Source organism: Zalophus californianus, chromosome X, assembly GCF_009762305.2.
Source record: "Zalophus californianus isolate mZalCal1 chromosome X, mZalCal1.pri.v2, whole genome shotgun sequence".
Lineage (NCBI taxonomy): Eukaryota > Metazoa > Chordata > Mammalia > Carnivora > Otariidae > Zalophus > Zalophus californianus.
In genome coordinates, this window is record NC_045612.1 from 78,044,148 (window position 1) to 78,175,678 (window position 131,531).

At 39.8% G+C, this 131,531-nt stretch overlaps 2 protein-coding genes across 5 annotated transcripts; one reads left to right on the top strand and one right to left on the bottom strand.

Moving 5' to 3' along the window:
* Positions 1-8,046: 8,046 nt before the first annotated feature.
* On the bottom strand, positions 8,047-8,727 carry LOC113931324 (profilin-2-like). The gene has a single exon (XM_027609168.1). It carries the CDS (start codon positions 8,532-8,534, stop codon positions 8,073-8,075), a length of 462 nt encoding a protein of 153 aa, XP_027464969.1. The 5' UTR covers positions 8,535-8,727; the 3' UTR covers positions 8,047-8,072.
* A 1,671-nt stretch (positions 8,728-10,398) lies between these two features.
* Positions 10,399-119,278, top strand: ASB12 (ankyrin repeat and SOCS box containing 12). 4 transcript variants are annotated; one of them, XM_027608696.1, is made up of 3 exons: positions 10,399-10,507; positions 117,684-118,530; positions 118,956-119,278. In XM_027608696.1, exons 2-3 carry the CDS (start codon positions 117,705-117,707, stop codon positions 119,087-119,089), a joined length of 960 nt encoding a protein of 319 aa, XP_027464497.1. In that variant the 5' UTR covers positions 10,399-10,507; positions 117,684-117,704; the 3' UTR covers positions 119,090-119,278. The 4 variants fall into 4 exon arrangements, with proteins under 4 accessions (XP_027464497.1, XP_027464495.1, XP_027464494.1 ...); XM_027608694.2 differs by lacking the exon at positions 10,399-10,507 and adding an exon at positions 100,593-100,662; XM_027608693.1 differs by lacking the exon at positions 10,399-10,507 and adding an exon at positions 116,566-116,666.
* The last annotated feature ends 12,253 nt before the right edge of the window (positions 119,279-131,531 follow it).

Sequence of the window (131,531 nt, forward strand, 5' to 3'; positions counted from 1 at the left end):
GTATATTGCCTTTGGTAATATAGGCATTTTACAATATTTGTTCTTCCAGTACATGAGCGTACATGAGCATAAGTGTATTTCCCTTTCTTTCTGTCCTCTTCAACTTCTTTCACCAGCATTTTATAGTTTTCAGAGTATAGATATTTTACCTCTTTGCTTAGGTTTATTCCTAGGTATCTTACTGTTTTTAGTGCAACTGTAGATGGGATTTATTCTTTGATTTCTCTTTCTGCTGCTTCATTAATGATGTATAGAATGCAACAAATTTCTGTGTGTTGATTTTATATCCTGTGACTGTACTGAATTCAAGTATTAGTTTTATCAATTTTGGGGTGGACTCTTTTGGGTTTTCTACATAGAGTATCATGTCATCTGCAAATAGTGAAAGCTTGACTTCTTCCATGCCAATTTGGATGCCTTTTATTTCTTTTATTTTTGTCTGATTGCTGAGGCTATGTCTTCCAGGACTATGTTAAATAACAATGGTGAGAGTGGGCATTCCTGTCTTTTTCCTAAATGCAGAGGAAAAGCTCTCAGTTTTTCACCATTGAGGATATTTTCTGTCAGTTTTTCATATATGGTGTTTATTATATTGAGGTATTTTCCTCTTACTCTACTTTCTTGAGGGTATTTATCATGAATGGATGTCATACTTTGTCAAATGTTTTTCTGCATCTATTGAGAGGATCATATGGTTCTTATCCTTTCTTTTATTAATATGGTATATCATGTTGATTGATTTGCAAATATTAAACCACCCTTGCAACTCCTGCATAAATCCCACGTAATTGTGCTGAATGATTCTTTTAATGTACAATTGGATTGGATTTGCTAGTATTTTGTTGCGAACATTTGCATCCATGTTCACCAGGGATATTGGCCTGTAGTTCCCTTTTATAGTGGGGTCTTGATCTGGCTCTGGTATCAGGGTAATGTTGGCCTCATAGAATAAATTTGGAAGTTTTCCTTCCATTTGTATTGTTTGGATGGGTTGAGAAGAATAGGTATTAACTCTTCTTTCAATGTTTGTAGAATGCCCCTGTGAGGCTATTTGACCTTGGACTTTTGCTTCTTGGGAGTTTCTTTTTTTACTACTGATTCTATTTTATGGCTGGTAATCTGTCTGTTCAACTTTTCTATTTCTTCCTGTTTCAGTTTTGGTCATTTATATGTTTCTAGGAATTTACCCATTTCTTCCTGGTTGTCCCATTTGTTGCCATGTATTTTTTCATAAGATTCTTTTACAGTTGTTTGTGTCTGTGTGGTGTTGGTTGTTACTTATCCTCTCTCATTTTTTAAATTTGGGTCCTTTCTCTTTCTTTTTGATAAGTCTGGCTAGGGGTTTATCAATTTCTTTTTTTTTTTTTCAAAGAACCAGTTCCTGGTTTCATTGATCTGTTCTGTAACAACAGATTTGTTAGTTTCTATATCATTTATTTCTGCTCTAATCTTTATTATTTCCTTTCTTTGGGCTTTAAGCTTCATTTGTTTTTCTTTTTCTACCTCCTTGAGGTCTATGGTTAGGTTGCTTATTTGAGATTTTTCTTGATTTTTGAGGTAGGCCTGAATTGCTCTATGTTTCTCTTTTATGACTGCTTTTGCAGCATCCCAAAGGTTTTGGATTGTTGTGTTTTCATTTCCATTGTTTCCATGCATTTTTAAAAAAATTCTTGTATGATTTCCCAGTTGATGCATTCATTCTTTAGTAGGATGTTCTTTAATCTCCATGTAATTTTGGCCTTTCAAAATTTTTTCTTGTGGTTGACTTCAAGTTTCATAGTGTTGTGGTCAGAAAATATACATTGTATGATCTCAATTTTTTTGTACTTGTTGAGTCCTGATGTGTGACCTTGTATGTGATCTAATCTGCAGAATGTTCCATGTGGACTTGAAAAGAATGTGTATTCTGCTTCTTTAGAGTGGAATGTCCTGAATATATCTTTTAAGTCCATCTGGTCCAGTATGTCATTCAAAGTCATTGTTTCCTTGTTGATCTTCTGCTTAGATGATCTGTCTGTTGCTGTAAATAAGGTGTTAAAGTCCCTTAATATTATTGTATTATTATCACTTCTTTCCTTTATGTTTGTTATTAATTGTTTTACATATTTGGGTGCTCCCAGGTTGGGAGCATAAATTTTACAAGTGTTAGATCTTCTTATTGGAGTGTCCCCTTTATTATAGTACAGTGCCCTTCTTCACCTCTTGTTACAGTCTTTTGCTTAAAATCTAGTTTTTCTGACAGAAGTTTTGCTACTTTGGCTTTCTTTCAATGTCCTTTTGCATGATCAATGTTTCTCCATTCTCTCACTTTCAATCTGCCGGTGTCTTTAGGTCTAAAATGAATCTCATTCAACCAGATGGTTAACAGACACATGAAAAGATGCTAAACATCACTCATCATCAGGGAAATACAAATCTAAACCACAATAAGATACTACCTCACACCTGTCAGAATGGTAAAAATTAACAACATAAGAAACAACAGGTGTTAGCAAAGATGTGGAGAAAGGGGAGCTCTCTTGCACTGTTGGTGGGAATGCAAACTGTTGCAGCCACTCTGGAGAACAGTATGAACTCTCCTCAAAAAGTTAAAAATAGAAGTACCCTATGATCCAGCAATTGCACTACTAGGTATTTACACAAAGGGTACAAAAATACAGATTTGAAGGGATACACACACCTGATGTTTACAGCAGCCTCATCACAATAGCCAAACTATGGAAAGAGTCCAAATGTCCATCAACTGATGAATGGATATACTCTCCAATACCACTTACTACATTGTATTATAATTTACTTGTTCACAATAAGTACATAGTAGGCATTAAATAAATATTTGATGAATGAATGAAATACAAAAGCTTTTTATAAACTCTAAAGCACTCAGTGCTATATTATTATGAAGTGGCTACCTTGTTCCCTTTTAGGCCACAAGAATGAGACTGCTTGCTGCTATTCCTAAGAACTGCCTCTACCCTTTCCACAAGAGGCAGCACTTTATTCTTACTCCCCACCCCCACACCTGGCCACTTCAAAATCAGTTAAAGCCTCTGCTATATCTGGCACTTTAAACCCCAAATTTTCAAACTCTACTGTCAAACACATAGGAGCTCAGCTTATGCCCCCCATTTCCAAATACAGGCTTACCCTGCTATCTGAACATATAACATTCCTATGAAAACTTTCATAAGCCAGAATGACATAAAGCAAAGAAGTAATTACCATTAATTTTACACAGAAAATATTCTGAGCATTCCCAGGTCCAAAAAAATAATCTCTCTTAGACTTTTCTGATACCATAGGACACATCTTGCTAACGGATGCACAAAATAAATCCAGATGAAGCACAGACACAGTTCAAAGCTATGACAGCTTGATGCTGAGATGCTGAATGTAGTTTCTAGGGAAAGAGCTTGGTGGCACCACTCTTGCTACAAAGGGTGCATGCTACCTCTGTAATAGCTCACTGCAAAACAAATGCTGAACGCTATTTTTTTTTTCATCTTTTTTTTGGTAAAAGTGAAAATCCTCTTCAAATTTCTTTTGGTTAGCAAAAACGGGTACTAATGTAGGTCTTTCATTAACATCATAGTGTTTTCATAACATCAACTATTTCATAAGTGTATTTCATAACATCAACTTTTGAAAAGCAGGGCTACTTGTACCTGCCTGAAGACAGAGGACTCTAAATCCCCACACCCATTTCTATGGCTGACCTGATATCTAAAACACTTTATACTTTCCAAATCAGTTTGTGCATATTTTTTTTCCATTTGATCTCCACACCAACCCTGTAAGTATCAACATCTCCATTTTCTATGTGAAGAACCAGAGGCCCGTAGATGTAAGTGATTAGCCTAAGATCATACACCTAATAAGTACTAACTCAGGGCTGGACTTCAGATTCTCAGAATTCAAGACCTTTCACCTCATTGTAAATGCCTTTATAAACAATCCAACAAGAAAAATAAATGACCATATGAAAAAATGAATAAAATGCACGTACAACTCTTTTTTTAAAGATTTTATTTATTTATTTCATGGAGAGGGACACAGCGAGAGAGGGAACACAAGCAGGGGGAGCGAGAGAGGGAGAAGCAGCAGGAAGCCTGACGCGGGGCTCAATCCCAGGAACCTGGGACCACGATCCGAGCCGAAGGCAGACGCTCAATGACTGAGCCACCCAGGAGCCCCACATGTACAACTCTTAACTGGCAGAGAATATGCACATTTCATACAGTAATGAGGAAGGACAACACCCAAATGGAGTTTTTCCACTCAATTCCTATACCATTGATTGTGTCTACCATTCATTTGACATGGAGCTCACCCTACACAAGGAACATAATAATCACATAGAGCTTCAAAGTGAGAGATGAAGTTTTCCCAGAATGAACTGCTCCACGGCTTAAAGGCAAGGGAGTTAGTGACTGGTATTGGGGAGTGGAGAAAAGGAAGGACAAAGAGGAATTATCAACAACCTCCCTTCATTCTCCACTCATTTAAACTATAGGCAACTAAGGAAGGGGTTTCCCTGGAAAATCATTTCTTTGTCTATTCATATGTCTGTCATTCATTTAATCATCCAACAAGTTGTGTATCCACTGAGAACTTCATAGTGCAAAAGCCTGCTAGTGGAGGTTACAGTGAAACAGTCATCTCTAGGGGAACTAGCTGGCAAATAAGGGAGAGAAGATATGTATATGCATATTAAAGACTGTAATTTGAAAGATTTAAGTGTTGTGGGAGAGGTGCAAAGAACAAGGTGGAGGATTCCAAGGCATGAGGAAATACCTTCAAATTTGGGGAATAAGTAATATCCTTATAGGAATGGGCCTGGTGTCTGGGCCTAGAAAAATGAGGTTGAGATTGTAAGGGAATGAGAGGGGGAGGGCAAGTGGTGGCAATTACTGAAAACACTGTGGGGGAAATTGTGAAGCATGTCCTGAAAACTTTGAGTTGTTCAGTGTGGTTGGACTGTGGGGTGCAAGAGAGGAAAAGTGGGCACCAAGACAGCAGAATATATGCTGAGGCTAGCTCCTGATTTCCACTGTGAGCACCCAGAACACAAGAGAGGAGCACATAGGTTGGATGGAAAAGGGAGATGGGTCCTTCCAACAAGGTTTAAGTTTCCTTGTTCTAACCTTGAGCCCTCCCATAATGGTCTTCCTTAATGCCTTCTGGAAATAGGACAGCTAGAATGAGTTTCTCTCCACATTCAGTTCAATCTTATTCATACAAGGCACATTCAGTCTCCAAGGAAAGACTTTACCATAGCAAAAGTCTAGGGCTATGGTCTTGTCTAGCAGTGAAGTGTTTTTCTCTGGCTGGAAAAGGCAGGATCTTTGCTGAGTGGCTAACTACCTGGATTCTTTTCCCCTTCCCAGCTTACCACCCTGGGCCTTAATCAAGTTTCTCAGTGGGACATCTGGGTACTTTAGCTTGTCCTCTAATGAAGGATTTGTTGGGCACCTCTACCTGGCAAGGCCATTTTTCCTAAGTGGCTCTATTTCCTGAACACACCTCTTTGCTTGGGAAAACCAGACTGCAAAGAATGATGTAGGAGACTCAATTATCTTCAGAATTCACCTTCCTCACCCTTTATCTCACTTTCCTTTTTTTCCCTTCTGGGATATAAATCATGCCACACTGAGATTCTGTAAACGACTTCGACATTTAATTTTGTCCTTGATTTATTGCCTTGCCACTATTTGAAGCTCTTTTCTTAACAGTAGCCAGTATGAAAAAGCAGTAGGGGGTTTTGTTAACTAGAAGCTCAATGTGAGTCAGCAGTATGATGTGGCCGCTAAAAATGTTAAGGCAATTTCATTAGAAAGAGAGAGCCCAGAAGGAGGGTGATGAAGGCTTTTGTTCTGCTTTACTGCTCCACCCTGGGAGTCAGCTTCTGCTGCCTTACCACCCTGCTTAAGGATGCTGCAGATGGAGAGGGCCATTGTCCTGAGAGGCTGCAATCACATTGGCCTCCTGATAGTTCCTCAACAGACTAGGCACATTCCTTCTTCAGGGCTTTTAAAGGGCTCTTCTCTCTGCCTGAAACATTTTCCCCCAGTTTTTGACATGACTTATTCCTTTATTTCATTAGGCCTCTGTATAGATATCTTCTCTCCAGAGAGGCTGCCTCTGACCTCATTGTTCAAAATAGTTTCTCCCATCATTCTCTATCTCCCTTTATACTGCTTTGTTTGTCTTTGTAACATTAATCATCCCCTGATACATATTATCTGTTTCTCCCATTAGAATATAAGCTCCATGAACATAAAGTATTTGATTGTCTACTGATATATCTAAAACAGTGCCTGACACATAATGAGAGCTCAATACATGTTTGAACAAACAAAGTACTTCATAGCATTTACTTCATGGTACTATAATTTATCTTTTCACTTATCTTGTCCCCGCTAGAATCTTATCTAAGAAACCTCTTTTTTCTTGACATTTAATTATCTAGCCAATGTCTAGCATGGGATGTATTGGATGAATGGTTGTGTGTCTTGCCAGGGATGTTGCAGAGGGGTTTCAAACATTGGATGGGGTTGGCCTAAACCCACGCTGCCCAATTCAGTAGCCACTAGAAATGAAGCTTTTCTGAATTGAGATGTATTGCAAATGTAAAATACACACCAGATTTTGAAACCTTGGCATAAAAACATGTAAAATATCTCATCAGCAATATTTTCATTAAACACATTTTCATATGTGTTTAAATAGTAATATTTAAATAGTAATATTTTGATGTATTGGGTTTAATAAATTATATTCTTAAAATCAAGTTCACCCATCTTACTTCTTCTTTATTGTGGCTACCAGAAAATTTTAAACTACATATGTGACTAGAATTATATTTGCATTGAGTAGCACTGCTCTAGAGATTTTGACAAACTCCATGTTTAAACCCTGACCTTTACAAGCTTGTGAGGGTATGTGCTGGGGGTGTTGTAGAGGTGGGTCCTTGTAATTAACACAGAAGAGAGTTCTCCATAATCACTGCTCCTGGGGGACTGGTGACAGCAGGACCAAATAAGTACCAGGTCAAATAAGCACTATGGTTTATTACTCAACCTCATCTTTCTCATTCCTGCCTTCTCTCACCCAGAGTTCTCAGAGCTGCTAGCAACAAGCCAGATTGAATGGTTAGAATTTTTCACCTCCTTTCTTAGTTTCCTGCCCACCCTGACAGTGAGAACAATGAACAGATAAATGGTCCAAAGGTGAGCTACAAATTCAAAAAGGAAAATCTAGCCACAAGCACCTTGGATCATCTATACCCAGCAGAATTCCACTTTGGAAAGCTCTTCCTGATAAGTGATTTTAGCCATGTAACCAATTCCCGTTGGAGCTCTGTGCTGGGTTATCCAAATATAGAGAGGTAGAAGATACATCATCTGCTCTTTAAGGGGATTATAATGAATTTGGGAAACAAAATCTATGTGTGTGGAAAGTTAAACAAGAGCACAAAACAGTCATCCAAGAAATGTTGGACAGAGTGTGATTAAGGGCCGAATAAATGACCCAGAGTGTTAATGCTTTAGGAATTCAAATCAGTGTCAACTCCAAGGGTCAAGGAAAGTAAAGAAAGCTTCCTCATGGAGGTAGTACCTGAGCTGGACCTTGGAGGATCTGTGTGTTGTTACAAAATCCTAGATTTCCATAGGTTAAATGGCCCTCAGAGACATAGTGTACTCCCCATTACGTGGATAAGGAAATTGAGACTCAGAGAGAAAAGTCTCATGGTAAGTAAGGAAAAAGTTGGGATTAGAACCAAGATTTCCTAGTTCCCAGTATACTACCCTCTCCTTCAGGTGCTAAGGAAGGATGGTGTTCTAGGTATAAAAAAGGCCCAGAAGCCCTAATGCCTTAACACTTACTCCTCAATCTGCCCCCCTCCCAACACACACACAACATATACACACACACAGACACACACACACACATCTCCAAACCTTATATGAGATCTCCCTTTCTGTTCTCCTCAAGACCAGGTTAACTTAGCAGGTAATACAGATAACACTGAATTCAAATTCCTGGTCAAACACCAATTCCTTTTTATTTAGTTAGAAATGGGCCATGTATTGATGAATGGCCTCTCTGATGTAACCTGCCATCTCAAAAGCCTTAAGGTTGAGAGGCCCTCCTTCTGTTCCTTTTTGTCCCATCACCACAAGGTATACAGACTCAATCTGAACTACAGTCACTGCCTGGCTGCCCCGACTCTGGCCTTTGGTGCGGAGGTCCATGGTGTTGTTGCCCTCAGTGTAAAGGTTGTCCCGAATCAACAAGCATTTGGTCCCTGCAAGGGTGATTCCTTGAAGAAACAACTTCTCTCTCCCCTCTATCGCCAGCAAGGTCTGAATTTCTTCCTGGGTCAACTGGAACAAGTTGCCTTCAGGGTAAGAAGCTAACAACCAGGGTGGGGAATTGGTGATAATCGCTACATCACAGCACATTCCAGTTTGTAGGAAGAGCGTGATGCAGTCTTGCCAGACCTCTTCGCTGATATCCCCTATGCACTGCATGATTCAAGTAAGCTGTCTCTAAAAGATGAATAATGTGCTTTCTAGTAATTTGGTCTGCAAAATAAGTTTGTTAGCAGTTGGTTTAAGATGACTGATAAGCTGAGACTGAAATAACCTAAAAATACAGTCTGTTTCTGATGGCCTCTCCCCAGCAGCAAACTGGAGGAGGTCTTGGTGACTTGTATGACATGGCCCAGCTGCCCTCTGCTGTGGTTTATCAAGCTACCTCTTGAGCATGAGTGAGGTCACAAAGGCTCTGTGACTTTTTAAATAGTCATCATCCACCACATTATGGGTGACTTTTGGTAGCAGCTTTCTGAAGCTGTACCTCTAGCTATTGAGATAGAAAATGGAGCAAAGTATACCTACTTCCCTAGGATACCATGGGAAGAACACCAACCCCCAACAATGGAAAAGCCCTCAAAGTAGAACATAAGTGGACAATAATGGAGTTGGAGGTTTGGTTATAAAACAGGACAGATTTGCTGCAGCAACTAGCATTTCAGATGTGGGCTAATCTTGCTGAGGCCTGAGCTCTAGGTACAGAGTCAAAAGTCCCACAGACTCATCAGTTCACAGCGCCTTTTGGGAAAACCACAATAGCCTCCTCATGGTTTCCCTGCCTTCAGATTCTTTCCCTCTAGTTTATCTTCTGGCCCACACCAGCTGTGAGTTTAGAGTTATTCATTCTTATCTAGCCATTCAGCAAGTATTTATCAAGCATTCATTATGTGCCAAGTACTTTTCTAAGCACTGGAATACAGTAGCAAACAGACAAAAACCTCATGGAAGAGACATCATAGTGGGGAAGACAAACAAATAATAAACAGATAATAATAGTATCTTTTTTACTGAAAATATTTTGAGTCCAATACTTTCTTTTCCCAAATTTTCCCTCTTATTCCCAGGCTTTCTTTACTCTAGTGGGGTCCCATTTGACTTCTGATTCTTCTGCAACCTTTGGCAAGCTACTGCTTTTCCCTTAATTTCCTCTGAAATGACATCAACTTGCCTTAAGGTGGAAATTTTAGGGGAAATGGTTAAAGTTAATGGTGGATAAAATCTGGGATAGCTTTGAAAATTTATTTATGCAACAAATATTTATTAAGTACCTACTGTATGCCAAGTCTTTTCTAAACTTTGGAGATCTAGCAGCAAACAAAAGTTCCTGCCTCACAAAGCTGACATTGTAGATGGGAAGACAAAAAAATAAAAAATAAATGACATTTATAATATAACAGCTTTTCCAAATCCCAGACTGTTACTTTTTCCATCACAAGACTGATTCAGAGAATACCACTGAATGACTGCACCTGTCGGCACCTCATCTGAGAGGTGGTCTGGTGGGCCTTTGGTCCTTTTCCCACATCTGTGATGACACAAATTATGAGGCCACTGCAATCGTCTGGGACTTAACTAGGTTAATGATAGTAGACTAGTAAAAGAGGGGAGTGAGAAGAGGATATGCTTATACATCATTTCAAAAAGTATTCTATTGTGACTTGTCCAAGGTCTCACAGCTCTGAAGCTTTTCAGAAATCCAGTTACCAGAATGGGATTATCTGTGTTATCTTGGTAAGGTGTCATCACTGTTAACATTAGAGAGTAGTGGAATTATATAGGTGCCCAGAACCCTTACTGCATTAAAGTGTATGAGAAGGGAGGCAGTACTCGAGTCTGGGACTTAACTCCTGGGCCAAACCTGTAGCCCAAACCAGAAAACCCTCAGCTTCCCACCACAGAGGGCATTTGCCAGGAAGCAAGATGGCGGGAGAGGCCACAGACAAAGTGTCGCGATAGAAACCTCCAGGAAGATCACGTGACGAGAGCTTGTGCCAGGACAGAGAGGGCGGCAAGGGGAACCTGGGTTGAGCAAATAGGTAGCTGGAGCAGTGGCGGCAGCGGGAGCGACAACCCAAGTAGCACTGAGGGCTTCAGGTGGCGGGAACACGGACCATATCACGGTTCCCAAGGTAAGGAGGAGAGTTAGGAGAGGCTGGGAGCCGCGAGCTCTCTTCAGGTATCCAACGGAGAGCCCAGGCACACCCTCTCAAACCTTTTCTGGGAGCTCTTTGACGCCCTCTTCCCGCGCTGGGACCTGCGTTCCCCAGGGTTCACACCCCCTTTCAACCAAACTGAACTTTTCTCAGGACCCGCCTTCCGGCGGCGGCGCCTCACGCGACGCGGGGTGCGCACCTGCCAGGTCCCTCTCTGCCCTGTCCCTCAGACTCCAGTTCCTTCTGGCACCCCAGCAGTCACCTCACACACCTCCTTACTCCATCCTCTTACTACACACTCGCTACGCTTGCGTCGCCTCCCAGAGAGTTACTTCCTGTATCCGGCGTTTTCCTACCCTCCTCTTGACTACCTCTGCCCCTAACCTGCCACGACGGCTGCCCAGACCACCACCACTGCCCCTCATCCAGGGCAGTTTTGGGTTTTGGGGGTTACAGCATCTCTCCAGCCCAAGCTGGGCTTATGGGTGAAGGAAGGAGATGGAGCACAGTAGACCTGGCCCTGCTCAGCCAGGAGGAAAAACCCAAAAGGTGGCATCGCCAGACCAGTTGGCACCTGCTTACAGCAATCTCCAGTTAGAGCTGCTTCTACTTTTCTTTTTAGATCCTCCCACTTCCCTCCCCATCGCTAGCCTCTTTTTATTTCAAATCCATCTACTTCCTGTCAGTTTTCTTTCTGCCATCTGAGACTGAGGATCAGGAAGAGTTCACACATCTAGTCTCTGCTTAATTTTTTTTCTTTCAATCATAACAGACGCGGCCCAGGCTAACTGAAGTCCACATAAAAGTCCAGTATGTTTTAATTGAAAAAAACATGGTTTTTGAACCCAGAACACTTGAATTAGAATGCTGGTCCCCCCAGCTACCAGCTGATGATTTTGGACAAATTATTTCACTTCTCTGAGCCTTTCTTTCTTCCTATATTAGATGGGGATAATGAAATTTTCTCTGACAGGGTGGTTGTGAGGACTATATAAAAAGACGTGTGTGAAAGCTTTTTATAACTAGAAAAATGTTCTACCTACTTGTTAACTTAAGATTATGATGCTGGCTGTTGGGCAAAGCAGGAAATGTAACCTTCAAACCTCTCCTTTAATGACTTTTTTAGGTCCTTTCTCTGTTGAAGATGCTATAACATCTCTTGTAGTATACAGCCTTACCTTTTTCTGGGTCCCTTCCTCTGCAGGTCATGTCATCTGCACTAGGTTCTCTGGCATGATATAGGAAGGTGGCATCATCAAAGCAAGTCATCTGCTACCCAGACTCCCTCTTTTCCTGACCCACTTAACCCTGGGCCACCCTACTTGGCTAGTTCAAAATTACTCCCTTTTGCACCTGGGTGGCCATACAGTACATCATTAATTTTTGATGTAGTGTTCCATGATTCATTGTTTTCATGTTAACACCCAGTGCTCAATGCCCTCCGTAATACCCATCACTGGGCTAACCCATCCCCCCCTCTAAAACCCTCAGTTTGTTTCTTGGAGTCTATAGTTTCTCATGGTTCGTCTCCCCCTCCAATTTCCCCCCTTCATTTTTCCCTTCCTTCTCCTAATGTCCTCCATGGCTATTCCTCATGTTCCACAAATAAGTGAAGCCATATGATAATTGACTTTGTCTGCTTGACTTATTTCACTTAATCTCCAGTCCCATCCATGTTGATGTAAAAGTTGGGTATTCATCTTTTCTGATGGCTGAGTAATATTCCATTGTATATATGGACCGCATTGTCTTTATCCATTTGTCTGTTGAAGGGCATCTCAGCTCCTTCCACAGTTTGGCTATTGCGGACATTGCTGCTATGAACATTGGGGTAAGCACCAGACTCTTGATTTCAGCTCAGGTCATGATCTTGGCTCAGGTCATGATCTCAGGGTTTTGGGATCAAGCCCTGCCTCAGGCTCCATGCTCAGTGGGGAGTCTGTTTGAGATTCCCTCTCTCCCGCCCCTTCTGCCCCTCCCCCTTGTGCCTATGTGCCCTTTCTGTCCAAAATGAATAAATAAATTATAAAAAAGAATTACTCCCTTTTTATTTGACCTCAGAGAGAGCAGGGAGGCAGAACTGCCCTTTTGCTTGAGTATTAAAATATTAAAATAGTTAAAATATTAAAATCCTAATGCTGGGAGATTAAAGCTATAAACTGGGCTAGCTGTATGGTAAGGGAGATGATGCCATTGTCCCAGTTATATCAAAATAATAGACGCTAATACATTGAATATTTAACTATGTGGCAGGCACTGTGCTAAATGCTTTACATGAAATAAGTCTTCAGTCCTTACATCAACCTATATGGGAGGTACTATTATTATTCCCATGTTACAGATGAGGAAACAGACCCATAGAAGTGAAGTGAGTTGCGTAATAAAAATAGGAGTGCTCAGTTTCAGACTGTTGTAAAGATGAGGTTAATGCTCAAGAAAACTTTAATTGACATCAGGCCCAGACTCCATTTGTACTGCATAGATGATGGCGTTGTTACTCTTGGAATATAAATAAAAACTCCAAGTGAAGACTTAGTTCTTTAAATAAAATAGGCATTTCATTTTGTGTCCGGCAGAGCTGAGTGCCCACAAGTGGTATGCTGCCACAAGTCTGTTTTATCTTTTATTATTATGAGTTTCTGGGAAGGATTAGGGTTGCACTAATGGCTAGGGATTAAGATGGCCTCTCTTGTTAACTCACAGTATCCACAAAAGGAAGAGATTGTCTTGTCCATCTCAGGACAAAGAGATAACCATGAGCTTGTCAGTCAGTTCTGTATGTCAAGTGCAGAAGTGACTTTTATTTTTGGCTCTTGTCTTTTTTTTTCTCTTGGAAAGACTTTTTAAAAAAAACTATTGAAGTGTAATGTGTATAGAGAAAAGTTTATGTTTACATAATATAATCTATTATAAATTATTAACATAAATGTATACTCCATGAATGTTCACAAACTTCACACACCTGTGTAACCAGCACCCAGATCAAGAAACAGATTCTTCTTCTACTCAGTAACCCTCCCAAGGGTGACCATTATCCTGACTTCTAACAGAATAGTTTCGCCCTTTTTTTGATACTTAATATACATGGATTCATATAGTATATACCCTTGCGTCTGGCTTCTTTTGCCCAACATTATGTTTGAAAGATTCATCCGTATTATTCCTTGTAGTTATAGATCATTCTCATTGCTATATAGTATTTCATTTTGTTAACATGCCACATGTGATTTATCCATTCTTCTGTTGATGGGGAATTTCTAGTTCTGGCTATTACAAGTAGAACATTTTTTTTGGTGGATATACATAAGCAGTTTTGTTGGGATATACACAGGAATGGAATTTCTGGATCATAGGGTATGCATATATTCGCCTAGAGTAGAAACTACCAATTTTGAACTCTCATCACCTATGTATGAGAGAGGAATTGTCTTTGTAAGTTATAACTTTACGGTTTAACAATGGTTTTTTTAGCACCTCAGGGCCGACCCAAAAGTTTAGTGACTCTCCTGTCCAAATCAGAATTTGTCCTTTTTACTTCTGTGTCAGCACCTAGAATTCTTAATTACCTTTCCTTCCCAGAATGGAAGCTTATTAATTAGGATTTTTTCAGTTAACATTTGCTGAGTTTCAGCAGGCTTAGAAATGTACTATAGTGGTTAAGAGGGTATGTTTTAGAGCCAGACTGTCTGAATGTAAATCTCAGCTCTACTTAACTTTTTAATCTTGGCAAGTGTGTACCTTCTCTGTGCCTCAGTTTCTTTTTCTGTAAAATGGTGGTAATAATAATAGTACCTATCTCACAGGGTAGCTATAGGGATAAAATGAGTTAATATTTGTAGAAGTGCTTAGAACAGTGCCTGGCACATTATCAGTGCTTAATTTAGCTACCAATTACTATAATCACCATCATTAATTGTTATTTACAAAATGCAACATTGCGAGTTGTTAAGGATACATGGCTCTCTTAGTTATAGCAACTAACTGCCTTCTAAGATATCTTAATCAAGTAATAAGTTGAGATCTTAAGCATAAGATTCACAAATGAAAGTAAGAACTTTCATGAGAGGGACAAATGAAATACTATCAGAGATTAGAGGCAAATAAGGTCTCATTCCAGATGAGTGTGAGGAGTATGAAATGAAGAAAGTTTTATGGAAGAGTGGGACTTAGGCTGAGTCTGAATAATAGATAGGATTTTACTCTTCAGAGATTGGGGAGGTGAGAGGGACTCCCTACCAAGGGAACTGCAAGACCATAAACTCAGAGGGAGGTAACTCATTAGGGCAAGGGAATGAGAGGAACAGAGAGATATTGTAGATTGTAGAGGCTTGAATATTGCACTGATGAATTTGAACTTGGTTCTACAGTTAACCCTTGAACAACATGGGTTTGAACTGTGTGGGTCAACTTACATGCATTTTTTTTTCTCCTAAATGCAGTATAATACTGTAAATGTATTTTACCTTATGATATTTTAATAATATTTTATTTTCTCTAGCTTAATTCATTGTAACAATACAGTATATGATATACATAAAAATGTGTTACTCAACTGTTTATATTATTGGTAAGGCTTCCAGTAGTAGTTAAGTTTTGGGGGAGTCAAAAGTTTTATGTGGATTTTCAACTGTGTGGGGTTTGGTGCCCCTAACCCCCAATGTTGTTCAAGGGTCAACTGTATAGGTAGCAAAGAGCTGCTAAAGCTTTGTAAGTCTAGAAACCCAGATACAAAAGTTAGAAAGGAACTTTTAAATGATCTTAATAAGGAATGGGAATGCAGTTTTTTTTGACATGATGTAAGTGTTCTAAAATTATATATTGTGGTGATGGTTATACAACTCTGTAAATTTACTAAAAGTCAGTGAATTTTACATGTAAAAACAAATGAATTTTATGGTAAGTTCCATAAAGTTGCTGACAAATAAATACATGAGTAGGTAAAAAATAAGATCATCTAGTGATAGTCCAAACCTCTGATGTCACAAATATGGAAGCTGAGGCCCAGATTGCTGAAGTTTCTTCTTCAGGTCAGTCATCTAGCTAGTGGCAGAGCAGCATTGTCTTTTTGTTGTTTAGTATGCATAGCAGGTTCAGACTATGATAAATTGTGTGAAATTGCCATTGAAACAACAGCCAAAATAATTGGAAGTGCCAGATGGGTATAGAATGCCATTCTGGATAATAACAATAGTAATAGTAATAGTAATAATAATAATAATAATGCTTTATAGTACTCTACTGTTTACAAAGTGCTTTTCAAGCCATGCTACCTGCTCTCAAGATTACTATTCACATGAAACTTTCCTAAAACAAAATAATTTTTGGCTTGACTGCCAGGAAACTAATAACCAGATTTAGTGTTCAATTATGTTAATTGTTTTAGCCCTTGTAGTTAGTATAATTACGTCTTCCTCCTCTTCATGACTTTGATTTTCTGTTCTAAGAACCTAATTATAGATCTAGGTGGGTTTTTTTTTTTTTTACCATAAACCACTTAAATTCATTTAGGATATAAGCAGGGTCAAAATGAATCAAAATAAAACTGGGTAAAGTGTTTTTCTTTATCAAGTAAATGTGATTTCCTTTATACATATATATATATATATATATTTTTAAATCTTTGTTTAATTTTTAGTTAGTTAATATACAGTACAATATTGATATCAGGAGAACATTCACTGATTCATCACTTACATACAACACTCAGTGCTCATCATAAGTGCTCTCTTTAATACACATCACCCATCTAGCCCATGCCCCATTCACCTCCCTCCATCAACCCTCAGTTTGTTCTCTATCATTAAGAGTCTCTTATGGTTTGTTTCCCTCTGTCCTTTTTTCCCACCTTCCCATATGTTCATCTGTTTTCTTTCTTAAATTCCACATATAAGTGAAATCATATGCTGCTTGTCTTTCTCTGAATGACTTATTTTACTTTGCATAATACACTCTACCTCCATCCACATTGTTGCAAATGGCAAGATTTCATTCTTTTTGATGGCTGAAAAATTATATATCTTCCTTATCCATTCGTTAGTTGATGGACATTTGGGCTCTCCATAGTTTGGCTATTGTTAATAATGCTGCTATAAACATTGGGGTGCATGTACCCCTTCAAATCTGTATTTTTGTATCCTTTGGGTAAATAAATACCTACTAGTGAAATTACTGGGTCATAGGGTAGTTCTATTTTTAACTTTTTGAGGAACCGCCATACTGTTCTGCAGAGTGGCTCTACCAGTTTTCATCCCCATCAATAGTGCAAGAGGGCTCCCCTTTCTCCACATCCTGGCCAACACCTGTTGTTTCTTGAGTTGTTAAATTTAGCTATTTTGACAGGTGTGAGGTGGTATCTCATTGTGGTTTTGATTTGTATTTCCCTGATGATGAATGATGTTGAGCATCTTTTCATGTGTCTGTTAGCCATTTGGATGTCTTTGGAAAAGTGTATTTTCATGTCTTTTGCCCATTTCTTAGCTGGATTATTTTTTTTTGTGGGGGGAGGGTGTTGAGTTTGTTAAGTTCTTTATAGATTTTGGATACTAACCCTTTATCAGTTTGCAAATATCTTCTCCCATTCTGTAGGCTGCCTTTTAGTTTTGTTGATTGTTTCCTTTGCTGTACAAAAGCTTTTTATCTTGATGAACTCCCAATGGTTCAGTTTTGCTTTTATTTCCCCTGCCTTTGGAGTCATGTCTAGCAAGAAATTGCTGTGGCTGAGGTCAAAGAGGTTGCTGTGTTCTCCTCTAGGATTTTGATGGTTTCCTGTCTTACATTTAGGTCTTTCATCCAATTTGAATTTATTTTTGTGTATGGTGTAAGAAACTGGTCCAGTTTCATTCTTCTGCCTGTTGCAGTCCAGTTTTCCCAACACCATTTGTTGAAGAGACTGTCTTTTTTCCTTTTTTAAAAGATTTTATTTATTTTTATTTATTTATTTATTTGAGAGAGAGAGATATCACAAGCAGATGGAGTGGCAGGCAGAGGGAGAGGGAGAAGCAGGCTTCCTGCTGAGCAGAGACCCTGATGCAGGGCTCCATCCCAGGACCCTGGGATCATGACCTGAGCCGAAGGCAGACACTTAACTGACTGAGCCACCCAGGCACCCTGAGACTGTCTTTTTTCCATTGGATATTCTTTCCTGCTTTGTCGAAGATTAGCTGACCGTATAGTTGTGGGTTCATTTCTGGGTTTTCTAGTCTGTTCCATTGATTTATATGTCTGTTTTTGTGCTACTACCATACTAGCTTGATGACTACAGCTTTATAATGTAGCTTGAAATCCACAATCGTGAGGCATCCAGTTTTGTTTTTTCTTCTTAAGGATTGCTTTGGCTATTCGGGGTCTTTCATGGTTCCATAGAAATTTTAGAATTGTTTGTTCTAGCTCTGTGAACAATCCTGGTGGAATTTTTTTTTGAAGAATTTATTTATTTATTTAAGAGAGAGAGAGGGAGAGAGCACATGTGAGTGGGGGTAGGGGCAAAGGGAGAGGGAGAGGGAGAGGGAAACTTCAAGAAGACTGTGCTGAGCAAGGAGTCCAGCTCTGGGCTTGAACTCAGGACCCTGAGATCATGACCAGAGCTGAAATCAAGAATTGGTTGCTTAACCAACTGAGCCACGCAGGAGCTCCATGGCTGGTGGTATGTTGATAGGGATTGCATTAAATGTGTAGATTGCTTTGGGTAGTATAGACATTTTAACAACGTTCTTACAATCCATGAGTATGGAGTGCTTTTCCATTTCTTTGTTTCCCCTTCAATTTCTTGCATAAGTGTTCTGTAGTTTTCAGAGAACAGATCTTTTACCTTTTTACTTAGGTTTATTCCTAGATATCTTATTGTTTTTGGTGCGGTTGCAAATGGGATTGATTCCTTGATTTCTTTTTCTGCAGCTTCGTTATTTGTGTATAGAAATGCAAAACATTTCTGCACGTTGATTTTATCCTGCAACTGTGCTAAATTCAAGTATTATATCTATCAGTTTTTTGGTGGACTCTTGGGTTTTCTACATAGAGTATCATGTTGTCTGCAAATAGTGAAACTTTAGCTTCCTTGCCAATTTGGATGTCTTTTATTTCTTTTTGTTATCTGATTGCTGAGGCTAAGACTTCCAATAGTATGTTAAATAGTAATGGTGAGAGTGGACATCCTTGTCTTCTTCCTGACCATAGGGGAAAGGCTCTCAGTTTTTCCCCATTGAGAATGTTATTTGCTGTGTGTCTTTCATATATGACCTTTATTATGTTGAGGTGTGTTCCATCTATTCCTACTCTGTTGAGTGTTTTTATCAACAATAGATGCTGTATTTTGTCAAATGCTTTTTCTACATCTTTTGACAAGATCATGTGTTTCTTATCCTTTCTTTTATTAATGTGGTGTATCATGTTAACTGATTTCCAAACATTGAACCAACCCTGCAGCCCAGGAATAAATCCCACTTGATCATGGTTAATAATTCTTTTAATGTACTGTTGGATTTGATTTGGTAGTATCTTCTTGAGAGTTATTTGCATCCATGTTCATCAGGGATATTGTCCTGTAATTCTCCATTTTAGTGGGGTCTTTGGTTTTGGAATCAAGGTAATGCTGGCTTCATAGAATGAGTTTGGAAGTTTTCCTTCCATTTCTGTTTTTTTTGGAACAGTTTCAGAAGAATAGGTATTAACTTTTCTTTAAATGTCTGGTAGAATTCCCCGGAGAAGCTATCTGGCCCTGGACTTTTGTTTGTTGGGAGATTTTTGATTATTGATTCGATTTCTTTGTTGGTTATGGGTCTGTTCAAATTTTTTATTTCTTTCGTTTCAGTTTTGGTAGTTTGTAAGTTTCCAGGGATTTGTCCATTTCTTCCAGATTGCCCAATTTGTTGCCATATAATTTTTCATAGTATTCTCTTAGAATTGTGTGTATTTCTGTAGTGTTGGTTGTGATCTCTCCTCTTCCATTTGTGATTTTATCTATTTGGGTCCTTTCTCTTTTCTTTTTTTTTAAGATTTTATTTATTTATTCATGAGAGACAGAGGGAGAGAGAGAGAGAGAGAGAGAAGCAGAGGGAGAAGCAGGCTCCCAAGGAGCAGGGAGCCCGATGTGGGACTCGATCCCAGGATTCTGGGATCATGACCTGAGCCGAAGGCAGACGCTTAACCATCTGAGCCACCCAGGCGCCCTCTTTTCTTTTTCATAAGTCTGGCTAGGGGTTTATCAATTTTATTAATTCTTTAGAAGAACCAACTCTTTGCTTCATTGATATTCTACTTTTTAAAAAAAAATTCTATATTATTTATTTCTGCTCTAATCTTTATATTTCCCTTCCACTGGCTTTAGACTTTATTTGCTGTTCCTTTTCTAGCTTCTTAAGGTGTAAGGTTAGGTTGTGTATTTGAGACTTTTCTTGCTTCTTGAGGTAGGCTTGTACTGCTATATACTTCCCTCTTAGGACTGCCTTTCCTGCATTGCAAAGGTTTTGGACTGTTCTGTTTTCATTTTCATATGCTTCCCTGTATTTTTAAATTTCTTCTTTAATTTCCTGGTTAACCCATTCATTCTTTAATAGGATGTTCTTAACTGCCATGTATTTGTGGTCTTTCCAAATTTTTTCTTGTGATAGACTTCAAGTTTCATAGCATTGTGATCTGAAAATATGCATAGATGATTCTGATCTTTTTGTACCAGTGGTGGCCTGATTTGTGAACCAATATGTGGTTTGTTCTGGAGAGTGTTCCATGTGTACTTGAAAAGAATGTGTATTATTTTGCTTTAGGAGGAAATGCACTACATATATCTGTTAGGTCCATCTGGTCCATTGTGTCATTGAAAACCGTTATTTCCTTGTTTTTTGTTTTGTTTTGTTTTTGCTTAGGTGATCTGTCCATTGCTGTAAGTGAGGTGTCAAAGTCCCCTACTCTTATTGTATTATTATCAATTAGTTTCTTCATCTTTATTATTACTTATATTCAGGTACTCTCAAATTGGGGGCATCCATATTTACCACTGTTAGACCCTTTTGAAGGATAAATCACTTAATTATGATATGATGCCCTTCTTTATCTCTTGTTGCAGTTTTTGTTTTAAAACCTAGTTTGTCTGATGTAAGTATGGCTATACTGGCTTTCTTTTGACATCCATTAACATGGTATATGGTTCTCCATCCCCTCACTTTCAATCTGCAGGTATCTTTAGTTCTAAAATGCATCTCTTGTAGGCAGCACATAGATGGATTTTTTTTTTAATCCATTCTGATGTCCTGTGTCTTTTGATTGGAGCAGTTAGTCCCTTTATATTCAGAGTGATTATTGAAAGTTATGAATTTAGTGCCATTGTGTTCCCTGTAGAGTTGGTGTTTCTGGTGATCTCTGGTCCTTTCTAGTCTTTGTTGCTTTTGTTCTTTCTTTTTTCCCCACTCAAAGAATCTCCCTTAATATTTCTTGCAGGACTGGTTTAGTGGTCATGAACTCCTTTAGTTTTTGTTTGTCTGGGAAACTCTATCTCTCCTTTTGTTCTCAATGACAGCATTGCTGGATAAAGGATTCTTGACTGCATATTTTTCTCATTCAACCTGTTGCATACATCCTGCCATTCTTTTCAGGTCTGCCAGTTTCTGTGGACAGGTCTGCCACAAACCTGATCTATCTTCCCTTGTAGGTTAAGGACTTTTTTCCCCTTTGCTCCTTTCAAGATTCTTTCCTTGTTTGTGTATTTTGTGAATTTGACTATGATATGCCTTGGCTATGGTCATCTTTTGTTGAATTTAAGGGAGTTCTCTGTGCTTCTTGGATTTTGATGTCTGTGTCCTTCCCCAGATTAGGGAAGTTTTCAGCTATAATTTGCTCAAATAAATCTGCCATTTTTGCTCTCTCTTCATTATCTGGGACTCCTATGTTACCAGTGTTATTATGTTTTAATACGTCACTGAGTTCCCTAAATCTACCTTCATGATCCATTACCTTTCTTTCCCTCTTCTTTTCAACTTCATTATTTTCCATAATTTATCTTTTGTATCACTGATTTGATCCTCTGTTTCATTCATCCTCATTTTTATGGCCTTCATTTGTTTTTGCATCTCACTTGCAGTATTTTTAATTTCAGCCTGACTAGATTTTAGTTCTTTTATCTTTGTAGTAAGGGCGAGTGTGTCTGAGAGCCAGAAAAGCAGGACCAGCACAAACCCCCCTGCATACACCAAATCTACTAACGATAGAGTGCTGAAAAATTTCAGCTCTAGTGAATATTAGATCTAGGCTTTTTTTTTTTTTTAACAAAGACATGAAAACTCATCTAGTTAAGACTCGACACACACAAGACAAGGTTCAAATACTCCCAACTCTTTCCATCAGAGCCAAACAATGGTAGGGGCTTTAGTATACATTAGTCCTGGGAGGTCTCAGAAATCAGCCTGTCTCAAAGTGGAATATGCTCCTGAGCATCCATAGAGGTTCCGTACTAGAGTGCAACAAGAGAGTTTACCCAAGAATGGCAGCGGTCTGGGATTTTGGCTACTATTTTATAGGCATTGGAATAATTTTCCTCACCACCAAAACTTTCTTTGACCTCACTTTATACGTGGGAAACCTCAACTAAACTGTTACTTCTAGAAACCACTGGGATTTGTTGGAGGGTTGTGTCTTTTTAGATATCATTTTGTGGTTTTGTGGTGTAATTCTTATATGTTTTAGAAAGATTTTTTGATAAGCTCCCATAAAATGTTTATTATTTGAGAAACCCATGATGGACAGGGAATCAAGAGACCTGGATTCTGGTCCCAGCTCTGATACTGACATGCTGTATGAACTTAGGCTTCATTTTCCCAGTGGGTAAAATAATAATATCTAACCTTTATTGAGCAAGTACTATATGCCAGACGCTATTCTAATTGTTTTACATAAATATTACATATGTGTATGCTCATTTAACACACAAACTACTGTCCTTATTTTAAAAATAAAGAAATGAAGACCCAGGAAGCTTAAGTAACTTTCTGAGAGCCAGTAAATGAAGCAGATAGTCTGTGTCTTAAGAGCCTGTGTTCTTAACCCCTGAACTGTACTGCTTCAATAGAATGAGAAGATTGGATTGTACCAGCATTTCCTAAACCTTGCTTTTGCTGACTGGTCCATAAGATAAGTTGTTTAAAAAGATAAAAAGGATTCTAAGGTAGAATATGTTGATACTACAAACACTGTGGAGATTCATAGTGAATTTTCACCTGTTTAAGTCTCTGAGAAACCCTGCAATAAAGAGACCTGCTTATATTTGTTTAACCCAGTGTTTCCCTAACCTGACCATAGAACTGCATGTGTGTTTACACCTATTAATGCAGCATTCCTTTCTGAGTCTCGAATTTGCTTTAATTGGAGGGGTGCTGAGAAATAGGGTGTGAGGAGGCATAATTCAAGGCTAGTCTGGGTTGTATTTTAAACACTTGCTTCAAATGACTTTGTACATGTTGACTCAAAAGACTTCATTTGCCCTTCACCTTTTCCTTTCCTCCCTCCTGCCCCATTACATATTTTCTCACTTATTACTTTAAAGAAGAGACCTAAATCAGAGATGCTTGTTATGAAAGTAGGAGGATGCCTTTTTAATGCATGCAGAGCACAGCAGTTATTTTCATGACAAATGCTCTCTGCTATCAGAGGTGATGCCACATGGGGCAGGGCTTATGTGAGACATGTACGATTGATGGATAGCACATTGTTGGTCCTCCTGAAACCAGATGTCTTATCTTTTATTTATTTTTGCAGCATATCCAAGTTATTACCAATAGTTGTGGCAAACCAGGAGATTAAATGGATTCAGAAGCCTCTGAAGTGCCACCGATTTCCTCCCTTCCTAGAATGGAAGTGTAAAAAACATGGTTTATGGTCCACAGCTTCTCCAAGAGCAAAGATCTTTAAAAATGTCAGAGTGCTCTGTCTATAGCCCAGGAATGCAAAACTAACAAAGCATTTGGGTGGCTTGCCTGGAAACTAGAGTCTGTATAGTACCTAGTGGTGGTTAGTATCTTTTCTCCCCCTTTCTCTCTGTATCTCCTCCTCATCTCTCTCCTCTTTTCTCTCTCTCTCCCCTTCTCCTTTTTTTCTCTCTCTCTTCCTTCCTTTTTCTCCCCTTTTCTATTTCACTCTCCCTTTTCCTCCTTTGCTTTCTATCTCCCTCTCCCCTTTTCCCTTTCCCCCACCCACACATGCACACATGCACACACATTCATGCATGTGCGTACACACACACACACACACACACACACACATTATGGGACCCAGGTTTCTGTGGGATAAAAGCACGCTAGGCAGAGGAACCTTCTTACCATTACTCAGTCTCAGAACTGAGAGGACACTGGTGCCCATGAGTAGAGAAGGGGGAGGAACTGGATAATTGCAGGTCTTCTAGAAGGTTCTATATGCTAATAGACACAGGTTCCCTGCAATATGGAGCCCTATAGGAAATCCATATCAATAGTTTCCATATCAACAGTTCCCATTTCCTCCAAGGCTTCCTTAGGGACTATCCACCAAGAGGCATATAGCACCCTTCATACATGGACATTGTAGCCTTTTGTTAGGTAGTGACTTGCACCTTAGCAGGAACTTCTTGAGTGGCTAATTTTTTCTCTTATTGAGAATCTCCTACTGTACAAACCAAAGATGCTTTATAGTTTCAATTTCTACTCCTTACCTCTTGCCCATTCTTTTCCTGAAGTGTGACTTCTTTTCCTGAAGTGTGACTTCTTTTCCTCGGTGTGAGAAAATGAGCCCCTATTACAACTGGCACTGATTTCTTCTATTAACCTAATCACAGTGTGTTCCTCTGGTGATGATAAGCCTACTCTCCTTTTAACTTTCAATTGGCTAAAGTGATCACATGCTTTTACCAAACTGTTCTCACCAAGTTACATAGCCTCTTGTATACAGATTAAAGGAAATGGTATATACTTATGTGTCTCTTGCAGCATGACTTTGCAGTCTTCCCCATAAACATTTTCTAACCCTCTATTCCTACCCTTCTTGTTCTGTGCCTGAAGATTACTGTGGATTCTTTTTTTCCTTCTTCTTTGTCCATTTGGACTGCTATAACAAAATACCAGAGACTGGGTGGCTTATAAACAAGAGAAATTTATTTCTTACAGTGCTAGAGGCTGGAAGTCTAAGATTAGGTTGCTAGTATGGTTGGGTTTTGGTACAGTTCCTCTTCTGGGTTGTAGACTGCCAAATTCTCACTGTGCCTTCACATGGGGGATGGGGGCAAGGAATCTCTCTGGAGCCTCTCTTATAAGGGCACTAATTCCACTAGTCCTATTTATGAAGACTCTGCCCTCAAGACCCACATCACCTCCCCAAAGGCCCCACCTGAAATACTATCACATTGGGCATTAGGATTTCAACATATGAAATTTTCAGGGAATACAAACATTCAGACTGTAGCATCTCCACTTGGGATTTTAGCCTTAAAATGTCTCCTGGGTTTTAATAATTCTTTTTCATTTATCTTACACTGGGCCATCAGAATCTGACTTTTCATTTAACTATTTATTCCTTCTCTAGCCTTGTCCTGCCTCCCTCCCTTTTGTAATCTCCCTCCCTTTTGTAATTGGACACTTTTTTTTTCTCAGCGTAAATTCTTCCCTTTTAAATTTTATTTTTTTATGTTATGCTGGTCACCATACAATACATCATTAGTTTTTAATGTAGTGATTTATGCTTCATTGTTTTCGTATAACACCCAGTGCTCCATGCAGTACGTGCCCTCCTTAATATCCATCACCAGGCTAACCCATCCCCCCTCACCCCTCCCCCTCTAAGACCCTGTTTGTTTCTCAGAGTCCATAGTCTCTCATGGTTCATCTCTCCCTCCGATTCCCCCCCCTTCATTTTTCCCTTCCTTCTCCTAATATAGTCCATGCTTTCCTTATGTTCCACAAATAAGTGAAACCAGATGATAATTGACTTTCTCTGCTTGACTTATTTCACTTAGCATAATCTCCTTCAGTCCCATCCATGTTGATATAAAAGTTGGGTATTCATCCTTTCTAATGGCTGAGTAATATTCCATTGTATATATGAACCACACCTTCTTTATCCATTCATCTGTTGAAGGGCATCTCGGCTCTTTCCACAGTTTGGCTATTGCGGACATTGCTGCTATGAACATTGGGGTGCATATGGCCCTTCTTTTCACTACATCTGTGTCTTTGGGGTAAATACCCAGGAGTATTGTTTCTTTCCTTGTCCATTTTTGCCATTCTAACTGGTGTAAGGTGGTATTTCAATGTGGTTTTGATTTGAATTTCCCTGATGGCTAATGATGATGAAACAACAAATGTTGGAGAGGTTGTGGAGAAAGGGGAACCCTCTTACACTGTTGGTGGGAATGAAGTTGGTACAGCCACTTTGGAAAACAGTATGGAGGTTCCTCAAAAAATTAAAAAATAAAGCTACCCTATGACCCAGCAATTGCACTCCTGGGTATTAGAGGGGAGGGGTGAGGGGGGATGGGTTAGCCTGGTGATGTGTATTAAGGAGGGCATGTACTGCATGGAGCACTGGGTGTTTTACGAAAACAGTGGATCGTGGATCACCACATCAAAAACTAATGATGTATGGTGACTAACATAATAAAATTAAAAAAAAATTTAAAAATGTTTTGCAATTAAAAAAAATAAAACAAATGTTCCACTATTAATACCCATCAAATATTTAACCCATTCCCTCACCCACCTCCTCTCCAGTAACCTGCAGTTTGTTCTCTATAGTTGAGTCTGTTCCCTGGTTTGCCTCTCTTTCAACCCACCATGTTCATCTGTTTTGTTACTTAATTCCACATATGAGTGAAATCATATGGTATTTGTCTTTCTTTGACTGATTTCGCTTAGCATAATGATCTCTAACTCCATCCACATCAATGTGCTGTTGAATTTGGTTTGGTAGTATCTTGTTGAGAATGTTTGCATCCATGCTATTCAGGGATATTGGCCTGTATTTATCCTTTTAGTGGGGTGTTTGGTTTTTGAGTCAAAGTAGTTCTGGCCTTGAAGAATGAGTTTGAAAGGCTTCATTCCATTTCTGTTTTTTGGAACAATTTGAGAATAGGTATTAACTCTTCTTTAAATGTCTGGTAGAATTACCCTGGGAAGCCATCTGGTCCTAGACTTCCGTTTGTTGGGAGATTTTGATTACTGATTTAATTTCTTTGCTGGTTATGGACCTGCTCAAATTTTCTATTTCTTCCTCAGTTTTGGTAGTTTATATGTGTCTAGGAATTTATCCATTTATTCCAAATTGCCCAATTTTTTGATATATACTATTTCTTAATATTCTCTTAGAATTGTTTGTATTTCTTTGGACCTGGTTGTTACTTCTCTTTCCTTTGTGATTTTACTTTTTTGGGACATTTTTCTTTTTGATAAGTATGGCTAGGGGTTTATTTATTTTGTTAATTATTCCAGAGAATCAGCTCCTAGTGTTACAGGATTTCTATTCCCTTAGTGCCCGCAGTTCTTGATCATTCCACTTCTGAGAATGAAGAGGTAGACCAGATGAAGAGTGGTGGGCAGCAAGGTAAAGTTTATTGAGCAACAGTACAAAGCTCCTGGAGAGGGAGGGGAATCAAGAAGGTTGCCATTTTGGCGTTCAAATCTAGGGCTCTTTTTTTAAAATATTTTATTTATTTGACAGAGAGAGAGAGACAGCAAGAGAGGGAACACAAGCAGTGAGAGTGGGAAAGGGAGAAGCAGGCTTCCTGCGGAGCAGGGAGCCCGATGTAGGGCTCGATCCCATGACTCTGGGAGCATGACCTGACCCGAAGGCAGATGCTTAATGACTGAGCCGCCCAGGTGCCCCATAAGATTTTATTTATTTATTTGACAGAGATCCCCAACAAGAAAACAGGGAGCAGGGATAGCTAAGACAAAACCACACTAGCATCCTGTCTTGCAGCTTAGACAAGACCACAACAGCACCCTGTCTAGCATCTTCTGCAGAAATGACTTTTGCAATAAAGTCCTTAGATAAAACAATTTACCATGAAGCATTTGTCACTATCACAAGTTAAGACATAAGTCTCCAGATAAAGATAGAGCACATACCTGCACAAGCAGGGGGAGTGGCAGGCAGAGGGAGAGGGAGAAGCAGGCTTCCCACTGAGCAGGAAGCCTGATGCAGGGCTCGATCCCAGGACTCTGGGATCATGACCTAAGCCAAAGGCAGATGCTTAACGACTGAGTCACCCAGGTGCCCCTACTTATATTTGTTTTGATTAGAACCCTGGTTATGACCTTTTGTTGTTCTTTCTTTGGGGATGAATTTCTCCATCTTGGCATTTTGTTTAGGTCTGTCTTCTGTGTGTTAGGAAAGCCTGTTATGTTTCTTGCTTCTGAGCGTAAAGGCTATATTAAGAAGGTATATTATACTGACCAGGGCCTGGTGCTTCAGCAAGTGTTTCTGTGTAGACTGTGTGCACTCTGCTGTTGTGTTTTGGCTGATTTTTCCATCAGGTCAGTCCTCTGCAGAGTTTCACCTTGCCTGCAGTTGGGAATATTTGGACCCTTTCCTGTGTGTGTCGAGTTTCAACTAGGTGTGTTTTCATGTCTTTGCTAGATAAAAAGTCTAGATCTAATATCCACTAGAGCTGAAGTTTTTCAGCACTCTATCGTTAGTAGACTTGGTGCATGCAGGGTGGTTTGTGCTGGTCTTCTGGGGGAAAACCTCTGCTTTTCTGGCTCTCAGACACACTTGCCCTAATAACAAAGGACCTGCAGAGTGCAGGATGGTGGGGCTTGGTGTAAATGGCTAAGCCTCCACTGTGGGCGATGTGCTGCTCACTGAAGTCCCTCTGTACTGATTGGTGGGGGATAAAAATGGCATCATTCCTCTCTTTCGTCCCTTGAGAGGGGAGTTTGCACTTGCTGCTGTTCAGGAAACCCTTATAGAAGAGCAATCAATCTCCCCTCATGTGTTCCAGGGATCCCTCAGATCCCTAAGTTCACCCTGTCTATGTCCAAACTATCTGCCCACCCAGCGGCATAGTGCTCCTGTGTTTTATCCCAGGTGGACTGGCTGGGTTTTAAAACTCTGTAGGTCGCCTTTTCATTTTGTTGACTCTTTCCTTTGCTGTGCAGAAGCTTTTTATCTTGATGAAGTCCTGTCTTGCAGCTTAGACAAGATTCATTTTTGCTTTTGTTTCCCTTGCCTTTAGAGATGTATCTTGCAAGAATTTGCTTTGTCCAAGCTTGAAGAGGTTACTGCTTGTGTTCTCTAGGATTTTAATGGAATCCTGTCTCACATTTAGATCTTCATCCATTTTGAGTTTATCTTTGTATATGGTGTAGGAGAATGGTCCAGTTTCATTCTTCTGTATGTGGCTGTCCAATTTTCCCAGTACCATTTATTGAAGAGACTCTTTTTTCTTTTTTTTAATATTTTATTTATTTATTTGTCAGAGAGAGATACAGCGAGAGGGGGAACACAAGCAGGGGGAGTGGGAGAGGGAGAAGCAGGCTTCCCGCAGAGCAGGGATCCCGATGCGGGGCTCAATCCCAGGACTCTGGGATCATGACCTAAGCCAAAGGCAGATGCTTAACGACTGAGCCACCCAGGCGCCCCGAGACTGTCTTTTTTCTATTGGATATTCTTTCCTGCTTTGTCAAAGATTAGTTGACCATCGAGTTGAAGGTCCATTTCTGGGCTCTATATTCTGTTCCATTGATCTATGTGTCTGTTTTTGTGACAGCACCATGCTGTTTGGCATGTTATTTATATCTGTTTCACTTAGATCTCTGGCTGTGGCCTTGTTCTGGTCTTTCATTTGGGACAGATTCCTCTGTCTTCTCATTTTATATAAATCTCTGTGCCTGCTTTCTTGTGTTAGAAAAGTTAGGTACGTCCCTGATCTTGAAGATATGGCATTATGAAAAAGAGGTCTATTGTATTGTCCCACTACCCCTCCATGCCTTGCCACTTCATGGAGTGCTTCCACTGTGTACCATGTGTGCTATTTTTTTGTCCTGTCTTCTTTATCCTTCAGACAAATCATCTACAGAGACTTTCTTCGCGTGTTGTGCACAGTGTTTGGTCCCTGGCTTGAATGTGGCAAGTTTTAATTAAGTTTGCTCTGGTCTGCATGTGAGATGGTATCTGTCACCACTGCTACCCAGACTGAGGCCTTGCAAAACGCCCAGGTCAGGAGTCATGGTGTCGGCAGGGATTTTGGCCAGTTTTCTGCAGGAGGGGGGCCTATAGAGTTGGGACTGAGGCAAGCATGACTGGGAAAGGCAGTTCCACCGGAGGGTGGGGTGGTGGGTCTTGTTGTAAACAAGTTAGGGTTATACCGAGGGCAGATGAGGGAAATGGCCCCGGGCAGTTCCTTTGTTCCTGGATGGGTCTCTCTGAATGCTGCCTCTCTGGGACTCACTCCAACAGCAAATAACCTCCTCCCCACTGTGTCCCACAAGTGCTCTTCGATGCTGTTTGCACAGTGTATGTCTGCAGGCTGTTTACCCTCCCTTCTCCTCAAGAGCAGCACAATACCCCCTGGCCTCTGCCTGAGCCAAGTCCACTAACCTTAAGAATTCTTGGCTTTAAGTCCTGCTGGTTGCAAAGACTCATGAAATTCAGCCCCTTTAGCTTTCCAAGCCAATTGCTATGGGGGATCATCTTCCCTGTGGGCTCCTCTGTGTGCTTGTCTGTCTCTCTGTTCTCTGTGACTGCAGCTCCATCCCCATGGCAGCAGTCATGATTTGTTTCTTTCCCAAAGCATGTATCCACACTTCCTATCTTCTTCTGATGGCCTCTTCTCTATCTTTAGTTATGCAGTTTGTTCTGTCAGTCTTCAGATCAATTTCTGGGGTATTTGGTATGATTTGGTAGTTATCTAGTTGTATTCTTGGGATGAAGCAAGTCTAGGGCCCTCTTGCTCCACTGACATCTTCCTACCAATTCTCTTAAGTGCTTTTCAAGCTGCTGCTTCTATGTTTTATCTTGGTGAGGTTGTTTCTTATGCTTGCTTGTTAAGGGTGGAGACTCAGTGTCCTATTGCTCTCTAACTCTTCCAGAGTTAAGCCTCTTGATGTTTAAAATATCTGCAGTTAAGCCTTGCTGATTGCAAAAAACTTGGGAAGTTAAGCCCCATTGATTTTCAGTGTCAAATGTTATGGGGACTCCTTTTCCCAGTACTGGTGCCCTGTGTCTGGGTTGCTTGGTATGGTGTCTGCTCTTCTCCCTTCTCTGTACTTGTGGTGTCCCTTTTGTTCTTTGGTGGTTTTGGACCATATCTCTGCTTCTGCTTTTTTGATGTGGTCTTTCATCTTGTGTTTGTTTGGGTAAGCTAATTACTAGATTCTACGTGGTTTTTGTTGCCATTATAAATGATATTTTCTTAATGGCTATTGCTTATATAGAAAAATACTATTGGTTTTTGTAGGTTGATGTTTTATCTGGCAACGCTGTTGAATTCCTCTCATATTAGTTCTAATAATTTGTTAGTTCTTTTGCTTGATTTTTTTCTTGGTAGATAATTATCTTCCCTATAAATTATGCCAGATATAGCACTTCCTTTCCAATTATTGCATTCTTAAATGTCTCCCCTCTTTTTCCTCATGTATTGGCTAAGATTATCTAAAACAGTACCAGTGTTAGTTGGTGTCTTGTTGATAATTTTAAATTAATGCATTTAGTTTCTCCATTACACATAACATTCTTTGAAGGTTTTTGGTATATATAATCATTACCAAGTTAAGGATGTTCACTTCTCTTCCTAATTCACCAAGTTATCATCATAATAGAATTGAATTCAATTACATGTTTCTTTTTCTGTGCCAATTGAAATAAAGCATTTGATTTTTTATCTCATCATGTGATAATACGATATTGAAATTTTCTGATATTGAACTATTTTCCTTTATTGACATACATTGCACTTGATCAAGGGTATTTTTATAGTGCTGATTCCTTAACTATTTTTATTTGGAATTTTTTTGCATCTATATTTCATAAGTGAAATTGGTGTAAATTTTATTTTCTTATACTTGTTTATTTGGTTTTAGAATAGACTGTTGTTCTTTTTGTAATCACTACAATCAATTGGATAAGGTAGTCATTCACTGTTTCTTAAAAGTTTGTTAGAATTCACCTATAAAATCATGGACCTGAGGTTTTTTGTAGGGGAATTTTTGACTAATAGTGCTTTTTTATATTTTCTTGGAATTTGTTAGTCCATGTAGGTTTGTCAATTTATTATGATATTGTTCATAATAATCTTGTTTTTAAAATTTTTTCTTATGGTGGTTACTGAAGGGGAGGTCGGTGGGGGGAGAGTGAAATAGGTGATGGGGATTAAGGAGTGCACTTGTGATGAGACCTGGGTATCGTATGGAAGTGTTGAATCACTACATTGTACAAATGAAACTAATATCACACTGTATATTAACTAACTGAAATTGAAATAAAAACGTTTATTTATTATTTATTTATTTATTTAAAGATTTTATTTATTTATTTGACAGAGAGAGAGAGACAAAAAGAGAGGGAACACAAGCAGGGGGAGTGGGAGAGGGAGAAGCAGGCTTCCCGCCGAGCAGGGAGCCTGATGTGGGGCTCAATCCCAGGACCCTGGGATCATGAATGAGCTGAAGGCAAACACTGAATGACTGAGCCACCCAGGCGTCCCTAAAATAAAAACTTTAAAAGAAGGAGTGCACTTATGATGAGCACTGGGTGATGTATGGAATGGTTCAATTACTAGATTCTATACTGGAAACTAATATAATACTGTATGTTAACTGTAATTAAAAAAAAATCTTACATTGTGTCCCTGTTTTCATTCTGTATTTTGTTTATTTGCCTCTTTTCCCCCTTCTTTTTAACTAATCAGTCTTTTCGAAGATCAATCCTATTATTTTAAAGAATTAAATTCTAGGGGTGCTGGGTGGTTCAGTCATTAAGCATCTGCTTTTGGCTCAGGTCATGATTCCAGGGTCCGGTCCACGGATTGAGTCCTGCATTGGGCTCCCTGCTCAGCGAGAAGCCTGCTTCTCCTTCTCCCACTCCCCCTGCTTGTGTTCCCCATCTTACTGTGTCTCTCTCTGTCAAATAAATAAGTAAAATCTTTAAAAAATTAAAAAAAAAAATTCTAGTTTTGATTATATTTTCTGGTTTCTTTTGTTTTTAATTGAGTTTTTATTTAAATTCTAGTTAATTGAGGTTGGGGGAAAAGATGGTGGAGTAGGAGACCCTATTTCAGCCGGTCCCCAGAATTGAGCTGGATATCTACCAGACCATTCTGAATACCCACAAAATCAGCCTGAGATGTAAGAAGATCTGGATCTCTACAAACAGAATATCCCAGGTGGTTGGTTTTGAGGTATGAAGCGGGGAGCTCTTATTCTCCAGGCAGATATCAGAGGATAAATGGAACGGGGAGGGAGCCCAGTCGTCGGGATCCTATAGTGCCTGTAAGTGATAGCCTCCTGTGCTTGGGACCGGGTACAGACTCACAGACTGGTAGCAACAGGGAAGGGATGTTAGGGCAGCCCCCTGGACTGAAACCCGGAGTGGTGGGACCACGCATGCGAACTGGGGGTGGCTGGCAGTTTAGAGGCACAAAAGGCAGAGATGTGCCCCAACCTGGAGGTGAGGATTGGGAGTGCTGCTGAGGGGCGCACAACCCAGGATGCTGCAGTTTATAGCACCACAGACAGAAATGGAGATAGTATAGCCTGGAGCGCTCACTGAAGAACAGACTGTGAACTCTCTGCTCTGAGACAGAAGGTTGGAAATGGTATCTTCTGCTCTGACTCTCGGAAAAGACAAGGAAAGCTGACAGGGAAAGACGCCAGAGAACAAAAGCCCCATAAAACCGGTTTTCACTGAGCCCATGCCCCGCCACGGGGGCAGGGAAACTCTGCTCTGCCCTGGCATGTACTAGTAAAACTCGCAAATCTTAGAACTAAGGAAACCATCTTAAAGGCAGTTAGAGGGAAGAGATTCCTTACGTACAGAGGGGGGAACATCAGAATTACGTCAGAGCTATCCACAGAGACCTGGCAAGCCAGAAAGTTCTGGCAAGACATATTCAGGGTACTAAATGAGAAGAACATGTGGCCAAGAATACTTTATCCAGCAAGGCTGTCATTTAAAATGGATGGAGATGCAGAGCTTTCAAGACCAGCAGAAACTGAAAGAATATGTGACCACTAATCCGGCCCTGCAAGAAATATTAAGGGGGGGTTCTACAAAAGGAGAAAGACCCCAAGAGTGATATACAACAAAAATTTACAGGGACGATCTATAAAAGCAATGTCTTCACAGGTAATATGATGATAATTAATTCATATCTTTCAATAATCACTCTCAACGTGAATGGCCTAGATTGGATAAAAAGACAGGACCCATCCATATGCTGTCTATGAGAGACTAATTTGAACCTAAAGATACATCCAGACTGAAAGTGAAAGGATGGAGATCCATCATCCATGCCAACGGACCTCAAAAGAAAGCTGGGGTAGCAATTCTTATATCAGACAAATTAGATTGTAAGCTTAAGACTGTAAGAGACACAGAAGGACATGATATCATTCTTAAAGGGTCTATCCAACAAGAAGATCTAACAATTGTAAATATCTACAGCCCCAACATGGGAGCAGCCATCTACATAAGCCAACTGTTAACCAAAATAAAGAGTCATATTGATAACAATATGTTAACTGTAGGAGACCTCAATACTCCACTCTCAGCAATAGACAGATCATCTAAGCGGAAAAATCAACAAAGAAATAAGAGCTTTGATGGACACACTAGACTAGATGGACCTTATTGATACATACAGAACATTCTACCCTAAAACAACAGAATACTCATTCTTTTGGAGCGCCCATGGAACTTTCTCCAGAATAGACCACATACTGTGTCAGAAATCAGGTATCAACCGATACCAAAAGATTGAGATTATTCCCTGCATATTCTCAGACCATAATGCTTTAAAACTGGAACTCAATCACAAGAAAAACATTGGCAGAAATTCAAACACTTGGAAGCTAAAGACCACTCTGCTCAAGAATGTTTGGGTCCACCAGGAAATCAAAGAAGAACATAAACAAGTTATGGAAACCAATGAGAATGAAAACACATCAGTCCAAAACCTATGGGATACTGCAAAGGCGGTCCTAAGGGGGAAATACATAGCCATCCAAGCTTCACTCAAAAAAACAGAAAAATCCCGAATTCACCAACTAACTTTACACCTTAAAGAACTAGAAAAAAAGCAACAAACAATGCCTAAGCCATGCATTAGAAGAGAAATAATTAAGATTAGAGCAGAGATCAATGAATTTGAAACCAGAAACACAGTAGATCAAATCAACAAAACTAGAAACTGGTTCTTTGAAAGAATTAATAAGATCGATAAACCACTGGCCAGACTTATCCAAAAGAAAAGAGAAAGGACCCAAATTAATAAAATTATGAATGAAAGGGGCAAGATCATGACCCAAATTAATAAAATTATGTATGAAAGGGGAGAGATCACGACTAACACCAAGGTAATAGAAACAGTCTCTAATAGAACATTAGAAATTATTATCAACAACTATATGCCAATAAATTAAGCAACCTGGATGAAATGGATGCCTTCCTGGAAACCTATAAATTGCCAAGACTGAAGCAGGAAAAAATTGACTACCTGACTAAGCCAATAACCAGTAATGAGATTGAAGCAGTGATCAAAAACCTCCCAAAAAACAACAGTCCAGGGCCTGTTGGATTCCCTGGGGAATTCTACCAAACATTCAAAGAAGAAATAATACCTGTTCTCCTGTACCTGTTTTCAAAACTAGAAACGGAACGCTTCCAGACTCATTGTATGAAGCCAACATTACCTTGATCTCCAAACCAGGCAAACACCCCATCAAAAAAGAGAATTTCAGACCAATATCCCTGATGAATATGGATTCCAAAATCCTCAACAAAATCCTAGCTAATAGGATCCAACAATACATTAGAAGGATCATCCACCATGACCAAGTGGGATTTATCCCTGCAATGCAAGTTTCATTCAACATTCACAAATCAATCAGTGTGATAGAACACATTAATAAGAGGAGAGAGAAGAACCATATGGTCCTCTCAATTGATGCAGAAAAAGCATTTGACAAAATACAACATCCTTTCCTGATTAAAACTCTTCAGAGTATAGGGATAGAGGAAACATTCCTCAAGTTCCTAAAATTCCTCTATGAAAAACCCACAGCGAACATTATCCCCAATGGGGAAAAGCTGAGAGCCTTTCCCTTAAGATCAGGAACACGTCACGGATGCCCACTTTCGCCACTATTGTTCACCATAGTACTAGAAGTCCTAGCAACAGCAATCAGACAACAAAAAGAAATAAAAGGTATTCAAATTGGTAAAGAAGTCAAACTCTCTCTTTTCTCAGATGACATGATACTTAATGTGGAAAACCCAAAAGACTGCCCCCCAAATTACTAGAACTCATCCAGCAATTCAGTAATGTGGCAGGATACAATATCAACGCACAGAAATCAGTTCCTTTCTTTGACACTAACAATGAAACTGTAGAAAGAGAAATTGGAGAAACGATTCCATTAAGAATAGCACCAAAAACCATAAGATACCTCGGAATAAACCTAACCAAAGAGGTAAAGGATCTATTCTCTAGGAACTACAGAACAGTCATGAAAGAAATTGAGGAAGACACAAAAAGATGGAAAAACATTCCATGCTCATGGATCAGAACAATAAACATTGTTAAAATGTTTATGCTACCCAGAGTAGTCTATACTTTCAGTGCTATCCAGATGAAAATTCCAATGCCATTTTTCAAAGTTCTGGAACAAATAATCCTAAAATTTGTATGGCATCAGAAAAGACCCCGATTTGCCAAGGAAACTGAAAAAGAAAAACAAAGCCGGGGGCATCCTGTTGTCCAGTTTCAAGCTATATTACAAAGCAGTGATCACCAAGACAGCATGGTACTGGCACAAAAACAGACATATAGACCAATGGAACAGATTAGAAAGCCCAGATATCGACCCCCAACTCTATGGTCAAATAATCTTTGACAAAGCAGGAAAAATTATGCAATGGAAAAAAGGCAGTCTCTTCAATAAATGGTGCTGGGAAAATTGGACAGCTACATACAGAGGAATGAAACTTGACCATTCTCTAACACTATACGGGAAGATAAACTCAAAATGGATGAAAGACCTCAATGTGAGACAGGAATCCATCAAAATCCTAGAGGAGAACATAGGTAGTAACCTTTTTGACATCTTCCACAGCAACTTATTTGAAGATACATCTCCAAAGGCTAGTGAAACAAAGTGAAAAATGAACTTTTGGGACTTCATCAAGATAAAAAGCTTCTGCACAGCAAAGGAAACTGTCAACAAAACAAAGAGGCAACCCACAGAATGGGAGAAGGTACTTGCAAATGACCCTGCAGATAAAGGGCTGATATCCAAGATATAAAGAACTTATCAAACTCAACACCCAAAAAACAAATAATCAAGTCAAAAAATGGGCAGAAGACATGCACAGACACTTCCCCAAAGAAGATATACAAATGGCTGACAAACACATGAAAAAATGTTCATCATCATTAGCCATCAGGGAAATGCAAATCAAAACCACATTGAGATACTACCTTACACCAGTTAGAATGGCACAAATGGACAGGGAAAGAAACAACAAATGTTGGTGAGGTTAAGGAGAATGGGGAACCCTCTTACACTGTTGGTGTGAATGCAAGTTGGTACAGCCACTTGAGAAACAGTGTGGAGATTCCTCAAAAAATTAAAAATTGAGTGACCCTATGACCCAGCAATTGCACTACTGGGTATTTACCCCAAAGCACATATGTAGTGAAAAGAAGGGCTATATGCACCCCAATGTTCATAGCAGCAATGTCTGCAATAGCCAAACTGTGGAAAGAGCTGAGATGCCCTTAAACAGATGAATGGATAAAGAAGATATGGCCCATATATACAATGGAATATTACATTCAGAAAGAATGAATACCCAACTTTTACATCAACATGGATTGGATTGGAGGCGATTATGCTAAGTGAAATAAATCAAGCAGAGAAAGTCAGTTATCATATGGTTTCACTTATTTGTGGAACATAAGGAATAGCATGGAGGACATTAGGAGAAGGAAGGGAAAAATGTAGGTGGGGGAAATCGGAAGGACAGAAACCATGAGAGACTATAGACTCTGAGAAACAGACTGAGGGTTTTAGAGGGGAGGGGGGTGAGGGCATGCGTTAGCCCGGTGATGGGTATTAAGGAGGGCACATACTGCATGGAGCACTGGGGGTTGTACAAAAACAATGAATCGTGGATCCCTGCATTGAAAACTGGTGATGTATTGTATGGTGACTAACATAACATAATAAAAAAAGAAAAGAAACTATATAGGTCACATAATACTAATAAAATATGTTGTTAAAAAATAAGTTGTAGTTAATTAACATACAGTGTATTATTAGTTTTTGGTGTACAATATAGCATTTCAATACTTATGTACAATACCTAGTACTCATTACCAAAGGTGCCCTACTTAATACCCATCACCTATTTAACCTATCTCCTTACCCACCTCCCTTCCGGAAATCATTTATTTGTTCTTAATAGTTCAGAGTCTGTTTGTTGGTTTTCCTCTCATTTACCCCCTTTGTTCTTTTGTTTTGTTTCTTAAATTCCACATATGAGGGAAATCATATGGTATTTTTTTCTCTGACTGACATTTCATGTAGCGTAATACTCTCTAACTCTATCCTTGTTGATGCAAATGGAAAGATTTCATTTTTTTTTTATGGCTAAATATAATATTCCTCTGTGTGTGTTTGTGTGTGTGTGTGTGTGTGTGTGTGTGTGTGTGCGCGCGTGCGCGCGCACCATATGTTAAGTAACTACAATTTAAATAAAATGAGTTGATGATGTATATACTTTTTTTTAGTTAACATACAATAAAATATTAGTTTCTGGAGTAGAATTCAGGGATTCATCACTTAAATACACCACCCAGTTCTCATCACAACAAGTACCCTCTTTAATACCCATCACCCATCTAGCCAATTCTCTACCCAACTCCCTCCATCAACCCTCAGTTTGTTCTTTATCATTAAAAGCCCCTCATGGCTTATTTCCTTCTCCTTTTTTTTCTTTTCCCCTTTTCCCTCTGTTTATCTGTTTTGTTTCTTAAATTCCACATATGAGTGAAACCATATATGTCTTTCTTTGATTGACTTATGTTGTTTACCATAATACACTCTAGTTCCAACCACATTGGTTCAAATGGCAAGATTTCATTGTTTTTGACAGCCAAGTAATATTCCATTATGTCATTTTCTGTATTTTTTTTTTACCCATTTGTTAGTCAATGACATTTGGGCTCTTTCCACAATTTGGCTATTGCTAATAGTGCTCCTATAAACATTAGGGTGCATGTGTCCCTTCCAATCAGCACTTTTCTATCCTATGGATAAATATGTAGTAGTGCAGTTGCTGAGTCATAGCGTAGGTAGTTCTACTTTTAACTTTTTGAGGAACCTCCATACTGTTTTACAGAGTAGCTATACCAGTTTGCATTCCCACCAACAGTGTAAGAGGGTTCCTCTTTGCTTCCTCGCCAATATCTGTTGTTTCTTGAGTTGTTAATTTTAGCCATTCTGACATGATAGATGGTATCTTGTGGTTTTGATTTATATTTCCTGATGATGAAAGATGTTGAGCATCTTTTCATGTGTCTACTAGCCATCTGGATATCATCTTTGGAAGAATATCTATTCATGTCTTCTGCCCACGTCTTAACTGGATTTGTTATTTTTGGGGTGTTGAGTTTGATAAGTTCTTTATAGATTTTGGATACTAGCCCTTTATCCAATACATCATTTGCAAATATCGTCTCACATTCTGTTGGTTGGCTTTTAGTTGTGTTGATGGTTTCCTTTGCTGTGCAGAAGCTTTTTATCTTGATGAACTCCCAATTGTTCATTTTTGCTTTTGTTTCCCCTAACTCCAGGGACGTGTCTAGTAAGAAGTTGCTGTGGCTGAGGTCAAAGGGGTTGCTGACTGTGTTTTCCTCTAGGATTTTGAAAGTTTCCTGTCTTACATTTAAATATTTCATCCATTTTGAATGTATTTTTGTGTATGATTAAGAAAGTGGCCCAGTTTCATTCTTCTGCATGTAGCTGTCCAATTTTTCCAACAACATTTGTTGAAGAGACTGTCTTTTTTGTCCATTGGATATTCTTTCCTGCTTTGTTGAAGGTTTGTTGACTATACAGTTTTGGGTTCATTACTGGGTTCTCTATTCTGTTCCATTGACCTTTGTTTCTGTTTTTGTGCTAGTACCATACTATCTTGATCACAGCTTTGTAATATAGCTTGAAGTCTGGAATTGTGATGCTTCCAGCTTTGGTTCTCTTTTTCAGCATTACTTTGGCTATTTGGGGTCTTTTCTGGTTCCATACAAATTTTAGAATTATTTGCTCAAGGTCTGTGAAAAATCCTGGTGTTTGTTATTATTATTTTTTTTTAATGTAGGCTCCAGGCGCAGTGTGGAGCCCAAAGCAGGGCTTGAAGTTACGACCCTGAGATCAAGACATGAGCTGCATTCAAGAGTTGGACACTTAACTGACTGAGATACCCAGTCTCCCCATGCTGGTGTTATTTTGATAAACATTGAATGTTTAGATTGCTTTAGGTATTATAGACATTTTAACAATATTTGTTCTTTCAATCCATGTCCATGGAATGATTTTCCAATTCTTGGAGTCCTCTTCAATTTCTTTGGCAAGTGTTCTATAGTTTTCAGTGTACAGATCTTTTACTTCTTTGGTCAAATTTATTCCTATGTATATTATGGTTTTTGGTACAATGGGAAATGGAATCAATGCCTTGATTTCTCTTTCTGCTGCTTCATTATTGTTCTATAGAAATGCAACAGGCTTCTGTGCATTGAATACCCTGTGACTTTGCTGAATACCTATGTCAGTTCTAGCAATTTTTTGGTGGAATTATTTGGTTTTCCACATAGAGTATAATGTCATTTGCAAAGAGTGAAATTTTGACTTCTTCCTTGCTAATCTGGATGGCTTTTATTTCTTTTTATTGTCTGATTACTGAGGCTAGGACTTCCAGTACTATGGTGAAAAATAGTGGTGAGAGTGGACAAAGCTTTCAGTTTTTCCCTATTAAGGATGATATGAGGTGTGGGTGGTTTTTTTTAAATTTATCATTTTGTTCTTTATTTCTCTTTATTTTTATTTATTTTTTCTCTTTAAATTTTTGGTTGTTATGTTAATCACCATACATTACATCATTAGTTTTTGATGTAGTGTTCCTTGATTCATTGTCTGTGCATAATACCCAGTGCTCCATGAAGAAAGTGCCCTCTTTAATACCTATCACCAGGCTAACCCATGCCCCCACCCCCCTCCGCTCTAGAACCCTCAGTTTCTTTTTCAGAGTCCATCATCTCTCATGGTTTGTCTCCCCCTCCAATGTCCCCCCTTCTTCTTCCCCTCCTGCTATCTACTTCTTTTTTTTCTTAACATATATTGCATTATTTGTTTCAGAAGTACAGATCTGTGATTCAACAGTCTTGCACAATTCACAGCGCTCACCATAGCACATACCCTCCCCACTGTCTATCACCCAACCACTCCATCCCTCCCACCCCCCACCACTCCAGCAACCCTCAGTTTGTTTCCTGAGATTAAGAATTCCTCATATCAGTGAGGTCATATGATACATGTCTTTCTCTGATTGACTTCTTTCACTCAGCATAACACTCTCCAGGTCCATCCACGTCGTTGCAAATGGCAAGATCTCATTCCTTTTGATGGTTGCATAATATTCCATTGTGTATATATACCACCTCTTCTTTATCCATTCATCTGTCGATGGACATCTTGGCTCGTCCACAGTTTGGCTATTGTGGACATTGCTGCTATAAACATTGGGGTGCATGTACACCTTCGGATCCCTACATTTGTATCTTTGGGGTAAATACCCAGTAGTGCAATTGCTGGATCGTATGGTAGCTCTATTTTCATCTGTTTGAGGAACCTCCATACTGTTTTCCAGAGTGGTTGCACCAGCTTGCATTCCCACCAACAGTGTACGAGGGTTCCCCTTTCGCCACATCCCCGCCACCATCTGTCGTTTCCTGACTTGTTAATTTTAGCCATTCTGACTGGTGTGAGGTGGTATCTCATCGGGGTTTTGATTTGGATTTCCCTGATGCCGAGCGATGTTGAGCACTTTTTCATGTGTCTGTTGGCCATTTGGATGTCTTCTTTGGAAAAATGTCTGTTCAGGTCTTCTGCCCATTTCTTGATTGGATTATTTGTTCTTTGGGTGTTGAGTTTGATAAGTTCTTTATAGATTTTGGATACTAGCCCTTTATCTGATATGTCATTTGCAAATATCTTCTCCCATTCTGTCGGTTGTCTTTTGGTTTTGTGGACTGTTTCTTTTGCTGTGCAAAAGCTTTTTATCTTGATGAAATCCCAATATTTCATTTTTGCCCTTGCTTCCCTTGCCTTTGGCGATGTTTCTAGGAAGCAGTTGCTGTGGCTGAGGTCGAAGAGGTTGCTGCCTGTGTTCTCCTTTAGGATTTTGATGGATTCCTGTCTCATGTTTAGGTCTTTCAACCATTTGGAGTCTATTTTTGTGTGTGGTGTAAGGAAATGGTCCAGTTTCATTCTTTTGCATGTGGCTGTCCAATTTTCCCAACACCATTTGTTGAAGAGACTGTCTTTTTTCCATTGGACATTCTTTCCTGCTTTGTCAAAGATTAGTTGACCATAGAGTTGAGGGTCCATTTCTGTGCTCTCTATTCTGTTCCACTGATCTATGTGTCTGTTTTCGTGCCAGTACCATACTGTCTTGATGATGACAGCTTTGTAATAGAGCTGGAAGTCCGTAATTGTGATGCTGCCAGCTTTGCTTTTATTTTTCAATATTCCTCTGGCTATTCGGGGTCTCTACTGGTTCCATACTAATTTTAGGATTATTTGTTCCATTTCTTTGAAAAAAGTGGATGGTATTTTGATGGGGATTGCATTGAATGTGTAGATTGCTCTAGGTAGCATTGACATCTTCACAATGTTTGTTCTTCCAATCCATGAGCGTGGAACGTTTTTCCATTTTTGTGTCTTCTTCAATTTCTTTCATGAGTATTTTATAGTTTTCTGAGTACAGATCCTTTGCCTCTTTGGTTAGATTTATTCCTAGGTATCTTATGGTTTTGGGTGCAATTGTAAATGGGATCAACTCCTTAATTTCTCTCTCTTCTGTCTTGTTGTTGGTGTATAGGAATGTCACTGATATCTGTGCATTGGTTTTATATCCTGCCACTTTACCGAATTCCTGTATGAGTTCTAGCAGTTTTGGGGTGGAGTCTTTTGGATTTTCCATATAAAGTATCATATCATCTGCAAAGAGTGAGAGTTTGACTTCCTCCTTGCCGATTTGGGTGCATTTGATTTCTTTTTGTTGTCTGATTGCTGTGGCTAGGACTTCTAATACTATGTTGAATAGTAGTGGTGATAGTGGACATCCCTGCTGTGTTCCTGACCTTAGGGGGAAAGCTCTCAGCCTTTCCCCATTGAGAATGATATTCGCTGTAGGTTTTTCATAGATGGCTTTTATGATATTGAGGTAGGTACCCTCTATTTCTATACTCTGAAGAGGTTTGATCAAGAAAGGATGCTGTACTTTGTCAAATGCTTTCTCTGCATCTATTGAGATGATCATATGATTCTTGTTCTTTCTTTCGTTAATATATTGTATCATGTTGATTGATTTGCGGATGTTGAACCAACCTTGCAGCCCAGGCATAAATCCCACTTGGTCATGGTCAATCATCCTTTTAATGTACTGTTGGATCCTATTGGCTAGTATTTTGGTGAGAATTTTGGCATCCATGTTCATCAAGGATATTGCTTTGTAATTCTCCTTTTTGATGGGGTCTTTGTCTGGTTTGGGGATCAAGGTAATGGTGGCCTCATAAAATGAGTTTGGAAGTTTTCCTTCCATTTCTATTTTTTGGAAATAAAAATTTATGGAATTCTCCTGAAACTAAGTTTCAGGAGAATAGGTATTAATTCTTCTTGAAATATTTGGTAGAATTCCTCTGGGAAGCCATCTGGCCCTGGGCTTTTGTTTGTTGGGAGATTTTTGATGACTGCTTCAATTTCCTTAGTGATTATAGGTCTGTTCAGGTTTTCTCTTTCTCCCTGGTTCAGTTTTGGTAGTTGATACATCTCTAGGAATGCATCCATTTCTTCCAGATTATCTAATTTGCTGGCATATACTTGCTCATAATATGTTCTTATATTTCTTTGTATTTCTTTGGTGTTAGTTGTGATCTCTCCTCTTTCATTCATGATTTTGTTGATTTGGGTCATTTCTCTTTTCTTTTTGATAAGTCTGGTCAGGGGTTTATCAATCTTGTTAATTCTTTCAAAGAACCAGCTCCTAGTTTCGTTGATCTGTTCTACTGTTCTTTTGGTTTCTATTTCATTGATTTCTGCTCTGATCTTTATTATTTCTCTTCTCCTGCTGGGTTTAGGCTTTATTTGCTGTTTTTTTCTCTAGCTCCTTTAGGTGTAGGGTTAGGTTGTGTATTTGAGACCTTTCTTGTTTCTTGAGAAAAGTTGTATTGCTATATACTTTCCTCTCAGGACTGCCTTGTTGAATCCCAAAGATTTTGAACAGTTGTGTTTTCATTTTCATTGGTTTCCATAATTTTTTTTAATTCTTCTTTAATTTCCTGGTTGACCCATTCATTCTTTAGTAGGATGCTCTTTAGCCTCCATGTATTTGAGTTCTTTCTGAGTTTCCTCTTGTGATTGATTTGTAGTTTCAAAGCACTGTGGTCTGAAAATATGCAGTGAATAATCCCAATCTTTTGGTACCGGTTGAGACCTGATTTGTGACCTAGGATTTGATCTATTCTGGAGAATGTTCCGTTGGCACTAGAGAAGAATGTGTCTTCCTTTGCTTTGGGATGGAATGTTCTGAATATGCCTGTGAAGTCCATTTGGTCCAGTGTGTCGTTTAAAGTCTTTATTTCCTTGTTGATCTTTTGCTTAGATGATCTGTCCTTTTCAGTGAGGGGGGTGTTAAAGTCCCCCACTATTATTGTATTGTTGTCAATGTGTTTCTTTGCTTTTGTTATTAATTGCCTTATATAATTGGCTGCTCCCATGTTAGGGGCATAGATATTTACAATTGTTAGATCTTCTTGTTGCATAGACCTTTTAAGTACGATATAGCGTCCTTCCTCAGCTCTTATTATAGTCTTTTGTTTAAAATCTAATTTGTCTGATATAAGGATTGGACCCCAGCTTTCTTTTGGTGTCCATTAGCATGGTAAATGGTTTTCCACCCCCTCACTTTCAATGTGGGGGTGTCTTTGGGTCTAAAATGAGTCTCTTGCAGACAGCATATCGATGGGTCTTGTTTTTTAATCCAATCTGATAGCCTGTATCTTTTGATTGGGGTATTTAGCCCATTTACATTCAGGGTAACTATTGAAAGATATGAATTTAGTGCCATTGTATTGCCTGTAAGGTGACTGTTACTGTATATTGTTTGTATTCCTTTCCAGTCTATGCTGCTTTAAGCTCTCTCTTTGCTTAGAGGACCCCTTTCAATATTTCTTGTAGGGTTGGTTTTGTGTTTGCAAATTCCTGTAGTTTTTGTTTGTCCTGGAAGATTTTTATCTCTCCTTCAATTTTCAATGACAGTCTAGCTGGATATAGTATTCTTGGCTGCATATTTTTCTCATTTAGTGCCCTGAAGATATCATGCCAGTCCTTTCTGGCCTGCCAGGTCTCTGTGGATAGGTCTGTTGCCAATCTAATGTTTCTGCCATTATAGGTTACATATCTCCTCTCCCGAGCTGCTTTCAAGATTTTCTCTTTGTCTCTGAGACTCATAAGTTTTACTATTAGATGTCGGGGTGTTGACCTATTTTTATTGATTTTGAGAGGGGTTCTCTGTGCCTCCTGGATTTTGATGCCTGTTTCCTTCCTCACATTAGGGAAGTTCTCTGCTATAATGTGCTCCAGTATACCTTCTGCCCCTCTCTCTCTTTCTTCTTTTGGGATCCCAGGTATTCTAATGTTGTTTCGTCTTATGGTAGTGCTTATCTCTCGAATTTTGCCCTCGTGAACCAGTAGTTGTTTATCTCTCTTTTTCTCAGCTTCTTTATTTTCCATCATTCGGTCTTCTATATCGCTGATTCTCTCTTCTGCCTCATTTATCCTAGCAGTTAGTGCCCCCATTTTTTATTGCACCTCATTAATAGCCTTTTTGATTTTGATTTGGTTAGATTTTAGTTCTTTTATTTCTCCAGAAAGGGTTTCTCTAATAACTTCCACGCTTTTTTCAAGCCCAGCTAGTATCTTTAAAATCATGATTTTGAACTCTAGGGCTAACATTGTACTAATGTCCGTATTGAGTAGGTCCCTGGCAGACGGTACTACCTCTTGTTCTTTTTGTTGAGGTGATTTTTTTCATCTTGTCTCTTTGTCCAGAGGAGAATAGATGAATGAGAAAACAAAATGCTAACAGGTTAACATCGTCCCCAGCAAATATACTGTATACAAATCAGAAAAGACCTGAAACCAGGGGAAAAGAAAGGGAAAGAAAGAAAAAAGAACAAGAAAAAAAGAAAAAAAGATAAAAATAAACAAAAACCAAACAAAAGAAAAAAACAGAATATGATCAAATATGATCAGGGTAGTGCATAGATCAGTGCCACACACTAGATTTTGGGTGTATTTTGGTCTGTTAGAAGAAAGTGTCTCCTAAAATTTTAAAGAAAGAAAGACTTATATATGCACAAAATAAGGTTTGATACAATGAAGGGATGGAAGATGACTGTAAAGATGAAAATTATAAAAGATTTTATAAAAGGAATTGATAAGATAAGAAGTTGTTTGAAAAAAGAAAGAAGATTTAAAAAAAAAAGGGAGATAATGTGATCAGGCAGGAGACTAGAACAAAGCCATACACTAGTGATTTAGGGTATATTTTGACCTGTTAGAAGAAACTGTATCTCAAAATTTTAAAGAGAGAACAACTTACATATATATATATATATATATATATATATATATATGCCCAAAATAAGGGTATCTACTATGAAGGGTTAGAATATGAGTCTAAAAATGAAAAATAAAAAATTTTTTTTTTCAAAAAGGGATTGATAAGATGTTGGTTGAAAAACGGAAAAAGAAAAATTCAAAAAAAAAAAAAACCAGTTAAAAAAATTAACTTTGAGAAACTAATGAATCATGGTAAAAAAGTCATATGTGCAGTATTCCCCTAGCGCTGGAGTTCTCCCGTTGTCCTTGATCGGTAAACTTGGTCTTGGCTGGCTTTTTGTGCTGATCTTCTGGGGGAGGTGCCTCTTGCCGTCGTTCCCAAATGTCTTTGCGGGAGGCAGAATTGCCCCGCCCTTGCAGGTCTGGGCTAAGCAATCTGCTCGGGTTTGCTCTCGGGAGCTTTTGTTCCCTGCAAGCTTTCCGTACACCTTTGGAGGACGAGAGTGATCTCTGCCCTAGAGGACCCGAGAACTCGGGGCCCCGCTCCACAGTGCGCCCCCAGAGAAAAGCAGTCAGTCACTCCCATGCCTCCAGTTTCCGGCTGCACCCCGTGCTCACCCGGCCTGTGACTGAGCGTTTCTATCTCTGGCACCCGACTCGGTGTGGAGTCTCCAAACCCAGCAGATCCCTGCGGTGTGCTCCTGCGCTGCTCCTCCTGGGGGAGGAAGGAGAGTCTCTCCGGATCTGCCGCTTGTTGGCTCCCTGCTGGAACAGCAGTGGCTGGACTGTGTAGCCGATCAGTTTATGGCAACCCGGAGCTGAGAGCCCACACCTCGGCTCCGTCTCTGCAGCCGGCTTCCCCGCTCCGATACCTGGGAGCTCTGCCACACTCAGGCACCCCTGGTCTTTCTGTGACCCTGAGGGTCCTGAGACCACACTGTCCCACAAGCGTTCCACCCCCTGCTTAGCCACTAGAGCGACATCCCTCAGTGGAGCAGACTTTTAAAATTTCCGATTTTGTGCTCCACTGCTCTATCACTTGCCAGCAGCGGCCGACGGAGGCCCCCTACTCCGCCGTCTCTCCTCCCGAATATCGCTTCGGATTCACTTCTCCGCACGTCCTACCTTCCAATAAGTGGTTGCTTTTCTGTTCAGAGAGTTGTTGCTATTCTTCTCTTTGATCTCCTATTGAGTTCGTAGGTGTTCAGAATGGTTTGATCCCTATTCAGCTGAGTTCCTGAGACCAGACGAAATCCAGGTCTCCTACTCCTCTGCCATCTTGCCCCGCCCCCCTCTGTGTTTGTTTCTATGTATTAGGAAATTCAGCTGCATCTCCTGATTTTGAAAGTAGTGTCCTTATGAAGAAGAGGTCCTGTGGTGCTCCGTAGTGTAATGTGTTTCTCCAGAACCAGTTCTTCTGGATTATCTCTTATGTGGGTTTTTTACATCCTACTGTTGTGGCTGATCTTCATTTCCCTTTAGTCCAGTTGGCTGTAACGGCCCACTTTGCTAGTTGTGGGCAGGGTTTGGTACCTGTGCTGTTAAGAGGCCAGTTTGGTACCACCATGGGTTTGTACTTGGTTGGTGTCAGCCGTCAGACTAGATGCCTACCCTCAGCCTCTCCACTGGGACTGTTGTTACACTGATCCTCAGAGTGCTTTCCTGAGAGGCTTTCACTGTTGAGCAGAGCCTGAAATCCAATCAGATGCCTGCCCACCCTCTGTCTGTTGGGGCTTCAGTATCATCAGCCTGCAGGGTGCTTTCCCTGCCTTGTCCCTTGAGAGGATTTTGTTGGTCAGCAGACCAGCAACCCGATCCAATGCCTACTCCTAGTCTGTCTTCTGGGCCTGCATTTGAACTGTTGTATGTGGTTATCATCCTCTCTCCCCCTGGCTGGAATCACTTTGTTGTGGCACCAGTCTTAACCAAGGCTGCAAGCAGTATATTTTTTGGCAGGAGCAACTTTAGAGGATGTCTTCAGAGTAGGGTGGGTGGATGTGGAGGCAGAGCACACGTTGTTAGAAAGGTAGGTGGAGGATTTTCTACCTGGTTACTACAAGTGTTCTGTTATCTGTGCTGGGTATAGGGAGGTGGAGAGAGCGAAATGATGCCTTCCAGCTCTTTTGTTCTTGGATAAGTCTCCTCATCCCTACCCCCCTGGCACATGTTGTGAGATTAGTAAATAAATTTTCAGGTATACTCAAGGTTCTTTTCAAACTGCTTCTTCTATGCTATGTTTGTTATATTGGCTCTTTAAGGGCAGAGACTCTGGTTCATAGAGCCTTTCGGCTCTCCCAGAGCTAAGCCTGCTGATTTTTAAAGTACCTAGATTTAAGCCCTGCTGATTGTAAATACTTGAGAAGTTAAACCCCACTGATTTTCAAAGTCAAATATTAGGGAGCCTTACTTCCCAGTGCTTGACCCTGTGTCTGGGGTGCCTAGTATGGGGTCTGCTCCTCTCCCTTCTCTGTGCTTGTGGTAACCTTCCTGTTTGTAGTTAGTCTGTTTAAGAGTTTGGTTCTGGACAACATCTCTGACCCTCCTACCTTTCCAATGTGGTGTCTTCTCTACGATTAACAGTGTAAAATCTCTTCTGCCAGTCTTTAGGTCATCCTCTGGGTTAGTTGCACTGATGTGGCTGTTATCTAGGTGTGTTCATGGAACAAGGTGAGCTTAGGATATTCTTACTTTTCCATCTTCCCGGAAGTTTTTCTCTGTTGAGATTTTTAGAAAGGTAGTACAGTTATAAAGTTAGAATATGCAGAATACAAAAACATACAAGGTGGAAAGTTTAAAAGACTCTCCTAGCCACCCACCCATTCATTTCCTCTCTTCAAAGGTTACCACTGTTTGTTTTGTATGTGTGTGCGATTTTCTGATTTACAAAAAAAATGACAATGAGATGCCTATATCCTACAACAGGAGCTCTTCACTGGAGTCCATGAATCCATAGGTGTACACGGATACCCTTTGGGGGAATCTGTGAAAGCCCTGATATTATACCTAAAACTGTGTATGTGGGTTGTTTATGTACACACATGTGCATGCATGCAGCTTTCTGAGAAGAAAGTTAAGAATAACCATTATAAAGTATCACTGAGTCATTGTGTTATCCTTGAAAGTGAAAATATCCATTGGAGGTACCATGAAGTGTTAGGTCATAGAAACTGGCATTAAGAGTCAGGGTTAGATCCCAGCTCTGCCATTTCCTGAATGTGTGAATTTTAGTCTTACTTAAATTCTCTGAGACTCAGTTTTCTCATTTGTAAAATACAGCTAATATTTAACCAATAGGATTCTTATAAGTATAAAAGGAAATACTATATGTAAAGTCTCCAGCACATAGAGGTATTTGAAAAGTTTTAGTGATCCTCTTCTTTGCCCTCCCTGTTTCCAGTAATAAAATTATATTTATCAGAAAAGAGGACTTTTTAAAATTTTTTTATTGTTATGTTAATTACCATACATTACATCATTAGTTTTTGATGTAGTGTTCCATGATTCATTGTTTGTGCATAACACCCAGTGCTCCACGCAGAATGTGCCCTCCTTAATACCCATCACCAGGCTAACCCATTCCCCCACCCCCCTCCCCTCTAGAACCCCCAGTCCGTTTCTCAGAGTCCATCGTCTCTCATGGTTCATCTCCCCCTCCGATTTACCCCCTTTCATTCTTCCCCTCCTGCTATCTTCTTCAGAAAAGAGGACTTTTATAGATATAAGACCCTTGAGGATTTTTAGTAGTAGGGCTTTTAAAGCACTATGTCAAGAAAAGATGTTTATACATGAGTAAGGAGGGGGCAGAAGTTTATACTCTACCATATTAGTGACAGCAGCAGGATCCCTGCAGATCATTGTGAAATTTACCTAGCTTTTCTTCTGTTCCTAATTCTTTTCAACCATTCCTTGTTCCTATGACAGAAACTACAAGCCCATGATCAGCCACTATAGAAGAAGGCTGTACCTGCCCTCAATTAGGGAATTTATTATCTCAGCATCTGGGAAGTTCTTTGACCAATCCTCTTGGCTTTATGAATATCAATGGAGACCTGAACACCTTGATGGAGAATGGTACCCTGTCCAGGGAAGGAGGCCTCCAAGCTCAGATGGATCAAGTGAAAAGCCAGTGTACAGACCTTTCACCATGACTGTTGTGGGATTGTAGGTAGCCTTAGGGCCATAAACATTTATGGGGATGTGGGAGTCTCTAGAAACATGGGCATCTCTGACTCCAGGGACATCTTTGTGGCCACAGTTATCTCTGAGGCTATGGGCTACTCTGGAGACATCAGCATCCCTGAGGCCATGAGCTTCACTGGGGTATGGATATCTCTGGGGACATAGGCATCTCCAAGGTCAGCACCAAGGAGGCAGGCTGCTCTAAGCAACAGTGAGCTACTCATCTGTTGCCATGCTAGATGTAACTACTACAGCACCCACAGTGATCCTTGTCCCAAAGAAGGCTATGCTGCTTTTCCACTTGGTTTAAATGGGTGAGTCTGGGGCACCCCTCCTCCCACTTAAGAGTCTGGAAGGTGATTTATGGCCTTTAATGATTAAACAACCAGTATATATATGTTAAGCAGCCCAGAATGTAGGCAAGAGAAAGAATATATTATTGTTCTAGAATGGGATTTAACTTTAGAAATGTTGCCTTCCAGCTGAGATATTAGGCTGCTTCCATTATTCCATTTTCCTTAATGATCAGCCTCCCCGACTTTTCCACCCTTACTGCTATAGCAGGAGAACAGAGTGAAAATGTAATCACAGTTTAGAACTAAGACTGTTGAGGGGATATATAGATGGTATATAGCAAGTAACTGAATTGCAGAATGGCTTAAAAGGAAATTTTACCTTTAGACATGTTCAGTTATAGGATGTAAGCTAATGTTATTGCCAGTAGAGATCCCAACATTTGCCTGAGAAGTAAAATGATCCTTAATTGTTAGCATGCGTGCATGGGTGCTTGGTGGTTTAGAACATATAAGGAAAAAATTAGGTTATAACATTTGCTGTCCCCAACTCACACCCCAGTTAGGTCTATTTATAATACTCAGCCAATTCCCTTTTTCATAGGTAACCCATAGGTAAACTTGAATCCACTACATTCTAAAACAATCAATTCCAAATCAGTGGGATCTAAATTAATAACACTGATTAATAGCATTCTCAGCATTATTTTGGGAGACAACTGAAAATCTCAGTGCTTTAGACCCTGGCTTACACTTGGCCTATATGCCCATCTGAGTTTTCCTAAAACAGGCCTCTTCTTAGTTTTTTTTTTTTTTTTTTTTTTTTTTTATGAAGACCAGTGGTTTTGCTCCTGTAGACATCACATCAAGTTTGTGGGTTTTTAGATACAATTGGCACTACTTTTTAAATCTGGTAGGTTTATCACTTGTGGTAATACACACTTTTGAAAAAGTCTATTCTTAGAGCAGGCCCAGATACTCCTGGGGGAAGGGATGTACTTGTCCATTAAAAACCAGATTTTCCCTTTTGGGGTTTATATGCTTGCTATATACTTTCCTCTTGAATATTCAGTCATGCTTTACCCAGTTCCACATGCTGGGATAGGTAGCCCTCAGGTGGTTTGGGTCATGTACTATATATTGTCAGCATTTTCAGAGCTCCCATTGCCAATAGAATCCAGGTCTTCACCCACGATGTCTATTCCAAATACTATATCTGGTTTAAGCGAAAAAAATAGATGTCTTAGTGAAAGAGCCATCTCTGGTACTACCACATTCAGTTGTAAACATAGACATCTCTAAAGGATCACTGTATTAGTTACTTTTCTCTGTAAGAAAGGTTTGTTTATTTTTTTTAAGTGTTAGAAGTAGGAGGGAAGAGCCAGAATGGCTTATTGATTTCTTACTCCAAGCTAAACTATGGACCCTAAACAACCTTCCTCTTTAGAGGAAGAATTCTAACATATTTTGGTTGTCTTTTTTTAATATGCAAATAAAAGACAGTTTTTCTACTTACCTCCTCCTGGTAGCTGTCTTAATTCTGTGTTTTTAAAGCGCTAACTCATTTGAATTTATTTCAGTTATAAACAGGGTCCGTTTTTCTACATACCTCTTCTTGATGGCTGCCTTGTTCCTATAATTTTAAATATCAAGGTGATTTCCTATTATATTTTTCTGATCCTCCTTTTTACACAATTTGGTCTTTGGCTTATATAACCTAACTCATCAGATGTTGCTTATATTCATTTGACATTTCACATCTGGAAAAAAATTGAATTTGGTCTGGAGAATCCATCTAACATTGGCTTGGTGAAGGAAGTTGTCAAAGAGGATGACTGTACTGATCAGTTAAGTGAATTTATTCTGGCTCTCTTGCTTTATACCAGAGGCTTTCCCCCATACCTCAGTCTGAATTTTACAGTCCATTAAATAGCATGATAATCCAGATACAGCATTTAAGGCTTATTCAAGGAAAGGAAAAACAAATGGTAAGATGTAGTAGTTTTTGCAAATCCTATAAAAAGTTAAAAATTCTCAGGTTTATTTCTACAGACCTACACAAGGGCAGTACATAGTACCAACCTTATTTCTTAGCTCTAAAACAAAATTAATCAATAGTGAAAAGGTCTTGTCAATGCATTTGTAAACTGAGAAGTAGTAACAAAGTGGTATCACCATTATTGTTCAACATAGTACTAGAAGTCCTAGCCTCAGCAATCAGACAACAAAAAGAAATAAAAGGCATTCAAATTGGAAAAGAAGAAGTCAAACTCTCTTTGAAGATGACATGACACTTTATGTGGAAAACCCAAAAGAATCCACCCAAAATACTAGGACTCATACAATTCAGCTATGTGGCAGGATACAAAATCAATGCACAGAAATCAGTTACATTTCTATACACTAACAATGAGACAGAAGAAAGAGAAACTAAGGAACTGATCCCATTTACAATTGCAACAAAAACCATAATATACCTAGGAATAAACCTAACCAAAGAGGTAAAGGATCTCTAGAAACTACAGGACACTTATGAAAGAAATTGAGGAAGACACAAAGAAATGGAAAAAACATTACATGCTCATGGATTGGAAGAATAAGCATTGTGAAACTGTCTGTGCTACATAGAGCAATCTACACATTCAAGGCAATCCCTATCAAAATACCAGCAACACTTTTCACAGAGCTGGAACGAACAATCCTAAAATTTGTGTGGAACCAGAAAAGACCCCAAATAGCCAGGGGAATGCTAAAAAAGAAAACCAAAGCTGGGGGCATTACAATGCCTGACTTCAAGCTATATTACAAAGCTGTGATCATCAAGACAGCATGGTACTGGCACAAAAACAGACACATAGATCAGTGGAACAGAATAGAGACTCCAGAAATGAACCATCAACTCTATGATCAACTAATCTTCAACAAAGCAGGAAGAATTTCCAATGAAAAGGCAGTCACTTCAACAAATGGTGCTGGGAAAATTGGACAGCCGCATGCAGAAAAATGACACTGGATCATTCTCTTACACCATACACAAAGAAAAACTCAAAATGGATGAAAGACGTAATCGAGCCAGGAATCCATCAAAATCCTAGAGGAGAACACAGGCAGTAACATCTTCGACCTTGGCCACAGCAATGGCTTGCAAGACACACCTCTAAAGGCAAGGGAAACAAAAGCAAAAATGAACTATTGGGACTTCATCAAGATAAAAAGCTTCTGCACAGCAAAGGAAACAGTCAACAAAACTAAAAGGCAACCCACAGAATGGGAAAAGATATTTGCAAGTGAGTTATCAGATAAAGGACTAATATCCAAGATCTATACACAATTTATCAAACTCAACACCCCCAAAAAAATAATCCAGTCAAGAAATGGGCAGAAGACATGAACAGACACTTCTCCAAAGAAGACACACAAATAGCCAACAGACATGAAAAAATGCTCCACATCACTTGGCATCAGGGAAATACAAATCAAAACCACGATGAGATATACCACCTTAACACCAGTTATAATGGCTAAAATTAACAAGACAGGGAACAACAAATGTTGGCAAGTATGTGGGGAAAAGGGAACCCTCTTACACTGTTGGTGGAAATGCAAGCTGGCACAGCCACTCTGGAAAACAGTATGGAAGTTCCTCAAGAAGTTAAAAATAGAGCTACCCTATGACCCAGCAACTGCACTACTGAATATTTGAGCCAAGATACAGATGTAGTGAAAAGAAGGGACACATGCACCCCAATGTTCATAGCAGCAGCGTGCACAATAGCCAAACTGTGGAAGGAGGCAAAATGTCCTTCAACAGATAAATGGATAAAGATGTGATTCATATATACAATGGAATCTTACTCAGCTATCAGAAAGGATAAATACGCACCTTTTGCAACAACATGGGTGGAACTGGAGGCTGTTATGCTAAGTGAAATAAGTCAGAGAAAGACAATTATCATATGGTTTCACTCATATGTGGAATATAAGAAATAGTGCAGAGGACAATAGGAGAAGGGAGGGAGAATTGAAGGACGAAATCAGAAAGGGGGACAAACCATGAGAGTCTCTTGACTCCAGGAAACAAACGGAGGGTTGAGGAAGGAAGGGGGTTGGAGGGATTGGGTAACTGGGTGATGAGCCTTAAGGAGGGCACATGATCTGATGAGCACTGGGTGTCATATACTACTAATGTACTACTAATGAATCATTAAACACTACATCAAAAGCTAATGATGTACTAAATGTTGGCTAATTGAATTTAAATTAAAAAAAATCAATATCCATGGAAGAAAAAAAAAAGCTTCTGCAAAGCAAAGGAAACAGTCAGCAAAACTAAAAGGCAACCTATGGAATGGGAAAAGATATTTGCAAATAACATATTAGATAAAGGGCTAGTATCCAAGATCCATAAAGAACTCATCAAAGTCAACACCCAAATACCAAATAATCCAGTCAAAAAATGGGCAGAAGACATGAACAGACATTTCTCCAAAGAAAACATACAAATGGCCAATAGAAACATGAAAAATGCTCCATATCACTTGGCATCAGGGAAATAAAAATCAAAACCACAATGAGATACCACCTCATACCAGTGAGAATGGCTAAAGTCAACAAGTTAGGAAACAGCAAATGTGGGCGATAATGAGAAAAGAGAACCCTCTTGTACTGTTGGTGGGAATGCAAGCAGGTACAGCCACTCTGGAAAACAGTATGGAGGTTCCTCAAGAAGATAAAAATAGAGATACCTTATGACGCAGCAATTGCCTTGCTAGGCATTTACCCCAAAGTTACAAATGTAATGATCCAAAGGGGCACGTGCACCCCACTGTTCATGGCAGCAATGTCCACGATAACCAAATTGTGGAAAGAGCCAAGATAACCATCAACAGATGAATGGATAGGGGAAAAGATGGTGGAGCAGTAGGGGACCCTATTCCAAATGGTTCCTGGAATTGAGCAAGATATCTACCAGATCACTCTGAACACCCACAAAATCAGCCTGAGATGTAAGAAGATAGATCTGGATCTCTACAAACAGAATATCACAGGCAATTGGTTTTGAGGTACAAAGCGGGGAGCTGTGATTCCACGGGCAGATATCGGAGGATAAATGGCAGCAGGAGGGAGCCTGGCTGTGGGGATCCTACACCATGGGTGAGCAATAGCCTCCCACACTAGAGATGGGGCACAGACTCCCAGACCAGTAGCGGTGGGGAAAGGACGTTAGGGCACCACCCTGACGGAAACTGGAGCAGCAGCGTCACGAATGGGAACTGGGGGAGGCTGGCAGTTTTAGAAGCACAAAGGGCAGAGACATGCCCTGACCTGGAGGCGAGGACTGGGAGCGAACGCTGCTGAGGGGCGCACAATGCAGGACACTGCAGTTTATAGCAGCACAGACAGAAATGGACATAGTGTGGCATGGAGAGCTCACTGAAGAACAGACTGTGATCTCTTTGCTCTGAGGCAGAGGGTTGGAAATGGTCTCTTCTGCTCTGACTCTGGGAAGAGATGCAGAAAGCCACTAGGGAAAGCCACCAGAGAACAAAACCCCAAAAAACCACTTTTCACTGAGCCCATCCCCCACCACAGGGTGCAGGGCAACTCTGACCAAATAAGGTTGCTTGAGTAAGAGTGAGGCAGGCCCCCCCCCTAGAAGACAGGCTGGGAGAACAAGAGGCCAGCAACCCTAAGGTCCCTAGAAAACAGGTGCATCTTGCTTGGGTTGTGGTCAATAATTTGGACTCTATACATTCCCTCAAACACCCCTCAACAGAATGACTAGGAGGGGGAACCCACAAAATAGGAAAGACTCAGAGATTATGACTTATGCCACAGATTTACAAATGGATACAGATATAACCAAGATGTCGGAGATGGAATTCAGGCTGGCAGTTGTGAAGACAAGAGCTAGAATGGAGAAATCAATTAATGGCAACATAGAGTCTCTAAGGCAGAAATGAAAGCTGAATTGGCAGAACTTAAAAATGCTGTCAATGAGATAGCATTCAATCTAATCTAGATAATCTAACAGCTAGGATAAGTGAGACAAAGAACGAATTAGAAACCTGGAAGACCATTTAATAGATAAAAAGGGAAAAGAGGAGGCCAGGGAGAACAACTCAGAATCCATGAAAATAGAGAAATAAGTGACACCATGAGACGTTCCAATGTGAGAATTATTGGAATCCTGGAGGGGGTGGGGAGAGAGAGAGGACTAGAAGATATATTTGAGCAAATCGTAGCTGAGAACTTCCCTAATCTGGGGAATGAAACAAACATTTGTGTCCTAGAGGCAGAGAGGACCCCTCCCAAGATCAAGGAAGCTAGGCCAACACCCCGGCATGTACTAGTAAAACTCGCAAATCTTAGAACCAAGGAAACCATCTTAAGGGCAGTTAGGGGGAAGAGATTCCTTACATACATAGAGAGGAATATCAGAATAATGTCAGACTTATCCACAGAAACCTGGCAAGCCTGAAAGGCCTGGCAAGACATATTCAGGGTACTAAATGAGAAGAACATTCAGCCAAGAATACTTTATCTGGCAAGGCTGTCATTTAGAATGGATGGAGAGATGCGGAGCTTCCAAGACCAGCAAAAACTGAAAGAATATGTGACCACTAAGCCGACTCTGCCAGAAATATTAAAGAGGTTCTAGAAAAGGAGAAAGACCCCAAGAGTGATATACAATAGAAATTTACAGGGACAATCTATAAAAACAACATCTTCACAGGCAACATGATGACAGTTAATTCATATCTTTCAATAATCACTCGATGTGAATGGCTTAAATGCTCCCATAAAACGGCACAGGGTTGCAGATTGGATAAAAAGACAGGACCCATCCATATGCTGTCTACAAGAGACTCATTTTGAACCTAAAGATACATCAGAACTGAAAGTGAAGGGATGAAGATCCATCTTCCATGCCAACGGACCTCAAAAGAAAGCTGGGGTAGCAATTCTAATATCAGACAAATTAGATTTTAAACTAAAGACTGTAGTTAGAGACACAGAAGGACACTTTATCATTCTCAAAGGGTCTGTCCAACAAGAAGATAACAATTGTAAATATATATGCCCCCAACACGGGAGTAGCCAACTACATAAGCCAAATGTTAACCAAAATAGTTATATTGATAACAATCCATTAATTGTAGGAGACCTCAATACTCCACTCTCAGCAATAGACAGATCATCTAAGCGGAAAATCAACAAAGAAACAAGAGCTTTGAATAACACACTGGACCAGGTGGACCTCATAGATACATACAAAACATTCCACCCTAAAACAACAGAATACTCATTTTCTCAAGCACACATGGAACTTTCTCCAGAATAGACCACATACTGTGTCACATATCAGGTCTCAACCGATACCAAAAGATTGAGATGATTCCCTGCATATTCTCAGACCACAATGTTTTAAAACTGGAAATCAATCACAAGAAAAATTTTGGCAGAAATTCAAACACTTGGAAGCTAAAGACTACTTTGCTCAAGAATATTTGGGTCAACCAGGAAATCAAAGAAGAACTTAAACAATTCATGGGAACCATTGAGAATGAAAACACATCACTCCAAAACCTATGGGATACTGCAAAGGCAGGCCTAAGGGGGAAATATATAGCCACCAAGCCTCACCCAAAAAAATAGAAAAATCCTGAATTCACCAACTAACTCTACACCTTAAAGAACTAGAGAAAAAGCAACAAACGATGCCTAAGCCACGCATTAGAAGAGAAATAATTCAGATTAGAGCAGAGATCAATGAATTAGAAACCAGAAACACAGTATATCAGATCAAAGGAAATAGAAGCTGGTTCCTTGAAAGAATTAATAAGATTGATCAACCACTGGCCAGACTTATCCAGAAGAAAAGAGAAGGGACTCAAATTAATAAAGTTATGAATGAAAGGGGAGAGATCATGACTAACACCAAGGAAATAGAAACAACTATTAGTAATTATTATCAACAAATATATGCCAAGAAACTGAGCAATCTGGATGAATTGGATGCCTTCCTGGAAACCTATAAATTGCCAAGACTGAAATAGGAAGAAATTGACAACCTGACTCGGCCAATAACCAGTAAGGAGATTGAAGCAGTGATCAAAAACCTCCCAAAAAATAAGAGTCCAGGGCCTAATGGATTCCCTGAGGAATTCTACCAAACATTCAAAGAAGAAATAATACCTATTCTCCTGAAGCTGTTTCAAAAAATAGAAACAGAAGGAAAGCCTTCAGACTCATTCTATGAGGCCAGCATTACCTTATTCCCCAAACCAGGCAATGACCCCATCAAAAAGGAGAATTTCAGACCGATATCCCTGATGAATATGGATTCCAAAATCCTCAACAAAATCCCCAACAATACATTAAAAGGATCATCCACCACAACCAAGTGGGGTTTATGCTCAGGATGCAAGGGTGGTTCAACATTTGCAAATCAATCAGTGTGATAGAACACATTAATAAGAGGAGACAGAAGAACCATATGGTCCTCTCAATTGATGCAGAAAAAGCATTTGTCAAAATACAGCATCCGGGGATGCCTGGGTGGCTCAGTCGGTTAAGCATCTGCCTTCAGCTCAGGTCATGATCCCAGGGTCCTGGGATCAAGTCCTGCATCAGGCTCCTTGCTCAGCAGGGAGCCTGCTTCTCCCTCTGCCTGCAGCTCCCCCTGCTTGTACCCTTGCTCACTCTCTCTCTCGCCCACACTCTCTCTCTCTAACAAATAAATAAAATCTTTAAAAAAACAAACAAAAAAACAAAATACAGCATCCATTCTTGATTAAAACTCTTCAGAACATAGGGATAGAGGGAAAATTCCTCAAGTTCATAAAATCCATCTGCCAAAAAACCCCAGCAAATATCATCCTCAATAGGGAAAAGCTGAGAGCCTTTCCCTTAAAATCAGGAACACGTCAAGGATGCCCACTCTTGCCAGTATTGTTCAACATAGTACTAGAGGTTCTAGCAACAGCAATCAGACAACAAAAAGAAATAAAAGGTATTCAAATTGCCAAAGAAAAAGTCAAACTCTCTCTTTTGGCATAAGACATGATACTTTATGTGGAAAACCCAAAAGACTGCACCCTCAAATTACTAGAAGTCATACAGCAATTCAGTAATGTGGCAGGATACAAAATTAATGCACAGAAAGCAGTTGCTTTCTTATACAATAACAATGCAACTGTAGAAAGGGAAATTAGAGAAACGATTCCATTTACAATAGCACTAAAAACCATAAGATACTTTGTAATAAACCTAACCAAAGAGGTAAATGATCTATACTCGAGGAACTACAGAACACTCATGAAAGAAATTGAAGAAGACACAAAAAGATGGAAAAACTTTCCATGCTCATGGATCAGAAGAATAAACATTGTGAAAATGTCTATGCTACCCAGAGCAATCTATACCTTCAGTGCCATCCCAATCAAAATCCCAATGACATTTTTCAAAGTGCTGGAACAAACAATCCTAAAATTTGTATGGAACCAGAAGAGGCTCCGAATCGCCAAGGAAATGTTGAAAAGGAAAAACAAAGCTGGGGGCATCACGTTGCCTGATTTCAAGCTATATTACAAAGCTGTGATCCCCAAGACAGCATTGTACTGGCACAAAAGCAGACATATAGACCAATGGAACAGAATAGAGAGCCCAGGTATGGACCCTCAACTCTATGGTCAAATAATCTTCGACAAAGCAGGAAAAAATATGCAATGTTAAAAAGACAATCTCTTCAATAAATTGTGGTGGGGAAATTGGACAGTCACATGCTGAAGAATAAAACTCGACCATTCTCTAACACCATACACAAAGATAAACTCAAAATGGATGAAAGACCTCAATGTGAGACAGGAATCTATCAAAATCAATAGAGGAGAACATAGGCAGTAACTTCTATGACATCGGCCATGGCAACTTCTTTCAGGATATATCTCCAAAAGCTAATGAAACAAAAGCAAAAATGAACTTCTGGGACTTCTTCAAGATACAAAGCTTCTGCACAGTAATGGAATTGCACTCCTGGGTATTTACCCCAAAGACACAGATGTGGTGAAAAGAAGGGCCATATGCACCCCAATGTTCATAACAGCAATGTCCACAATAGCCAAACTGTGGAAAGAGCCTAGATGCCCTTCAACAGATGAATGGATAAAGAAGATGTGGTCCATATATACAATGGAATATGACTCAGCCATCAGAAACGATGAATACCCAACTTTTACATCCACTTGAATGGGACTGGAGGAGGTTATGCTAAGTGAAATAAGTCAAGCAGAGAAAGTCAATTGTCATATGGTTTCAATTATTTGTGGAACATAAGGAATAACATGGAGGACATTAGGAGAAGGAAGTGAAAAATGAAGGGGGAGAATCGGAGGGAGAGATGAACCATGAGAGACTATGAATACTATGAAGAAACAAACTGAGGGTTTTGGGGGGAGGGGTTGGCGGTATTGGTTAGCCCAGTGATGGGTATTAAGGGAGGCACATACTGCATGGAACATTGGGTGTTATATGAAAACAATGAATCGTTGATCACCACATCAAAAACTAATGATGTATTGTGACTAAGATAATGTAATAAAATAAAATTAAGAAAAAAAGAAAGAAATTGAAGAAGACACAGAAAGATGGAAAAACATTCCATGCTCATGGATAGGAAGAATACACATTGACACATTTTCTTTAGACAATTAGGTTACAATATAATAAGATTATAATATGATTTCTATCTTACTCCATCCAGGCTACTATTAAAAAGTATCAGAGATTGAATGGCTTATAAACAACAAACGTATCTTACTGTCTGAACCCTGGGAAGTCCAAAATCATGTGGCTGGCAGATTTGGTATCTGGTGAGAGCCTGCTTTCTAGACCACAGTTTTTTCACTTGTAACTTCACGGGATGGAGAGCAGAGAGAGAAGCGTGCTCTCTCATAACTCTTAAAATAGCTTTAATCCCATTCGTGAGGGTTCCAGCTTTATAATTTTATCTAATCCTAATCACCTCCTAAAGGCCCCATCCGCTATTACCAGCATATCAGAGGGTAGAATTTCAACATAAATTTTGGGAGCATGCAGACATTCAGTTTATAACAATTGGATAAGTTATGGCTCTCTTTTATAATTAAGTAATTTTTGTTATAGAATATTTTTAAAATACAGAGAACCAAAAGAAAAAAAAGCATCATAATTCTTCTATGCAGAGGAATTCACACATAGAAAAAATAGAATCATATTACACACTCCTATGTAAGTTTCTTGTTTAAATTTAACATTTTTTCATTTCAATAAATGTAAATCAGTATAATTTTTAATGTCCACATAGTGTCTCATTATATAAATTATATTTTATTCAACCAACTCCCTATTGTTTGGCCAAGCTATAGACTTCTCCTACATCAAATTTCAATCTTAGCTTCATGTAGCGCACCCTATTTCCATTTATTGGAATTCAGCAACCTCCTTTCTGATTTAAGATACCCCCTTCCCTGAGGTGATCTATGAAGATAGGATTTTTCTTACCCACAAACTCTAAGGGTAATTTGAGCTCCAAGTTCTCAGGGTACTATATGTGGAACAGAAGCCTGAACTTGGAATCCATCCACTCTATAGTCATAAGGTAACTCATTGGATTAGCAATAGCCAAGGACATGGCAAGCTAAGTGGTCTGAAATCAACTATTTCTGCAGCCTCCTATCACCCAATGAAGTTCTGATTTCACAGGGGAAAAGGTGAAAAATCACTTCTGGATGAGTCTCAGCCCCTCAATTTACTGTTTCCTTATTTGCAAAATAGGAATAATCTCTACCCTGCTTGTCCCACACTATGATTGTGGCAACCAAGGGAAGCTATAAATGCAAAGCATATTGTAGTTTTGGAGGTGGTTTTCGAATAGACGATGGTACCATCAGTTTCAATCTTCAAATCATGTCCAACTGAACCAGAACTACCATAATGAAGCAAGGAACCAAATAATCAAGAATGGACAAAGTATGTTTTTGGGTTTTGGGGGAAAGATGTCACTTGGGTATATATGAGTCACTTCATATTTGAAAGCCTCCTTCCTTTCTTTGGCCTCTTGCCTTATGTTTAAAACAGGTGGATTGAATGAGATGATTTCTAAGGAAACATTTAACACCTACTTAATGAGTGGCTCATCTGTGCAAGGCCTTGAGCTGAGAGCTCTAAATATATTTCATGTTACTTAAAAAGCTGAAGTCCTGTGTCTAAGTCACCAAGCTAGTGTGTAAGTTCTGGAACCCAAGACTGATTCTAAAATATTGTCTCTCTTCAGAATTTCATACTATAAAATCCTGTTGATTGGACTTCTGGTCCAGACAGGGTGTTGTAGACTCTTCTCACTGGTGATTTTAAGTACAAATATAAACCTCTTGTAACAAGAGGCAGTCAAAGGAGAACTGAAAGCTGGTTAAAAGAACTGATTTGGGACCACAGGACTGGAGTAACAACCCCAAAGAAGAAAGCAGTCCGGCTGGGGCATTTCCTGACCCCCAAACTTAAAACAGGAGACAGCCCAGGTAGGCTCTTTTCTCCCCCAGACTCAAACAGGAGTCCCTCTAATAAGATGTAAGACTTGCAGCATTAGCAAGGAAGATTAATCAAGACCCTACCCCTGACTAATAACAATCAGCTAAGTGAAGGGTTCTCCATCTCTGCCCTTTTCCAACCAGAGACACTGGAGCAGTCAGGAGACTGCCACAACAAGCACTCCTCCCAGGAAGCCACTTCCATCTCCATGAGCAGGGAAGACTCTGTCAAGACAAGGAACCAGGCAGGGAAGCCTCTTTTTCTTTGCAGGCTTGATTCCCATGCCCCATTTAGAGACACTGGGCAACAGGCCTCGGGAAAGCCCTTCGACCTTCTGAAGCAGCACAGGCAGAGATCAGTGTGATCCCCACAGGTACCAGATAAATCAAGCAGACCAAAATAGAACCACAGAGGTTCTAAAACCTAAATTCCCAGTGGAACCACAGATGACAATAGTAGGCCAGAATCTGCATGCTAAATTTAAGGTAACTGTCTACTAAAACAGAAGATTATTTTTAATTCAATTAGCCAACATAGGGAACATCCTTAATTTCAGATGTAGAGATCAATAAATCATCAGTTGCAAATAACACCCAGTGCTCATCACATCACGTGCCCTCTTAATGCCCATCACCCAATTACCCTATCCCCCCAACCCAAGTCTCCTCCAGCAACCCTTGGTTTATTTCCTATAGTTAAGAGTCTCTCATGGTTTATCTCCCTCTCTGATTACATTCCATTCAATTTTTCAGTTTTCCTTCCCTTCCTCTATGATCCTCTGCACTGTTTCTTAAATTTCACACCTGAGCAAAACCATATGATAATTGTCTTTCTCTGATTGACTTATTTTGCTCAGCATAATAGCCTCCAGTTCCATGCACATCAATGTAGATGGTAACTATGCATCCTTTCAGATGACTCAGTAATATACCACTGTGTGTATATATATATATATATCCATTCATCTGTCAATGAACATCTCGGCTCTTTCCACAGTTTGGCTCTCATGGACATTGCTGCTCTAAACATTGGGATACAGGTGCACCTTTGAATCACTACATTTGAATCTTTAGGGAAAATACCTAGTAGTGCAATTGCTGGGTCATAAAGTAGATCTACTTTTAACTTCTTGAGGAACCTCCATACTGTTTTCCAGAGTAGCTGTACAGGCTTGCATTCCCACCAACAGTGTAAGAGGGTTTCCCTTTCTCCACATCCTCGCCAACATTTATTATTTCCTGACTGGTCAATTTTAGCCATTCTGACTGGTGTGAGGTGGAATCTCATTGTGGTTTTGATTTGTATTTCCCTGATTTTGAGTGTTGCTGAGACTTTTCATGTGTCTGTTGGCCATTTGTATGTCTTCTTTGGAGAAATGTCTGTTCATGTCTTCTGCCCATTTCTTGACTAGATTATTTGTCTTTTAGATGTTGACTTTGATGAGTTCTTTATAGATCTTGGATACTAACCCTTTATCTAATATTACATTTGCAAATATTTTTTCCCATTCTGTAAATTGCCTTTTAGTTTTGTTGACTGTTTCCTTTGCTGTGCATAAGCTTTTAATCTTGATAAAGTCCCAAAAGTTCATTTTTGCTTTTGTTTCCCTTGTCTTTAGAGATGTGTCTTGCAAACAGTTTCTGTGGCCGAGGTCAAAGAGGTTGCTGCCTGTGTTCTCCTCTAGGATTTTGATGAATTCCTGTCTCACATTAAGGGCTTTCATCCATTTTGAGTTTATCTCTGTATACGGTGTAAGAAAATAGTCCAGTTTCATTTTTCTACAGGTAGCTGTCCAATTTTTCCACCACCATTTTTTGAAGGGATGGTCTTTTTTTCATGCTTTGTTGAAGATTAGTTGACCATAGAGTTGAGGGCCCATTTCTGGGTTCTCAAATCTGTTCCATTGATCTATGTGTCTGTTTTTGTGCCAGTACCATGCTTTCTTGAAGATTACAGCTTTTTAATATAGCTTGAAGTCCAGCATTGTGATGCCACCAGTTTCGGTTTTCTTTTTCAACATTCCTCTGGCTATTTAGGGTCTTTTCTGGTTTCATACAAATTTTAGGATTATTTGTTCCAGCTCTGTGAAAAATGTTGATAGTCTTTTGATAGGGACTGCACTGAATGTGTAGATTGCTCTGGATAGCATAGAAATTTTAACAATATTTATTCTTCCAGAAAATCCATGAGCATGGAATGTTTTTCTATCTCTTTATGTCTTCCTCAATTTCTTTCATACGTGTTCTGTAGTTTTTATAGTACAGATTCTTTACCTCTTCAGTTAGGTTTATTCCTATGTATCTTATGGGTTTTGGTGCAATTGTAAATGGGATCAATTCCTTGATTTCTCTTTCTTCTGCCTCATTGTTCGTGTATAGAAATGCAGATAACTTCTATGCACTGATTTTATATCTTGCCAATTGCTCAATTCCTGTATGAGTTCTAGCAATTTTGGGGTGGAGTCTTTTGGGTATCCCACATAAAGTATCATGTCATCTGGAAAGAGTGAGAGTTTGACTTCTTTGCCAATTTGAATACCTTTTATTTCTTTTTGTTGTCTGATTACTGAGGCTAGGACTTCTAGGACTATGTTGAACAACAGTGGTGAGAATGGGCATCCCTGTGGTGTTCCTGACCTTGGCAGAAAAATTCTGTTTTTCCCCATTGAGGATGATATTCGCTGTGGGCTTTTTATAGATGGCTTTTATGATATTGAGATATGTTCCTTCTATCCCTACACTGTGGAGACTTTTAACCAAGAAAAGATGCTATATTTTGTCAAATGCTTTTTCTGCATCAGTTGAGAAGGTCATATTGTTCTTGTTCTTTCTTTTATTAATATGATCTATCACATTGATTGATTTGTAGCTGTTGAGCCACCTTTGCATCCCAGGAAAAAATCCCACTTGATTGTGGTGAGTAATATTTTTAATGTACTATTGGATCCTGTTCTTGGTAAGAATTTTGGCATCCATATTCATCAGGGATATTGGTCTGTAATTCTCCTTTTTGGTGGGGTCTTTGTCTGGTTTTGGCCTCAAGGTAATTCTGGCCTCTTAAAATGAGTTTAGAAGTTTTCCTTCCATTTCTATTTTTTGAAACATCTTCAGAAGAGTAGGTATTATTTCTTCTTTAAACGTTTGGTAGCATTCCCCTGGGAAGCCATCTGGCCCTAGACTCTTGTTTGTTGGGAGATTTTTGATTACTGCTTTGATTTCCTTGCTAATTTGTTTAGGTTTTCTGTTTCTTCCTGTTTCAGTTTTGGCAGTTTGTAAGTTTCTAGGAATGCATCAATTTCTTCCAGATTGTCTAATTTTTTGGCATATAGTTGCTCATAATATGTTCTTAAGATTGTATTTCCTTGATGTTGGTCGTGATCTCTCTTCTTTCATTCATGATTTTATTAATTTGGGTCCTTTTTTCTTTTTGATAACTCTGGCTAGGAGTTTATCGATCATATTAATTCTTTCAAAGAATCAGCTTCCAGTTTCATGGATCTATTCTGGTATTCTTTTGGTTCCTATCTCAGTAATTTCTGCCTTAATCTTTATTTTTTCTCTTCTTCTGCTGGGTTTAGGCTTTATTTATTGTTTTTTTCTCCAGCTCTGTTAGGATAAGGTTAGCTTGTGTATTTGAGACTTTTGTAATTTCTGGAGAAAGGCTTGTACTGCTATGTACTTCCATCATAGGACTGCCTTTGTTGCATCCCAAAGGTTTTTAACAGTGGTGTTTTTCATTTTTATTTGTTTCCATGAATTTTGTTAATTCTTCCTTAATGTCCCAGTTGACCCATCCATTCTTTAGTAGGATGCTCTTTAACCTCCAAGTGTTTGAGTTCCTTCCAAATTTCCTCTTGGGATTGATTTCAAGTTTCAAAGCATTGTGGTCTGAAAATATGCCAGGAATAATCCTAATCTTTTGATACCAGTTGAGATCTGATTTGTGACCCAGTATGTGATCTGTTCTGGCGAATGTTCCAAGTGCACTAGAGAAAAATATGTGTTCTGTTGCTTTAAGATGGATTGCCCTGTATATATCTGTGAAATCCATCTGATCCAATGGGTTATTCAAAGTCCTTGTTTCCTTGTTGATCTTCTGCTTAGATGATCTGTCGTTTGTTGTGAGTGGGGTGTTGAAGTCCCCTCCTATTATTGTATTATTATCAACGTGCTTCTTTAATTTGGTTATTAATTAGTGGATATAACTTGCTGCTCCCAAGTAGGAGCATAAATATTTATAACTGTTGGATCTTCTTGTTGGATAGACCCTTTCTGTATGATACAGTGTCCCTCTTATCTCTTACTACAGTCTTTCATTTAAAATCTAATTTGTCTGATATGAGGATTGCTACCTCTGCTTTCTTTTGAGGTCCATAATCATGGTAAATGATTCTCCACCCTGTCACTTTCAATGGGGAGGTGTCATTGTGTCTAAAATGAGTGTCATGTACAGAGCACATGGAAGAGTCTTGTTTTTTAATCCAATCTGATACCCTGTGTCTTTCATTGGAGCATGTAGCCCATTTACATTTGGAGTAAATATTGAAAGATATGAATTTAGTGCCATTGTATTACCTGTAAATCACTGTTTCTGTATATTCTCTGTTCCTTTCTGGTCTATATTATTTTTGGTCTCCTGCTTCCCTTACGAGACCCCCTTGATTATTTCCTGTATGGCAGCATTAGTGATCACAAATTCTTTGTTTGTCTTTGTCCTGGAAGGTGTTTATCTTTCCTTCCATTCTGAATGATAGCCTTTTCAGATAAGGTATTCTTGGGTGCATGTTTTTCTCATTTAGTACTGTGAATATATCATAACAGCCCTTTCTGGCCTACCAGGTCTCATCGGATAGATGTGCTGCCAGTCTTACGTTTCTACCCATGTAGGTTAAGGAGCTCTTGTGTCGAGCTGTGTTCAGGATCTTCTCTCTCTTTTTTTAAAATATACTATGTTATCTTAGTCACCATAGAGTACATCATTAGTTTTTGATGTAGTATTTCATGATTCATTGTTGAGTACAACACGCAGTACTCCATGCAATATGTGCCCTCCTTAATACCCATCATCGGACTAACCCATCATCCCACCCCCCTCCCCTCTAAAACCCTCAGTTTGTTTCCTGAAGCCCATAATCTCTCATGGTTCAACTCCCCCTCTATTTTCCCCCCTTCATTTTACCGTTCCTTTGCCTAATGTCCTCCATGCTATCCCATATGTTCCACAAATAAGTGGAACCATACGATAATTGACTTTCTCTGCTTGACTTACTTCACTTAACATAATTCCTCCAGTCCTATATGCTGAGGCAAAAGTTGGGTATTCATCCTCTCTGATGGCTGAGTAATATTCCATTGTATATATGGACCACATCTTTATCCATTCATCTGTTGAAGGGCATCTTGGCTCGTTCAACACTTTGCCTATTGTGGGCATTGCTACTAAGAACATTGGGGTGCATATGGCCCTTTTTTCACTACATCTGTGTCTTTAGGGTCAATACTCAGTAGTGCAATTGCTGGGTCATAGGGTAGCTCAATTTTTAACTTTTTGAAAAACCTCCACATTGTTTTCCAAAGTGGCTGTACCAACTTGCATTCCCACCAACATTGTAAGAGGGTTCCCCTTTCTCCACATCCTCGCCAACACTTGTTGTTTCCTGTCTTGTTAATTTTTGCCATTCTAACTAGTGGAAGGTGGTATCTCAATGAAGTTTTGATTCAAATTTTGCTGATGGCTAATGATGAACGTTTTTTCATATGTCTGTTAGCCATTTGTATGTCTTCTTTGGGGAAGTGTCTGTTCATGTTTTCTGCCCCTTTTTTTCACTTGATTATTTGTTTTTTTTGGTGATGAGTTTGAGAAATTCTTTATAAATCTTGGATATCAGCTCTTTGTCTGTAGTGTCATTTCCAAAAATCTTCTCCCACTCCATGGGCTGCCTCTTTGTTTTGTTCACTGTTTCCATTACTGTGCAGGAGCTTTTTATCTTGATGAAGTCCCAAAAAAATCATTTTTGCTTTTGTTCCTCTTGCCTTTAGAGACGTGTCTTGAAAGAAGTTGTTTTCGCTGATGGCGAAGAGGTTACTGCCTATGTTCTCCTCTAGGATTTTGATGGATTCCTGTCTCACATTGAGGTCTTTCATTTTGAGTTTATCTTTGTGTATGGTGTTAGAGAAGGGTCTAGTTTCATTCTTCTGTATATAGCTGTCCAATTTTCCCAGCACCATTTATTGGAGAGACTGTCTTTTTTCCATTGCATATTTTTTCCCGCTTTGTTGAATATTATTTGACCATAGAGCTGAGGGTCCATATCTGGGCTCTCTATTCTGTTCCATTGGTCTCTGTGGCTGCTTTTGTGCCAGTACCATGCTGTCTTGGTGATCACTACTTTGTAATATCGCTTGAAATTGGGCAACGTGATCCCCCCACCTTTGTTTTCCTTTCTCAACACTTCCTTGGTGAATCGGGGTCTTTTCTGATTCCATACAAATTTTAATATTATTTGTCCTAGCACTTTGAAAAAAGTCATTGGAATTTTGATCAGGATGGCGTTGAAGGTATAGATTGCTCTGGGAAGCATAGATATTTTCCAATATTTATTCATCAATTCATGAGCATGGAATATTTTTCCATCTTTTTGTGTCTTTTTCAATTTCTTTCATGAGTGTTCTGTAGTTCTTAGGGAAGGCATAGATATCACTTACCTCTTTGATTAGGTTTATTCTGAGGTATCTTATTGTTTTTGGTGTTACTGTAAATGGAATCATTTCTCTAATTTCTCTTTCTACAATTGCATTGTTAGTGTATAAGAAAGCAACTGATTTCTGTGCATTGATTTTGTGTCCTGCCACATTCCTGAATTACTGTATGAGTTCTAGTAATTTCGGAGTGGAGTTTTTTGGGTTTTCCACATAAAGTATCATGTCTTTTGTGAAAAGAGAGAGTTTGACTTCTTCTTTCCAATTTAAATACCTTTTATTTCTTTTTGTTGTCTGATTGCTGTTGCTAGGACTTCTACTACTATGTTGAACAATATCGGCAAGAGTGTGCATACTTGTCGTGTTCCTGATCTTAAGGGAAAGGTTCTCAGCTTTTCCCCATTGAGGATGATAATCTCTGTGGGCCTTTCATACATGGTTTGTATGAAATTGAGGAATGTACCCTCTATCCCTATACTCTGAAGACTTATAATCAGGAAAGGATGCTGTATTTTGTCAAATGCTTTTTCTGCATCAATTGAGAGGACCATATGGTTCCTCACTCTCCTCTTATAATGTGTTCTATCACATTGATTGATTTACGAATGTTGAACCACCCTTGCATCCCAGGGATAAATCCCACTTGGGTCATGGTGGATGATCCTTTTAATGTATTGTTGGATCCTATTAGCTAGGATTTTGCTGAGGATTTTGGAATCCATATTCATCAGGGATATCGGTCTGAAATTCTCCTTTTTTTTTATCCATGTAATTTTCTTTCTTTTTTCTTTTTTTTCTTTTTATTTTGTTAAATTTTATTATGTTATGTTAGTCACCATACATCATTCGCTTTTGATGTGGTAATCCATGATCCATTGTTTTCGTATAAGACCCAGTGCTCCATGCAGTACGTGCCCTCTTTAATACACATCACTGAGCTAACCCATTCCCCCTCCCCCTCCCCTCCAAAACCCTGTTTGTTTCTCAGAGTCCATAGTCTCTCATGGTTCATCTCTCCCTCCAATCCCCCCCCCATTTTTCCCTTCCTTCTCCTAGTGTCCTCCATGCTATTCCTTATGTTCCACAAATAAGTGAAACCATATAATTGACTTTCACTGCTTGACTTAATTCATTTAGCATAATCTCCTCCAGTCCCATCCATGTTGATGTAAAACTTGGGTATTCATACTTTCTGATGGCTTAATAATATTCCATTGTATATACAGACAACATCTTTTTTATCCATTCATCTGTTGAAGGGCATCTCGGCTCTTTCCACAATTTGGCTATTGCAGACATTGCTGCTATGAACACTGGGGTGCATATGGCCCTTCTTTTCACTACATCTGTGTCTTTGGGGTAAATACCCAGTAGTGCAATTGCTGGGTCATAGGATAGCTCTATTTTTAAATTTTCGAGGAACCTCCATACTGTTTTCCAAAGTGGCTGTACCAACTTGAATCCCCACCAAAAGTGTAACAGGGTTCCCCTTTCTCCACAACCTCTCCAACGTTTGTTGTTTCTTTCCCTGTCCTTTTTTGCCATTCTAACTGGTGTAAGGTGGTATCTCAATGTGGTTTTGATTTGAATTTCCCTGATGCCTAATGATGATGAAATTTTTTTCATGTGTCTGTTAGCCATTTGTGTGTCTTCTTCAGAAAAGTGTCTTTTCATATTTTCTGCCCACTTTTTGACTTATTTGTTTTTTGGGTGTTGAGCTTGAAAAGTTCTTCATAGATCTTGGATACAAGCCCTTTATCTGTAGTGTCATTTGCAAATATCTTCTCCCATCCTGTGTGTTGCCTCTGTTTTGTTGATTGTTTCCTTTGCTGTGCAGAAGGTGTTTATCTTGATGAAGTTCCAAAAGTTCATTTTTTGTTTGTTTGTTTCACTAGCTTTTGGAGATGTATCTTGAAAGGAGTTGCTGTGTACGATGTCAAAGAGGTTACATAGGGAGATCGTCTCCTAGAGGATCTTGGATTTGGATGGATTCCTTTCTCGCATTGAGGTCTTTCATCCACTTTGAGTTTATCTTTGTGAATGGTGTTAGGGAATGGTCGAGTTTCATTCTTCTGCATGTGGCTGTCCAATTTTCCCAGCACCTTTTATTGAAGAGACTGTCTTTTTTCCATTGCATCTATTTTCCTGCTTTGTCAAAGATTATTTGACCATAGAATTGAGGGTCCATATCTGGGTTCTCTATTCTGTTTCGTTGGTCTCTATGTCTGTTTTTGTGCCAGTACCATGCTGTCTTGGGGATCACAGCTTTGTAATATAGCTTGAAATCGGGCAACGTGATGCCCCCAGCTTTGTTTTTCTTTTTCAACATTTCCTTGGCAATTCGGGTTCTTTTCTGATTCCATACAAATTTTAGGATTGTTTGTTCCAGCACTTTGAATAATGTCATTGGAATTTTCATCGGGATGGCATTGAAGGTATAGATTGCTCTGGGTAGCATAGATATTTTAACAATGTTTATTCTTCTGATCCATGAGCATGGAATATTTTTCCATCTTTTTGTGTCTTCTTCAATTTCTTTCATGAGTCTTCTGTAGTTCCTAGAGTATAGATCCTTTACCTCTTTGGTTAGGTTTATTCTGAGGTATCTTATGGTTTTTGGTGCTATTGTAAATGGAATCGTTTTTCTAATTTCTCTTTCTACAGTTGCATTGTTAGTGTATGAGAAAGCAACTGATTTTTGTGTATTGATTTTGTATCCTGCCACATTACTGAATTGGTGTATGAGTTCTAGTAATTTTGGGGTGTAGTCTTTTGGGTTTTCCAAATAAAGTATCATGTCATCTGCGAAAAGAGAAAGTTTGACTTCTTTGCCAATTTGAATACCTTTTATTTCTTTTTGTTGTCTGATTGCTGTTTCTAGAACTTCTAGTACTACAATGAAAAACGGTGGTGAGAGTTTGCATCCTTGATGTGTTCCTGATCTGAAGGGAAAGGCTCTCTCAGCTTTTCCCCATTGAGGATGATATTCGCTGTGGGTTTTTCATAGATGAATTTTATGAACTTGAGGAATATTCCCTCTATCCCTATACTCTGAAGAGTTTTAATCAGGAAAGGATGTTGTATTTTGTCAAATGCTTTTTCTGCATCAATTGAGAGGACCATATGGTTCTTCTCCCTTCTCTTATTAAAGTGTTCTATCACATTGATTGATTTGCGAACATTGAACCACCCTTGCATCGTGAGGATAAATCCCACTTGGTCATGGTGGATGATCCTTTTAATGTATCATTGGATCCTATTAGCTAGGATTCTTTTGAGGATTTTGGAATCTGTATTCATCAGGGATATCGGTCTGAAATTCTCCTTTTTGATGGGGTCTTTGCCTTTTTTGGGGATGAAGGTAATGCTGGCCTCATAGAATGAGTTTGGAAGTTTTCCTTCTGTTTCTATTTTTGGAAACAACTTCAGCAGAATAGCTATTATTTCTTCTTTGAATGTTTGGTAGAATTCCCCAGAGAATCCATCAAGCCCTGGACTCTTGTTTTTCGGGAGGTTTTTGATCACTGCTTCAATCTCGTTTCTGGTTATTGGCCAAGTCAAGTTGTCAATTTCTTCCTGTTTCAGTCTTGGCAGCTTATAGGTTTCTAGGAAGGCATCCATTTCATCCAGATTGCTCAGTTTATTGGCATATAGTTGTTGATAATAATGTCTAATAATTGTTTCTATTCCCTTGGTGTTAGTCGTGATCTCTCCCCTTTCATTCACACTTTTATTAATTTGGGTCCTTTCTCTTTTCTTTTGGATAAGTCTGGCCAGTGGTTTATTGATCGTATTAATTCTTTCAAAGAACCAACTTCTAGTTCTGTTGATCTGATGTATATTTCTGGTTTCTAATTCATTGATCTCTGCTTTAATTTTAATTATTTCTCTTCTAATGCGTGGCTTAGGGATCGTTTGTTGCTTTTTCTTTAGTTCTTTAAGTTGTAGAGTTAGTTGGTGAATTCGGAATTTTTCTATTTTTTTGAGTGAGGCTTGGATGGTTATGTACATCCCCCTTAGGACCGCCTTTGCAGTATCCCATAGGTTTTGGACCGATGTGTTTTCATTCTCGTTGATTTCTATGAATTGTTTAAGTTCTTCTTTGATTTCCTGGTTGACCCAAACATTCTTGAGCATGGTGGTCTTTAGCTTCCAAATGTTTGAATTTCTGCGAAATTTTTTCTTGTGATTGAGTTCCAGTTTTAAAGCATTGTGGTCTGAGAATATGCAGGGAATCATCTCAATCTTTAGGTATCGGTTGAGACCTGATTTTTGACCCAGTATGTGGTCTATTCTGGAGAAAGTTCCATGTGCGCTTGAGAAGAATGAGTATTCTCTTGTTTTAAGGTGGATTGTTCTGTAAATATCTGTGAGGTCTACCTGGTCCAGTGTGTCATTCAAAGCTCTTGTTTCCTTGTTGATTTTCTGCTTAGATGATCTGTCCATTGCTGAGAGTGGAGTATTGAGGTCTCCTACAATTAATGTATTGTTATCAATATGACTATTTTGGTAAACAGCCAGCTTATGTAGATGGCTGCTCCCATGTTGGGGGCATAGATATTTAAAATTGTTAGATCTTCTTTTTGGACAGACTCTTTGAGAATGATATAGTGTCCTTCTGTGTGTCTAATTACAGACCTGAGTTTAAAATCTAATTTGTCTGATATAACAATTGCTACCCCAGCTTTCTTTTGAGGTCCGCTGGCATGGAAGATCCATCTTCATCCCTTCACTTTCAGTCTGGATGTATCTTTAGGTTCAAAATGAGTCTCTTGTTGGCAACATATGGATGGGTCCTGTCTTTTTATCCAATCTGCAACCCTGTGCCGTTTTATGGGAGCATTTAGGCTATTCACGTTGAGAGTGATTATTGAAAGATATGAATTAATTGTCATCATGTTGCCTGTGAAGACGTTGTTTTTATAGATTGTTCTTGTAAATTTCTGTTGTATATCACTCTTGGGGTCCTTCTCCTTTTATAAAACCCCCTTAATATTTCTTGCAGGGCCGATTTAGTGGTCACATATTCTCCCAGTTTTGTCAGTCCAGGAAGCTCTGCATCTCCCCATTCATTCTTAATGACAGCCGTGCCGAATAAAGTGTTCTTGGCTGCATGTTCTTCTCATTTAGTACCCTGAATATGTTTTGCCAGCCCTTTCTGGCTTGCCAGGTCTCTGTGGATCAGTCTGAAATTATTTGATGTTCCTCCCTCTGTATGTAAGGAATCTCTTCCTCCTAACTGCCCTTAAGATGGTTTCCTTGGTTCTAAGATTTGCGAGTTTTACTATTACATGCCAGGGCATTGTTCTGTTTTCCTTGATCTTGGGAGGGGTCCTCTCTGCCTCTAGGACATGAATGTTTGTTTCATTCCCCAGATTAGGGAAGTTCTCAGCTACAATTTGCTCAAATATATCTTCTACTTCTCTTTCTCTCTCCACCCCTTCAGGGATCCCAAGAATTCTGATATTGGAACGTTTCATGGTGTTACTTATTTCTCTAATTCTGTTTTCATAGATTTTAAGCTATTTCTCCCAGGCCCCCTCATTTTCCTTCTTTTCTATCAGTTTGTCTTCTATATCACTAATTTGTTCTTCTGTTTCATTTACCCTAGCTGTTAGATTATTTAGATTAGATTGGATCTCATTGATAGCATTTTTAAGTTCTGCCAGTTCCGCTCTCATTTCTGCCTTTAGAGATTCTATGTTGCCATTAATCAATTTCTACATTCTAGCTATTGTCTTCCCTGAAGTCTGTTTCCGACATCTTGCTTATATCTATATCCATTTGTAAATCCACGGCAGAAGTCACATCCTCTGAGTCTTTCCTATTTTGGGGGTTCCTCTTAGTCATTCTTTTGAGGCGTGGTTGAGTGAATATAGAGAGTCTAAATTATTGACCACAACCCAAGCAAGTTGCACCTGTTTTATAGGGACCTTAGGGTTGTTGGCCTCTTGTTCTCCCAGCCTGTCTTCTGGGGGAGGGACGTGCCACGCTGTTACCCAGGCAACCCTGTTTTGGGCAGAGCTCTGCCCTCAGTGGGGGGGATGGGCTCAGTGAAAACTGTTTTTTGGGGGGCTTTTGTTCTCTCATGGCTTTCCCCATCTCTTCTGGGAATCAGAGGAGACCATTTCCAACCCTCTGCCTCAGAACAGAGAGGTCGCAGTCTGTTCTTCAGTGAGCTTTAGGATACACTGTCTCCATTTCTGTCTGTGCCACTAAAACCACAGTGTCCTGGGTTGTGTGCCCCACAGCAGCAGTCCCAGCCCTTGCTTCCAGGTCCAGGCATGTCTCTGCCCTTTGTGCTTCTAAAACCACCAGCTACCTCCAGTTTGCACATGCGCCCCTGCAACTCCAGGTTTCAGTCCAGGGGGCTGCCCTAAAGTCCTTTCCCTGCCACTACTGGTCTGTGAGTCTGTGACTGGTCCCCAGTGGGGGAGGCTTTTGCACTCTGGTGGTGCAGGATCCCAGAGGCTCCCTCCCCCTTTGGTTTATCTTCCAATATCTGTCCACAGAATCACGGCTTCCCACTTCATACCTTGAAACCAATCGCCTGCAATATTCTGTTTGTTGAGATCCAGATCTATCTTCTTACATCTCAGGCTGATTTTGTGGGTGTTCAGGGTGGTCTGGTAGATATCCAGCTCAATTCAGGAGACCAGTTGGAATAGGGTCCCCTACTCTTCCACCATCTTTCATCCTCTCAGGATCTTCTTTATGTCTGAAATTTGCAAGCTTCACTATTATGTGTCGGGATGTTGATCTATTTTTATTGATTTTGAGGGATGTTCTCTGTGGCTCCTGCACTTGAATGCCTTTTTCCTTCCCCATATTAAGGAAGCTCTCGGCTATGATTTGCTCAAATATACCTTCTGTCCCAGTCTCTCTTTCTTCTTCCTCTGGGACCACAATAATTCTAATATTGTTTCTCTTTATGGTGTTGCTTATTTCTCAAAGCCTCCCGTCATGGTCCATTAGTTGTTTTTCTCTCTTTTTCCCAGCTTCCTTCCTTTCTATCATTTTGTCTTCTATGCCACTGACTCTCCTTTCTGTGTCATTTGCCCTAGCCATTAGAACATCCATTTTAGACTGCATGTCAGTTATAGCATTTTTAATTTTGGCCTAACTAGATTTTATTTCTGCATTAAGGGGTTCTCTTGTGTCTTTTATGCTTTTTTTCAAGCCCAACTAGTAACTTTATAATTGTTATTCTGAATTGTAGGTCTGACATTTTACTTATATCCATATCGATTAAATCTATGGCAGATATTTTACCTCTGGTTCTTTATTTTGTTGTGAACTCCTCCTTCTAGTCATTTTTTTCAGATGAGAATAGATGAATGAGAGAACAAAATCAAAAATATCAACCATGACCACAATGATGTATAGACTAGAGGAATCCGAAGCGATCAGAGACCAAAAAAGGAAAAAAGTTGGGGGGAGGGAAGAGAGGATATAATATAACATACACTAGATACTAAAATTATAAAGAAAGGAAAAACTTATATATATATATACAAAAATAAAATTAAATGCAATGAAAGGAAGCCAAAAATGAAGAATATATCTATAAAATTAAATATAAAAATGAAAATTAAAAAAATATTTAGAGTTAATAAAATAAACTATTTGAAAGGGAAAAAAAGAAAAAGAAAATTTGAAGCTTAAAGACTGAAGTATCATAAGGAACCTCAAATTGTATATACTGTTTTCCCCTAGCACAGGAGTTTTTTAGTTATGTGTGATCCATAAACTTGGTATTCACCTAATTATCCTGCTGGTCTTCTGGGGGAGGGGCCTGTTGCATTGATTCTCAGGTGTTTTTGCCTGGACGGAGTTGCACCACCCCTTGCCAGGGTGTCAGTTTCAGTGTAAGCTGCTTCAGGTTGCTCTCTGTGGCTTTTTTCCCCTGATGGCTTTCTGTGACACTTGCAAAAAGTGGTTGCTTTCCTATATGTAGAATTGCAGCAATTCTTTTCTTAAATCTCAGGTTGAATTCATAGGTATTCAGAATGATTTGGTAGATATCTAACTGAATTCAAGGCACCAGGTGAAATGAGAGTCTTCTACTCTTCTGCCATTTTCCATCCCCAAAACAGAAGATTGAAATAGAACCCAAATTCTCCTAACATACTAAACAAAATATCTGGAATACAGTAGAAAATCACACATATTACCAAGAGTCAGGAAAATCACAATTTGATTAAGAAAAGACAATCAACAGACATCAACATCAACATGAATCAAATATTGTAATTATATGACATGGAATTTAAAACTGCCATAATATGGTACCTCACTGTGGTTTTGATTTGTATTTCCCTGATGACTAGTGAGGTTGGACATTTTTTCATGTGTCTGTTAGCTATTTGTATGTCTTCTTTGGAGAAGTGTCTATTCATGTCTTCTGCCCATTTCTTGACTGGATTATTTGCTTTTGGGATTTTGAGTTTGAGAAGTTCTTTATAGATCTTGGATATCAGCCTTTTATCCCAAATGTCATTTGCAAATATCTTCTCCCATTTCATGGACTGCCACTTAGTTTTGATGACTGTTTCCTTTGCTGTGCAAAAGCTTTTTATCTTGATGAAAGTCCCAAAAGTTCAGTTTTGCTTTTGTTTCCCTTGCCTTTAGAGATGTGTCTTGAAAGATGTTGCTGTGGCCAATGTCAAAGAGGTTACTGCCTATGTTCTTCTCTAGGATTTTGATAGATTCCTGTCTCACATTGAGGTCTTTGATCCATTTTGAGTTTATCTTTGTATATGCTGTTAGAGAATGGTCTAGTTTCATTCTTCTGCATGTGATTGTCCAGTTTTCCCAGCACCATTTATTGAAGAGACCGTCTTTTGTCCATTCGATTTTCTTTCCTGCTTTGTCAAAGATTAGTTGACTATAGAGATGAGGGTTGATTTCTGGGGTCTCTATTCTGTTCCATTGATCTATGTGTCTGTTTTTGTGCCAATACCATACTGTCTTGATGACTATGGCTTTGTAATATAGCTCAAAGTCAGGCATTGTGATGCCCCCAGGTTTGGTTTTCTTTTTCAACATTCCCCTGGCAATTTGGGGTCTTTTCTGTTTCATACAATGAGATACCCCCTTACACCAGTTAGAATGGCCAAAATTAACAATACAGGAAACATGTGTTGACAGAGTTGTGGAGAAAGGGGAATCCTCTTACAGTTTTGGTGGGAATGCAAGTTGGTACAGCCACTCTAGAAAACAGTATGGAGGTTCCTCAAGATGTTAAAAATAGAGCTACCCTATGACCCAACATTTGCACTACTAGGTATTTGCCCAAAAGATACAGATATAATAAAATGAAAGGGCACATGCACCCCAATGTTCATAACAGCAACGTCCACAATAGCCAAATTGTGGAAGGAATGGAGATGCCCTTCAACAGACCAATAGATAAAGAGTACATGGTACATATATACAATGGAATATTACTCACTCATCAGAAAAGATGAATACCCACCATTTGCATTGACATGGTTGGAATTGGAAGGGTTTATGCTAAATGAAATAAGTCAAACAGAGAAGGACAATTATCATATGATTTCACCCATATGTGGAACATAAGGAATAGAGCAAAGTACCACAGAGGAAGGGAAAGAAACCTGGGAAGAAATCAGGGAGACAATCCATGAGAGACTCTGGACTCTGAGAAACAAACTGAGGGTTACAGAAGGGAAGGAGGTGGGGGGTGGGGTAACCAGGTGATGGATATTAAGGATGGCACATGTTGGGATGAGTGCTGGGTGTTATATGCAACTAATGAATCGTTGAATGCTACAACAAAAACTTATGATGTACTATATGCTGGTTAATATAATAATAAATAATAAAAAAATAAAAAACAAATAAAACTGCCATAATATAAACTACTGAAATGGCAATTAAAATTATTTAAAACAAATGAAATAATAAGAAGTCTTAGCAAAGAAATAGGTAATTTAAAAATAGAAATTATACAACTAAAAAACACAATATCAAAAACAGAAAAACAATGAATCGTGGATCACCACATCAAAAACTAATGATGTATTGTATGGTGACTAACATAATAAAATTAAAAAACAAAAACAAAAACCTTCTGAATGAGATCCCTGTAGAATGGAGATAACAGAAGATAGAATCCATGAATTTAAGGACAGATCAATAAAATTTAAGAAACCTGAAAAACAGAGAAAATTAACTTTAAAAAATAACCAGAGCCTCAGGACCTGTGTAACAATTCAAAAAAATCATTCACATTTCTGAACTCAGAGAAGGAAAAGACAGAGTGGGGCTGAAAGAATATTTGAATAAATAATGGCCCAAACATCCCAAATTTAGTAAAAGATGCAAACCTACAGATTTAAGAAGCTGAGCAAAACCCAAAGAAAATAAATCCAAATAAATTCATGCCAGGGCACATCATAATTAAACTTCTGAAAACTAAAGACAAAGAAAAAAAAATAATGAAAACAGCCAGAGAGAAGTGGCATATTATCTATAGGGTTTTATAGGAGAATACCAATTCAAATGAATGTGAATTTTTCATATGAATCTGTGGAAGCCAGAAAAAAAGGACATTTACCAACTGCTGAAAGAAAATAGTCTGAACTTCAAATTCCAAAGTCAGTGAAACTATCTTTCAGGAATGCATAAGAATAGAAATCCCCAGATAAAGGAAAACAAAAGAATTTGTTGCTTGCAGACCTACTCTTATAGACAGGCTAAATAAATTTCTTCAACAGAAAGGAAAGAATAAAGAAATATTGGAGCATCAGTAAGAAAGAACAATAGAAAGCAGAATATGGGTACTTACAATAGACCATTCTCCTTATGAGTTTTATAAATTATATTTGACAAGTGAAACAAAAATTATCACACCCTCTGATACATGACAATACTATTTAAAAAGCAGAAGGGTAAAGAACCTAAATGGAAGTAAAGTTTCCATACCTCACAGAAGTGGTAAAATGTTAATACTCGTAGGCTGTGATAAGTCACATAGGTATATTTTAATACCCAGAAGAACCACTACAAAACTATATAACAAGATACACTTGGAAGCACTATAAATAAATCAAGATAGAATCTTAAAAATGTCCAAGTAACCCATAGGAATCCATGAAATAGAACCAAAGGAAACACAGAGAAATAATAAAATGGCCAACTTAAGCCCTAACATTTCAACAACTACTTTAATGTAAATGGTCTGAACATAGCAATCAAAAGACAGATTAGAAGAATGAAATTAAAAACGCAACTATACATATTAAGAAACACTTCAAATTCAACACAGGTAGATTGAAAAGGGATAGAAAAATCATTGGGTATATTAACGTCTAGTAAAGTGTACTTTATAGTAGAGAAAATTACTATAAAGAGGGATATAATATAATTATTATAGGATTAATTCATCAGAAAGACATAATGATCCTAAATGTGTACAAACCAAACAAAAGAAACTCAAACTACATAAAATAAAAACTGATAGACACGAAAGGAGTAATAAATCCAAAATATTAGTTGGGAACTGTAGTTCCACCTTTCAGCAACTGATGAAACTACTAGACAGAAAATCAGCAAGAATATAGTACTGAAAAATACAATCAATCAACAGGATCTCATTGACATATATTGAGCACTCCATCCCACAACAGTAGAATACATATTCTTTTTAAGCTCTGACAAAACATATATCAAAAAAAAAAAAAAAAAAAAAAGAATGTATCCTGGGCCATAAAACAAACTCAACAAATTTAATGGAATTATAATCATATAGAGTGTGTGTTCTGACCACAGTGTAATGAAACTAGAAATCAATAATAGAACAATAACAGTAAAAATCTCTAAACACTGATATTAATAAACACACTTCTAAATAATCCATGGAACAAACAGTAAGTCTCAAAGGACATTTTAAAACACACTGAAGGAATTTATGTTTCTGTTCCAGCATGTAAGGAATTTGAAACTCATCACTTCCAACCAATAAGCAAGAAAAGAACTGAACAAACTGAAATCCACAGCTTTTTTAAAAAGATCCATCAGAGAATTGAGATCACAGGGCAAACTACTTCCCCCAAAATTGGAGAGGCAGGCAGATACAGAGGAATCACAGTTTATCAGAGCAGAAACCCATGAGCAAAAACCTCCATGGGAACCAGTACCAGGTAGGAAAAGTTAAAATTTAATTGAAGAATGACTGGATATTCTGTGTGCACAAGTTTAAGAGTGAAGGAAAAAAAGAAAAAAACCTCCAATTGTACCCAATCTTAAGAGTAACTCCACAATTTTATGTTTTACCACCAGGAGCCCTACCACCTTCTCACCGTAGATAATGGAGGAAAATCCCCTCATGCTTCCTGCAGGGGTAAGGGGACTGTATCCATTTTGAAATATACCCAGAGCATCTTGTTCTTTTTAAGAAGGTCTGCCCTCAAAAGAAATGTTCACCAGGATCTAACTGACTGGGATTTTGCCAGAACCTAGCTAAGCTGGGAGAAGGGAAACACCCAACTCCAGTCCCCTCTAGCCTTCATGTCTCAACTAGTGGGTGTGGGGAGGAAAATGAGAGGCACTTCTAAAAGTCACAGCCATCAAGCTGAAGCACCTTAACACACTGAGACCTAATCATAGGATAATAGAACATTCTCTGCACCCCTCCCCCATATCATATCACCACATCAGTCAGACTCCTGTATAATAATGGGAATACAATTGAAAGAACTGAACATCACAGACTTTACTTCAGAAGTTTCTAGAAAGACCCAAATAACAACAGAAAAGACAAAAACAAGAACATCAGAAGAAATTTTACCCACTGACACTTATAGGAAATAGCGACATAGCCTAATCCCTAGCAAGATAAATATAAAACCTCACACTAAAGAACTATTTGCTTTTTCCCTTTACCCAGAATATTATGTCTGTCTTTAAACAAAAAAATTACAATGCATACTAAAAAACAACAATCTGAAGAGACAAAACAAGCATCAGAACTAGACCTGGATATGGCAGAGATGTTGGAATTGTGAGACTTGGAATTTAAAAGAACTATGAATAATATACTAAGGGTATAATGAAAAAATGGGCAACATGCAAAAACAGATGGGAAATGTAAGCTCTAAGGAAGGGTGCAAAAGAAATGATAGAAATGAAATATAATGTGATAGAAATGAAGAATGCCTTTGGTGTGCTCATTACTAGAGTGGACACAGCCAAGGAGAGAATCAATGAACAAAAGAAACATCTATAGAACTCTCCAAAACTGAAATGCAAAGAGACAAAAAAAAATTAAAAGTACATAACAAAATGATCAAGAACTGTGGGACAATCACAAAAGCCGTAACATAGGTATAAACAGAATACCAGAAAGAGAGAAAGAAACAAGCAATATTTGAAGCAATAATGACTGAGAATTTCCCACAATTAATGATAGACACAAAACCACAGCTCTAGAAATCTCAGGGAATGCTATGATTAAGTGCTAGAAAAATCTATACCATAAAATGCATAAAATCAAAGAGAAAATCTTGGAAAAAAAAGCCATGCCTATAACAGATCATGGATAATAATTACATCAAAGTTCCCTTTAAAACCATGTAAGCACAGAGAGCGTTAATGTATAAAGTATTTTTAAAAGATTTTATTTATTTGGGGGAGAGAATGAGAGAGAGCACATGAGAAGGGAGAGGGTCAAAGGGAGAAGCAGACTCCCCGCTGAGCAGGGAGCCTGATGCGGGACTTGATCCCGGGACTCCAGGATCATGACCTGAGCCGAAGGCAGTCGCCCAACCAACTGAACCACCCAGGCGCCCAATGTATAAAGTATTGAAAGAAGAAAACCACCAATCTAAAGTTCTGTATCAGTGAAATTATTATTCAAAAGTGAAGGAGATAAAATTGTGAGCAAGATGGTGGACTAGGATGATCCAAACCTACATTCCCCCATAGAAACATTTTTAAAAAAACAACTAGAGACTGAATAAATGACTTTATAAGAGTTCTGAAAATCAGACAAATATCTATAGCACCCAACCATATACCCAATCAAGTAAAAGCCACATTCAAAAAGCGATTTTGTGGCATTTTTACTCACCCTTGAGCCACTCTCTCCCAGGGTAAGGTGGTTTGAAGGAAGCAGTTACTCAAACCAGAGAGAAAAGTGGACCTATTTTTCAGTGTTGTAACCTATCTGAGAGTTGCCTGGAGGATTCGTCCCTGTGTTGTTTAACATGGAACTCAGATCTCAAGCTAGGAAAAGCCATGGGAAGCAATGAACATTGCTTTGTGTCTTTTACAGGGCCACGGACAATGGGGATAAGAAAATACTGTTAGAGGAATACAATATAAAAGCTAAGGCCCCAAGGAGCTGGGAAGAGTGACTCTTAAGGGAATTATGGCATTTTTAAGCAGCCATTTTTTACTACAAGACTTGCCTTACAAGAAACAGAGTACTTCAAGTTGAAATGAAAAAATGCTAGAGGGAAGCTCAAAGTCTTACAAAAAAATAAAGTTCTCCATGAAAGGTAAATATATTGACAAATATAAAAACCAGTACTATTCTAACTTTGGTTTGTGAATCACCTTTTTGTTTTCCACTGATTTAAAAGACAAATACCTAAAAATTATTATACGTCTATGGCAATGGGTACACATTGTATAAAGATGTACTTTGTAACATCACTAACAAAGTAAGGGAGGCAGAGCTGTAAAGGGTAGTTTATACAATTGAAGTTAAATTGGTATCAATTTGAAATTGATTATTATTATAACATTAAGATGTTTTATGTAATTCTTATGGTAATTAACCACAAAAATATATATACATGGAAGATATACCAAAGGCAATGAGAAAGGAAACAAAATGTGTAACTACAAAAAAATCCTAAACACAAAGGAAGGTGGTAGTGGAGAAAATGATGGACAATAAAACTATAAACACAGGAAACAACAAAATTGCAATAATAAGTTTTTCACCAACAATAATTACTTTAATTGTAAATGAATTAAACTCCCCAAAAAAAGACCTATGTTGGCAGAATCTGTTTAAAAAAAAAAATAATCTAACTGTATGCTGTCAGCCAGAGACTCAACTTAGATTTAGGAACATGCTTAGGTTGAAAAAGGATGGAAAAAGATGCAAATAGTATCCAAAAGAGACAAGGTAAAAACGAATATCAAAGTAGACAATGTAAAAAACTGTTACAAGAGGCAAAGAAGAACATTATATAATTAAAAATGGTCAATTTACCAGAAAAACTAATAACCTAAAGCTATCAGAAGTAACGAAATAATAAAAATTGGAGCTTCAATAAATAAAATAGAAAAATAAGGGAAAACAACAAAGCCAAGAGCTGGTTCTATGAAACGATCAACAAAACTCACATATCTTTAGTTAGATTTACTAAGAAAAAAAGAGAAGACTCAAATAGCAGAAATTAGAAATGAGTGGACATGACTACTAATTTTAGAGAATTAAGAAGGCTTATAAGAGAATACTATGAACAAAAAGAGAATACTATGAACAATTGTATATCAAAAACTTGGATAACTTAGATGAAATCAACAAATTCATAAAAACACACAATCTACCAAGAATGAATCATGAAGAAATAAAAGTTTGAATAGAATTATACCTCATAAGGATATTCAATCAGTAATCAAAAACCTCCCAACAGAGAAAACGCACTGCCAGATGGCATCATTGGTGGATTGTAACAAACATTTAAAGAGGAATTAATTCAATCTTTTAAAAAAATATATTCCAAAAACTTGAAATGAAAGGAACACTTACTACCTCCATGAGGCCAGGATTATGTTGAGATATATATATCTCAACTCAACATATACATTTGTATATGTATATGTATTTAAGATAGATTGTCATACTTTTTTTTATTATGTTATGTTAGTCACCATACAGTACTTCATTAGTTTTTGATGTAGTGTTCCATGATTCATCATTTGTGTATAACACCCAGTGCTCATTGCAATATGTGCCCTCCTTAATACCCATCACCAGGCTAACCCATTCCCCCATCCCCCTCCCCTCTGAAACCCTCAGTTTGTTTCCTGGAGTCCATAGTCTCTCATGGTTCATCTCCCCCTCTGATTTCCCCCTTCATTTTTCCCTTCCTTCTCCTAATGTCCTCCATGCTATTCCTTATGTTCCACATATAAGTGAAACCATATGATAATTGTCTTTCTCTGCTTGACTTATTTCACTTAGTACACCTGGGTGGCTCAGTGGGTTAAGCATCTGCCTTCAGCTCAGGTCATGATCTCAGGTTCCTGGGTAATAGCCTTGCATCAGGCTCCCTGCTCAGCAGGAAGTCTGCTTCTTCCTGTCCCTCTGCTCCTCCCCCTACTCATTCTCTCTCTCTCTTTCTCTCTCTCTAAGAAATAAATAAATCTTAAAAGATAAGATATAAAAGTGTTAGAACTAATAAGTGAACTCTGTGAAGTTGCAGAATACAAAATCAACATGCAAAAATCAGTTGCATTTCTATCTGCTAATAATGAACAATAATACAAGAAAATTAAGAAAGCAATTCCATTTACAAGAGCATATATAATAATAAAATAACTAGGAATAAACTTAATAAAGGAGGCCAAAGAGAAGTACACTGAAAACTACAAAAGGTTGCTGAAAGAAATTAGACACAAATGGAAAGACATTTGTATTCATGGATTGGAAGAATTAATTTTATTAAATGTTAGTACTGTCCAAAGTAATCCACAGATTCAAGGCAATTCCCATCAAAATTCCAGAGGAATTTTTTGAAGAAAGAAAAAAATCCATCCAAAAATTCATATGGAATTTCAAGAATCCTCCAATAGAAAAAAACATCTTGAAAAAGAAAAACAAAACTGGAGATCTACTTCCTGATTTCAAAACTTATAGAAAGCTACAATAAAAAACAATGTGGCATAGGGGCGCCTGGGTGGCTCAGTTGGTTAAGCGACTGCCTTCGGCTCAGGTCATGATCCTGGAGTCCCGGGATCGAGTCCCACATCGGGCTCCCTCTCAGCAGGGAGTCTGCTTCTCCCTCTGACCCTCTTCCCTCTCATGCTCTCTGTCTCTCATTCTCTCTCTCTCAAAATAAATAAATAAAATCTTTAAAAAAAAACCAAACAATGTGGCATAAAGATAGGCATATACACTAGTGGAAGAGAATAGAGTGTCCAGAAATAAACCTTCATATATATGGTCAAATAATTCTCAACAGTAGTGCTAAAATTTACTTTCAGGTGGGAGTTAAGATGGTGCAGTAGTAGGAGGACCCTATGCTTTCCTTGTCACTGGAACATAGATAAATCAATATCAATATCTTCCTTTTGGAAGATAGGAGGTGCAGAGACATGATTTGTGGGGAGAAGAGGATTGCAGGGGATGGGGGGCTGCAGAGGAGAGGGAGCCCTGATCACAGAGAGATGCAAGATAGACAGACAGACAGACAGGAGTGCACATGGAGATTGCACAAAGAAAACAATTCCCCAAAATAAGTGACTGGGAAAAAAAGAGGGGCTGATTATCATGAGTTTTTACCACCAGCAGAGCCCAAAGATGAGTTTTAAAAGTCCATGCTGTGGCTGGTGTTGAGCCCAGTGAGCACTGCAGTGCTCCTTTGGAGGAGGGCAGAGACCCTGGAGCAGAAGACACAAACTGAGGATCCCCTAAGATGCACTGGGAGAAATGATTCCTCCTTCTTGGAGTGCATCTGGCAGAGGTGGCATTGCCTCTCAGGGGACAAAAGAGCCTGCAGGAACCATTACAATCCCCTGCCCCTTAAGCATAGGGAGAGAGACACTTGCTGAGGGCAGCTAACCTGGACCCAGGCATTTTGCTGTGCTTTACTCTAAACTCCAAGCTCCTGGAAGGTTGAGATTAAGATGGCAGAGTAGTAGGGTGACCCTATGCTTGCCCCCTCTCTTGGACACAGCTAGATAAATATAAATCATTCTGAACACCAAAGAAATAAATTTGAGGGCAGAGAGAACAAACTGCACAACTAGAGGGAGAAAAACCACATCATGGAAGGTAGAAGGTGTGGAGACGTGATTTGGGGGAGAAAAGAACCACGACTGCTGGGGAGGGGAGGGAGCCCTAATCATGAAGAGAGGAGAGAGAGAGAGAGAGAGAGAGCGCACACACACACAATCAGCAGGGGATTACACAAGATTAACACTTCCCCAAAACAACTGACTGGGAAAACAAGAGGGGCTGATTATTGCAAGTATTTATAAGCAAAGGAGCTCAAAGTCTGAAGTTTTAGCAGTTAGTGCCATTGCCACGGTGGATCCTGGAGGATCTAGTGGTACTCCTGTGGAGAAAGAGGGCAGAGGCCCAGGAGCAGACAGCATGGTCTGAGGATCCCCTGGGTCACACTGGGAGAGATAGTTCCCCTTCTTAGAGTGCATTTGGGAGAGGTGGCACTGCCTCTCAGGGGACAAAAGAGCCAGCAGGTGCCTTTACACTGCCCTTTACATTAGCATAGGGGGAGAGGCACCTGCTGAGGGCAGCTAACCTGGATGCCAGGTTTTTGCTGTGCTTTAACATAAAATCCAAGCCCCTGCATATTCATGGGACTGCTCTTCTGGGACAAAACAACACCACCCACAGCATGTGGCGAGACCCTCCCCACGAGGCTCAGTGTGGATCCGTGCTATACCAGGCCTTGAAATTTCTAGTTTTGAAACTAAGCCAGCATTCCTGAGATAAAAGCTGGAAGCATTGCACCACTGGATGGGCAGATGGCCCAAACACAGAAGGCTGTGATCTGAGGGATGGCAGGGACACATGAGGGGAGGTTGTTCACTCCTCTTGAGGGCTTCAGGACACTGGTGGGTGTGAAATCTCCTCTCCAGGGAAGAGAGTGGGCTGACCCCATTTTTTATCCCCTGCCAATCAGTGCAGATGGACTTCAGTGAGCATCACAGCACCCACAGTGGAGGCTAGAGCTGCTTACACCAAGTTACACTGCCCTACACTCTGCAGGTGCTTTTTTAATAGTGCAAGTGTGCCTGAGAGTCAGATCAGCAGCAGGACACCCCCCAGAAGACCAGCTCAAACCCCCTACATGTACCAAGCCCGCTTACCATAGAGAGCTGCAAAGCTTCAGCTCTAGTGGAAATAGGATCAGGCCTCTGTTAACAAGCAGACCAAAGCACACCTAGTTGAAACTCGCCACATACTGGATAATGTTCCAACACTCCACACTGCAGGCTGAGGGAAAGAGTAGCCACAACACAACAGCAGAGCACACACAGCAGACACCAGAAACACTTCCTGGAAATCCAGGCCCTGGACATTATATAATGCTTCTTCATAAAGCTATTAGTCTCAGGAGCAGAAAACATAACGGGCTTTCCTAAGAAGACAGAGACCTTAGGCAAATGCCAGGATGGAAGAATTGATCCCAAAAGAAAGAACAAGCAAAGGTCACAGTCAGGGATCTAATGGAAACAGATATAAGTAATATGCCTGATCCAGAATCTAAAACAACAATCATAAGGATACTAGCTGGGCTTGAGAAAAGCATAGAAGACACCAGGGAATCCCATACCTCAGAGATAAAAGACCTAAAAACTAGGCCAAAATAAAAAATGCAATAACTGAAATGCAAAGCTGACTGAAGGTAATGACCAGAAGGATGGAAGAAGCAAATAAGTGATATAGACAATAAAATTATGGCAAAAAAAATGAAGCTCAAAAGAAGAAGGAAAGAAAGGTATTGGATCATGAATGTAGACTTAGGGAACACAGAGAGTCCTTAAAACATAATAACATTCATATCATAGAGTCCCAGAAAAAGAGAAGGAAAAGAGGGCAGAAGGCTTATTTAAGCAAATTATAGCTGAGAACTTCTGTAATCTGGGGAAAGAAACAGATATCAAAACCCAAGAGGCACAGAGAACTCCTGTCAAATTCGACAAAAGCTGGCTCACACCAAGACACCATACTAAAATTTGCAAAATAAAGAGATAAAGAAAGAATCCAGAAAAGCAGTCCCTTACTTAGAAGGGAAGACAAATAAGGGAAGCAGCAGATCTCTCCACAAAAACTTGGCAGGCCAGAAGAGAGTGGCATGATATATTCAACATGGTGACTGGGAAAAATATGCAGCCAAGAATACTTTATCCAGCGAGGCTGTCATTCAGAATGGAAGGAGAGATAAATAGTTTCTCAAACAAAAACTAAAGGAATTTGTTTAAACCACTAAACAAGCTCTGCAAGAAATATTAAAGGGGACTCTCTGAGTAGGAAAGAAAGACCAAAAGCAATAAAGACTATAAAGGAACAGAGAAAATCTCCAGAAACACTGATTTTACAGGTAGTATAATGGCATTAAATTCATATCTATGAATAATCACTCTGAATGTAAATGGACTAAATGCTCCAACAAAAGACACAGGATATCAGAATGGATTAAAAAATAAGCCCTATCTATATGCTGCTTATAAGGGACTCTTTTTAGGCCTGAAGACACCTGCAGATTGAATGTGAGGTGATGGAGAATTATTTATCATGCTAATGGACATAAAAAAAAAAAAAACAACCCTAAATGACCTTCCCAGGTTGGGAGTTGACCCGCCCAGGACAGAAGCGAGACACTGGTCTTCTTGGCTCCACTGTGTGTGCATATGCAGTATTCTACTCTATGTGCCGCTTCTCATTCTCTATAGAAGATGTACTGAAACTTGACTTCATTCTCTGAGCACAGGACTTAAACTTTAATTATATATTTAATGAAGTAATGAATGTAGGACTTCAATTTGATGACATCAGCCGTGCTTCATCTAACTGAAAAAGGACACCATGCATTTTCTGACATAAAAGTACTAATAAATACACCCTGAATGAAATGTTAAAAAAAAAAAAAGCCAGACTAGCTACCTTATACCAGACAAACTAGATTTTAAACCAAAGACTGTAACAAGAGAGGAGGAAGGGCACTACATAATAATAAAGGGGTCTATCTGAAAAGAAAATCTAGCAGTTGTAAATCTTTATGTCCCCAGCTTGGGAGCACCCAAACATATAAATCAGTTAATAATACACATAAAGAAACTAATTGATGATAATACAATAATAGTAGGGGACTTTAACACAACACTCACAGCAATGAACAGATCATCTAAGCAGAAAACCAACAAGGAAACAAGGGCTTTGAATGACACACTGGACCAGATGGACCTAATAGATATATTCAGAACATTTCATCATAAAGCAGCAGAATAAACATTCTTTTCAAGTACAATGGAGCATTATCCAGAATAGATCAAATACTGGGTCACAAATCAAGTCTCAACTGGTACAAAAAGATTGAGATCATACCATGCATATTTGGAGACCACAATGCTATGAAACTTGAGGTCAACAGGAAGAGAAAATATGGTAAGACCACAAATACGTGGAGATTAAAGAACATCCTACTAAAGAATGGGATAACAAAGAGCAGAGCAAGATGGTGGAGGAGTAGGATACCTGGATTTCGTCTGGTCTCAGGAATTCAGCTGGATAGGGATCATACCATTCTGAACACCTACGAACTAAACAGGAGATCAAAGAAAAGAATAGCAACAACTCTCTGAACATAAAAGCGACCACTTTCTGGAAGGTAGGACGTGCGGAGAAGTGAATCCGAGATGATATTCGGGAGGATAGACGGTGGGGGAGGGGGCCTCCGTTGGCTGCTTCTGGCAAGTGATAGAGCAGCAGAGCACAAAATCGGAACTTTTAGAAGTTGGCTCTGCTGAGAGACGTTGCTCCAGTGGCTAAGCGGGTGGTGGAACCATCACAGGACACTGTGGTCTCAGGACCCTCAGGGTCACAGAAACACTGGGAATGCCTGAGTGCGGCAGAGCTCCCAGGTATCAGAGCAGGGAAGCCGGCTGCAGAGACGGAGCCGAGGCGCAGGTTCTCAGCCTGGGGTTGCCATAAACCTTGATCCGCGGCACATTCGGGCCACTGCTCCTCTAGTGGGGACCCAAAAAGCGGCAGATCTGGGGAGACTCCCTTTCCTCCTCCAGGAGGAGCGGCGCGGGAGTGCATCACAGGGATCTGCTGGGTTTGGAGACTCCACACGGGGTCATGCACCAGAGATAGAAACGCTCGGTCACAGGCCGGGTGAACACGGAGTGCGGCCAGAGACCGGGGAGATGGGAGTGATTGACTGCTTTTCACTGGGGGAGCACTGAGGAGCGGGGCCCCGAGTTCTCGGCTCCTCTGGGGCGGAGATTGGGAGGCCACCATTTTCATTCTTGTCCTCCAAAGCTGTAGGGAAAGCTTGCAGGGAACAAAAGCTCCCAAGAGCAAACCCGAGCAGATTACTTAGCCCAGACCAGGCAAGGCTGGGGCAATTCCGCCTCCGGCAAAGACATTTGGGAACCAGGGCAACAGGCCCCTCCCCCAGAAGATCAGCAAGAACCGCCAGCCAAGACTAAGTTTACCGATCAATGAGAACGGTAGAACTCCAGCCCTAAGGGAATACTGCACATAGAATTCATGGCTTTTTTACCATGATTCTTTAGTCTTTCAAATTTTTTTAACTGTCTTTTTTTAAATTTTTCTTTTTCCCTTTTTAAACCAACATCTTATCAATCCCTTTTTTAAAACATATTTATTTTTCATTTTTAGAGTCATATTCTATCCCTTCATAATAGTTACCCTTATTTTTGGCATAGTTGTTTCTCTTTAAAATTTTGAGATACAGTTTCTTCTAACAGATCAAAATATACCCTAAATCTCTAGTGTATGGCTCTGTTCTAGTCTCCTGCCTGGTCACATTCTCTCCCCGTTTTTTTCTTTTGTTTTTTAATCCTCTTCTTTTTTCAAACAACTTCTTATCAATTCCTTTTATAAAATTTGTTATAATTTTCATCTTTACAGTCATATTCCATCCCTTCATCCTATCGACCCTTATTTTTGTACATATACAAATTTTTCTTCCTTTAAAATTTTCAGAGGCACTTTCTTCTACAGACCGCAATACACCCAAAATCTAGTGTGTGGCACTGATCTATGCACCAGCCTGATCATATTTGATCATATTCTGTTTTTTTGTTGTTTTGTTGTTTTTGTTTGTTTTTATCTATTTCTTTTTCTTTTTTTTTTCTTTTTCTTCTTTCTTTCCCTTTCTTTTCCCCTGGTTTCAGGTCTTTTCTGATTTGTTTAGAGTATATTTTCTGGGGGCATTGTTACCCTGTTAGCATTTTATTCTCTCATTCATCTATTCTCCTCTGGACAAAATGAGAACACGGAAAAAATCACCTCACCAAAAAGAACAAGAGGTAGTACCAACTGGCAGGGACCTACTCAATATGGACATTAGTACAATGTCGGACGTAGAGTTCAGAATCATGATTTTAAAGATACTAGCTGGGCTTGAAAAAAGCATAGAAGTAATTAGAGAAACCCTTTCTGGAGAAATAAAAGAACTAAAATCTAACCAAGTCGAAATCAAAAAGGCTATTAATGAGGTGCAATCAAAAATGGGGGCACTAACTGCTAGGATAAATGAGGCAGAAGAGAGAATCGGTGATATAGAAGACCAAATGATGGAAAATAAATAGGCTGAGAAAAAGAGAGATAAACAACTACCAGATCACGAGGGCAGAATTCGAGAGATAAGCGATACCATAACACAAAACAACATTAGAATAATTGGGATCCCAGAAGAAGAAAGAGAGAGAGGGGCAAAAGGTATATTGGAGCAAATTATAACAGAGAACTTCCCTAATGTGGGGAAGGAAACAGGATTCAAAATCCAGGAGGCACAGAGAACCCCTCTCAAAATCAATAAAAATAGGTCAACAACCCAACATCTAATAGTAAAACTTACGAGTCTCAGAGACAAAGAGAAAATCCTGAAAGTAGCTCAGGAGAAGAGATATGTAACCTATAATGGTAGAAACATTAGATTGGCAACAGATGTATCCACAGAGACCTGGCAGGCCAGAAAGGACTGGCATGATATAATCAGAGCAATAAACGAGAAAAATATGCAGCCAAGAATACTATATCCAGCTAGGCTGTCATTGAAAATAGAGGGAGAGAGAAAAAGCTTCCAGGATAAACAACAACTAAAGGAATTTGCAAACAGGAAACCAGCTCTACAAGAAATATTGAAAGGGGTCCTCTAAGCAAAGAGAGAGCCTAAAAGCAATATAGACCACAAAGGAACACAGACAATATACAGTAACAGTCACCTTAGAGGCAATACAATGACACTAAATCATATCTTTCAATAGTTACCCTGAATGTAAATGGGCTAAATGCCCCAATCAAAAGATACAGGCTATCAGATTGGTTTAAAAAACAAGACCTATTGGTACGCTGTCTGCAAGAGACTCATTTTAGACCCAAAGACACCCCCAGATTGAAAGTGAGGGGGTGGAAAACTACCATGCTAATGGACACCAAAAGAAAGCTGGGGTGGCAATCCTTATATCAGACAAATTAGATTTTAAACAACAGACTGTAATAAGAGATGAGGGAGGACACTATATCCTACTTAAAGGGTCTATCCAACAAGAAGATCTAACAATTGTAAATATCCATGCCCCTAACATGGGAGCAGCCAATTATATGAGGCAATTAATAACAAAAACAAGGAAACATATTGACAACAATACAATAATAGTGGAGCACTTTAACACCCCCCTCACTGAAATAGACAGATCATCTAAGCAAAAGATCAACAAGGAAATAAAGACTTTCAATGACACACTGGACCAAATGGACTTCACAGAAATATTCAGAACATTCCATCCCAAAGCAACAGAATACACATTCGTCTCTAGTGCCCATGGAACATTCTCCAGAATAGATCAAATCCTAGGTCACAAATCAGGTCTCAACCGGTACCAAATTTTGGAATTATTCCCTGCATATTTTCAGACCACAGTCCTTTGAAACTAGAGCTCCATCACAAGGGGAAAGTTGGAAAGAACTCAAATACATGGAGGCTAAAGAGTATCCCACTAAAGAAAGAATGGGTCAACCAGGAAAATAAGAAGAATTAAAAAAATTCATGTATACCAATGAAAATGAAAACACAACTGTTCAAAATCTTTGGGATACAGCAAAGGCAGTCCTAAGAGGAAAGTATATAGCAATACAAGCCTTCCTCAAGAAACAAGAAATGTCTCAAATACACAACCTAACCCTACACCTAAAGGAGCTAGAGAAAAAACAGCAAATAAAGCCTAAACCCAGCAGGAGACGAGAAATAATAAATCTCAGAGCAGAAATCAATGAAATAGAAACCAAAAGAACAGTAGAACAGATCAACGAAACTAAGAGCTGGTTCTTTGAAAGAATTAACAAGATTGATAAACCCCTGGCCAGACTTATCAAAAAGAAAAGAGAAATGACCGAAATCAACAAAATCATGAATGAAAGAGGAGAGATCACAAATAACACCAAAGAAATACAAACAATTATAAGAACATATTATGAGCAAGTATATGCCAGCAAATTAGATAATCTGGAAGAAATGGATGCATTCCTAGAGACGTATCAACTACCAAAACTGAACCAGGAAGAAATAGAAAACCTGAACAGACCTATAACCACTAAGGAAATGGAAGCAGTAATCAAAAATCTCCCAACAAACAAAAGCCCAGGGCCAGATGGCTTCCCAGCGGAATTCTACCAAACATTTAAAGAAGAATACCTATTCTTCTGAAACTCTCCCAAAAAAATAGAAATGGAAGGAAAATTTCCAAACTCGTTTTATGAGGCCACCCTAGCCAATAGGATCCAACAATACATTAAAAGGATTATTCACCATGACCAAGTGGGATTTATTAGTGGGCTGAAAGGTTGGTTCAACATCTGCAAATCAATCAACGTGATACAATACATTAACAAAAGAAAGAACAAGAATCATATGATCCTCTCAATAGATGCAGAAAAAGCATTTGACAAAGTACAGCATCCTTTCTTGACCAAAACTCTTCAGAGTATAGGGATAGAGGATACATACCTCAATATCATAAAAGCCATCTATGAAAAACATACAGCAAATATCATTCTCAATGGGGAAAAACTGAGAGCTTTCCCCCTAAGGTCAGGAATGCGGCAGGTATGTCCACTATCACCACTGCTTTTCAACATAGTATTAGAATTCCTAGCCACAGCAATCAGACAACAAAAAGAAATCGATGGCATCCAATTTGGCAAAGAAGAAGTCAAACTCTCACTGTTTGCAGATGATATGATACTTTATGTAGAAAACCCAAAAGACTCCACCCCAAAACTGCTAGAACTCATACAGGAATTCAGTAAAGTGGCAGGATATAAAATCTATGCGCAGAAATCAATGGCATTCCTATACACCCACAACAAGACAGAAGAGGGAGAAATCAAGGAGTCGATCCCATTTATAATTGCACCCAAAACCATAAGATACCTAGGAATAGATCTAACCAAAGAGGCAAAGGATCTGTACTCAGAAAACTATAAAGCACTCATGAAAGAAATTGCGAAAGACACAAAGAATTGGAAAAATATTCCATGCTCATGGATTGGAAGAAAAATATTGTGAAGATGTCAATGCTACCTAGAGCAATCTACACATTCAATGCAATCCCTATCAAAATACCATCCACTTTCTTCAAAGAAATGGAACAAATAATCCTAAAATTTGTATGGAAACAGAAAAGACCCCGAATAGCCAGAGGAATGGTGAAAAAAAAAAAAAAAAGCAAAGGTGGCGGCATTACAATTCCAGACTTCGAGCTCTATTACAAAGCTGTCATTGTCAAGACAGTATGATACTGGCACAAAAACAGACACATAGATCAATGGAACAGAATAGAGAGCCCAGAAATGGACCCTCAACTCTATGGTCAACTAATCTTTGACAAAGCAGGAAAGAATATCCAATGGAAAAAAGACAGTCTCTTCAACAAATTGTGTTGGGAAAATTGGACAGCCACATGCAGAAGAATGAAACTGGACCATTTCCGTACACCACACACAAAAATAAACTCAAAATGGTTGAAAGACCTAAATATGAGACAGGAGTCCATCAAAATCCTAAAGGAGAACACAGGCAGCAACCTCTTCAACTTCAGCCGCAGCAAATTCTTCCTAGAAATATCGCCAAAAGCAAAGGAAGAAAGGGCAAAAATGAACTATTGGGATTTCATCAAGATAAAAAGCTTTTGCACAGCAAAAAAAACAGTCCATAAAACCAAAAGACAACCGACAGATTGGGAGAAGATATTTGCAAATGATATATCAGATAAAGGGCTAGTATCCAAAATCTATAAAGAACTTATCAAACTCAACACCCAAAGAACAAATAATCCAATCAAGAAATGGGCAGAAGACCTGAACAGACATTTTTCCAAAGAAGACATCCAAATGGCCAACAGACACATGAAAAAGTGCTCAACATCGCTCGGCATCAGAGAAATCCAAATCAAAACCTCTATGAGATACCACCTCACACCAGTCAGAATGGCTAAAATTAACAAGTCAGGAAACGTCAGATGGTGGCGGGGATGCGGAGAAAGGGGAACCCTCGTACACTGTTGGTGGAAATGCAAGCTGGTGTAGCCACTCTGGAAAACAGTATGGAGGTTCCTCAAACAGTTGAAAATAGAGCTACCATATGACCCAGCGATTGCACTACTGGGTATTTACCCCAAAGATACAAATGTAGGGATCCGAAGGGGTAAGTTCACCCCGAAATTTATAGCAGCAATGTCCACAATAACCAAACTCTGGAAAGAGCCCAGATGTCTATCGACATATGAATGGATAAAGAAGAAGTGGTATATATATACAGTGGAATATTTTGCAGCCCTCAAAAGGAATGAGAGCTTTCCGTTTGAAACGATGTGGATGGGACTGGAGGGTGTTATGCTGAGTGAAATAAGTCAATCAGAGAAAGACATGTATCATATCACCTCACTGATATGAGGAATTCTTAATCTCAGGAAAGAATCTGAGGGCTGCTGCATTGGGAGTGGGGTGGGAGTGATGGGGTGGCTGGGTGATGGACATTGGGGAGGGTATGTGCTATGGTGAGCGTTGTGAATTGTGCAAGACTTTTGAATCACAGATCTGTACGTCTGAAAAAAATTATGTAATATATTTTAAGAAAAGAAAAGACGATAGCAGGAGGGGAATAATGAAGGGGGGGAACTGGAGGGGGAGACGAACCATGAGAGATGATGGAGTTGGAAAATCAAACTGAAGGTTCTAGAGGGGAGGGGGTGGGAGGATGGGTTAGCATGGTGATGGGTATTAAAGAGGGCATGTTCTGCATGGAGCACTGGGTGTTATGCACAAACAATGAATCATGGAACACTACATCAAAAACTAATAATGTAATGTATGGTGATTAACATAGCAATAATAAAATTTAAAGAGGAATAAAAAAAAGAATGAGATAACAAGGAAATTAAAGAAATAAAAATCCATGGAAGCATGTGAAAATGAAAGCACAACATCCAAAACCTTTAGGATGCAGCAAACGTGGTCATAAGAGGATAATATATAGCAATACAGGCCTACCTCAAGAAGCAAGAAAAAGGAAAAACTCAAATACACAGCCTAATCTTATGCCTAAAGGAGCTAGGAAAGGAACAGCAAATGAAGCCTAAACTCAGCAGAAGGGAAATAATAAAGATTAGAGCAGAAATAAATGATAGGGAAAGAAAAAAATAGTAGAACAGATCAATGAAACTAGGGGCTTGTTCTTAGAATTACTAAAATTGATAACCCCCCAGCCAGACTTATTAAAAAGAAAGGAGAAAGGAACAAATAAATAAAATCTCAAATGAGAGAGCAGAGATCACAACCAACACCAAAGAAATACAAACTCTTAGAACATTATGAAAAGTTACATGCTAACAAATTGGGCAATCTGGAAGAAATGGATAAATTCCTAGACACATATAAGCTACCAAAACTGAAACAGTAGGAAATAGAAAATATGAACAGACCCATAACCAGCAAAGAAATTGAATCAGTAATAATAATAATAAAAATCTGCCAACAAACAAGACTCCAGGGTCAATGGCTTCTCAGGGGAATTCAACCAAATATTTAAAGAAGGATCTGTTCTTCTCAAACTGTTCAAAAAAAAAAAAAAAAAAGAAGAAGAAAGAAAAGAAAGAAAGAAATGGAAGGAAAATTTCCAAACTCATTTTATGAGGCCAGCAGGATCTTGATTCCAAAAACAAAGACCCCACTAAAAAGGGGAATTACAAGCCCATATCCCTGATGACATGGATGCAAAATATCTCAATAAAACACCAGCAAATCGAATTCAACAGTACATTAATAGCATTATTCACCACAACCCTGTGGGATTTATTCCTGGGCTGCAGGAATGGTTCAACATCCACGAATCAATCAATCTGATACACCACATTAATAAAAGAAAGGATAAGAACCATATGATAACCTTAGCCAGCTTTTAGTTCTGGCATTTTTGCATTTTATGAAATAGAGTTGTTTTCATATCTGATTTTCCTAATAAACTGTGAGCTCCTTCAGGGACACCATGTCTGTCTTTTCTGTGTGTTCTTCCTGCATCTAGAACCTTACACATAGTGGCTACTTGATAGTTTCTCCATAAAAAGGTTCTTAGACATGATCAGATTGTTTATGGTGTACTTTGTATACCAAACCTAGGCTGGCATTTTTTCCCAGAGGGAAGAGGAAGCTGCCTTCAGATTCTTTTTGAGTGACACCTAAAACAGATAATGTGACTATTTCTAAAAGTATCTCCCTATGACTGCCTTCATTTAAAGACAACCAGGGAGAGAAAATGATACTCTTAAGCACTGAACTTTTGTTTACTGTTTCCTTTGCTGTGCAGAAGCTTTTTATCTTGATGAAGTCCCAAACGTTATTTTCGCTTTTGTTTTCTTTTTTTAAAATTTTTTTTATGTTAATCACCATATATTACATCATTAGCTTTTGATGTAGTGTTCCATGATTCATCGTTTGTGCATAACACCCAGTGCTCCATGCAGAATGTGCCCTCTTTAATACCCATCACCAGGCTAACTTATCCCCCTACCCCTCCTCCCCTCTAGAACCCTCAGTTTGTTTTTCAGAGTCCATCGTCTCTCATGGTTCGTCTCCCCCTCTGACTTAATCCCCTTCATTCTTCCCCTCCTACTATCTTCTTTTTCTTTTTTCTTAACATATGTTGCATTATTTGTTTCAGAAGTACAGATCTGTGATTCCTTGCCTTTGGAGACGTGTCTTGAAAGAAGTTGCTGTGGCCGATGTTGAAGAGATTACTGCCTGTGTTCTCCTCTAGGATTTTGATGGATTCCTTTCTCACCTTGAGGTATTTCATCATTTTGAGTTTATATCTCTGTATGGTGTAAGAGAATGGGAGAGTTTCATTCTTCTGTATATAGCTGTCCAATATTCACAGCATCATTCATTGAAGAGGCTGTCTTTTTTCCATTGCATTTTTTTCCTGTTTTGTCAAAGATTAGTTGACCATAGAGATGAGGGTCCATATCTGGGATCTCTATTCTGTTCCACTGGTCTATGTGTCAGTTTTTGTGCCAGTACCATGCTCTCTTGGTGATCACAGCTTTGTGATATAGCTTGAAATCAGGCAATGTGATGCCACCAGCTTTGTTTTTCTTTTTCAACATTTCCTTGGTGATTTGGGGTCTTTTCTGTTTCAATACAAATTTTAGGATTGTTTGTTCCAGCATTTTGAAAAATGCCATTGTATTTTGATTGGGATGGCATTGAAAGTATAAAATGGGAGAAGATATTTGTAAATGACACTAAAGACAAAGGACTGATATCCAAGATCTAATACACCAACTAACTCTACACCTTAAAGAACTGCAGAAAAAGCAACAAATGATGCCTAAGCCATGCATTAGAAGAGAAATATTTAAAATTAGAGCTGAGATCAATGAATTAGAAACCAGAAACACAGTAGATCAGATCAATGAAACTAGATGTTGGTTCTTTGAAAGAATTAATAAGATCGATAAACCACTGGCCAAATTTATCCAAAAGAAAAGAGAAAGGACCCAAATTAATAAAATTATGAATGAAAGGGGAGAGATCACAACTAACACCAAGGAAATAGAAACAGTTATTAGAAATTATTGTCGACAACTATATGCCAATAAACTGAATAATCTTGGATGAAATGGAGGCCTTCCTGGAAACTATAAGTCGCCAAGACTGAAACAGAAAGAAATTGACAACCTGAATAGGCCAATAACCAGTAACAAGATTGAAGCAGTGATTAAAAACCTCCCGAAAAACAAGAGTCCAGGGCCTGATGGATTCCCTGGGGAATTCTACCAAACATTCAAAAAAGAAATAATACATATTCTACTGAAGTTGTTTCAAAAAATAGAAACAGAAGGAAAAATTCCAAACTCATTCTATGAGGCCAGCATTACTTAATCCCCAAACCAGGCAAAGACCCCATCAAAAAGGAGAATTTCAGACCGATATCCCTGATGAATATGGATTCCAAATTCCTCAACAAAATCCTAGCTAATAGGATCCAACAATTAAAAGGATCATCCAACAAGACCAAGTGGGATTTATCCCCGGGATGCAAGGATGGTTCAACATTCGCAAATTAATCAATGTGATAGAACACATTAATAAGAGGAGGGAGAAGAACAATATGGTCCTCTCAATTGATGCAGAAAAAGCATTTGACAAAATACAACATCCTTTCCTCATTAAAACTCTTCAGAGTATAAGGATAGAGGGAACATTCCTCAAGTTCATAAAATCCATCTATGAAAAACCCACAGTGAATATCATCCTCAATGGTGAAAAGCCAAGAGCCTTTCCCTTCAGATCAGGAACACGTCAAGGATGCCCACTCTCACCACTATCATTCAACATGATACTAGAAGTCCTAGCAACAGCAATCAGACAACAAAAAGAAATAAAAGGTATTCAAATTGCCAAAGAAGAAGTCAAACTCTCTCTTTTCACAAACGACATGATACTTTATGTGGAAAACCCAAAATAATCCACCCCCAAATTACTAGGACTCATACAGCAATTCAGTAATGTGGCAGGATAAAAAATCAATGCACAAAAATCAGTTGCTTTCTTATACAATATCAACGCAACTGTAGAAAGAGAAATTAGAGAAACGATTCCATTTACAATAGCACCAAAAACCATAAGATACCTCGGAATAAACCTAATCAAAGAGGTAAAGGATCTATATTCTAGGAACTAGAGAACACTCATGGAAGAAATTGAAGAAGACACAAAAAGATGGAAAAATATTCCATGCTCATGGATCAGAAGAATAAACATTATTAAAATGTCTATGTTACCCAGAGCACTCTATACCTTCAATGCTATCCCAATCAAAATTCCAATGACATTTTTCTAAGTGCTAGAACAAACAATCCTAAAATTTGTATGGAATCAGAAAAGACCCCAAATCACTAAGGAAATGTTGAAAAAGAAAAACAAAGCTGGGGGCATCACGTTGCCCGATTTTAAGCTATTTCACAAAGCTGTGATCACCAAGACAGCATGGTACTGGCACAAAAACAGACATACAGACCAATGGAAGAGAATAGAGAGCCCAGATATGGACCCTCAACTCTATGGTCAAATAATCTTTGACAAAGTAGGAAAAATCATGCAATGGATAACAGAGTGTCTCTTCAATAAATGGTGCTGGGAAAATTGGACAGCCACATGCAGAAGAATGAAACTCGACCATTCTCTAACACCATACAGAAAGATAAACTCAAAATGGATGAAAGACCTCAATGTGAGACAGGAAACCATCAATATCCTAGAGGAGAACATACGCAGTAAACTCTTTGACATCGGCCACAGCAACTTCTTTCAAGATACATCTAAAAACCTAGTGAAACAAAAGCAAAAACGAACTTTGGGACTTCATCAAGATAAAAAGCTTCTGCACAGCAAAGGAAACAGTCAAAAAAACAAAGAGGCAACCCACAGAATGGGAGAAGATATTTGCAAATGACACTACAGATAAAGGGCTGGTATCCATGATCTACAAAGAACTTCTCAAACTCAACACCCAAAAAACAAATAACCAAGTCAAAAAATGGGCAGAAGATATGAAAAGACACTTTTCTGAAGAAGACATACAAATGGCTAACAGACACATGAAAAAAATTTCATCATCATTAGCCATCAGGGGAATTCAAATTAAAACCACTTTGAGATACCACCTTACACCAGTTAGAATGGCAAAATGGACAGGGAAAGAAACAACAAATGTTGGAGAGGTTGTGGAGAAAGGGGAACCCTCTTACACTTTCGGTGGGAATTCAAGTTGGTACAGCCACTTTGGAAACCAGTGTGGAGGTTCCTCAAAAAATTAAAAATAGAGCTACCCTATGACCCAGCAATTGCACTCCTGGGTATTTACCCCAAAGTCACAGATGTAGTGAAAAGAAGGGCCATATACACCCCAACGTTCATAGCAGCAATGTCTGCAATAGCCAAATTGTGGAAAGAGCTGAATTGCCCTTCAACAGATGAATGGATAAAGAAGATGTGGTCTGTATATGCAATGGAATATTACTCCATCATAAGAAAGGATGAATACCCAACTTTTACATCCACGTAGATGGGACTGGAGGAGATTATGCTAAGTGATATAAGTCAAGCAGAGAAAGTCAATTATCATATGGTTTCACTTATCTGTGGAACAGAAGGAGTACCATGGAGGACATTAGGAGAAGGAAGGGAAAAATGAAAGGAGGGAAATCGGAGGGAGAGATGGACCATGAGAGACTATGGACTCTGAGAACCAAACAGGGTTTTATAGGGGAGGGGGGCGGGGGGATGAGTTAGCCCAGTGATGGGTATTAAGGAGGGCACGTATTGCATGGAACACTGGGTGTTATACGAAAGCAATGGATCGTGGATCACTACATCAAAAACTAATGATGTAGGTAAGGTGGAGCAAGATGGTGGAGGAGTAGGAGACCTGGATTTCGTCTGGTCTCAGGAATTCGGCTGAATAGGGATCAAACCATTCTGAACACCTACAAACTCAACAGGAGATTGAAGAAAAGAATAGCAACAACTCTCTGAACAGAAAAGCGACCACTTTCTGGAAGGTAGGCCGTGCGTAGAAGTGCATCCGAGGCGATATTCAGGAGGATAGATGGCAGGGGAGGGGGCCTCCCTCTGCCGCTTCTGGCAAGTGATAGAGCAGTGGAGCACAAAATTTACAAGTCTGCTTCGCGAGGGACGTCACTCCAGTGGCTAAGTGGAGGGTGGAACTCTCTCTGGGACAGTGTGATCTCAGGACCCTCGGAGTTACAGAAAGACCGGGGGTGCCTGAGTGCGGCAGAGCTCCCAGGTATCGGAGCGGGAAACCCGGCTGCAGAGGTGGAGCCGAGGAGCGGGCTCTCTGCTTGGTGTAGCCATAAACCGTGATCTGTGGCACAGTCGGGCCACGGCTTTTCCAGCAGGGACCCAACAAACGGCAGATCCAGGGAGATTCCCCTTCTTCCCCCGGGAGGAGTGGCATGGGAGCGCACCACATGGATCTGCTGGGTTTGGAGACTCCACATGGGGTCGGGTGCCAGAGATAGAAATGCTCAGTCACAGGCCAGGTGAGCACGGAGTGCGGCTGGAGACCAGGAAGACAGGAGTGACTGACTGCTTTTCTCTGGGGGCACACTGAGGAGCGGGGCCCTGAGTTCTCGGCTCCCCTGGGGTGGAGATTGGGAAGCTGCCATTTTCACCCTCATCCTCTAAAGCTGTCCCGAAAGCTTGCAGGGAACAAAATCTGAGAGCAATCCCGAGCAGATTGCTTAGCCTGGACCAGCAAGGGCGGGGCAATTCCACCTCCAGCAAAGACACTTGGGAACCACGGCAACAGGCCCCTTCCCCAGAAGATCAGCACGAACAGCCAGCCAAGACCAAGTTTACTGATCAATGAGAACGGCAAAACTCCAGCGCTAAGGGAATATTGCACATAGAATTCATGTTTTTTTTACCATGATTCATTAGTCTTTCAAAGTTAATTTTTTTAACTTTTTTTTGAATATTTCTTTTTCCCTTTTTCAACGAACATTTTATCAATCCCTTTTAAAAAAACCTTTTTATTTTTCATTTTTAGAGTCATATTCTATCCCTTCATAGTAATTACCCTTATTTTTGGCATATATATATAAAATGTTCTCTTTAAAAATTTTGAGATACAGTTTCTTCTAACATATCAAAATATACCCTAAATCTCTAGTGTATGCCTTTGTTCTAGTCTCCTGCCTGATCACATTCTCTCCCCTTTTTCTTTTTTCTTTCTTTCTTTCTTTCTTTCTTTCTTTCTTTCTTTCTTTCTTTCTTTCTTTCTTTCTTTCTTTCTTTCTTTCTTTCTTTCTTTCTTTTTCTTTCTTTCTTTCTTTTTTTCCTTCTTTCTTTCTTTCTTTTTCTTTTTTTAATCCTCTTCTTTCTTTTTTCAAGCACCTTATAAATACCTCTTTTAAAATTTTTTATAATTTTCCTCTTTACAGTCATATTCCATCCCTTCATTGTATGAACCCTTATTTTGTACATATATAAGTCTTTCGTTCTTTAAAATTTTAGGAGGCACTTTCTTCTAACAAACCAAAATACACCCACAATCTAGTGTGTGGCATTGATCTATGCACTAGCCTGATCATATTTGATCATATTCTTTTTGTTTTGTTCTGTTTTTGTTTGTTTTTATTTTTTTCTTTCTCTTTCTGTTTCTTTTTTCTTTCTTTCCCTTTCTTTTCCCCTGGTTTCAGGTCTTTTCTGATTTGTTTAGAGTATATTTTCTGGGGATGTTGTTACCCTGTTAGCATTTTGTTCTCTCATTCATCTGTTCTCCTCTGGACAAAATGACAAGATGAAAAAATCACCTCAACAAAAACAAAAAGAGGTAGTACCATTTGCCAGGGACATACTCAATATGGACATTAGTACAATGTCGGACCTAAAGTTCAGAATCATGATTTTAAAGATACTAGCCGGGCTTGAAAAAATCATGGAAGTTATTAGAGAAACCCTTTCTGGAGAAATAAAAGAACTAAAATCTAACCAAGTCGAAATCAAAAGGCTATTAATGAGGTGCAATCAAAAATGGGGGCACTAACTGCTAGGATAAATGAAGCAGAAGAGAGAAGCAGCGATATAGAAGACCAAATGATGGAAAATAAAGAGGCTGAGAAAAAGAGGTAAACAACTACTGGATCAGGAGGGCAGAATTCGAGAGATAAGCGATATAATAAGATGAAACAACATTAGAATAATTGGGATCCCAGAAGAAGAAGAAAGAGAGAGGGGGGCAGAAGGTATATGGGAGCAAATTATAGAAGAGAACTTCCCTAATGTGGGGAAGGAAACAGGCATCAAAATCCAGGAGGCACAGAGAACCCCTCTCAAAATCAATAAAAATAGGTCAACACCCTGACATCTAATAGTAAAACTTACGAGTCTCAGAGACAAAGAGAAAATCTTGAAAGCAGCTCGGGAGAAGAGATATGTAACCTATAAGGGTAGAAACATTAGATTGGCAACAGACCTATCCACAGAGACCTGGCAGGCCAGAAAGGACTGGCATGATATCTTCAGAGCATGAGACGGGAAAAATATGCAGCCAACAATACTATATCTAGCTAGGCTGTCATTGAAAATAGAAGGAGAGAGAAGAATCTTCCAGGACAAACAAAAATTAAAGGAATTTGCAAACACGAAACCAGCCCTATAAAAAATATTGAATGGGGTCCTCTAAGCAAAGAGAGAGCCTAAAATCAGCATAGACTAGAAAGGAACACAGACAATATACAGTAACAGTCACCTCAGAGGCAATAAAATGGCACTAAATTCGTATCTTTCAATAGGTACCCTAAATGTAAATGGGCTAAATGCCCCAATCAAAAGACACAGGCTATCAGATTGGATTGAAGAACAAGACCCATCGATATGCTGTCTGCAAGAGACTCATTTTAGACCCAAAGACACCCCCACATTGAACGTGATGGGGTGGAAAACCATTTACCATGTTAACGGACACCAAAACAAAGCTGGATTGGCAATCCTTACATCAGACAAATTAGATTTTAAAGAAAAGACTGTAATAAGAGATGAGGAAGGACACTATGTCCTACTTAAAGGGTCTATCCAACAAGAAGATCTAACAATTGTAAATATCTATGCCCCTAACATGGGAGCAGCCAATTATATAAGGCAATTAATAACAAAAGCAAAGAAACACATTGACAACAATACAATAATAGTGGGGGACTTTAACATCCCCCTCACTGAAATGGACAGATCATCTAAGCAAAAGGTCAGCAAGGAAATAAAGACTTTAAATGACACACTGGGCCAAATGGACTTCACAGACATATTCAGAGCATTCCATCAAAAGCTTTGGGATGCAGCAAAGGCAGTCCTAAGAGGAAAGTATATACCAATACAAGCTTTTCTCAAGAAACAAGAAAGGTCTCAAATACAGAACATAACCCTACACCTAAAGGAGCTAGAGAACAAAACAGCAAATAAAGCGTAAACCCAGCAGGAGAAGAGAAATAATAAATCTCAGAGCAGAAATCAATGAAATAGAAACCAAAAGAACAGTAGAACAGATCAACGAAACTAGGAGCTGGTTCTTTGAAAGAATTAACAAGATTGATAAACCCCTGGCCAGACTTATCAAAACAAAAGAGAAATGACCGAAATCAACAAAATCATGAATGAAAGAGGAGAGATCACAGCCAACACCAAAGAAATACAAACAATTATAAGAACATATTATGAGCAACTCTATGCCAGCAAATTAGGAAATGGATGCATTCCTAGAGATGTATCAACTACTAAAATTGAACCAGGAAGAAATAGAAAACCTGAACAGACCTATAACCACTAAGGAAATGGAAGCAGTCATCAAAAATCTCCCAACAAACAAAAGCCCAGGGCCAGATGGCTTCCCAGGGCAATTCTACCAAACATTTCAAGAAGAATTAATACCTATTCTACTGAAACTGTTCCAAAAAATAGAAATGGAAGGAAAACTTGCAAACTCATTTTATGAGGCCACCATTACCTTGATCCCAAAACCAGACAAAGACCCCATCAAAAAGGAGAATTACAGACCAATATCCTTGATAGACGTAGATGCAAAAATTCTCACCAAAATACTAGCCAATAGGATCCAACAGTACATTAAAAGGATTCACCATGACCAAGTGGGATTTATCCCTGGGCTGCAAGATTGGTTCAACATCTGCAAATCAATCAACGTGATACAATACATTAACAAAAGAAAGAACAAGAATCATATGATCCTCTCAATAGATGCAGAAAAAGCATTTGACAAAATACAGCATCCTTTCTTGATCAAAACTCTTCAGAGTATAGGGATAGAGGGTACATACCTCAATATCATAAAAGCCATCTATGAAAAACCTACAGCGAATATCATTCTCAATGGGAAAAAGCTGAGAGCTTTCCCCCTAAGGTCAGGAATGCGGCAGGGATGGCCACTATCACCACTGCTGTTCAACATAGTATTAGAAGTCCTAGCCACAGCAATCAGACACAAAAAGAAATCAAAGGCATCCAAATCAGCAAAGAGGAAGTCAAACTCTCACTCTTTGCAGATGATATGATACTTTATATGGAAAACCCAAAAGACTCCACCCCAAAACTGCTACAACTCATACAGGAATTCAGTAAAGTGGCAGGATATAAAATCTATGCGCAGAAATCAATGGCATTCCTATACACCCACAACAAGACAGAAGAGAGAGAAATTAAGGAGTCAATCCTATTTACAGTCGCACCCAAAACCATAAGATACCTAGGAATAAATCTAACCAAAGAGGCAAAGGATCTGTACTCAGAAAACTATAAAATACTCAGGAAAGAAATTGAGGAAAACACAAAGAAATGGAAAAACGTTCCTTGCTCATGGATTGGAAGAACAAACATTGTGAAGATGTCAACGTTACCTAGAGCAATCTACACATTCAATGCAATCCCCATCAAAATACCATCCACTTTTTTCAAAGAAATGGAACAAATATTCCTAAAATTTGTATGGAAACAGAAAAGACCCCGAATAGCCAGAGGAATGGTGAAAAAGAAAAGTAAAGCTGGCGGCATCACATTTCCGTACTTCAAACTCTATTACAAAGCTGTCATCGTCAAGAAAGTATGGTACTGGCACAAAAACAGACACATAGATCAATGGAATAGAATAGAGGGCCCAGAAATGGACCCTCAAATCTATAGTCAACTAATCTTTGACTAAGCAGGAAAGAATGTCCAATAGAGAAAAGACAGTCTTTTCAACAAATGGTGTTGGGAAAATTGGACAGCCACATGCAGAAGAATGAAACTGGACCATTTCCTTACACCACACACAAAAATAGACTCCAAATGGTTGAAAGACCTAAACGTGAGTGAAGAGTCCATCAAAATCCTAAAGAACACAGGCAGCAACCTCTTCGACCTCAGCCGCAGCAACTAGAAATATTGCCAAAGGCAAAGGAAGCAAGGGCAAAATGAAATATTGGGATTTCATCAAGATAAAAAGCTTTTGCACAGCGAAAGAAACGGTCTACAAAACCAAAAAACAACCGACAGAATGGGAGACAATATTTGCAAATGACATATCAGACAAAAGGCTAGTATCCAAAATCTATAAAGAACATATCAAACTCAACACCCAAAGAACAAATAATCCAATCAAGAAATGGGCAGAAGACCTGAACAGACATTTTTCCAAAGAAGACATCCAAATGGCCAACAAACACATGAAAAAGTGCTCAACATCGCTCGGCATCAGGGAAATCCAAATCAAAACCCCAATGAGATACCACCTCACACCAGTCAGAATGGCTAAAATTAACAAGTCAGGAAACGACAGATGGTGGCGGGGATGCGGACAAAGTGGAACCCTCGTACACTGTTGGTGGGAATGCAAGCTGGTGCAACCCCTCTGGAAAACAGTATGGAGGTTCCTCAAACAGATGAAAATAGAGCTACCCTATGATCCAGCAACTGCACTACAGGGTATTTACCACAAAGATACAAATGTAAGCATCCGAAGGTGTACATGCACCCCAATGTTTATAGCAGCAATGTCACAATAGCCAAACTATGGAAAGAGCCAAGATGTCCATCGACAGAGGAATGGATAAAGAAGAAGTGGTATATATACACAAAGGAATATTATGCAGTCATCAAAGGGAATGAGATCTTGCCATTTGTAACAACGTGGATGGAACTGGAGGGTGTTATGCTGAGTGAAATAAGTCAATCAGAGAAAGACATGTATCATATGACCTCACTGATATGAGGAATTCTTAATCTCAGGAAACAAACTGAGGGTTGCTGGAGTGGTGGGAGTGTGGGAGGGATGGGGTGGCTGGGTGATAGACAGTGGGGAGGGTATGTGCTCTGGTGAGCGCTGTGAATTGTGCAAGAGTGTTGAATCACAGATCTGTATCTCTGAAACAAATAATGTAATATATGTTAAGAAAAAAAAAGAAGATAGCAGGAGGGGAAAAATGAAGGGGAGTAAATCGGAGGGGGAGATGAACCATGAGAGACAGTGGACTCTGAAAAACAAACTGAGGGTTCTAGAGGGGAGGGAGGTGGGTGGATGGGTTAGCCTGGTGATGGGTATTAAAGAGGGCACGTTCTGTGTGGAGCACTGGGTGTTATACACAAACAATGAATCATGGAACACTACTTCAATAACTAATGATGTAATGTATGGTGATTAATATAACAATAAAAAAATAAGAAAAAAAACTAATGATGTATTTTATGGTGACTAACATAACATAATAAAATTAAAAAAAGAACTTCTCAAACTCAACACCCAAAACGCAAAAAAAAAAAAAAGGGCAGAAGACATGAGTAGACACTTCTCCAAAGAAGACATACAAATGGAAAAACTGTTTATCCTCATTAGCCATCAGGGAAATTCAAATCAAAACCACATTGAGATACCACCTTTCCCCAGTTAGAATGGGAAAAATTGACAAGGCAAGAAACAATAAATATTAGAGAGGTTGTGGAGAAAGGGGAACCCTCTTACACTGTTGGTGGGAATGCAAGTTGGTACAGCCACTTTGGAAAACAGTGTGGAAGTGCCTCAGAAAATTAAAAATAGAGCTACACTATGACTCAGCATTTGCACTTCTGTGTATTGATCCCTAAGACACAGATGTAGTAAAAAGAAGGGCCATATGCATCCCAATGTTCATAGCAGCAATGTCCTCAATAGCCAAACTGTGGAAAGAGCTGAGATGCCCTTCAACAGACGAATGGATAAAGAAGATGTGGTCCATATATAGAATGGAATATTACTCAGCCATCAGAAAGGATGAATACCCAACTTTTTCATCAACATGGTTGGGACTGGAGGAGATTATGCTAAGTGAAATAAGTCAAGCGGAGAAGGTCAATTATATGGTTTCACTTATTTGTGGAACATAAGGATTAGCGTGGAGGGCATTAGGAGAAGGAAGGGAAAAATGAAGGGGGGGAAATCGGAGTGGGAGATGAACCATGAGAGACTATGGACTCCGAGAAACAAACTATGGGTTTTAGAGGGGAGGGGAATGGGGTGATGGGTTAGCCTGGTGATGTGTATTAAGTAGGGCACGTATTGCATGGAGCACTGTGTGTTATACGCAAACAATGAATCATGATACTCTATATCACAAACTAATCATGTACTGTATGGTGACTAACATAACAACAACAACAAAAAAGGAACTGAGCTTTTGACAAAGTTTCCAGTGCTGTACATATTTGGTTTGTTGCCTTTGGTATGAGAAGAGTGGGAGAGTTTGTGGGCATGTTCTTTAGGCAGAACTGAGGTTACTGTATTGGGGAGGCCTTTATAAATGAACAGGGCTTTCTCGAACTTTCTTTTAAAAACTTCTTAAACTTTACTGATACATGTTCCAGTATGGTAGTCTCTGCTTCTCACTGTCCTCACTCTTGGGAGTGGAGGCAGGGTGGTGTGAGGGGAGAGCAATGTGTTGCTGGACCTTCAAGAATGGAAAAAGGAAATTCAGAGAAGCTAAGCTGGGGAGGGAAAGAAAAGAGTCCCTGGCCCAGAGGGAGATGTAGTAGAGGAGGCTGGGCCTTCTCAGGCCCCTTGGTGGATAGGTGAGAACACCCACAGTGCAGGAACCTGGCTCTTTTGCTTGTTTCAAAGGTGGGATGGGTAAGCAGGGACACACTAGAAGCCTGAGGCCTTGCCTCACCAAGCACCTGTCTATCTGTCAGTCAGACCTTTCAGGACTTCCCTACAAATGCCCCTCCCCTCCTTTTGCTGGGATGGCTCCCAGAAAGGCACTAGTAAGATAAGACTGCCCTTGAAAGGGGGTGGAGGTTAGCCTAAAATTAGCCCCTGGACCTGATGCCTAGCCTTTCAGCAGTGTTGTTAACAGTGGAAACCAAGGACCTGCCTGCTTAGGCCTCAGGGCAAATAGGGGTTCCCTGTGGAGGAGAAATCAGGGCCCAGTGCTTTGCAGAGGGGCAGCAGCAAACTCCAGGCAGCCTGGCCTCAGGCCAAAGCCCAGTGAGTATCTGGAGCCTGGAACCCAATGATGCTGCCAGGGAGGAATGAACCCTTAGGGTTGCAGGCCTGTGGACCTGTAATCACCACCCTTCATAGGTTTTTCTTACTGGATCTGGTTTCTGGGGGTGCTTGGGCGATTGGTAGGGAAATCTGTCCACACAGGGAAGGAGGGTTATGATAATGGCTTCCTGCTATATCTGTCCCAAGAGGGTGTGTGTGCCAAGGCTCTGGGGTCCAAATGGACCTTCAAGAATGAAGGAAATTGTGGTTATACAATATAGGGAAGGTAAGGATTTGTCTTTGTGTCCCTGTGTGTTATTTGTCTTTATTGTGGTGTGCATCTGGCTGGACTCAAAGGCAGAAGGGCAGAGCTCCTCAGGTTGTGGGGAGGAAGGTAAAGCTTAAAAATAATCTACTAATGCCTAGTAGAGGACTGTTTTAGGGCCCACTGAAACCAACCATTTCCCTGTAGTTCTTAACATGTATTCATAGGCCCACATGAGGGCCTTAGATAGAATTTAAAGGGTACAAAAACATGGATGAAACAATTACCATTTTTTACCTCTAATCTCTAACTGAAATTTACCATTTCAAGGATGAGCAGACAGCAAATGGCAGTAGTATTACCAGTTCCTATAACTTGGTCACCAGAAATCATATTTCATATCATATTACACTTGTGGACAAGATCTGAAAATGTCATTTATTCTCATCATCACTTAGAAAATATTAATAGATCTTGGTATTTAATGTGTTAATAAAGAACATTTATTACTATATCATACAGTTTAAAAAATAGCTGTATTTCAACATAATTGGTTTCCTTTAATGTTATGTATTTTATTTTATGTATTGAAAACCATTCTGAGAGGGGATAAGAGACTTAACCAAATTTCCATAGAGGTCAATGCCACACAAAAAGGCTTAAAACCCCTGACCTTTGGGGATCAGGAAGGGGATCCTAGCACATAATGGTCACATAATAACTCTTAGCTTAATAATCACAGCAAGGTGAAGTTAGACAATAGACTAATTAGATTTTCTTATCCTATCTAATAAGGCACAGTTCACTCAAGTACCCAAGTCAGTGGGTCCATGACTTGATCACTCTATGGAGGTTCATTAGATGGGCCCTACTGTGGACTCCTGGTATGACGTTTGTGAGAGCTTCAGCATTTCCTTCCATACTCCCTGCCCTCTTCATCTCCCTGGAACCAGCCTCCCCTTCCATCAAATAGTAAGGGAATCCCTATTGGCTGTCAGAAGAAATAATCTGTAAAGAAATCTTCCATGACTGAAGTCCCTGGAATTCAGCATGATCCTCAAAACTGAGGATTCTGGGAACTGCAGTGTAACTCTGCTTAAGGCAAGGGGAAGGGGTATGTGTTTGTTTTTCAAGTTGAAATAGAAAGAACAGGATGGGCAGTAGGGAAACATGTATCTATTTCTGGCTCTGCTATTTCTTTGATGTAAGGTACCTGGCAAATCCCTTCCCTCTCAGACTTTGGTTTTCTTCATCTACAAAATGGGGATGATATTACCTGTCCCACTATGTGAAATAGCTTTGAAAAGCACAAGATTATAGGTGTGTTCTGTGTTCTCGCTAATGAGACAATTGACAATAGCCATGTGACCTTAGAAAAAAGTCCCTGCTCACCTCTGAGTCTTGGGTTTTGTATCTCTAAATTAAGGGAATTAAATGATTTGATGCATTCCAGCTCTGAGGTTATAGGACTTTAAGTAAGGGAGCAATAGGAGAAATTGGAGACCTAGGTAATAATAATCACTTGGTATTGCAATTACTGAGTTACTGACTACTATATTCACGTGGTATTCTAACACTTAACTCATTTAATTATTAATTTAATTATTAACTTACTTAATCCTAACAATAACCCGCTGAAGCAGGTACTACTGTCATCTTCTCTTTACAGATGAAGTAGGCACAGAGAGATTAAGTGATCTGCTCTAGGTTACACAGCTACTAAGTAGTGGAGCTGGGATTGAAGCAGAATTCCAGACAATGCCTTACCACTACTTTATATGGCCTCTCATTCTGCAGTGGGTGTAAAACAGACCCATATAAAGGAGTTACAATACAGTGTCATGACTGCTATAGTTATATAAGAGTACAGACTCTGGAAGAACTAACCCATCAGAAGGAACTGCATGTGACAGAAACAAGCATGATGTATATGGAGAGCCATCATTTCTTTTCCGTTATTGCTGGATCATGGGGTATAAGTAGAGGAATAAAAGAAAGTGAGCCTGGAGATGTTGACCAAGATTTGCTCATAAAGGACCTATGATCCAGATTAAAGTATCTGGGCTATACTCTGAAAGAAAGTGGAACCACTAAGGGATTTAAAATGGGATTGACACAGACAAGATTTGTATTTTTAAATGATCACTTTAGTTATAATGTGGAGAAAATATTGAGACGGAAAAACAGCTAAGAGACTACTACAGCAGTTGACACAAAGAATGATAGGGGCTTAGGTAAAGCACTGTCAATGGGAATGTCTGAAGGGCGTGGTCTATAGAGGTCTCTAGGAAGTAAAATCCATAAGATTTGATGAGTAATTGGATGAAGGTCAGACAAAGAGATAAGAAGACTGAAACGAGTCTTGGGTTTCTGGTTTGGTTGACCAGATGGATAGTGAGAAACAGCTATGGATCAAGTTTGGTGATGATGGTGATGGTAGTGGTGGCGTGATACTGCTGACTTTGAAGCACCAGAAGAAACTCAGTGAATACATACTTTTTGCTGAAAAGAGATCTGGGGGGCTTGGAGTGATAAATTTGAAATCATTGGAATTAACATGAGAGCTGCAGCTCGGGGACTGGAAAGAAGAGGATCAAGGAAAGAACAAAGGGGAGCATAATTATTTCAGGGTAGAACATAGGGGAGAAAAATCAGGAGAGTGTGCTGGTCAGGAAGGCAAGGGAGGAGTATGAAAGAGAAAGTGGTCAGTGGGAACAGATGTACCAGGAAGGCCACAAAAAGAAAGATCTGAGAAGCAGCCAGAAGATTTAACCACAAGGATGACTTTTTAAAGAACTATTTCAGTGTGTGATTGAGGAAGGGTGACTGCAGAGGGTGAAGAAGTGAATGGAAGATAGGGAAGTAGATGGTAGACAACTTTTTGGATATGTCCAGTGTAAAGAGAGAGGTAAAGAGAAAAGTAGCTAGAGTGAGACGAAGGACCATAAAAGTGTTTGTTTCCTAAGATGGTTGAGGGGAAGGAGCCATTGAGGAGGTTGAAGGGGCAGAGAGAGGAACCTCACCTTTAAAGACCTAATATATGGTAGCTCTTTTCCTCTGAACAGCCCCATGAAGCAGGGACTATCATTTCTGTCTTGTAGATGAGGAAACTGAGTCCCAAAGAAGGGAAGAGATTTGCCCAAGTCTTCTTAGCTAGGAACTAGGGGTGCTCAGTTGCAAACTTAAGTCTGTCTGATTTCTAAAATCCTTTACTTATTATTGCATACCTCAAATGCATAAATAATAAGACCATATATGGAGTTGATGCTAGTGGGTGAGGAGGGGCCCAAAGTTGAAGGAGACCCCACCCACCCACCTCACAGTTTTTTTCTATGAGGTATGTACCTGAGGTCCCAGGCTAACAAAGAGGGGTGGAGATAGACAGTGAATAAAAGGAGGTCTGTGGCCCTAAGAACATGGCTGCAGGGTATGGGAGAGTAGGGAGACATGAGCTCGAAAAACCTACCAGCTTATCCTGATGACATTACAAACTAAGGTGGGTGACTTTGGCTTTGGAGCACTAGGAACAGGACAGGTAAGGTCAAGCAGTTAAGTCAGTTATTGGGCCATGGATAATTTTATAAAGCCTGGGGATAATGGTGAGAGAAGAGTTGAGGGTTGAGGCAAAGGTTCTAAACTGGGTGGGGCAGAGATGACAGGAAAAGGTTTGACCTAAAGGGATAGGGAATCCATGGGTTCCAAGGAGGTGCTGGGAATCAAAGGGACTTCTGTATTGAAGTGGTCCTGGGGAATAAACCAGTTGTCCACCAAAGAGGACTTGCCCTGGAAATGACTATTTCCTGCCATCTCTTTGATTTCATTTTACTTGAAGTGTTCTTTGTAATGTCATCTCTTTATTTAATCAGTAAATGTCATTCAACATCCATTTCCTGTGTAACTCTGTTGCCTAAGCATAAGGCCTGAGTCTGAGGGGAGGTCACATATAAAGGACTGTGAGGAGGTTGAACTTCATCTAAAAGGCTGACAGGTGGAATTGAGGGCTTGCCCCGTGAGGCTAATGTCAGAATGCTTAGGGATGATAACTTGACACCACAAAACAACATTCTGCTGACCTAGCAACTGCCAGACCAGAGCCACCTCATTAGTCCACACATTCTGAACTAAGGAAGTTGCCTCTACCAAATTCCCAGTTGTGGTATAGGTGGAGTTTATACACTGAAGCACAGATAAGTGCAAATATAGTGTGAAAGTTCATAGCTAAAGTCTAGTTGTTATCCTTTGGAGTCCCTGAGCAAGAGGAGGAGATTAGGGAAGGTTTCCCAGAAAGTAGGAGTTTGAAGGTCAAGCAGGACAGCATATGCAAAGTCACCAAGCTGTGAAATGGCCTGATGTTTTGGAAGCCATCTCTGAGCCCTAAAATGAGATGGAGTAGGAATTGGAAGAAGGGGGCCCGTCAGTGAAGAGCCTGACGGTAAAGGGTGGGGGGCAAGGGCTGGCATCTAGGCTTTTTTATGTGGGCCCTCAGTCTTCCCCCAATATTTGTCACCCACAGACCTGACATATCCTCCTGCTCATGAAAATAGTTCTGCTCCGATCAATCAAGATGAACCTCATGGACATCACCAAGATTTTCTCCCTCCTGCAGCCCAACAAGGGGGAGGAGGACACCGACATAGGGGAGAAGCAGGCTCTCAATCAAGCAGTGTATGACAATGACTCCTATACCTTGGAACAGCTTTTGTGCCAGGAGCGTTATAAATGTTTCATCAACAGTAGAAGTGGCTGGGGTGTTCCTGGGACACCCTTGCGCTTGGCTGCTTCTTATGGCCACCTCAGGTGTTTGCAGGTCCTCCTGGCACATGGTGCTGATGTTGACAGTTTGGATGTCAAGGCACAGACGCCACTTTTCACTGCTGTCAGCCATGGCCATCTGGACTGCGTGCATGTGCTTTTGGAAGCTGGTGCCTGTCCTGGTGGTAGCATCTACAACAACTGTTCTCCCGTACTCACAGCTGCCCGTGATGGTGCTGCTGCCATCCTTCAGGAACTCCTGGGCCATGGTGCAGAGGTCAATGTCAAGGCTAAACTACCAGTCTGGGCATCAAACATAGCTTCATGTTCTGGCCCTCTCTATTTGGCTGCAGTCTATGGGCACCTTGACTGTTTTCGCCTGCTTTTGCTCCATGGGGCAGACCCCAACTACAACTGTACTGACCAACGCCTATTGGCTCGTGTCCCACAGCCCCACACCCTCCTCGAAATCTGCCTCCATCATAACTGTGAACCAGAGTACATCCAGCTGTTAATTGATTTTGGTGCTAACATCTACCTTCCATCTCTCTCCCTGGACCTGAACTTGCAAGATGATAAAGGCACTGCATTGCTACTACAAGCCCGAGGTGAGTTTCAAGCAGCTCAGCTCTATGGACCTTCTGGCTTTGAGGTCCAAGGGCCACAAATAACCCCCCAAGCCAATCCTTCTAGGATGAGTTGGAGAAACTACCATCTTCCTCCCTCTCCTAGGACCCCAGTGGAGAAGAAGTTACAGATTCCTTATTAGGAAAGGGATCACTAAGATAAGGTGGGGGATAGCACTAGCAGAATTTCTGGTTCTGGCTCTGCCAATGACTGTTTTGTGGCCTTGAGCATGCCCTATCTAGGCCTCAGTGTGTTCCTATCGGGCACCATGCATTGAGGACAGAGGGGGGGATTTCTTAGAAGGGAGAAAGCAGTTAGGGCTGCAGGAATCAGGGCAGGGTGGATGCAGGCTTGGATGAGAGAATTACACTGAGAATTGCTTCTTATGACCTGTTTCTCCTTGTAGCTACTCCACGGTCACTACTATCACAGGCCCGTTTAGTTATCCGCAGAGCTCTGCACCAGGCCAGCCAACCACAAGCCGTCGACCAGCTGGATATTCCCCCTGTGTTGATTAGCTACCTCAAACACCAACTGTAATCTTGCAGCCTTACCAGAAACCCACAATGCCTACGAAAACCACCTGGAGATCCAGGTAGCTGGAGGACACTACAGCTCTACCTATTCACCTGGAGCTGCTATCCTGTATTATCCTCCACAATAAGATCCTCATCAAAATAAATCCTGGTGGCTGCTCTCCTGTATTATCCTCCACAATAAAATCTTCATCAAAATAAATCCTGGTGGCTCCTATGACTGCTATGTGTGTGTGGGGGAGGGAGGTTCACTGGGGAAAGGGGTCTGGTTGGCCAAGGGTAAAGATGGTAATTATCTGGCATTTGACAGGCATAGGAGTCCTGGCCACTGAAAGAGAAAAAAAAAAGTAACCCAATGGCTCACACTTCCTTCAAGATTCTCAAGAAAATTTAGAGCTGTGTTATCCTTAGAAACAAGGTCCTGAAGAATTCAAGTGGATGGAAGGGTAGCATCTGCTTGCTCAGCCTTGTACCTCCATTCACTTCTCTGGCTGCTACAAGGAACCCTTTCTGGGGCTGTCACCAAACCCTTATTCCTCTGTCAAGTAACTAAGAATCCTCCCATTCATTCACCTTGAATCATAGACAGCATTCCCACTAGTTCAGTTTATAGTCAAGATCTAACTGGGAAGACAAACTACCAAATATTTATAGCAGATAATTTAATGCAGATAAGAAATATGTTACATAGTGGATAGGTTGAGAAGCCAAGCAGGACAGGAATGTAACCCAGAGATTAGTTACAGCAGGATGCCAACACCATCCCTACTCTGAAGGGGTGAAGGAGGAGGTATGGTCCGAGTTCAGGGACAGAGGTCACCTGATGGAAAGCAGAATCATGGGCTTGTCCATGGGTGCTAGAACCATAGAAGAAATACACTGTTCAAATCAGAAGAAAGGAAGAAATACCCTCCCCTTTTCCTCATTGCTGCCCTTCAGTCTGTCTCCAATGTCACTCTCATTGGGGGAAACTAGAAGTCAACTAATATGAGAGCCTTGGAAATACAGCCTACAGGGGTCAGTCCCCTTGATGCATAAGGCAGAACAAGGAAGGTGAAGAATAGAGGGGCAGTGGGAAAGAGTGGTATGATGTGAGCCATGAGCTGGGATCACACAGTAGAATTGGAAGTATATTGACATTGGGAGCCACAGAAGAGACACTGCAGAGACACCACAGAGACACAAAAGACAGAGGCTAAATACCATGGTTTCTCCATTTTTTCTAATCTCTCACCCAGTGCCTCATTGAACCCAGCCAGATGATTGATGGAGGGGCCTGGGAAATGCATCCTACAATGGTCAGTCCCCCCTTGATGTGGAGAAGAACAGGAGAAGGAGGCAGACATGCCCTGGACCAGCACAGATAACCACCAAAATTCAGATCTAGGCATCTACAGTACTCTTTCTCTTGCAAACTGTGGGTGGGGATGTGGACAAATAGTGCAAGAGACACAAGATGAAGGAGTGGGGGAGGAGAACCCAGATAATCTTTAGCTGTTTAGAGCTCTTCCTAGGAGCTCCCTTGACAGTCCCTCTACATCATGATCTTCTATTATGAGGAAATGGAGGCAGGGAATAAGGTCTTGAGCTGACTTGCCTCTCCCTCCTGACCTCCCCCACTCTCCCTAGTTCCTAGTGCCTGAGAGACTTTAGGAAGGAAGGTAAGAAAATTGGACATCTATCTCCATAGTCCTGTTCCACTCAGCTTCCAGACTTTCATTCTTGTTTTGGGGAGTAATGCATCTGTTTATCTATGAGGAGCAAAAGAAATGAAGGACTTAGCTGTAAGCACAGACAGAGGGCTTCAGGGAAGACAGCCCTAGCTCTTTTCTACCTTTCTGTCTGGACTCCTGAGGAATGAACTGTCCAGGACCCCATGCTTAGCTCTGTCCCCCATCCCCTTAGGGCCCTTGGGGATTAGGAGTCAAGTTCAGCAGCTCCATCTTCTATAGGCCCCTGGGAAAGTACATCCTTCCAAATGGGGCCTGGCCAGGGTGGCCTTTCCTGTGGCATCTGGGACATGGATTCTCTGGCTGACCCATGAAAGCATGTAGATACTCTGGGCATTTCAAAAGGAATTGCATTTGGGAAGGATGTAAAAGCATACCAAATTCTAGGCAGAAAAGAAGGGCTGGAACTCAGATGAACAGACTGAACCTGACAAAATCAAGTTCCCATATTGTCTCAGCTCTCCAGACTACCCCTAGCTGTTATTTTTCCAGTTGCCTGTGTTGCTGGTGAGCAGAGACAACTTCAAGGCCTGTGTCTTACCCTCCCCAGGCCTTACCATTCCCATTTGGACAACAGGCCAGGGGTTGGAATGGGTCATCTCAAATTCTGATGATAAATCTTCTGAGGTGACTTTCATTAGGAGGTATGAGGAGGAGGCGGCAGAGATGATGTGTCTGTTCCTGGAGGGAAATCTCCTCCTTGGCCTTTAGTTTCTTGTTGGAATTGGCCCCAGGTGATAACCTAATCTCCCTACTGCCACCACACTCCCACTTCCCCTGACAACAACCACCAGTTTCCAAGAAGCCATATCTTAACCCTTTCAGGTGAGCTAGGCCACTTCCCTCCTTCCTTCCCTCTCTCTTTACCTCTTTACCGCTCTACCTTCTTTCCTTCCTGACATTGTCATGAATCTGGGGCTGGCTCAGCTCTGCACTTGCAGTTTGTGTTCTCTCCTGCAATGTGAAAGTTCTTTTGCTCAGAAGGGTGGACCTCAAAGACTAGATCCAAAGTAGAAAATGGCCCACTGGACTTCAGACACCAGAGAGATCCCCTTCAGTTGCTCACAGGGAAAGTCTGATGGAAGAGGTTGTACTTGATGTTGGCCTTGAATGGTGGAAAGAGTTTTAATCAGTAGAGAGGAAAGAAAGGTATGAGTGGAGGAAACTCTGGGAGCAAAGACAAAGAAATAGGAAAAAGCAGGCCAGTTGTTTGGCTAACCAGTTTAGTTTGGTTTGAGTTCAATGTATTTGAACAAGGGTTAGGCTGGGAACTAGACTGGAGAGGGCCCTGAATACTCTGGTATTTTGGACTTAAAGATTTCAATTCTTAGAACAGGGTATGCACAGTCATAGGAATGACTTGTTGCATGTATGGAGAACATGTTCCCTGATTTCCCAGGGAAAATCTGGCATCATTATATTTTTAAATTGAGATATAATTGACACATAACATTTTATTAGTTTCAGATGTACATTGCTTCAATATTTGTATATATTATGAAATGATCACCACAATGTCTAGTTAACATCCATAACCATATATAGTTACAAAATCTTTTCTTGTGATGAGAACTTCTAAGATCTACTCTCTTAGCAACTTACAAACATGCAATACAGTATTATTAACTATAGTCACTATGGTGTACATTATATTCCCCCATGAATTATTTATTTTATAACTGGAAGTTTGTACCTCTGGATATCTTCACCCTTTTCAACCAACCCCCACCTCCCACTTCTGGAAACAACCAATCTTTCCTCTGTACCCTATAAGCTCATTAAAAATATTAGTTTCTACATATAAGGGAGATCATATGATATCTGTCTTTTTGTGTCTGACTTATTTTACTTAGCATAATGCCTTCAAGGTTGCTTCAAATGGCAATATTTCATTCTTCTTTATAGCTGAATTCAGCTATGTGTGTGTGTGTGTGTGTGTGTGTGTGTGTGTGTGTGTGTGTGTGTAATCACATTTTCTTTATTCATCCATCAATGGACGCTTAGTTTTCTTCCATGTCTTGACTATTGTAAATAATGCTGCAGTGAACATGGGGGTGCATATATCTTTTCAAATTTCTGTTTTCTTTTTCTTTGGATGCTCAGAATTGCAATTTCTGGATCATATGTAGTTGTATTTTTAGTTTTTTGTGGGAACTCCATACCATTTTCCATAGTGGCCACAGCATTTACTCACCAACAGTGCATAAGAGTTCCCTTTTCTCTACATCTTTACCAACACTTGTTATTTCTTGCCTTTTTTTATAATAGCTATTCTAACAAGGTGTGAGGTGATATCTCATTTTGTTTTTTTATTTAAATTCAATTAGTCAAGGTATAGTTTGGTTTTGATTTTCATTTCCCTGATGATTGATGTTGAGCAGCTTTTCATGTACCTCTTGGCCATCTGTATGTTTTCTTTTTTTTAATTTAATTTTATTTTTTTCCCTGTGTGATTTTTTTTATGTTCAATTAGCTGTCATTAGTTTTTGACGTAGTGTTCAATGACTCATTAGTTGCATATAACACCCAGTGCTCATCACATCACGTGTCCTTCTTAATGCCCATCACCAAGTTACCCCATCCCCCCACCCACCTCCCTTTCTGCAACTCCCAGTTTGTTTCCCAGAGTCAAGAGTCTCATATTGGAAGGGAAGGAAAACTGAAGGGGAAGAAATAAGAAAGGGAGACAAACCATATGAGACTCTGCCCATTTTTTAATGATTATTTTGTGTGGGGTTTTGTTGTTGTTGCAGTTGTTGTTTTTTGTTATTGAGTTGTATGAGTTCTTTATATATTTTGGCTATTAACCCTTTATCAGTTATACAACTTACAAATATTTTCTCCCATCTACTAAGTTGACTTTTCATTTTGTTGATGGCTTCCTTTGCTGTGCAGAAGCTTTTTAGTTTGATGTAGTCCCACTTATTTATTTTTGTTTTTGTTGACTTTGCTCTTGGTGTCAAATCCAAAAGAGTCATTGCCAAGACTTATGTCAAGGAGGTTGCTGCCCATGTTTTCTTCTAGGATTTTTATGGTGTTAGGTCTTATATTCAAGTCTTTAATCCATATTGTGCTAATTTTTGTGTATAGTGTAAGATAGTGGTCTAGTTTCACTCTTTTGTTAGTGGCTGTCCAGTTTTCCCAACACCATTTATTAAAGAAACTGTCCTTTCCCCATTTTATAACTTGGCTCTTTTGTCATAAATTAATTGACCATATATTCCTGGATTTGTTCTGGCAGCATTAATTTAGCCATCCTCTTGTAAGTGCAGAGCATTTGACTGCTTACACATTATTTGTGCACTCATCACTTCATTTACTTCTAGAATACTTCCTGAGCTACCTGGGGAAATCCTGTCCTTCCACAGTCAAGCAATCTGCTTGACCAAGATTCAAGATGAATGACCATTGGCTTCATCCTGGCACCTTCTAAGCTCTATCCATCAGTAGTCACAGAAGACATTAGCTTCCAGACACTAGTCTATTTGATAGCTCCTACCTTGCCAGTTTCCTCCTAGCACAGACTGCCTTCTCCCAGTAGAAAAGCAGAGACTGGGCTGATGGCAGGGTCTGGTCCAGTGGCCAGTTCATCTGCAGTTCCTTTACCTCCTTGACTCTTACAACACCATATAACCTCCATTTTACCGCTACTCCCCTGGTGTCACTTGGAAATGCAGGTCCTCCTTTCCAGTCAGAACTGTCTGCTTTTTCAGAAGTGACATTCCTGGAACCCTATGGTTTGACCCCACAAACTCTCCCATTCTTTCACTCAATAAAGATTTATTGAGACCTCATATGTGCCAGGCTCTGAGTTTCAGGTATCACATGATTTCCTACTTTCTCTCCATTTGCCCCTCTCCCTTGTCTTCATGTCCTTCCCTGTCCATCCTTGATTCTGTGTTCATTCAATCACTTCAATCTCTCACCCAGTACCAGACTAACTTTGGATCAAGCCATCGTCCTATTCTAAGCCTGGGCTGGTGAACACCATAGAAGAAATAAAAGTTAAGTAATCATAGAAATCCAAAGAGTTAATATACATTGAGCACTTACTATGTGCCAAGCGATGTGCTCACTAATTGCTAAGCATGGATTAACTCATTTAATTCAATGACCTTATTTTACTCATGTCCACTTGTATAGATGAAGAAACTGAGGCATAGTAAAGTAACTTGCTCAAGGTTACAGCAGGATCTCATGAAACTGAGTGAGATCACAGTACATTCCTGGATGACAAGCCAGCTAGGCTTTTATCAACTTGCCCATTCTCTGTTGTCACTATTTCAAACCTTGTCCAATATTAACAAGCTTCTTTGAACGTACTGCTTTTCCTCTCACTTTGAGGACTATATCTCCCACTTCTCAGAGCACCTAAAGGCATGATATCTTCAACTTGTCATTACAATAGACTCTACTGCATCCACCCATCCTTCCCTCTTATCTTGGTCCCTCCTTCCCATCAAGGCCAAATCATCTCTAGGGGCTCTGGATCCCATCCCCACCTCTATCCAGGGCCTCCCACCCATCAATTATCCTGTCACCTGTATCTTCAACTTGATTGGTTTTTCCCCTAATCATATAAGTAAACTCACATCCTTCCATCTTGTAAAAACAAATCTGGACCCCGGTGTCCCCTTTAGCCATCATTTCAATAGAAGCCAAACTTCTGGAACAAGAAGGCTATATACATTCTCCCTTTCCTTATGGACCATTCTCTTGACACTCCACTATAGTCTGGTGTACACCTTCAACCCTGCTCCACAATGGCTTTGCCCACATCATCAGTGACTTCCCAGATAAACATACAAGGTCATCTTTTCTACCTTTATCTTGCTGGACTTCTGTGCAGCATCTGACACATGCACTCTTAGTAATACCATTTTCCATAAAATCCCCATGTCTTCCTTGGCTTCCGAGAGACCCAGCTCTCCTGGCTCTGGTCTCATCTTGTCAATCCCTCCCTCTCGGGGCTTTGTGAGCTCCTGTTCCTTACTCCTCTCTTTCTCTTACACCCTTCATCTAAGGTGCCATCACCAAGTCTGGCCAGTTCTATCTTCCAAATACATCCAAAATTTAACTACTTATCATTTCACTGCCTCCACCGTGGTCTGGGCCACCATTGCCTCTCACCTACATCACTGTAGGAGCTTCCTTCTTCACCTCACTGCTTCCTTCCTTGCTATTACAACTCCCTGGACATTTCACTAAGACCATGCCACTCCTCAGCTCAAAATCCTGCAAAGTCTAAAGTCTTTAAAATGACTCATAAACCCATAGCCATCTGTTTCCCATGTCCTTTCTGACCCCCTCTCCTACCACTTTCTCCCCACATTTACTCTACTGTAGCTGCACTGGTTGCCTTGTTCCTCTAACATTACAGTATGTTCCCACTTCAGGGTCTTTTTAGTTGCTGTTCCTTTTGCCTGGAATTCTCTTTCTCTAGATATTCTCATAGTTTGCTCCCTCAATTTCCTCAGATCTTTGCTTGAATGTTACCTTTTTGGTAAGGCCTATCCCAACTGCCCTTTTTAAAATAGCATCCTCCCACCAATGCTTCCTGTACTCCTTTCTTGCTCTATTTTTCTCCATAACATTTATTGCCATCTGATATACCAAATATTTTACTTAAATATTTTGTTCATTGTCAGCCTCCATAGAGATTTCATTATCATGATGGGAAACAGACAATTAAAAATTGACAATAAATTTCATTCCTTTTATAGTTAATTTTGTATTAAAGTATAATTAGCATGCAGCATTATATTAATTTCAAGTGTACAATATAATGATTCAACAATTCTATACATTACTCAGTGCTCATCACGATAAGTGTACTCTTAAAACATGGATGGACCTACAGAGTATTATGCTAAGTAAAATAAGTCAGACAAAGACAAATACCATATGATTTCACTTATATATAAAATCTAAAAAAAAACATGAATAAACAAAATAAAACAGAAACAGACTCATAAATATAGAGAAAAAACTGGTAGTTGCCAGAGGGTGGAGGGTTAGGGGATGAGTGAAATAGGTGAAGGGGATTAAGAGGTACAAACTTCCATTTATAAAATAAATAAGCCATGGGGATGACTTACAGCATAAGGAATATAGTCAATAATATTGTAATAACTTTGTATGGTGACAGATAGTAACTAGATTTATTGTCATGATCATTTATTGTGATGATCATGTATATAAATTCAAAATATGTTGTGCACCTGAAATCAATATAACACTGTATGTCAACTATATTTCAATTAGAAAAAAGAAAAAAACGAATTTCTTAAACTGCTTCAGAGCTTTGGGAAAAATAAAAAAATAAAAACTGACAAAAATAAATAACAATAAAAACTCATATGCCAGGAGGTGGTATATATTCTGGGTAAGAATAAAAGGCCAATTAAGGGATTGGAGAGTGAAGGGGGTAGAAATGGGGATTGCTATTTTATATTTTAAGTGTCCAAGGAAAGTCTCACTAATAAAGTGTCATTTGAGCAGACATCTGAAGGAAATGAGACACAAACCAGGTCAGTACTCAGAGGACAAACACTGTAGGCAGAGGGAACAGCAAGTACAAAGCCCTGGAGGTGGGATTTCAGACAAGTCAAACTTAGAATGTCCTGAACAGAATCATTATATTTTCTGACAGACTTATTTCACTTAGCATAATACACTCTAGTCCCATCCATGTTGTTGCATTTTCCTTAATCCTGTTCCTATATTTCTCAGTTCAGTGGATGGCAACACCATCCAGTGCCTTGCCTAAGTCAGAAACTGCAAGGCATTGGTCTGATGGGTTATGTGCCTCCTCCACTACACTGGCTGCCCTAAGGCCAGAATCTGTGTCTAGTTCACCGTTATGGATGTGGCACCAAATACAGAGCCTGACACAGCAGTGCTCAGAGAGTGGCAACATCACTCTGGTGGATGCTGGCAACTAAGCTTAATATTAGACCTGAAGATGCCTCATTTGACTATGTTCGACAAATATATGGTGAGCATTAAGTTTGTGCTAAACTATCTGTTGGGTGCTAAGGATACAAAGATGACCAGAGATCCTCTGCCCTGGGAAACTTGGTCTGGCTCTGTACAATCAAAAGAAACTTGTGGGGGTGCTTACATGGCTCAGTCAGGCATCTGCTTTTGGCTCAGGTCATGATCTTGGGGTCCTGAGATTGGGCCCTGTGTTGGGCTCCCTGCTCAGCAGGGAGTCTGCTTCTCCCTCTCCCTCTGCCCCTCTCTCCCCTGCTCACAAGCTCACTCTCTCTCTCAAATAAATAAAATTTTTAAAAAAGAAACTTGTGTATAAGAAATCATAGACTTGGGGCACCTGGGTGACTCAGTCGTTAAGTGTCTGCCTTCAGCTCAGATCATGATCCCAGGTCCTGGGATCGAGCCCCACATCAGGTTCCTTGCTCAGCAGGAAGCCTGCTTCTCCTCTCCCACTCCCCCTGCTTGTGTTCCCTCTCTCGCTGTCTCTCTCTGTCAAATAAATAAAATCTTAAAAAAAAAGAAGTCATAGACTCGTGTGTTTATATCAAAAAGTGGTTTCAAAGTCATATAAGTTCTATAACTCTGAAGATCTGTACATTGGATCAGACAGCAACAGTAGCTAACATTTATTGAAGGTTTTGGATGTATCAGGTTCTGTGCTAAATACTTAAATGAAATACTTAATTCTTACCCCAGTTCTGTGACATGGGTACTATTATTATTCCCATTTTGCAGAAGAGAAAACTGAGATGCAGAGAGGTAGAATAACTTGCTCAGGTCACACCACTCCTAAGTGATGGGGCCAGCCTCCCAGCTCAGGCAGTCTAGTAGCAAAATCACTACACTATTCTGCTTGCTTCACTGAGAGGGACAAACTTAGCTAGCTGAGCCTCAGTCTTTTAGCCAGACAGTCATGGTCTTATACACTTTGGCCCCAGACCTATCTTTTTTAGCCCTAATTTTCAGTTCTTTCTCTCCCCTTATATCAATATGCATCAGCCCCAGGTATCCAGAAACCTGGCTCTTGCCCAACCTACTACACCCTCTCACATTGATGGGCTTTGGACTGGGCAGGAATCCTTTCCCCACTTTTCCGACTTGATATAATCATCAAGGTCATCCCTCCATAGAACTTTTCTCTGATGCCCCTCCCCACCCTGGGGGGAAGGAAGCTCTTCATTTACAATGCTCCAGATCACTTTGGCCAGACTTCTAGTCTAGCTTTCAGCTCCTCTCAGAACTCCATCCACTGAGTGCCCATTCTCCCAGAGTATTACCACTGTACCCCCTCTTCCCAATGCCTATCACCAGGCCTGGCATAGAGGAGGTAGCCATAGAACATTTAGTAAAGAAAGAAAGAAGCACTGTATTCTTGTGGACCAGTCTGTCTACCTGAGTTTATGAAATTGCCTCCATACAGCCTGCACATCTGTTCTCATAAGCTTTTCACTGCAGCCACATGACACCAAGCAGCAGAGGTATTATCTCCATTATGTAGGTGAAGAAACTTAAGACAAGAAAATATTCTTGCTCTCCCATGACTAGCCCCTATAGTGATCAAACAAGTTGACCATGTGTCAGTCCCCATGTGGAAGTGGGGCCTGGAGAACTCCCTCTTTGAGAAGGCATTTTGAGGTACAAGTTTATGACCACACTTATTCTTTCTATACATTGTCCCTGGAGAAGAGTGAACCATACAAATCAGGATCTGTGCTACCCCACCACCACCCTTTCCTCCTTAATGCACACGTGCATAATCTCATCCTGAGACTTAGAAATATCAGGACCAAGAAGAAGGGCACACAGCTGGGAGACATCTTTAGCATGTCGAAGACTACTTTTGTTTTTCTAAAACCCCATATCTTTTGGACCCAGGCCAATGTTCAATATCTGTCCATCCCAAGGCTAACTGGTATGATGGAATGTTTGGCAGCTGGGAAGAGGACATGGAGGACTAGCTCCTGTGACAGGAGTAGCACAGCAGTACCTCCTTGCCTCACGATTATTTCAAGCCCACCACTTGACTGCTTTGCACAGTTCCTCTCTCCCTATTCCCACAGTGGAGACTGCCCTGGCCCTGTTTTTCCCTGGGCTCCAGATTTGGAAACTGTCTTCTTCAAATTGTAACATTTGGCCTACTTCAGAGAATCAGGGTTCTAGGTGAAACATGAACAAATGGCAGGCAACCAGAGGCACAAGGCAGTTGCAGAAGCATACGGAGGAGGCGCTGGAAAAAAGACACCTCCAAATCAGGTCCAACAAATACCAGGATTTTGCAAAGCAGGAAAGCACAGCTCCAAGGAAATATTATAGTTCAGCCATCCAGATGGGGAAACTAAAGCTAGGGAGGAGAAGGTACTTGCCCAACAAAGTCACACAATGAGCCAGTGGCTCCCGACTACCTGCCATTTACCTAGACCCAGGACCAGAATAGGAGGTCTGATGTTCAAGTTGCTCATTTTGGTTGGAGATGTATAGAGTGTCATGGAAGAGAAAGAATTGAGTTCAACTATCAGAGTTGGAAGAGATCAAGGAGCTTGATCAATCTTATACACTGCTTGTGGAGATGAGGTGATAGACTGTCCCAGAGAGGAAAATGGACTAGCCAAGGTCATATGGCAAATCTGAGGTAGAGCTGGAGCCAGATGCTAGCCCTAGCAAGCCATGTCATTTCCTGTGCTCCACACATGCAGAGGCAATTGTCCTCCTCTTTCCACTCTAGCAGCTGGATCTTTTCAAGGCAGACAGGAATACTCCTTCTGCAATGCAAAAATAGCAGGCATTGTTCTCGAATCTCTTCCCTCTCCTCAACTTTAATCCCCCCACCCTTTTCAGACATTCATAAGAGTTTTAGGGTAGGGCCTTCTGGATATTCTTGAGCTAGTGGTAGAACTGGATTCTTTATTGCCTCAGCTCACTAGTTAGTCCTTGGCAGCCACTTACTGCCCTCAGGCTAGTTAAGACCCAAGCTCAGGCTGGCCACCTGCCACATCCCAAACACAGAAGCCAGCAAGGCTGGTGCAGGCCTCCTCATTCCACCTTGACCTCCAGTCTGGGTCCAGACAAGATTTTTCTCTCAATTTCTAGACTTTTCAGGGACAGGAAACTGCACAAAGCCTGGCTTACCATGAAAAGGTTGAGGGGCCCTCTAGAGGCCTTGGAGATCCCCTCTTGTTCCATGAAAGGTGGGAAATTTGGGTGAGGGTCAAACTACAGGAACAGGTCTCTCCAGAGAAAAATGAAAGCAGCCTAGGACAGGAGCCTGGGGTTCTAAATTCCAAATCTGCCCCTGTCGCTGGCAGGTTAGGTGACCTCAGGGAAGTGCCTTCCCTTCTCTGAGCAACACCAGAACCTTGGGTAACGGGTGCAAACAGACCTCGATGGTCCCTAAGGGCCCTGGTGTGCCTGAGAGGCCAAAGCTGGGGCATGGACGCTGCAGTTGGCTTTCCTGGCAGGTGAGTCCCCCCTCTGCAAGGCCTGGGGGCGCGCGTCGCGGGGCCCTATCTCTCCACCTAAGGTTGGGCCCGGCGAGGCGCCAAGGGGCTTTGCAGTCCCCCAGGTTCCCCAGCCTCTCAGCCCCGCCTCTACTCGCCCTCCTCTCGCTCTGGAATAAACTGCCGGGTGGCGGCCTGGGCGCCTCAACACGATTGCACGGCGTCCACGGAAATGGGAGTGTATGCAAAACCGAAACCGAACTCCAGGGCTCCAGCGAGCCCCAGC

What these genes read in the sequence shown, in the direction of transcription:
- LOC113931324 (XM_027609168.1), bottom strand. Translation starts at nt 8,534, where the DNA reads ATGCAGTGCATAGGGGATATCAGCGAAGAGGTCTGGCAAGACTGCATC.
- ASB12 (XM_027608696.1), top strand. Translation starts at nt 117,705, where the DNA reads ATGAAAATAGTTCTGCTCCGATCAATCAAGATGAACCTCATGGACATC. An exon ending in ATTGCTACTACAAGCCCGAG is followed by an intron (nt 118,531 to 118,955) that starts GTGAGTTTCAAG and finishes TTCTCCTTGTAG; the next exon opens with CTACTCCACGGTCACTACTA.